Source organism: Arachis hypogaea, chromosome 11 (assembly GCF_003086295.3).
Source record: "Arachis hypogaea cultivar Tifrunner chromosome 11, arahy.Tifrunner.gnm2.J5K5, whole genome shotgun sequence".
In the NCBI taxonomy this organism is placed as follows: domain Eukaryota; kingdom Viridiplantae; phylum Streptophyta; class Magnoliopsida; order Fabales; family Fabaceae; genus Arachis; species Arachis hypogaea.
Genome location: NC_092046.1, coordinates 148,017,593 through 148,161,771, shown reverse-complemented (window position 1 = coordinate 148,161,771; position 144,179 = coordinate 148,017,593). Strand labels below are relative to the sequence as shown.

The 144,179-nt window shown below is 30.6% G+C and overlaps 11 protein-coding genes and 1 long non-coding RNA gene across 38 annotated transcripts; 4 read left to right on the top strand and 8 right to left on the bottom strand.

Moving 5' to 3' along the window:
* Positions 1-312: 312 nt before the first annotated feature.
* On the bottom strand, positions 313-6,239 carry LOC112723576 (plasma membrane ATPase 4). Its single transcript, XM_025774993.3, has 15 exons — positions 6,058-6,239; positions 4,688-4,807; positions 4,352-4,588; positions 3,421-4,182; positions 3,193-3,315; positions 2,996-3,100; positions 2,594-2,903; positions 2,270-2,508; positions 2,143-2,175; positions 1,966-2,047; positions 1,701-1,861; positions 1,439-1,606; positions 1,170-1,352; positions 887-1,068; positions 313-751 (listed from the first exon to the last, which is right to left on the bottom strand). Exons 1-15 carry the CDS (start codon positions 6,103-6,105, stop codon positions 655-657), a joined length of 2,850 nt encoding a protein of 949 aa, XP_025630778.1. The 5' UTR covers positions 6,106-6,239; the 3' UTR covers positions 313-654.
* Positions 6,240-20,957: 14,718 nt separating this feature from the next.
* Positions 20,958-27,255, bottom strand: LOC112723574 (uncharacterized). 14 transcript variants are annotated; one of them, XR_011867988.1, is made up of 12 exons: positions 26,695-27,255; positions 26,386-26,426; positions 26,008-26,072; positions 25,770-25,858; positions 25,271-25,372; positions 24,406-24,602; positions 24,098-24,153; positions 23,697-23,850; positions 23,511-23,583; positions 23,246-23,366; positions 22,783-22,869; positions 20,958-21,191 (listed from the first exon to the last, which is right to left on the bottom strand). It is a non-coding gene; the product is annotated as an uncharacterized lncRNA (long non-coding RNA). The 14 variants fall into 14 exon arrangements; XR_011867985.1 differs by lacking the exon at positions 24,098-24,153; XR_011867986.1 differs by lacking the exon at positions 20,958-21,191 and having other exon boundaries at positions 22,517-22,869.
* Positions 27,256-28,354: 1,099 nt separating this feature from the next.
* On the bottom strand, positions 28,355-33,058 carry LOC112723573 (lysine--tRNA ligase, cytoplasmic). Of its 2 annotated transcripts, none has more exons than XM_072207781.1 (17): positions 32,791-33,058; positions 32,637-32,712; positions 32,484-32,552; positions 32,239-32,404; positions 32,054-32,147; positions 31,681-31,797; positions 31,382-31,500; positions 31,238-31,297; positions 30,480-30,605; positions 30,099-30,381; positions 29,903-30,002; positions 29,655-29,811; positions 29,392-29,535; positions 29,243-29,311; positions 28,976-29,119; positions 28,837-28,893; positions 28,355-28,701 (listed from the first exon to the last, which is right to left on the bottom strand). In XM_072207781.1, exons 4-16 carry the CDS (start codon positions 32,290-32,292, stop codon positions 28,855-28,857), a joined length of 1,506 nt encoding a protein of 501 aa, XP_072063882.1. In that variant the 5' UTR covers positions 32,293-32,404; positions 32,484-32,552; positions 32,637-32,712; positions 32,791-33,058; the 3' UTR covers positions 28,355-28,701; positions 28,837-28,854. The 2 variants fall into 2 exon arrangements, with proteins under 2 accessions (XP_072063882.1, XP_025630776.1); XM_025774991.3 differs by having other exon boundaries at positions 31,681-31,766; positions 32,791-33,020.
* Positions 33,059-34,571: 1,513 nt separating this feature from the next.
* On the bottom strand, positions 34,572-39,040 carry LOC112723572 (homogentisate phytyltransferase 1, chloroplastic). 10 transcript variants are annotated; one of them, XM_025774988.3, is made up of 13 exons: positions 38,627-39,040; positions 38,366-38,413; positions 37,685-37,965; positions 37,453-37,536; positions 37,281-37,355; positions 36,857-36,940; positions 36,683-36,772; positions 36,254-36,355; positions 35,919-36,014; positions 35,767-35,838; positions 35,588-35,683; positions 35,037-35,141; positions 34,572-34,856 (listed from the first exon to the last, which is right to left on the bottom strand). In XM_025774988.3, the coding sequence occupies exons 1-13, from the start codon at positions 38,679-38,681 to the stop codon at positions 34,815-34,817; spliced, it is 1,230 nt and encodes a 409-aa protein (XP_025630773.1). In that variant the 5' UTR covers positions 38,682-39,040; the 3' UTR covers positions 34,572-34,814. The 10 variants fall into 10 exon arrangements, with proteins under 10 accessions (XP_025630773.1, XP_025630771.1, XP_025630770.1 ...); XM_025774986.3 differs by having other exon boundaries at positions 38,792-38,951; XM_025774985.3 differs by having other exon boundaries at positions 37,685-37,977; positions 38,792-38,950.
* Positions 39,041-60,274: 21,234 nt separating this feature from the next.
* Positions 60,275-64,933, top strand: LOC112723570 (adagio protein 1). The gene is made up of 2 exons (XM_025774983.3): positions 60,275-61,205; positions 62,870-64,933. Exons 1-2 carry the CDS (start codon positions 60,961-60,963, stop codon positions 64,476-64,478), a joined length of 1,854 nt encoding a protein of 617 aa, XP_025630768.1. The 5' UTR covers positions 60,275-60,960; the 3' UTR covers positions 64,479-64,933.
* Positions 64,934-65,049: 116 nt separating this feature from the next.
* Positions 65,050-68,253, top strand: LOC112723571 (uncharacterized). The gene is made up of 4 exons (XM_029290368.2): positions 65,050-65,993; positions 66,709-66,806; positions 67,664-67,734; positions 67,823-68,253. Exons 1-3 carry the CDS (start codon positions 65,732-65,734, stop codon positions 67,712-67,714), a joined length of 411 nt encoding a protein of 136 aa, XP_029146201.1. The 5' UTR covers positions 65,050-65,731; the 3' UTR covers positions 67,715-67,734; positions 67,823-68,253.
* A 1,108-nt stretch (positions 68,254-69,361) lies between these two features.
* On the top strand, positions 69,362-76,163 carry LOC112723569 (uncharacterized). The gene is made up of 15 exons (XM_025774982.3): positions 69,362-69,812; positions 70,239-70,391; positions 70,603-71,011; positions 71,435-71,553; positions 71,646-71,723; positions 72,134-72,274; positions 72,712-72,756; positions 72,856-73,022; positions 73,262-73,340; positions 73,425-73,513; positions 73,706-73,835; positions 74,260-74,392; positions 74,632-74,777; positions 75,011-75,197; positions 75,387-76,163. The coding sequence occupies exons 1-15, from the start codon at positions 69,519-69,521 to the stop codon at positions 75,590-75,592; spliced, it is 2,376 nt and encodes a 791-aa protein (XP_025630767.1). The 5' UTR covers positions 69,362-69,518; the 3' UTR covers positions 75,593-76,163.
* Positions 76,164-79,922: 3,759 nt separating this feature from the next.
* Positions 79,923-85,466, bottom strand: LOC112723568 (probable receptor-like serine/threonine-protein kinase At5g57670). The gene is made up of 7 exons (XM_025774981.3): positions 84,800-85,466; positions 84,461-84,715; positions 84,171-84,328; positions 83,973-84,052; positions 83,765-83,900; positions 83,543-83,692; positions 79,923-80,235 (listed from the first exon to the last, which is right to left on the bottom strand). Exons 1-7 carry the CDS (start codon positions 85,020-85,022, stop codon positions 80,062-80,064), a joined length of 1,176 nt encoding a protein of 391 aa, XP_025630766.1. The 5' UTR covers positions 85,023-85,466; the 3' UTR covers positions 79,923-80,061.
* Positions 85,467-93,035: 7,569 nt separating this feature from the next.
* On the top strand, positions 93,036-95,881 carry LOC112723567 (uncharacterized). Of its 2 annotated transcripts, XR_003163101.3 has the most exons (3): positions 93,175-93,855; positions 95,475-95,513; positions 95,654-95,881. XR_003163101.3 is itself a non-coding variant. In XM_025774980.2 (2 exons), exon 1 carries the CDS (start codon positions 93,221-93,223, stop codon positions 93,830-93,832), a length of 612 nt encoding a protein of 203 aa, XP_025630765.1. In that variant the 5' UTR covers positions 93,036-93,220; the 3' UTR covers positions 93,833-93,855; positions 95,475-95,669. The 2 variants fall into 2 exon arrangements, 1 of the variants encoding a protein (XP_025630765.1); XM_025774980.2 differs by having other exon boundaries at positions 93,036-93,855; positions 95,475-95,669.
* Positions 95,882-98,047: 2,166 nt separating this feature from the next.
* On the bottom strand, positions 98,048-99,579 carry LOC112723566 (ribulose bisphosphate carboxylase small subunit, chloroplastic 1). Of its 2 annotated transcripts, none has more exons than XM_025774979.2 (3): positions 98,746-99,554; positions 98,525-98,656; positions 98,048-98,438 (listed from the first exon to the last, which is right to left on the bottom strand). In XM_025774979.2, exons 1-3 carry the CDS (start codon positions 99,043-99,045, stop codon positions 98,208-98,210), a joined length of 663 nt encoding a protein of 220 aa, XP_025630764.1. In that variant the 5' UTR covers positions 99,046-99,554; the 3' UTR covers positions 98,048-98,207. The 2 variants fall into 2 exon arrangements, with proteins under 2 accessions (XP_025630764.1, XP_072063876.1); XM_072207775.1 differs by having other exon boundaries at positions 98,182-98,434; positions 98,746-99,579.
* A 114-nt stretch (positions 99,580-99,693) lies between these two features.
* Positions 99,694-104,772, bottom strand: LOC112723565 (VIN3-like protein 2). Its single transcript, XM_025774976.3, has 5 exons — positions 104,374-104,772; positions 104,105-104,189; positions 102,239-102,917; positions 101,282-101,622; positions 99,694-101,133 (listed from the first exon to the last, which is right to left on the bottom strand). The coding sequence occupies exons 2-5, from the start codon at positions 104,127-104,129 to the stop codon at positions 99,944-99,946; spliced, it is 2,235 nt and encodes a 744-aa protein (XP_025630761.1). The 5' UTR covers positions 104,130-104,189; positions 104,374-104,772; the 3' UTR covers positions 99,694-99,943.
* Positions 104,773-135,988: 31,216 nt separating this feature from the next.
* On the bottom strand, positions 135,989-139,224 carry LOC112723564 (AP2-like ethylene-responsive transcription factor AIL5). Of its 2 annotated transcripts, XM_025774975.3 has the most exons (8): positions 138,629-139,218; positions 138,458-138,540; positions 137,839-137,847; positions 137,599-137,687; positions 137,442-137,515; positions 137,315-137,365; positions 137,137-137,213; positions 135,989-136,893 (listed from the first exon to the last, which is right to left on the bottom strand). In XM_025774975.3, exons 1-8 carry the CDS (start codon positions 139,039-139,041, stop codon positions 136,265-136,267), a joined length of 1,425 nt encoding a protein of 474 aa, XP_025630760.1. In that variant the 5' UTR covers positions 139,042-139,218; the 3' UTR covers positions 135,989-136,264. The 2 variants fall into 2 exon arrangements, with proteins under 2 accessions (XP_025630760.1, XP_072063875.1); XM_072207774.1 differs by lacking the exon at positions 137,839-137,847 and having other exon boundaries at positions 138,629-139,224.
* Positions 139,225-144,179: the final 4,955 nt, after the last annotated feature.

Below are 144,179 nucleotides of genomic sequence, written 5' to 3'. Positions count from 1 at the left end.
CGTTTTTTGGGGTGAGGGACTTAAATATATTTTTTTTGTTGAGAACGAAAATATCCACACAAAAAAAAAGTCAAGAATCTATTTGTCCTTTACTCTTAATTTATTATTATTATTGTAACACATGACTCTTCTTAAAGAGCGGTAGCATGGTTTGGTACCCTCGTCCTTTTCAGAAGTAGTTATTCACTAATCAGATTTTATATTTTGATTTAGTCTGAATTCAGATGATTTCTTTTGATAGGAAAGAAGTAAGAAATTAAAGCGAGACTGAACAAATGAATTTTGCATGATGGTGGATGGATGGATAGGAGCTAAGAATAACAGTTATTCTCCAATATGAAGAAAAAGAATCCCAATATTGACACATTTATGATTTCTCTTGTAATAGCCACCTAAATACGACATACAGTTGAAGCGAACAACAGGTAATTGACCAAAAGCACCCTAAACCATATGAAATCAAGGACTGAATCTAAAACTACTTTGCCCTTGTCATCGAATAAAAAAAGAAGACAAATAAAAACACCCGCCCCATTTCAGATTAAAAAGGTAAACAACAGTAACCATTTAAAAAAAAAAGTTACGTCTTCTTCTCTTCTCTTTGTTGTAGGTATGCCATTGAATTGAACTCTATCTACAATTTTGGAGTGTTGTTCAGACAGTGTAGTGCTGTTGGATTGTATCAATGTCCAAACCTTTTAGCTTCACCACTGACTCAACATGTCCCTTTAGTGTGTGAAGCTCACGAAGCCTGTAAAACATAGGTGAAATTATAAAGAAAATTTTCATGTATTTGTATGCAAACAAAAACCAAAATGAAACAAGCATTAAACGTGCCTCATGAGTATGCATGCAAAAGTATTCAGTAAAGGGTGAGGTTGCTAACCTTGCAACTTCGGCTCTTCTCTTGGCTTGCTCGGCAATCTCGGAGAGTTCCCTATAACTATTCTTCTCATTGAAGATGCCGGAAGTATCCGGTGGTTGAAGACCATGCAGAGTCCTCTGAGCAAGAGCCCACTGAGCTTCCCTCTCTTCCTTACCGTAGTCTTTCTTGGTGGTGAAGGCAGTCTGCCATGCACATTTTTTAGACAAGAGTTCAAAATCTACTCTTGGAAATTCTCATTTCAACATTGCACAAAGAGGAATAACTGAATGAGCAAAGAAAATACCTTGTTTTCTAGCAGATTTACCCAAGCCTTGCCGCTCAAGATGTAGCGGATGGCGAACTTCATGAAGTCCAGAGGAATATAGAAGACAACACTGTAGAGCCAGATGACTCCAGCCCAACCCCAACCAATTCCTTTCACCTTTGCAAATCCCCAATCCGCATATACTGCTATGATTGTAGCAATCTGCAAAGACAATATGCAACAAGCTAGAAATGTTATTCCCTAGAAAGAAACTAGTTACATTCTATTTGGATCAGCATCACACTTACCAGCTGAGCAATAATAAAAGCAGAGACCAATAACAATCCGGGGCGTTCAACGAAAGACCAGCTGCGCGAACGAGTTACAAAGATCAAAGCCTGGCTAACAATACTGACTTGTAGATACAGAGCAGACATAATTTCATCATGACTAAGGTGTCTAACTCCAAATTTGTCCTGAAAAATATAATCATGGGGGCTATAAGTTTGGTTCGAAATAGAACTCTAACAAGATAAATGCTGGAATATATGGCAGTTATATATTTCTTACAGGGAAGAAGCTAGTTTCTTTCATTGCCCAGAAGAATATGACAGTCATCAATGCCAAGTAACTTCCAAGAACAGTCCCAGTGGCGAATATTTCTTGCAGTTTCCAGCTGTCAGGCAAGGGAGATGGTTTCACACGATCCTTCGAAATTGTCATTATTGTTCCTAATAGTATGAAAATGAATATGTTTAGATCTCCAGTGTCAATAAGCATAGGCATTAATAGAATTCAAGTCTATTTCGAAAGGAATATCTAGTTGAAGCCTTACCATCATTTAGAATGGCAATGATCAAAACCATGAAAGGCGAGAAGTCAAACTTCCAGATAAGTGCAATGAGCATGAAGCCAAACTGCATTCAGAAAATAAGAGAACCGAAATTGATTAATATTCATTCAATCCTTTTCATATGAAATACATATGGTAATAACATTACTATCCACTTACCACTATACGGATGGTGATAGATACTGCATAGATCTGAAATGCAAAGAAAACAAAACAAATTAAATCAATTTATATAAAGCAAGAGCAAAGGAGATTATGTTAATTAAGAAATAAGAGAGCAACCAACCGTATAGTTCTTCATTCTTTGGAAAATAGCTCTGCTGGTTAAGACTGCACTAACAATAACACTCAATCCTGGTTCAGTCAAGACAATATCAGAAGCACTTCTTGCAGCATCAGTGGCATCAGCAACAGCAATTCCAATATCAGCCTTCTTCAAAGCAGGAGCATCATTGACACCATCTCCGGTCATTCCACAAATGTGTTTCCTCTCTTGTAACTTCTTGACAATTTCATATTTGTGCTCTGTATGTATATAGATAGGAGTTGATAAGTACATATCTCAAAAAGAAGGAAATGGAAAATTTTAACGAAATGGTAAAGTGTGAACCTGGAAATACTCCAGCAAATCCATCAGCCTTCTCAATCAGCTCTTCCACTGGAAGTGCAGCAATACTTGCATCCTTGTCTTGACCAAGTAAGGAAGCAGACGGATACATATTTGTTCCCATCCCAAGCCTCCGGCCGGTCTCCTTAGCAATGGCAAGTTGATCACCAGTAATCATCTTGACATTTACCCCGAGGTTAAGAGCTTGTCGGATAGTCTCAGCACTATCATGTCTTGGGGGATCAAACAATGGCAACAAACCAACAAACTGCCATGGACCACCGGCACTTTCCTTTGTTCTCTCTGGGACTTCCTGCAGAAGTAGCACCAAGGGGATTAGCAAAAGAGAATGCAAAACCTCAGAACCTACTTAAAATTAAACATGAAGATCATATATGGCCTAACCTGTCTAGCAACAGCGAGCGAACGAAGCCCTCTGTCTGCAAACTTGTCAATAATAGCATGGCACCTTTTCTTAGCATCTTCCCTAAGGTTACACAAGGCAATGATCTGTATACCAAGAAAATTAGATCAGCATCAATGGAGCTACTGCCTACTAGTAATAATTGACAAATCTCCATAAGTGTGAACAATGAGATTACCTGCTCAGGAGCACCTTTGCTCGCCCTGTGCCAATTTCCATCAGAATCGATGTAAGTCAAAGCTGTTCTCTTGTCAACTGGATTGAATGGCAAGAAATGCACCTCTCTTATCCCAGCCCTTGCCTGCAGAAGGAATATATTTGTTAAAATATTATATAAGCATTGACATCAACATTTTCTTTCTAACAAGGAACTCAATGGTATTGGTACCAGTCACAACTCACAAACCTCTTTTGGGTCAGCAAGCATTCCAACAATGGCAGCATCTATTGCATCCTGATTTTCAGTCCTGGAAGCCCTTGCAGCAAGAAGGATAACATGTTCCTTGTCCACACCCTTTGCAAAAACCTCAATCAAGTTCCTGTCAACGCTCAGCTTGTTCAGGGTGAGTGTCCCAGTCTTGTCACTGCAGAGGACATCCATGCCGGCCATTTCTTCAATGGCAGTCATACGCTTGGTGATAGCACCCTGCTGAGAGAGCCTGTGAGAGCCAATGGCCATTGTGACAGACAACACAGTTGGCATAGCAATGGGGATTCCACCAATCAAGAGGACCAACAGGTTGTCAATTCCATCTCTATATTTGCGATGCTGAATAGGGTACATGACTATGATCTCAGCCAACATACCAACAGCAATGGAACATATGCAGAAGTTTCCAATTGCTGTGAGAACCTTCTGGAAGTGTCCAACTTGGTTGGTGCTATCCACGAGGTGTGCCGCCTTGCCAAAGAATGTGTGGACACCAGTTGCAATGACGACGGCTTCAATTTCACCTTGTTTACAAGTTGAGCCAGAGAAAACCTCATCCCCTGGATTCTTGGTGACCGGAAGGGACTCTCCGGTAAGAGCGGATTGATCGATCTTTAAAGGATCACCCTCAAGAAGACGAGCATCAGCAGGAACGATATCACCTAGTTTGATGCTAATGATGTCTCCAGGGACCAGAATTGCCGCTTCTTCCTCACACCATTTTCCATCTCTAAGGACCTGCAACCACATTGCATTTAGAGTTCATAATCATTTATATTTATTTTTCAACAATTGAGATGTAAAAGCTCTCCTTTTCATGAGTATGGTTAGTTTAAATAGACACATTAACTAAACGTATCTCTCGGAGTACAAATTCAATAAGCATGAAAGTATTTGAATTGATTACCTTAGTCTTGGGAGCAAGTCCAGCCATAAGAGCAGCAGCAGCATTTCCAGCATTGTTTTCTTCAATGAAACTGATGGTGGAGTTAATAAACAACAAGCAAATGATACCAACGAAATCTTGCCAATCCGGAGGCTTGCTTTCACCATTTGCAAGTACAATAGCCATGATAGCTGCAGCTTCCATGACCCATGACAGGGGATTCCACATGAACCCAAGAAACTTGAGGAGTTTGCTTTCCTACATACAACATTGAAATTTGCTTCCATCAGCAAATGCACTTAGCAACTGTGTGTTAGAAAAGTATTACTTTAGGCAAATGTATCATAAGGAAGGAACCTTCTTCTCTTCTAGCTTGTTTGGGCCAAATATTTGAAGCCGATTGGCTCCTTCGTCCGATGACAAACCTTCTCTCGAACATTTCAGTTGCTGGAACACTTCCTCAATAGGAATACGCTCCTGTAATGATTATAAGCGAACAAGTGATGTTATAAAATTGGATTGGATTCCTTAAACAGATACCCTGCATCTGCATGTCCCCCTCCTCAACAAATAATGCTACATTCTTAGTCACTTCAAGATTCATGATTATACAAGCATAATTGCATACTCTAGTTTTTAATATACATGCATAACATGATAGCTTTAAGCTTTCTATTTACTTATATCAACCCTTACTTATTGGTACATAGGCATGTGTCAGTGTGTCACGTTTTAATGATAATGAATAAGATGTGAATAGATGAGAAAATGTATTTGGCTGTGAAGACGGTGTTATGAACGAAGAATTGAAAGCGTTGACTATAGAGCACCCTAAACTATTACTGTGTCAGTGTCAGACGAGACAGAGCAACCGTCCCTGGCCTCCACGTGAAAAAGTGCCTCCAACAGCTTGCACCACTAAGGACCTGTTTGGTTTACATTTTACTTCACCACACCTTGAATCAATTACCCTATTCCCTAGATCTCACGAATAATTAACACAGTCCATAATTAACCCACTAGTACGAATTTAATATATTGAGAATTAAGAGAATTGTATAATATAGGAGTTTTAAAGGGCAAAGTGGAGAAATAAAAAATAACGGGAAAATTAGTGAATAAAATAAATAAATAAATAAATATAGAAAAAGCTGTGGTCCCTGACTGGGACTGAGGGGCGTTAAATAAAAAGAGTTAATAATAAAGATGGTGGGAGGGGCGGCCAGACATGAGGAAAAGGTGAAAGTACCACGGAAAAGTACTTTTAAAATTCCTGAAAACCAAACAAGGCGCAGACACAGAAAGAGACAGACGAAAAATAATCTTCACAGCTTGGACGAATGAGAAAATTTGATTCGTATTCAAAACCGTATACTTTCTGTCCCCTCATCGATCCAAACAAAAGGAAAGAGCATACAACTACTCCATCTATCTCTACGGTTATGGACTCTTGCTTTTGGAATCAACGCTCGCTTAGCTTTCACACCGTATGTATGTATGTATGTATGCATTTGCCTACGACCTACGTACGTCAGCTCTACAACTCTTATACGGATGCAGATCGGAGCGAGGAAAATAATAATCGTTAAGAAATCTCAAGTTCTCAGAGACTTGCGTTGAAACTTGAAATTTTCAAAAGCACATAGCAGTAACAGAATTTGCAGAGAAAAAGAAAATGCAGAAAACAAAAGGAGAGAGTATGTGAAGGAAAGAATATATGAATATACCAAATCAACAGTCTCGTTCTTGATCTCCTCTAGGGTGATTGCCGCCATTGAAGGAAGGAATTGGAGGAAGCAAAATTAAAGGAGGATTGTGAGCTAACCCAGAATGCAAAGGTCTTTATATATATACGCTGGTGAGTGGTGAGTGGCGAATGCAAATTGCGAATGCGAAGCCCAACGGGTGTGTGTTTCTCTCTCCTCTATACCGGTGACTTGTCGGTTGCGGCTTCCTGGTTGACGCTGATGGGGTCCACACCTTTTGACTCTCTTGTAGTTCATTACCTCACATGAGTTGTGAGTTGTGACTTCAGGTCACTAGGGTTTTTCTTAGTTATAACTTGTACTACTTGTATTCGTATTTCTTATTTAGACTTTTTTTTTTTTTGTATTTCAGTTTTTCTCTTCTCAAAAAGGAAAAATCTTTTTAGAACAAAATTAAATGTTTATATAGTTTATTTTTACTGCTTTCTCCCCCGAATAATTATAGGATGATTGTAATTTTATATTCTACATTTATGTCCTGGGATTTGTTACTATATATTAATATATAATCAATTTACCATATTATCATTATTATCTTATCATAATTGAATGTTGAAAAGTTTTAAAATTCTTGTGAATCTCACGAAATAAATGAAAATATCTATGAGATTTTAAAACTATATTTCTACAATATTAATACAATCACTCTTTAGTCTACTATTTTTAAGGATAAGATTTTATTAGATTTTTTTATTAAATTTTAAGATACTAATATTATACTTGAAGAAAAAAAACTAATGCAAATTATATATGTCATATATTTCTAACATTTTAACTAGATTTGATCTCTTTTCATTTTATACATTATTTATGTTTTGATTCATTTTAAAATTTTAGATGTGAATATATTATGCATATCGGTGGACAAAATAAGCGGGACAAACAAATCTGAAAACACGCTAACAGGTAGAGAACCTCGAAGCCTCCCTCATTCTTTTTCATTTTTTTGTTCATGAAAATTATATTTTGATTATTATGAGGGAAAAAAAAAAGGAAAAAGACTTTAAGTACGTGAGCCCCACAATAATATGATTAAAAAAGAACGTTAAAAGCAATATCAATAGGAATAGGAATGGGATTTAGGAACTTTGGGCTGAGAATTCAGGTTCCAATAAAAATCGACAAATTTCCATATAAGAAATGTTTATATTTTAAAATGTTTTTGAAATTATAGATATAGTTAGCAATAAGGCCCCAGAAATCCTGATGAAAATTGCCTGCGGGTGTTCTCAGTTTCAGCTTTCTGCTCGCGCTACCCACTTGCCGGTTGCTCAATTTTGCATTTCTTCCACACCGTTGATCTTTCCAACGTCTGCGATTGACTAATACTAGGGATCACATGTGGTCAAGCTCACGGTTAGCCTCCTCTTCGGCGGCTTCATTCCCCACCCCCTTTGGTGCCAAACCCGGTCAAAGCAAACCCTATATAATATATAAATTTGGGAAATTACTTATAAAACACGTACTAATACTTAACCTTTTTGACTTTGACACAAATCTTTAACTAACCCTTTCTCTAATTCCTTTAATTTGGGAGTTTGCTTCTTTTACTATTTATTTAGTTGTTAGAAAAAATTATTGTAAAAGACTGTTAAAAAGATTTAATTATTAAAATAGATTTTTAATATTAAAATTATTAAGAAGGATTAAATTTTTTTATAATATTTAATAAAAAAATAAAATTTTTTATAAAAAGATAAATATATTTTTAATATTTTTATTTATTTTTTAAAATTTTTATATTAAACATTTTTATTTTTCCTAAAAATTTTAGTAATTTTTATTATTTATTTATTTATTTTTCTGATCTTTTGTCTTTTTTTCGTTGGATAAAGATTACAAAAATAAAAAAATAAATAAAAATAAATAAATAATTAATAAAAATTATTAAAATTTTAAAAGAAATAAAATTTATCAACATAAAGATTATAAAAAAAAATAAAAAAATAATTAAAGATATATTTATTTTTTTATAAAAAAATTTGATTCTTTTTTTTAAATATTATAAAAAAATTTAGTCATTCTTAATAATTTTAGTAGTAAATTTTTTTTTTAATAATTAAATCTTCTTAATATATATATATATATCATGTTAGGAAAAACAAAAAAATAATTATAATTTATCTTATTTAAAATTTATTAATTATTATTATTATAATAATTAATAAGTATTAAATAAAATAAATTTTAGTTATGTTTAACTAATTATTTTTTATTATTAAACATGAATATATATACACCAAAAATCGACCTAATATTTCGATTGGACCTTAAAGTTATATTTGTTTATTAATTTGATATTTAAAATTTTAATTATTTAATTTAATTTTTTAATTTAAGATTCATGACTCACGATTAATGTCTGACTTTATTTTTATCACAGAATCGTTAATAATATCCAAAAATAGACTAATCAATGATTATCACATTGGACTTTTTAATAACTAATTTATGTGACAATTGACCTCAATTTTTTACTTAAAAAGTCTTTAAAACTTTTATGTGAAATTTGGATTAGGGTTTTAAAAGCTTCAAAAAGAAAATGTAAAAGTAAAAAAATTTCAATTATCAAATCAAATGGTCGTTAAAAAGTCTAACGTCCTAAGCTGCTAGTCCATTTCAATACACTATTTATGATTTTATGACAAAAATAAGGTCAAGTATCAACTTTGATTATAAATACTAAGTTGAAAAACCAAATGGAATGAATCCAAATTTAATTTGTGAACTAAATTAAAATATAAATATAATTTCAAATATTAATATGAATATTAACTCACTAAAATTTAATCATTAGGTATAAAATAAGTATGTATTTAGTATTTGATAAAAAATATTATATTACTATAAATAATTTTAATTATTTATTTATGACATATTTAATTATTTTAATGATTTATATTTAGTTAAAAATATATAAAATAATATATATAAATATACATAAATATATTTAATATATACATAAATTATATTTAGTTAACTATAATAAAGTGAAAAAATTATTATTATTTCAAACTTGAGATTTTTTATTTTTCACGTTTGAATAGCCAATAAAAAAAAATAGGAAGAAGATTAAAAAGAACCACCTTCCTAAAAATAAAGGCACAAGATAAACGAGTAATAAAACTTGCATTGCATGCGTTCAAATGCCAAACGGTAAATTGAACGGATAGATTCTTTCGATTTCTGTTAGGCTGATTGATTTTTTATTTCTTTAAGGAATATCATTATTGAGTGAATTTAAGACGGATTCTTTTCCTTTTTAACTTGCTTCTGGGTTTTTCTTTTCACAACTAACAAATGTTTGATGTCACATGCATACGTATGCTAATTTATTTGCAATTTCTAGGAAGTAAAACTTTGCCACGTCAACAGTTTTATTAATGCAGTTAATTAAATTGTCACAGGCTTCCCCTAAATTCTTCTTTTCTTTTTTTGTGCCATCTTATATGACGAAAGTCAATGTAATTATGCTCACATAGGTCCAACGTCCGTACTAATTTAAGAAAAAAAAATAATAAAAGGGGTTTCCATAGGGATTAGGACATATACTCTTATTATCTAAATAATTTTAGTCTAAATTATTAAAAATACACTTAAATTATTTTAATAACAACAAAAATATTTTTAAATTTTATTATTAATAAAAATATTTAAATAATTTAAAAATGTATTAAAAATATTTAATTATGTTCAATATTTTATTAACAAAACATAACGTAATTTACTTATTAATATTATATTTTTGAGTAATGTTATATGTATACCAAAATAAGTCACACTAAAATCAGTAATCAGTATAAAATACATGTTGAAATATAAATACACATTGAAAATAAATTAAACCACATATGTATTTATATAAAAATACATTAGTGACTAATTTTAGTGGCTAATTTTAATGTACAAATAGTATTTTTGTAGATTTTTATTTATCACATAAAAAATTTTATTTATTATACCATTTTTTTTTTGCAATAATGTAAAACGTTTCAGGTTGTATATTTTATCACGTTTTTATATAATTTAACAATATTTTTATTAATAACAAAATTTAAAAATATTTGTATTGATAATAAAATAATTCGAATGCATTTTTTTATGATTTACCTAAATTTTACTAATTAAACGATTAATTCCAGCTTAATTGCGGTAAAATGTAAAAGGATTTCAACGTGGAAAAGATAAAAAGGAACAAGGCTGATGAATATTTTAAGGGCATTGAGGGAAAGAAAATATTCAATAAATATTGCATTAATATATGATATAGCTAGATATTTATTTAAACCAATAAAATTTCTCTAAAATAAGCGATATTTAAAACGAGAGATACTATATATTATAAACAATTGTAGACAACAACTGGAGCATCACATGGCTGCAGCTCATCAAGTATTATGACAAATTACAAGAAAATCACTATTTCAATTAGTGATTATTATTATTATTAGGATGTAATCATAGATGTCATTATAGAATTATTTCATATAATTTGAAAATAATAACTTAGTTCATTAATTTTACTTGCAATATAGGTTGAATTGGATAATGTTAAAAAAAAAAATCCGATCCAATTTCAAGAGGTTTGGATTAGATTTGATTTGTAATTTTATAAATTAAAAAAATTAAATACATATAACAAATTTTAACATCAAATTTTAAATAATCAATAATGACATAACAAGTTTTAACAATATCTTAAAAAATTAACGATAACATAACAATAGAAATAAAATTATAGGTTAGTTAAAATAAATAACATTTGAACATAAAATATTTATTAGATAATAATAATACATAAATAATATAAAAATGTATAACAAATTAAACATGTTATAAGTATAATTATAAATATAATAATAAAATAATAATATTATAACACATTGTGTGATTTGGATTGGATTGAATCGATTATGAAAAGTAAATTTGAAATTCGATTCGATTCAGTAGTTTGCAAAAAATTGAATCCAATCAAATTCGAATTAGTGTGTTTTTAATCAATTTTCGGTTTAGATTAAAATGGAATGAACGATTTAATTTAAATCGGTTTGGATTTGAACACCTCTAATTTAAACCCCGCAAGATGTATTAGTATTACTTTACTAAAAACATTTGTTGCAACATTTAATATCAGAGACTTGCTACACATACAAGTCTTTTTGGCATACAAGTCTATACAAATCAGTCCAAGTCCAACAAAAACAACTTTCAATTTAAAAAGCGTGTAAACACGCGCTTTCTCAACTTTGAATAGCACGAAATGAGAAACAGTTCTTCTTCAACGTTTATATTCTACGTTCTTCCTCCTGCTCCTTCTCCTTCTTCTTCTCTTCCTTCTTCTTTGCATTCCTCCTCATTTTTCTTCGCATTCTTTCTTCTTTTTCTTCGTATTTTCATCCTTATAATAGTTCTTTTTATTGTTGTTATTGTTGTTGCATTTTTTTCTCCTCCTTTTTTTATTGATTTTGCAACATTATGTATTTTTTTTCTTTATTTGATTTTTTCTCCCAAGAAGAATTATAAGAAAACGAAATAAGAAGATGAAGAAGAAGAAGCGGTAGAAGATGAGAAGGAAGAAGAGGAAGAGTTTTGAATTATGCAAAACTTGTTAGAATAAAAATACACTCAAATATTTTCGTGTTATACCCAAATTTGCTGCAAATACAGAAAAATATTTTCTCTAATGCTGCATTTTTTCTTCTTATTTTTTTTTCTTATTTCTTTCTTTCTTTTAGTTAAATGAATGTAAGTACATCCTCTTCCAATTAATTTTGCAACATTATGTGTTTCTTCTTCTTTTTTGTTTAATTTTTTTGTTTTTATTCTTGTTAAGAGAGTAAAACAAGAAGGAACTTGAGAAGGTAAAACAAAAAAAAAACAGCAAAAGATGAGAAAGAAGAAGAGGAAGAGTTTTGAATTATGCAGAACTTATCAGAATAAAAATACACCCAAATATCTTTGTGTTACACCCAAATATATTTGTGTTATACCTAAATTTGCTGCAAATACAGAAAAATGTTTCCTCTAATGCTATATTTTTTCTTCTGAATTGAACCACATTTCAACCACCTGATTGGATTCAAAACAATAATCAATTTCGTTCTAGTTCAATTGACAATCTGAAACTGAATTATTCATTATCTTCAACAACGAGATAACTGATGATGGAGGAGAAAGAGAAAAAGAAACGAGGAGAAGAAATTCTAATAAAAGAAGAAGGAGGAAGAGAAGGAGGAATAAGAAGTGGTGTTGATGACGACAATAACAAAAAAGAAGAAGAACGTATAATAATAAAAAGAAGAAGAACTTGCAATAATAATATGTATGAAACGTGTGAATATAAATGATTTGTAAAGACTTATATTAAAAAAATACTTGTATATGGAGAATAATTTTTAATTTGTATTACAACAAAAAATTAGGTAATGATCTGTTTGGTGTCCCATAGAAGTTTGGGTTATCCTATATAAGTTTGACGGCTGTGGTGAGAAATGTAGGTCAATCAATTTGAATTTGTAGAAGAATTAAGAAACAGACTAACATGTTAGCATGTGGAAAGATATGAGACGCTGATGTACGTTCACACAGCTAGCTATCCTTTAATTAATTGTTTGGGTAAATTAGTGAATATAATCCCACTTCATATATAATAATTATTTGTACTTTCCACGTACACTCCATATTATTGGATGGATTATAAATTATATATAAATATTGACGTGGGAATTAAGTGCATATTTGCTGGAGTTGTAAATTATTTAAAACTATACCTTAATGATAATTAAAAAAAGAAGAAGAAATTCTTGTAAAGGGAGAGAAGGTGATACATTTGTTATAATATGGTAGTTTGCTCAACATCATATTTTTAGTCAATATTTTTAATTATTATTAATTAATTATTGATAAAAAAATATATATTATCTCTATAGTATTACTGAAAAATAATTAATTTTTTTATTTAAGTCATTCGGTTATAGTTAAGACAAATATCTGGTCATGAAGTGTTTTTGATATTCAAATCAGAAATCGAATTAATGTAATTTTGATGAGCTTAGATCATCTTTTATTTAAATTAATGCCAAAATAGATGAAAAATACATGTAAGAATGTAAGATAATTCCAAGGGCCGGGTTTAGTGGGATATTGTTTAGTAAAAAGGAAAAGTATAGGTATGCCAACTTATTATCAATAATAATTAATTATTATATTTTAAATATATGTTTAAGAAGACATATTCAAAAAATATATATAAAGATATTTTTATTAGACATAAACATAAAAAAAATATTTTTATTAGATACATTCATAAAAACACTTCTATTAAATATAATTATAAATAAGAGTTGATAGAAATTAGCAGATATATTATTGAAAACGTAGTGGGATTGTTAACAAAATTAGAAAAGCAATCAGAGGTGCGAATTACGTTAACAATAGTTTACTAACCATTTAAAATAAAGACTATATTTAATTAATTTAAAATTAAAATTAATTTTTTGTATTTAAAATAAGGATTATATTTAATTAATTTAAAATTAAAATTAACTCTCTTTTTAATTATTGTTTATGTTATTCAAACAAACGTAGTTTTTCTATATTTTTGTTTTAATTTTTAGTTGGATTCAGCTCACTCATCTATTTAATTAAATGTTAAAAGATTTAAATTTTACCTTGTGTATGTGCATATAGTAATTCATTGATCAATAATAAACTTTTAAATAGAACTCCGTCCGTAACAAATTAATTAATATTAATTTATCCAGTTAAAAATACCATTAAAAAAAGGGTTTTGCGCCTCCCTTAATCCCATAATGTTTTGGCCTCAAAACTCAAAGGAAGGCATTGAAGAATTACCCATTGGGGAGCTGAGAGGGCACAAATAAAAGTCACATCACACAACACGGTGGGCACTTTTGTAATACATTATCAGATGTTACTTTGGACATCAATTCACCCTTAATTACGAGACTTGGAACTTACACAATTTGGCAACATTAAATGGTAGGGAATTAGGATAACACTCAATCATGAAAATAGTTGACCCAAAAACACTAGATTGACAAAACTAGTTGGCTGCTGATGAATGGAGTTGAACAGGTTCATTGAGAGCAAGACCATTGTTGCATTTTTTTTGTCTCCTGTAATAATAGTCCAACAACCAAGACTATCCAAATTATTTCTTTATTTTTAATTTATTTTCTTAACTTCTCTCAGTACTTGATTTGATGGCTAAGTATCAACTGCTTCAAAGTCTAAAACTATATACAGTTTTTTAGAAGACGAATTCGGTCTTAATAGAAGAAGCAAAGATAGGTTTAATTTAGAATAAATTATCATTTGTATCATGAAAGATATAAATGCTGACAAATGTACGCATATAAGAATAAAACGACAATTATAATCATGGAAGGTGGCTTCCGTGTGCCAAGAGTACTCAAACGTTGGTTACACAATTGGTCCGTTAGGAATTCTTGGCACACTGAAGTTATCTTCCGTAGGTACAATTGTCGTTTTATTCTTATATGGATACATTTATCAGCGTTTGTATCTTTCATGAATACAAATGGTAATTTATTCTTTAATTTATTATATTATTGAAGTGAAGAAAAGTGGTCAATAAAGTTTGCATGCTTTGAAATGATGACGGCTTAATCTTTTATTATGTTGGTGTTTATTACGATATTATCCCTTAATCCTGCTTATGAAAGTCGTGTGAAAGTTGCGTGTCTGGTCAAGCTGGATATTAAGCAGCACAAGATTGACTTAGTAATCTTATTATAACAAATAATACATATCGAGCCAAACCAGTTGAGAATTGTTAGAATGAAATTACTGCAGCAAAATGAAAACAAAGACCGTTGAGCCATGACCAATGATCATTTTACTAATAGTGTTCACACGACAAACGCATGCAGGGGCATTTTTTCTATAAATCTTTTCCAACTACCCTTTAAAGCTTTGAGTGCTGTTCATGATCATACCAATAATCGAATCTATCATAAAAGAGCTTTTCCCATTAAGATGTTATCTATTCTCTCATCAGGTATTGCTGGTATATCACGTGCTCTCACCTTCAGGATACTTTGGTCATTTCCTTTTTTATTTTTTTGCCGGTTAAGTTATGAAAAAATCTTATCGAAAAACTTTTAAGTATATCATACTTTTAAGTATATCAATACATACATTAGTATTTCAGTAAATTTTAACTGTTCATCTTAATTATATATATTATATATATTTTTTATAATTAAGATCAACGGTTAAAAATTATTGAAACACCAATATACCGATATGTTTAAAAATTTTCCAATCTTATTATATATTTTGTAATATATATATATATATATATATATATATATATATATATATAATTATTAACTGCATATTATATATATATATTCATATGCAGTTAATAATTATATATAAATTCACCTAACTATTTTCAACTATTATTAACTTTACATGAAAATTCTCATCTAATGTATAACTTTACTTATTTCTCCAATATAAAACGTTGGAGAATAATAAACTAATAACTGTCCAACTTGTTACATTCCCTTTTTTTTTTAATTTACATATATTGGCAGTGACATTCAGATGAATCATATGGTATCGGTCGGAAATTTCATAATCACAAAGTAATAAGGATCACGGAAAAACTAATTTTTCAAACTTTATCTATTGCAACACAATTATTATTAAGAAATGAGAATACTTTTTCTTAAATGAAATATCATATATACTTCTATTCAGAAAATCAAAAGAAGTCTTCACAAAATTAGAAATGAAATCCAGAAAAATTTAGTCATCATAATTCAATAAAGGAACTACATAAAAAGCCTGTCAAGTTGAAAACAAAGGGTTGTTCATAAAGGTGACAATAGATTAGATAGGGTAAGATTTAAATCCAACCTTACTTCTACTAGCAGATTAAAATTTTTACATAAATTCAACTCTATTTTATCCTAATTATAATCTTACCCATTTTTAACTCGCGGGTATCCAATCTTACTGGCGAGTTATAAAAAAGATGCAACATTATTATATAAATTGATAATAATTTAAAATAAAATTGATTTTATGTAATTTTTTTTTAAAATGATCAATTAATGATTTTCTTTTAGTGACTAAGAATTTTTTGTATTTAGTGAGAAGTTTTTGATTTCATATTTATTTAAAATATATTTTTATATAATTATATAATATATACTTATATATTAATCGAGTAAGGTTAAGACCCAACCCACACATTATTCAACCTGTACGAAAATCCTATCCATTATAAATTGAGTTACAAATCCTATCCGACCGAGTTGAGTCGAATACCTGTGAATAGAAAACATGTTAGCCACCTCAAGTTGTTCATTATTCAAACTTCACAATGTGAGATGAGAATTGCACACTGATAGGGTTACATGTTTAATGTTTGAAAAGCGCATAGCAAAAGCAAATAGAAAACATTCGACCTTCAACAAAAATAAAATTTTTGACCCCCCAAATAATCTAAAGTGAAATGTTTGGTAACCAAATAAAATCAGCAAAAAACAGTTATAACTTGTCTTATTTAGTATTCATTAATTGTTGCGATAATTAATCAATGCTAAATAAGGCAAGTTCTGGTTTTTTTTTTTTTTTGTATTAATATATAATCAATTTACCATATTATCATTATTATCTTACCATATTTATCAAGAACTAAGAGTCAAAGAGGTCTTAGACAAGCTTTTTTGTTTTTGAGCCCAACCCACCGCAACCTCTTATTCTCTCCAAGAATTGGGTGTTTTTGAAATAGGCCCAATAAAAAGCTCTTGTTTTTATTATTCTACACTTCAGCAGCAACCAAATGTCATTCCCTAAAGCCCAGAGAATTTCACTTTCTAAAGTAAAGGGATCATACAATTTCACTTCTTATGTTACTGATTTTCTGAAACACTAATTTCTTGTGAACTGTGATCTCAAAAATCAGCTCATTATTTTTTATTGTCCTATAAATACCATTTGTTCCTCAACATTTCATTTGCACCACTTCATTTCATTTCATACGTACATTAACAGCCATGGATAGTGGTGGATTCTTCAAATCCAACCTTATAAATGTTGCAAAAATGATAAGGAAGATAGCAAAAGATGATCCTAGACAAGTGATTCACTCGTTAAAAGTGGGACTCGCTCTCACTTTGGTTTCGTTGTTCTACTATTTAAGGCCTCTTTACAAAAGTTTTGAAGATGCCGGAATGTGGGCGATTTTTACCGTGATTGTAGTTTTAGAATTCACCGTAGGTAAGTATCTTAACTAGTGTTAGTCAAAAACAAAAAAATAAAACAAAATATTAATCACCTAATATTTATCTTATTAAGAATAATAAAATGACAATATATTTATTTGGTGTATGAAGGTGGAACTCTTAGCAAAGGTCTAAACAGAGGATGTGTGACACTATTAGCCGGTGCTTTAGGGGTTGGAGGTCAGCATTTAGCTACCGTTCCTTTTTTTTTTTTTCAAAAGCAGTAGCTAAATGCTTATCTCCAACCCCTCAAGCACCGGCTAATGGTGTCACACATCCTCTATTTAGACCCTTGCTAAGAGTTCCACCTTCATACACCAAATAAACATATTGTCATTTTATTATTCTTAATAAGATAGATGTTAAGTGATTAATATTTTGTTTTATTTTTTTGTATTTGACTAACACTAATCAGTTAAGATACTTACCTACGGTGAATTCTAAAACTACAATCACGGTAAAAATCGCCCACATTCCGGCATCTCCAAAACTTTTGTAAAGAGGCCTTAAATAGTAGAACAACGAAACCAAAGTGAGAGCGAGTCCCACTTTTAACGAGTGAATCACTTGTCTAGGATCATCTTTTGCTATCTTCCTTATGATTTTTGCAACATTTATAAGGTTGGATTTGAAGAATCCACTACTATCCATGGCTGTTAATGTACGTATGAAATGAAATGAAGTGGTGCAAATGAAATGTTGAGGAACAAATGGTATTTATAGGACAATAAAAAATAATGAGCTGATTTTTGAGATCACAGTTCACAAAAAATTAGTGTTTCAGAAAATCAGTAACATAAGAAGTGAAATTGTATGATTCCTTTACTTTTAGAAAGTGAAATTTTCTGGGCTTTAGTGAATGACATTTGGTTGCTGCTGAAGTGTAGAATAATAAAAACAAGAGCTTTTTATTGGGCCTATTTCAAAAACACCCAATTCTTGGAGAGAATAAGAGGTTGCGGTGGGTTGGGCTCAAAAACAAAAAAGTGAGAGCGAGTCCCACTTTTAACGAGTGAATCACTCGTTTAGGGTCATCTTTCCCTGTCTTCTTTATGCTTTTTGCAACATTCATAACGTTGGATTTGAAGAATCCACCACCATCCATGGCTGTTAGCAATGTGCAAAGAAACAAACTAATGTATGAAATGAAGTGGTGCAAAACTGCAAATGAAAGGTTGAGGAACAAATGGTATTTATAGGACATGATAATAATGAGTATGGACATATAGTAATGTAGGTTTGGTATTCACTTGGTGAAATGTTGTTGGATTTTAAGTTGTTCATTGAAATGGTTTGAAATTGAATTGTTGGGTATTGGATGGTTGGAAATTGATAGATGAGTGGTTGAAAGTGTCTAAAAGTGTTTAGGATTGAAATTGGTAATGGTTAGATTTGAATTGGATTGAGAATTTTTGAGGATTTTGGTAAAAGCCTGTCAAGTTGAAAACAAAGGGTTGTTCATCCTTCATAATGTGAGATGAGAATTGCACACTGATTTACATGTTGGATTTTTGAAAAGTGCATAGCAAAAGCAAATAGAAAACATTCGACCTTCAACAAAAATAAATTTTTTGACCCCCCAAAATAAGCTAAATAATTTGATCTATTTAGAAAACTTTTTATGAAAATATTTTTTATTTTAAAACTTGTTGGAAAAAATTGATAAGAATTATCTTTCAATATATATATAATCAACTTCTAGAGAAATTATGCAATCACACCCTTATAAATATAACTAGTATAAAGCCCGGACTAGGCCCGAGTCGTATACATAATGTATTTTATTGTATTTATATATAATTTTTTATAAAAAGATTAATATATTTATGATCTAATATATATATATATATCAACTATGTTATCTTGTTTATATGTGTTGGATCATTTTTTTCATATAAAAAACATAAATAAATTTTTATATACATATTCAAATATCAGTTTGCAAATTAAGGAATATACTCTTGCATCGTGCATTTAATTTTTAACAAAAGAAATCAAAAGGTGTTTACTTCTTTAACCATCTCCGCTCCCAAAAACAGCCACATCCTCTTACATAGACTTAGAAAAGGTTCTTCCTTTAAAAAAAAAAAAACAACTAACCTCATGACAAATTTAAATACCAACAAATTTGTTAGGTCCTATTACAAAAATTGTTTTTTCATCCCATAAAGACCAACAAATTTGTTTTTTCATATATATATTAATAAAAGTTGTAATTATATTCCCACATGCACACAGCTTTTGTGATAATTTCTCTAGGACAATTTTTTACTATGACATGACTACAAAAAATAATAAATACATATGCTTTAGAAATATTAAATTATGTTTAAGATTTACTAAACTAATCATACTAAAATATTTTATTTAGTTGCTTCCCCTCCGTTTCTAAATGAAACTTAGTATGCGATCAACTTAAAAGTTATTATAACTCCTTTCACAAATTTTTAAAAGGCTAATTATAAACTAAAATTAAGAATTTTTTTGAAATTTTCATGCACTGAGGTACTAAATTTATGCTAAAAATAGTGATACTACATTTCTCACAACCTCAGGCAAGTACTATAAGAAAAAGAAACATATAGTAAAAGCAAAATATTTTTAAATGTTAAAATATTTTGTGTAACACTAACTTGATCACGTTTAGATTTGCATAATCCACACTTTATCACTTAAGTTATCTTATTTTCAACTTTAACACTCAAGTTTGCATAAACTCTCCTAGAACGAATGATTTGCTCAAAAAAATCATGTTCTACTATTTTATACCGTGCTTTACTTTTAACTTCAAATTTTCTAGATTGGTTATCGTGTTCGGGAGTTTCTGTAGTGCCTCCTTAGCAAGAGAGGGATTTACTTCTAACATTTACATTATAAATCCTACAGCCTGAAAGTGAGCATAAATGTATAATAACTTGAGTTAAAAACTATCCAATATCACTTTTTGAAGTTCAAACAAATATGTCCTAAATTTTGTCCCTATATAAAGTGAGTCATGACATTAAGGGCACATAAATCTTGTCCCTAATGAAATCACTATAGAATTCAAGTTCATGATCTCTTCTCTAATAAAATGCTAACAATCAATTAGTTAACTAAAATTGTAAAAGATGTTTGTTTTACACGTAGTGACATAAATTAGTTAACTATAAAATGATTATTTTACAAAACAGCAAAAAGGAAATCTATATAATTTTCAAATTATAGTTACTGACTTATAGAAAATAATAAAGAGCATGGTTCAATAATTAAAAAATTGCCAACGAACATAACATAAAACTGCAGCAGTGCCGCAGTGGTATATGCTGAGTTAATAGAAATCACAATACAAAATAAAAACTGAAAAGTTACATTCATCATGCATATATAGCAGAAGAAAGAAAATTAAAGCTGATAATTTACGAACGATTATTATTATTGTTGCTGCATATTCACAAAATACTACAGGTAATACATGACTTTAACCGTTTGCATTATATATGTGCCCTTTAGTTTTCAATATTTATATACGGTAGGAAATTCATTTTTAAAGGAAACTCAAAAACAAATATACAAAAGTTAGTTATGGAAGGAAAAGGAAGAACAAAAATAGTTAAATATATATCAACTTAGTTAAATTTTAAAGAGTGCCATTCAAGAATTAAACTGAACAAATTAAAGAAGAGACAAAAATGATCGAATATAAACAAAAAAAGGGTAAAAAATAGCGATTAAGCAGATGAATCATTCATACCGCTTTGGCAGGTGCAACTTCAGCCAAAGCACCTTGCAGCAGATTTCACACTTTGAGCTTTGTCAGGAAAATTGTTCCTTAGAAAAGGAAAGTTTTCAAATTACTTAGCAAAACCAAAAGCAAATCCAAATTTGAAGTAACAAAAAAAATCTATAAAAGTCAAAGCTACTAAATTATATAAGATGTCAGCAGACAACAATGACTATGCTTATTTTAAGTGTGATACTGTTTTACACCTCTGAACATCATTTTATGTTTAGAAAAGAAAAAGGCTATAGCCTAAATAGCTTCTACTAAATTTCTTTAAATTATAAAAAAAAAAAAACCAACTTCAGAGCGGGAGCATTTCTAAGAGAAACAACTCTAACTTCAAGAGCAGTAACATCTCCAACTTTTTGCTATTGCTCTTGAACTCCTAATAGTCCAAGAAATTGCTCCATGGTTTGGTTTGTTTTAAACCATCTCATTAAAGTATCGCATGATTAAGTTTCAGATAAAAAACAAACTGCTCCATGTTCATTAAAATTTTTACAAAAATAACATAAACCTTCAAGATATGATAATCAAATACTTCAACATTGTAATTTGCATTACTATATACCCAAACAAAAAGAACAAAGGTTTTTTTTTGCATTATTTGATGATCTTTATTGCTCCAAAATTATCTCTTATAGAATTTTCAAAACCAAATCCTTTTTACTGAAATCAATTCTAGCTGATAAATTAAGAACTCGAAACATCTTTCGAAAAAAATTATATTGGCATATGTGAAGTGTTAGTGGTGAGAGGATTGACGTACCAAATGAAAGAATCCTTAACAATGTGATGGTGGGTGCAAATTCAGAACACATTAATATATTTTAGTGTTGGATCCAATTAATTAAAATGAAATGGATATAACATACAAATGTTTATTCTTTCTTCTCTATATGTTATAGATTAAGGGTTGCTTATTACAGGTATCATCCCCAAATAAATATTATTGAACTTCCTCATGAACTCTATGATGATGAGAATGGAAGTACCGGTAAAATTGAAAAGGTCTATATAACATTAAATATATTATTTAACTGGATAAAAATGTTATCAATAATGTCAAATGAGGCATGAAATGTAGAATGTCAATTTCTTTATATAGAATCAATATCCACCATCCTAGGCAGCAATCTTTTCATTCCTCTAATAACAACATGCAAATGGCAACACAAGGAAATTATAAAGGATAGTGTTACTTAGAGACTAAAATTTTACTTGCTATTGCAGGTTAATCACCACCTCAGATGTTCTTTAAGAAATGACATAGATACGAAAATAGGAAAAAAAAATCAGCAATATAGTTAATAGAACACGGTAAGCTATCCAACAACAAAAGGGAATAAATATTAAATAAACAATTATCAAATGAACAAATTAAAATTTTATCCATATACCATTATCTGTTTGAGCTTTTTCTTTCTTAATTTCATGTTCTAATCTCCTTTTAATCAAAGGATTTTTAAGTCAAACTTATAGGAGGAACAAAAATTGCATCAAAGATCATATATAAATTTTGAAAAATAGTATGTTCATACTTACGCTTCTATCTCATAATTTTTAAAGGCAGAGAAAGAACAAAGGAAAGAAAGCGTTGCAGCCGTAGTGGTCTGTCCATTTCTTATAATCAGTTACCTTAAGAAGAAGAACATTACACGCATACTCTAGTACTGCTCTCTCAATGAGTTTTGCATTAGACATCAAAAGACCATCCCCAACTACCTGCACATTACAATGAGCACAAAACTCATCAAACAGCTGGATTTGAGATCACTTGCATTCACATTCTGTGTATTTTAAAAAAGCAAAGGTCCCTATAATATATGATATAAAATTGTTATTGAGTGAGAATGCAATTGATAATCATATAGATCTGAACCTCGGACAATGAAAAATGTGCATGCAATCATTTGAAAGCAAGAAAAAAAATTTATTTTATTGTATATTAACCAAAATTTTAGAACTAAGTAAATTTTATGCATTGTGCTCCCTCCTGGAAACGAATTCAATAAATTTTAAGAATATATAGTTAAATTGAACCGGGTTCAGTACATTTCAAGAATATCTAGTTTCAATCATCATAGAATGTAAACATTACCTATTGCTCAAACCCACTGGCCACAAAATCTAATCTCAGTTATTCCAACATGTCTCTGGCTTCTTGAAATCCATCAGTAACCAACTTTTTCATCTCCTACATTTCTATCAACATCCACAACCTTATCCAGAGAAACAACATAAGGACATGGATTATTAGAAAACAAAGAAAAAGGTTAATTTCAAGTAATATTCGGAAGATGAACATTAAATGAACAGCTTCTTAAGTCCTAGAAATGGGAAGACGAAATTAAGTTACTTTGTACCTCTCCATCCCTTCCGAAATATAGAAAGAAATTCCTATTCCACTTCTGATTCATAATCCACATTAATTAATTCCTGGAACAGAAAACATGTGAGGGCTAAGAAAAAAATAGTCCACAGAAAGGTAGAATCAGCAAGAACAATACTATTATATTAGAACAGTAAAGGAATAGAGAAGCGGTGTTTACATGGTGGTGCATTCACAGCAGTAATTGATTACATGTTCCTTGAGAAGCTTCAAGTAAAAGGGGGTCTCACAGAACTTGTCAAGCATTTCTTTCTTTTTCTTACTGGGCTTGTTGTTCAGTGGAGTGAAATTCAGAACATCTATTGCTCTTGTAGCTGTAAAAAATCTTCCTTATCTTAGGCCCAAAAAAGCTTGTCCAGTAATAGAAAATTTTGTAGAAACCACAAAAAAAAAATATATTGAATGCACATAAATGTAGTAGATATCTTATCTTATATTGGACTAAGAACACAGCCATTCATTTCAATTAGAAACCAAAATAAAAGATTTATTTTGCATATTCTAATTATTGAAAATCAATTCTTCTAGATTGATGCTAATAGATGAAATTTCTAAACTAACCACTTTTTTCAATGGAACCATGGAAATCCCGAATGAGAACAAAGATTGCTTTCAACCTGTGATTAAAGCACCGATATAATTGAGAAGGTCTAAATAACGTTAAATTAAACTCTAAGATGAAATATATCTTTGGACTTGATAAAAATGTTATCAATCATGTCAAATGAGGCATAAAGTGCAGAAATTTAATGTCAAAATTTCAATTTATAGCATCAATCTCAACCATCCTGGGCAGAAATCTTTTCCTTCCTCTAATAACAACAAAAATGCAAAACACAATGAAAAGAAATTATAAAGGATAGTGTTACCTGGAGGAGGTTGCAGGCAATCAGAGACTCCTTCGGAGACCACAACAAACATGTCCTTCTTTGTGAACTAACCATCCTTCATTCGCAGCATTCCAGTATCTTCGTATGCTCTATCCATTAATCTATACCTGACCCTTTCCCATGCTTCCTATGTCCAAAGCCAATGGTTCATTCTCATCCAGTGCATTGGAATAAACCTGAAGTGTTTATTTATCATTGTATTGGAATAAAAATGCTAAAATGATGATGCAAAAGTTTTTATTCCTCTCTAGATGTTCTGCCCATGTACCACCAAAAGTGTTAGATATTTTTCATTCTTGTAACATCTCCAATAGATATAGCAAATTATGTAGTTATGAAATTTTTTTCACATCAATCATAAGCGTCATAGTTCATTAAGGAGAAATCAAGGGCTTTCCGATTTGATTAAGTAATGACATCAAAAGTGATTAAAAGCAAGAAATGGCTAAAACTAACCCAATGCTATACCACAAAGCAAAAATCAATATTCTAAGTGGAACAACTGCACATGTGACTTGATTCTTGAATTGGAGAAAGTTCCTTTTGTAATATCAAAAGTGTACCAATAGCATGCTTTAAGATAAGAGATCAATTTGATTCACAATAAATCATTTAAATATTGTTCCTAATGCTAGTAATGTGTTCTATAGTTTCTTTTACTCCTTTTTAGTTGTTCCTCCCATAAACCATTCAAAATTACCAAAAATATGCCAATAAGACATAAGATATGATAACTCATAATGCTAAAGTTCTATAGACCAAAGCTACATATGAAATGATAAGGGACAGTAAACTCACCACTTAGTTTATTATAAGCTAAATACATATAAATTTTAAATTTTACCAATTTCATAGAAGCAGGTAAATAGGAATGGATGAGCTTTGTTCTTGGGACCTTTGAATTCCATCACACTTTATCTAAACTCCGACACACTATCATACATCACTGTTTCATGCAGGTAAAATTTAAAAGCATTAAAAAAAATACAAATCCAAGATTTGTTGAGGCAGGGCTTAATAAATGCAATTAACAAAAACCAACTGATCAATTGAGAATTCCTAACAATGTGATGGTGGATGCATTTCCAAAACACAAATATATTTTAGTGTTGGATCTAATTTGTCAAAATGAAATGGATATAATATACAAATGTTTATTCTTTCTCTTCTATATGTCATAGAATTTAAAATCATATCATTTCAAAACTCAAATCTATTTGTTTATTATTTTCTAGAGCAGTTAATAAATAACGTGTAACTTCTCAATTGAAAATCGTGAATTTAGCACTCAAAAACCCAGTAAAGTGCCACTAAAATAACAGATCAGGGAAAGATAATCCTACGGATATATCTGTCATCCAGGCTCCAACCAAATTTCGGTAGTATGAGCACCTCAAAAGTTTCCCATCATTAATACCAAACCTTGTACAACCTAAATTCAATGCGCACATGTAAATGGATGCAATGTCAACTGCAGATCAGGAAAATGTCAAGCCAGCCAATATGCATGACATAATGAGTTTGAATCATTTCAAAATCTAGCAACACGATCATGCCTATTTTTACTAATAATTAACAAACCTGTACGGTATAAAGGGTGTGGCTAAATCAATACGCTTTCCAGCATCATCAAACAAAGCTTGCACCTGAAAGAGCCAAATCAAAGATGTTAAAACATTACAGAGGCAACAAAGCATGGACGCACCTCAAAGCATTAGTCATCGGTGGAAGGAAAAAGGTGTGGATTACTACAACTAAAAGAAACACATACATTAAGGAAGCAAAAAGCAATGGATACACAGTTTTGAAAGCTCTTTTGCCGACGACTTCTATATACTATTACAAATGCAAAAAGGATTATTAGCTTGGTGTACCAATGATATGCTTCTTTATTTGTCTCCAAAAAATCAAAAGTAAAAATAAAAAGAATAGAAACACGAAATTAAAGAACTGCATTACCTCATCTTTGAGCATTTGAATTGTTAACAGAACTTGTGCGGCTGCAAAAACAAATAGAATAATCCAAATTAGTTACAACATTATTTATGAAATGAAACTCTTTCAATTTGCCTGGGTTTATATAGAATTTAGGCAAAATTTTCATCCCTAAAAAGCTGCTGTTCCAGTATTACAGAGTAAGACAAAGGAGAAGAAAAAATCAATTTTTTTCAAAATCAACTTTTAATTCAAGATTTAATGAAAATGAATATTGATGGTGTGCATGTTTTTCCAAATCATAGTAGATATTAGAAAAAAATGTGATTTCACCTTTTAGAAAGAAAAAAATTGATTCAGAGCAGTGGGCAAAGCTGTCTAATTCAGAGCAGTGGGGGTTGGGTCGTCGCTTTTTAACACTTTGCGTGCCCCGCCGTCGCGCGTTGTATAACCATCTCTGGCATCGATTCCTCACCATTGACCAGAAGCTGAAAGATTAAGCCATGTTCGACCTATGGGTGTTATGGAGCAGCTCAGTCGGCCATGTTCATTTTGTCTTTCTCTCTCTTTCTTTTTGTCGCGCTCTCTCTCTTCCCCCTTAACCCTCTCTTCCCTACGACGCTGCTGGAGGAAGTCTTCTCCCCTTCCGGCGCCACCTACTCCTCCACCGAGAATTTGAGTGTCTTACATTGGATGAAAAATGTGAACATAAAAAATAAAATATGAAGATAAGAGAGAATGAATGTTTAACATAGAAATGTGTTTTGAATTTAGGGAAGTGCTATGGTGCTTATGGAAGATTCCTTTAGCAGCTGAGGAAAAGTGTTGGCAAAATGTGGAGACGACACATGTGAGATTTTGGAAATTATGAGAAGATAAATTCTGTCCAAAAGCAGAGGCTATAGGATAAATATTATATCTTAATAACATAAAAAGATGGAGAATAAAATTATGAATAATTTTCTTAATCATATTACAGCAGTTGTTATTTTCAAATATTAAATTCATCATTTGAGATTTGCTTGATATATATGTTGGATGAATATATGTAATTATACTAAATTATATATATTATTGTGAAATAATTAAATAAGGAAGATTAAATATATGTTGTATCAATATATGTAATAATTTTTATTATTGATTATTTTAATTTTAGACTCACTTATATTTAAATTAATTATTTTTTTATTAGTCATGATTATTAATATAAATATAATTAAATATGTATAAATAAAAAAAATTAAATATTTTTACTAATAACAATATAATGTTTTTTAAGATTACATAATATTTATTAATATTATTTTTCGATAAATACATATAGTATATGATAATATAATAAATATAAACTAATGAGTTAGTTAGTAAAAAAATGTTTATTTTAATATAAAAATAAAATTAAAAATGTGTTTTTATAAAAAAATACTAAAGTTTTAGATGCTTATTATTACTCCTAATACAATATCCAATGCTATTATTATAAGTAATGCCCGTTTCAGCCCATGCAATTTTTACTGTTATTATTTTTGAATTTTCAATTTTTTTCGAAACCCAAAAACCCATATCATTGACACACTTCCAAAAAAAGACCCATATCATTGACACACTTCCAAAAAAAGTGTCGCAACTTCACACTAACAGAGTCCAATAATATAATTATAATAATGTTTTCAGAATTACTCTAATTCTATTACCCTATAACTCCTATACTCTGTTTTTGAACAGAATGTCTCCTCGTCTCCACATTTTGCCAACACTTTCCTCACCTGCTGAAAGAATCTTCCATAAACACCATAAAAATTTCCTTGAATTTAAATTCGAATCGATCAAAAGTTTTGTATTTAAATTCGAATTGATCATAATTCCCGCCCAATAGTTTGTAGTTTGGATTGTTCACAGAATTGTAAGTTTTTAATTATTTTATTTTGTTTTCTGTTGTGCCACATATCTACCATATAAAGCTCCACTTGTTGATTGCACAAACTTCCACTTGTCAAGCAAAGAACCATGTACTGCTCTCCTATTATATATAGAGAGAAGAGAGATGTTCTTGATCCCCCCACGGGGTCTTTTTAAATAACAGTTAGGGGACCGATCCATATTAGGGGCACAAATAGGTAGCTAATTGCTTAAATAATTAAAAAAAAATTCTAAACAATGTAATCTGACAGTAACTATGACCAATCAAACTACGTAAATGACCATATAACATAATAATCTAGCAAATAAGCTAGCAATGAAATTAAAACAGTATCAAGTGTAGCTAGAAGCATGTGCGCATTGTCAAAAAGATAAGAAATGAATTCTTCATCTTGATCATTTGAATTTCTCATGTTCCTGAAATCATTTGAGGGAAAATTATCAACGTCTCAAAAATGCAAAACGAATTATAGCATGCAAAACAACTTCGTACAACACATCTGAACAAAGATGTTACTATTCTTGTTTGTATTGAAAAGAAGAGAAACCTACATAGCATGAAAATGGGGTTTAATCTTGAGGTTTCATGGCAGGGAAAAGAAGAACTTCCTGTGAAGCAAAAGGAATGAAGATGGTAAGTGTATGCAAAAAGGAGGAAACGAAAAAACAGTAATCTTGATACTGAATGAACCTTAATATTTTGTGAGTCAGTCAACAACATGGTGAGTCGATCAATCCCCAAACCCCAACCACCAGTTGGAGGCAGACCATACTCGAGAGCCGTACAGAAGGTTTCATCTAAGGCCATTGCTTCATCATCACCGGATTGCCGATCCTGAAATAAAGAAGAGGCACACATAAAATGAATATGGTTTTCGTATGCAAAAACAATTATGAGAACAGTTTGAGTGGAGAACCATTTCAGCACATTATAATTGCATCATATACCATAACCTACCTTCAATTGTTCAGCAAATCTCTGACGTTGTACTACAGGATCATTCAACTCAGTATATGCATTGCAGAGCTGGAAATAAACAGAAAAACTTTGAAAAAAGGGCATATATTCATTCATTTACATCTAAGTAATAATTGTTGAAATCTTACTTCATGTTTGTTCACAAATAATTCAAAACGTTCGGTCAGGCCTGGTTTAGATCTGTGCCACTTTGCTAAGGGACTCATGATCTCAGGATGATTTATGATGAACGTGGGATTGACACACGTTTCTTCCAAAAAGTGACCCACGAGCTGCAATATGACATGAAAATCTTTAGGAAAAATGAAGCTACAAGTCCACTTTTGTAAAATAGGAAAAACTTAAAAGGATATTATAGTCCAAAAGAACAACTGAAATGAACATATCTTACTTTATCCAACAATCTAGCAGTTGTCTCCGGGGGAGGGCATTTAATGTCATACCGCAAGCAAGCATCCCTCAGATATTTATTAGCTTCCTCACCAGCCAAGTCCTTAGGAATACTTAGGCCTGCCATCTTCTCCAGTCCCTCAATCATATCAATCCTTCTGTAATAACAGGAGAAAGGAAATCAATAAATTCTCAAAATATAAATGGATAGAATCACTGCCATTGATGAATAGCAAATTTACACCGGACCTGAATGGTGGAGTGAAGTCTATTTCAATAGGATCCTTATCAATCCCGTTCGCATGATATTTGATTTTATAGCTTCCTTTTGTAAGTTCCTTGACCATACCTATTTAATTTTTTACACATCATTCGGATGAAACATTACTTAAATAAGATAAGACCGATAATAGCAACCAAAACTGCTAACAACTTAAAATCTTACCACTCAACATTTGCTCTGTTATCCCCATTACGTCATTGTAGTCCATATAAGCCATATAAAACTCACATGTAGTGAACTCTGGATTGTGCGTCAAATCTATACCTTCATTTCTAAACTGTTTACCAATTTCATAAACACGATCAAGGCCACCAACAACCAGCTCCTTCAGATAAAGTTCTGGAGCAATTCTCATGAATAATCTCATGTTGAGTTCATTGTGATGAGTGACAAATGGACGAGCTGCTGCTCCACCAGCAATCATATTCATCATAGGTGTTTCAACCTGATAGTAGCCCAAAAGTGTAGGTTAAGGATGGGAAAAAATAAATAAATAAAATAAAATAAAAGTGCAGATGGCCTCAGAATAACCAGACAACTAACCTCCAAAAAATCAAGGTTATCTAGGAACCTCCTGATGTAAGCTATGATTTTAGATCTGGTCTTAAATATCTCTCGGACCTCTGGATTCAGCATTAAATCCAAGTGGCGCATACGATATCTTGTTTCCTAATAAACGAAGATAATTAAATTGGATATTCTATTGTAAAAGAGGACTATGGTTAATCAGTCACTAGTGACATAATTAAGAGAAAGACAGAAACAGGAGATAAAACTTCTTGTTTCAACTTGATGAAAGTAAGAAAAAGTAGAAATTCGGGATTTCAATTCGTATTTTAGTGGGAAATTAAGCAAATTTCAGAGGCCCATGTTGTAATATTGAAATTTCTATCAAATTCATTTAAGAATATGATTGATATATTTACTCATTTAGGTGAAAAAGTCAGAATAATATAGTTGGATTTGAAAATGATATCATACATGCAAAACTGAAAAGGGGTAGGTCTTCGTATAATAGTGAGCAGAAGTTTATGTGGTATGACTTGGTGACATGCATGAAAAATAAACATGGATATGGTGACATGAATAACAAGAACTTTTTACGCCAGGTAATAAAAAAATGGATGCCAATGACAAAAGAGAATGGATAATGCCATGAATCCATCTATTTCAATTCATTCTGGAATGGTGCACACTAACACTTTCACAGTAGCTACTAACCGAAAATATTTCGTAAAATTAGGAAAATAAATCTAAAACAGTGGAAGAAACTATCAAGTTATTTTACATGCTAGCAATACCTGATCCTTCAAGATGTATGTTTCAGGATTCCTAGTTTTTCCTGGTACCCATGGATCTTTCTGCATATAACAAATAAATAAGAATGTCATTATCTATGAAATAAACTTTAAACAGCATAAAACACCGAAAGAAATTATAGTCACCATCAAATTTGCATCTGCAGCAGCAGCAGCAGATTTTTGCCTTGGCATCATATGAAGACAATGAGACAGCACTACAAATGTCTTGGGGAAAATACTGAGCTCTCCCCTCTTACTCTTCCCTGAACAAGTGAACAAAGGAAAACAAGATTTATGGATATGCAAAAAACTCATTCTCCTCAATGCAAGAATTTATGGCATCTGATGATGGATAGTATAAATTATATACGAAGACAACCCAAAAGGATAATAAGTCAGAAAGTGGAAAATTTGAGCAAGCTGGAAGTTTGTAACATTCAAACCTGGAAACCCAGTAACACCAACAATATCACCACGTTTGACATTAGAATGGAATTTGGAAAATCCGGCCTCACCCAAGTCAGATTTACTGCATCCCACAGATGTAAACGGGTTTAGTCCTATTAAGAAAGCACAACCAGAATAGAAAGAAACGGCATAAACAATATATAGTAAAAATACAACAAAGGAAAAAAAGCACAAAAAATACATAAATAACTTGGTCACCACAAAAATCAAACTGCTTTCAAGTTGGTCGAGCACCAAAGTACCAAGCAACACAACAGAACACAGCATATGTTACCTCTCGATTCACATTTATTTTCTAAATTTGAAACTAATGGCCCTAATGGTAAAAACAGCAGTTACATTTTGTACCTTGCATCAGCGATAACCTGGACCTTAAAGCCGCCACCATGCAAGTCATAGAAGACAAGCTTGGAACCCGATGGGCGTTTAACCATGACCCGGCCTAGAATTCAAACATACAAACTAAGAAGTTATAATTGACAAAAACAAACCACGGAAAACACAATGCCAAGAATTAGAAGGTGGGGTAGTACCAGACAAAGAGACAGAGACATCTTCAAGGTGCTCCCCCTTTTCCAATGATTCATATTTGTCAATGTATTGACTAATTGACATGGTCACAGAGAACTTGTGCGGGTATGGGTTAGTCCCTTCAGCCTTCTGAGCTGCAAGGTACTTGAGCCTGTTCTCAAGGTATTGCTGCACCCAAAAAGATATGGAATATTTCAGAAAATCAAATCACTATTGAAAAGCGTTGCAGTGCTGCAATGGAACTTACAGTGGGGTCCATATCTTCATCATCAGCAGATGCAGGCTTGTTAGCTTGAGCATTTTGAGCTTCTGCTGCCTACAGTTATCAATTTATAAAGTTAAAATTGCATATTGCTACATAATGCAGAGAAGAAAATGGAAATGAAGGAGGTTAATTTACCTTTTTGGCCTTCTCTTCCTCCTTGCGCTTTCTCTCTTCTTCTTTCTGTCTGATCTTCAGTTCACGCTTTAATGCACTGAAAACAAAGCCAACCAAATAAAATTATATGAAATTTCCCGCGACGGCTGGAGATGAAACGAGTTGGGGAACTCACTTTTTGCTTAGCTCGCCGCCGAGAGCTTGAGCTGTGGCCGCCGACGGAGAAGGAGTTGGAGTTGGAGCTGCGGCCTCCGACGAAGAAGGAGGAGGAGATGCCATTGGAGGAAGAACGATTGCTGGAAGAGTAATCGAATGAAAACAGAATAGTGAACTCGGAGAAATGGAGAAGTGGAGAAGTAGGGTTTATGTTTATTCGCGTTCTGAAAACGGCGCCTATATTTCTCTATTATGTCGTTGGACGTTGTCGTTTTGAGAATAACTGTAGCTTTTTTTTTTAGAAAAAAAGGACAAATAGATGCTGACCTTTTGTACTGCAGACATTTTCGTCCTGACAATTGAAAAATACTTTTAAATCTCTAACTTTCACAAAACTTAGACGGACCAGTCCCTCCTCCAAATACCTTCGTTAGGAACTGATCTGTCTAAATTTTGTGAAAGTCAGAAACTTAAAAGTATTTTTCAATAGTCAGAGACAAAAATGTCCAAAAACAAAAAGTCCGAGATTTATTTGTGTTTTTTTTTTTTTTCTTTTGGGACGAGAGGGAATTACTGTAGCTTTGTAAGCAAAACGGAATGATTCAGTCGTTTGTTTTGGGCCGTTTTAATTGATGCTGGGTTGTCTACAAAAGTTCTTTTTTTTTTAAAATAAAATGGTACCTGGGCCCTGGATGGGTTAAGAACTTAAGATCATCAAAAGTTCTTTGTTTGCTTCCTATAGAGCTGCACCGGGTTCAAATTCTCGTGGAAGAATATTGAACCATTTGTGTGTATCTCATGTAGTGTGTGTGAGTGGATTGTATGAGTGTGTAATGCCTAGAATTGGGGCCGTCCAATCCTTTTGACAAAAAAAAAAAATCATCAAATGCGTTTTTTGACTTTTGGGAGGTTTTTATATGGCAAAAATTCAGATGATATAAGATTGTTAGATGACAATTTCATCAAACTTCATCAAACCTGTCAAATTACTTAACGACATATCAACTTCATATTAAGTTAACTGCACCTGAGTTTTAATCTTTGTATATTCACATCCAATTAATTTTACTTTACTGACTTATAAACTTTAGTTTATGAATTTTAAAAAGTGTGTAAAGTAATCGCTGAAAAACTTCGAAATTTGCATATTATCTAAAATAAGTGTACTATGCTTTCTTAGACTTTGAGTTATATGCAAATTATTATCTAAATTTTCCAAATATACAACTTTAACACTTTAGATTTTGTTGTGATTAAAAAAAAGTTGTCAACGTAGTCGATTTATTCATACTTTTGAAAAACTCGGGCTGGCTTACATACTTTTGAAAACTCGAGTGTTACCTACATATTTTTAATATTTAAATATTAATTGCACAAAACATAAAATTAAGGAGGACAAAAAAATAATTAATCCATAATAATATGGCAAGGATTGGAAGTTAATTTAATTTCAATATAGGAGCTATAATCAACATTCCTCAATTGCAATTTCCCTCATGTATAAGATCCCTCAAAGATTTAATTATAACTGGCATATGCTTGACTCGTCCATTCTAAGAAGCAAAAATCACATCAGGGAACGAATCTACCATCATCATTATTTTGGGGCATAAACTTCTATTAAAGATTTGATTTTTTCTTAAAATAAACAAATGGATATTTCAGAAGTTAGGAGGATAATGAATGAGATCCACCAATTATTTTTCTTAGGTATTTCAACTAATAGCAGACAACTAATCAATTTATTTGCACGAAGACGATCAAGAAAAACAAAAGGCAAACAGGAATAATGATACCACATTAAAGGAAATAAAATATGAGATTATAATAAAACATTCCAAGAAAAAGCAACAGGTCCATAAAATGTAATGAGAAATCTGAGAGTACCAAACAGAAATCGATGTTAACAAATCATAATTCATTTACAATTCCAGTTAAAACTTAATAAAATTGTAGGCTCATCTCTCATGTATGATGATGGCCTGTGAGCACTATGTAATTGTAAAACTATTTTCACGGCTATGATTGGGTGACGCCCCATATTCATCTAACTAAAGGTATGAGCAAGTACTCTGCATAAAATAGCTGCAACAACAAAGAACACATCATGTTCCACCTCGGTCTTGTGCTTTCAATAGCACTTAAACGGGTTTCGCTAAGAATTCAAAACTTGAAAAAGGTTTCATTCAAAAGATATGATTTTGAACAATTATGCAAAATGAACTCCACAACCACAGAGGATAAACAAAAGGCAGCTGAAATTACCTTCCAGATAAACATGTAGAAGGATGTTATGGAAGCTTTGTTCTTGAAATCTACAGATTTCGCACGGAACCAGAGAATTAAAGCCATAGCAGCATGTCCCGTGCCCTAAAACATTGGCATAGAATACATTTCAGACACTGCTGATACATTCAATCAAAACCAATCTGTGAAATGCAACTTTCCTCCTAAAAATTTGCCTCTTTTAAAGATCACTTTTAACTTTACAACAAATATCAAGATCAAATGATATAAGGTTGGATATTTTATCGAAGTTGATAAATATTAAGCAAAATTTGAGTTTGGTCCACTCCCATGAACTCTCCCAAACATGAATCGGTGAATAAGCTCTTATATTTGAGGGAGACATGAGTGGGGAAAAAACTGTTAAGAACTAACAACCATAGTAAAAAGGTAGCCATAGAATGAGGTAAACTATATATCTACTGCAAGTCTGTAACCCACTGGAGTCTACACTTGTTCAAAACCAAAGTCTCAGTTCCCAGAATATAGCACATCGATACTGTAGACTATACATATAACAAGCATCTTACCGTGATAATTTTGCTCCAAAGGCAAGGAGAAGCTGCTCCCACCATGAGAGCAACTCCGTAAGCAACTTCAAGGAGTGAAACACAAATCCAAAATACCTGCAAAAGATTAGTTAGTGACAACCAAGGAATAGAGTAGAGCATAACCAAGTTGGCTGAAATGTGCAATTTGAAGAGCATACCCGCTGCTGACCTAAACGTACTGAAAACGACTGGATGCCGAATATTCTATCTCCTTCTATGTCAGGTATATCCTACATGAAATGCAGTATTTGCATTACACACACATCTTATGTTAAATAAATCCAAATTCTAAGAAATTAGAGGCTCGAACCTTGAACAATGCTATAACCACGGAGAAGAAACTCATGAATGCTGTAGCAAAAATCAGTGGTCTTGAAAACACAACTGGCCTCTTGTACACATGGGTCTAGACAATGTCACATGAATTAGCAACCAAAACCATCAGACTTCTTGGGGAAGATTCACTTACTGGATTGAAAAGTGAGACAAATGAATCAAACTCCCTAGTACTAGCTAGCAAAAATATGTTTTCCATGTTGCGTGTGATTCATATACTATAATATGTCATGAATTCAACTAAGCCAACCCCGAAAACTTTAGATAATGACTTGTTGCTGTCGTGTAGAAAGGCTACTGGAACAAAACCTGCATGTGAAGGAAAAAAGCAAGTTGAACAATTACTGCGCGGACAGCTAGAATACACATTGCAGCAAGCACTGCAAATCTCTTCCATCTCAAGAGTGGCACCTGAAAATTTGGAAAACAATGCTAAAAACAGATTAGTGATGTCGCACAAGAATTTTTTCCAAAATCAGGATTTATTGGCGAGGATCCTTATTTATACTTTTTAACTCTTAAATCCAACTTGCAACTAACACATTCTTTTCTTATTAAAGAAAAATCAAGACAAGTGGATATTGTTTGACATTTATGGCTTCAAAATTTGATAATGCAAGTAATATGCTGAACATGTAGACTCTTAAAATGAAGACATTGTATGATGACCATTCAAAATAATATATTGTGGGGAAAATGAGGTCTTTAAAAAAAAAGAAAAGAAAAAGAAACTCTCACATCAATTGAATAAGCAGTCCCAAGCACAAAACTGATGAAAAGAGCCCAAAACAATGGCCATGAACCAACAATCCAACCAAGCCAAAAACTCTGTAAAAGAGAACAAAACGGTAAGCCCCTTTCCACCATTTCAGTAAAGCTTGTCTTGGAAAAAGTATTGAATCTATATGGTACCAGAAATGAAAATGATGCAACAATTGTGACACCAGTTCCAACGGAATATTCACCGGATGCCAATGGAAGATATGGCTTGTTTATCTGCAATAAGATATACAGATCAATAATAATACAACCCACGTGGAATTTCTCTGGAAAAGTTTGACAGCTATAAAAAGTTGTGTTGTTATAACTTATAACCACATCAAAGTTACAATAATATCTAAACCAGAATATGGTGGTCAAAATCATATTAACTGTTCCGTGCTCAAGTTGCAGGAACAACTGTTCACACCCAATATATAGGCTTTTGACTATCCTACTTTGGTGAGTTAACTGATAAATCACATAGCAATTCTACTTGAATAATTCAGAAGCCAAGTACAAAAGAAAAGCATTTATTAGTCACCAAGATTTTTATTTCTATTAGCAAGATCCATACCTTGTCTATTTCAATATCCGACAATTGATTCAATCCGACAATATAAATATTCATAAACAAGGCAGCTACCACAGCCTGAAACGATGAAAACTCTAAAATGCATTACTAGACTAGAAGGAAATAACAGAAACTCTTAGCCATTTAAGAGAAACAACACACTTCAGTGGCTCACCTCCAACACACCAGTAAAAAATAGAGGAGATATGTCTGATGATTTCTGCACTGCTAGGAGAGACACAGAAACTATGCTCAATGCCTATGCAAACAGAGATAAAGTGATCAGTTTTAAAATGATCAGAATATTACAATAATCCAAAAAACCGGTTCAAACAAATAAATTAAGGTATTAACCATACCATCCATGTACTATCTTAAAGATAAATTCTATAAGAGGTTCAACTTACGGTGCCAATAACTGTGTGTGGCCTGGAAAACCTATAGAAAGCATCCAATGAATTTTTAACAGAGGTCAAAATTCTTTTTGAATCAAAAGCTGGAGGTTCAGATTCAAAAGATTGCCCAGAGGTCGCTTTCACAATATGTTTTCTGTTACATTCTTGGCATGTAGGCCCTCCCTCAATGCCTTCACAACGAAATACTAAACTTGACTGCTTAAACCTCAAAAAGTTATATTCTTTTTTGATCTTCCTTTTGGGCCATGAAGCTGTTGTTGGTGCATAAGAACCTAGAGTACCAACTGGTGGATGTTAGTAGCAGAGACAGCAAAGAACACCTCCAAATATAAATTATTTCTTGTAAAATAAAACATAAGAAAGAATCTCCTAAGCAAGAATTTCATAATTATTGTCAAAGGGAACAGCTAGGACCCTGTGAAGAGAGTTAATTACTCAACTAACTGATATCAGTATCATAGCCACAGTGTCATACCACAAGTAAACTTAAAAAGAGTATTGCTAAACTGCTAATAGTCATTAAATCATGACAACTGAAGATTTATATATTCATAAATGGTTCCATTTTTCTTTTTCCATTCATGATTATCAAGTTTACTGAAACAAAAAAATAATAAACAATTAAGCTAGAGAGAAGTATAGGTATGGGTCTATATGAGATACTGAACATACTAGTCAAACAATTATTTGTCCAAATCTTACTCCTCTCACAACTTCCACCTGAAAATTTAATTAAAAAAAAATTAAAGAAGGAATAGCGAAAACTATTTATGTACACACTTCACAGTAAATGAATATAATTTTTCATCCTCCAATTACTGGAAAAGAAAAACGAAAAAGAACAGAAGAAGCTACTAGATTCGAATACATCTCATTTGCAGATTCCGTTGACATTTTTAGTTACAAAACAACAATACACATAGCATAGCATACCAGGCGCAACTAGTGAAGCTTTATTAGGAAAAGAACCAAGAAGCAAAGAATTCATCTGCGGAATGCGAGTGAGTGAATGAATGAATTGAAGAGTGTTTAGGTTTTTGGGTCAGAGGTAGCTACTTCATGAAAGAGTCATGCAATTACTCACGGCACTGTACTTACTTGCCTGCAAAGACCAAAAGCAGATCTTTCTGAAATTCAGAGGTTTGAGGGGCAAAGACGGAAAAGCAAAAAGCGTTGGCGTTGTCATGTAGCAGTAGCACCCACCACTATCAACGACTAAAATTGATAGAGACATACGGCATCTCCATTTGCTACTTCCCAAACTCGAATAAATTCATACTCTATTTACTTGATTCTCCCTTCATTAGCCGGGAGATTTTTTTTTTTACGGATACAACGTATGACAATAATTGAGTTTGAAAAAAAAATAAATAAATAAATCTTTAATTTTTTAATTCGAAAATATACATGAGTTTTTTATTAATTAAAAGAACGAAAACGATTTTCTAAAATACGAAATTCTCAAATAAATAAAAATAGAAAATTAAAAAAATATATTATGATTAATTTTATGTACTTTTTATGTACTCTTACTATAGTTAATTATCATAAATATTAAACTAGTAAAAAATAATCTAAGTAATACACTAACAAAAAATACAACTTATTTTTTTATTATTTTTGGATGAATAAATTAAATTTTTATAATTTGTTATAATTTATTATTAAACAAACGACAAGAATGCTCATTTTTATATTTATGTCATTTGTGTTTTATTCTCGTTATATTGTCTTGTTTTGTTTTTAAAAACGCAATCTTAAATCATTTCATCTAAAATATATAAAGATAAATCGATTCCAAAAAAATTTAAATGTATGATATTTTAAAAAATGTGAAACGTTTTTGTATTTTTTATTAATTAAAAACTTAATTATTTTAGAGATAAAAAATTAATAACCTATTTATCATTTACTGTATAAACACTTTTAAATATTAAGTACGAAACATTATAACGCTTTGTTCTATTCATAAAATCTATATAAGGAGTTCAATTTGTTCTCGAGTAAATTAAAAGTTTTTTTGGGGCAAAAAAGATTTAAGTTAAACTAGTCCTTTAGTTCTCAAAAGAAAATTTTACATAATTAATTAATAACAGTTTAATATTTAAAAAATGGTTTGTGGTATTAATTTAATTCTGCAACACACGTACATAGGTACATATATATGTGTGTAACAGTAAACATTATGTTAGTTCTTTTATATTAGATTTATCATGTATGAAATAGGGGTGCACAGACCCGGCCTGGTCCCAAACACTTTAGGGGTTAATTTAGTGGGATTTTATTGGGTTTAGGACCGGATAAGGGTCTTAAAAATAGACCCGGTCATTATTTCGGGTCGGGTTCGGGTCGTAGTTCGGGTCACCCGAAGTCGGTCTGATGACCCGGTCATCATACACAATTAATATTTTGTGTTATTAGTGATGGATCATGACTATTCTTATGTGGAATTTAAGTATTGTAAACCTTAATATTTTGTGTTATTAGTCATTATAAGACTATAAGTTAAGGTTTTATATTTAGAATGCATAAGACTTTAGACTAATGCATAATATTGTGTTATTTGTATTGATTTAAATATTTGGTATTATTAGACAATATTAGTATTGATTGTGGTTTTGCTTTAGTATTGATTGTGGTTATGTTTTAATTTTAAAGAAGGGTTGGTTCTTGTTATATTTTTCTAAGTGAATTTTACCATATTAAATAATGGTTGGAGTCTTGAAAATTTGGATATTTTTACATGCTAGCTTACAAGAAGATATCAACGTAATGTAATGTAATGTTAACAGCCCGATTTTCACCCGGTATAATTGTGGCCCGAAAGTGTATTGGTTTCATCGGGTTTAAGGTCGGATTCGGGTCTAATAAATAGACCCCGTGTATATTTCGGGTCGGGTCTGGATCACATCAAACCCGGCTTCACCCGACCTATGTGCACCCCTAGTATGTAATATCAAATAAGCCTAAGAAAAAAAAAAGAAATTATATTATTTCTTTGATTAAATTATTATTATCATATAGAAAACCTTTGAAAAAAGGAAATGTATCATCGTCCTTTACCTAAGATATTTATAATGATGTGGTCCATTATTGCTAGTTTGCTGATTAATAATTAGCATGTTTTTCTTAAAGATCCGTATTCACTCCCATTTATGTCTCCCACTGAAACGGAATTAGGAACTAACACTCATAGTAGTACGGTGAAAATTCAGGTATAATCAATTTTACGTTAAATAATTTAATTGATTTAACTAAATTTTTATTGAATGGCTCTCAATTATTATTTTTACATAAAGTCGACTGCACCTGAGTTTTTATCATAATTGTATATAAATTATTTTACTATTTATAATAAACAATTAAATAATAATTAAACTGTTATATGATTGCTACTCTAATTCTTACACCAATTCAATAGTTGTATTTACGTGTGAGTTTCTCTCAAATAAGAGAAAATTGAATAAAAGGGGTCTTCTTTTTTAATCTAAAATTATAGAAAACAAAAAATGATACTTCATGGTTCCATTGTTTAGTTATGTGGTAAATTATGGGAGGAATAGGGTGCATGAAAGGTGAGATTTTACATTAAATACTATCCAGTTTTTTTTTTTTCATTGGAGAGGATGCATGATATTTGATTGCTGGTTGTGAAGAGAATGAAGATAGCTGGCTGACATGTGACTGATGACCACCCTTTTCAGTGACGACATTTGTTTCCATACATAGCTACTTAGATAGGCTAAACTGTATATCGTCCTTGTTATACATGATTCCTGTAATAAGGAATTCTCTATTCTGTGACTCTCAATAATTCTCAACCCCACCTTATTACTTTGTCTATCTCTCTTGTGTTTGTTTTTTTCTATATATTAACCACCTACAGGGGAAAACCCCAAAACATACATGCTTATAATTATTTTTACAACAATGCTAGGAACCAAGAGGGTACCAGTAAAAAACTAGTCTAATATCTATGGGTGAATTCAAAACTTCTACGTAAATGGTGCTTATGCTAGGCATTAGGATGTTTTTTCTATTAAGTATAGAATGTTTCTTTTTCATACTAAATAGATGTTCTTTTATATATTTTATAAATTTTTTTATATATTAAGAATCGGAATTGTTGGAAGTTACGTGATCCCCACCCTATTTTTCTAACGTATTATTCAAAATTTTAATTTGGGATGAAAAACAATTAATATCAAATATTATAAATTAATTAAGTTGTTTACTTTTTTGTTGATCACCTCTTGGTTTCATATATTTTTTCTTGTTTTTATTTAACTAAATAATAAGATTAATTATGATGAGTTTGAACATTTAAAAACAAATAAATATTATCGATGATTAATATCTTTACGCTTCCTAATGAGTTGAGCAGACTTGAATTAAGTTAGTTGTAATAAGTCCAATGAAATTAAAACGTAAATAGTCAAAGTTATATAAGAGCAAGAGCTCTAAGAATAGTTAGTTAATAGTTATTACTAGGATGATGATGAGATTCATCTATATATTGTTATTAGCAGTATAAATAATGAAAGCTGCCATTTGTTTCCTCCTCTTATTTCAAATTTGTTCTTGTATGGAAATTATATGTATTACCCTCGCAGTAAAACTTCAACTTCCTAATAAGTAATAACCGTGCTCACCTTTTAATTACAAATAATTAACTCTACTTTAAGCTTAAGGGATGTTATACTATTAACCATTTTTTTTTATTAAAGATAAAAAAACTTAAATTTGCGACTTCTTAAGTGAGTACGAAGAGATTATGTCATTTAAAGTATAAATTATTGACTATACCCTTAACCAGTTGCCACAAAAAAACATGGTCATATTAAGAGTGGCCTATTATGCATTGCTAAGTTTTGGGGCCAAGTTGACGACACATGCTATATTTCCTTTGTTATGTTGACTTCTAAGTTCTAATAGCCGCCCACATTGTGCAATAATAATCTATAGGTGCGAAAAGAAATTTCATGATTTCGTTGCATGTTATTTTCAATTAGGTTAAAATAATGGAGAGAGAGATTAAATTATTTAATTTAATTGAGATAAATATTAAATTATTTAATATTTTAGTTGACTATATTAAATTATTAACTATATTTAATCAATTACATTAATTACTTTATTTGACTGAAATACATAAATTAATTTTATTTTAATTTATATTTTTATTTTATATATTTTGATTAATAATTTTTAAGAATTTTATAATTAATTGTTTATTTGAATTGATTGTGTACGGTAGGTCGGGTACCGGACGGTTCGGGTTAGTACTTCGGTCGATGAGAGGGGAGATCGTCTGCTTCGGGTCGTTGGTGCTAGAATGAGGAGTAACCGACTTTCTGAGCTCTCTATATGGAGAGAGGGGGTGTCACCTGCAAAGACACTCCGACGCTCTAGTCAGTCAAGTGTGCAGGCGAAAAGTGAGAGAATGGTATGTGACGTACCTTGGGGGAGGGATATGACCCTCCCCATATATACCGTGTCAGAGGCGGATCCCACAAGGACAGAACCCATCTTCCTCAAAGCTTCCCTTCACAGCTGTAGTAGTGAGCTGTCCGGGGCGCGTGTCCGGGTCGGTATTTGAACGTCTCGCACCCGACCGTTCGGGTCGGTCCATGTTATGTGTGGGCCAAGCCGTAACAGATTGAGATAAATATTAAATTATTTAAACCATATTTAATTATAAATAATCTATTATATTAATTATTTGATTTTATTAGAATAAATGAATTGATTTTGTGTTAATTTATATTAATATTTTAGCCTTATATATTTTGATTAACGATTTTTAAAAATATAATAATTAATTATTTATTTAATTTGATTGGGATAAATAGTAAATATTTAATATTTTATTTGATCACGATAAATATAACTAATTAATCATATTAATTATTTAATTTGACTAAAATAAATAAATTCATTTTATTTTAATCTGCCTTAATTTTTTTGTCTTATGTATTTTTATTAATAATTTTCAAAAGCGTTATACTTTTTGCATGATATATTTATAAGATATGTTTTATTTATTTGGCCTACTTTATTAATCGTGATAATTATAATTAATTTATTATACTAATTATTTAATTTAATTATTTCAATTATATGTTATTTGATTTAATTTATTATCATAATAATGTTTGAGTTTTTGTTTATCAAAATTTTTTATTTTTTTTATTTTAAATATTTTGTTTTTAAGATTTAAATTTTTATTAATTGTTTATATTTTTATTTTAATATCAAATCTAATATTTCTATTAATAGTTGCTTGTAATTTATTGTTTAATAATTATATGCCTATCATCAATTATATTGTCGTGAGTATTTTGTCAATTTATTTAAAAAATTTATAATTAATTTTTACATACAAGTCATTTAAATAAATAAGTCCAAACAAGTAGTTTTGACATAATTTACCTCTATGCATCACTATCTCTAGTAAATTTTTTACTCGACGCGCGAATATATAACTACCTTTTTTATACGGTTCTCATTTCTTTTTTAAAAATTTTTCAACGTTTTCTGTGTCTCTACATTCTGTTTTATCTCTGCGTTTTTCTTCCTTTTATATGTTCTATTCGTTCTCTACGTTTTCTTCGTTCAAGTTCAATATTCTTTTACCTGATTTGAAGATTTGGATCAAAGTTTTTGAAATCAAGCCGTGAAATCAGGTTTAAATAATTATTTCGTTGTCCAAAATAATGAATGACTCAAGTTCAGACTGTCAATTGAATCAGAGCGAAGTGAATTATTGTTTTGAATCGAATCAAGTGGTTGAGGTGTGGTTCGTTTCTAGTTAATGTTGTTCGTTAGTAGCTTATGATTTTGTAGGTGAATAATGTTTTTTGTTTGTGAAAATTGTTGTTCATGGTTAATGGTTTGAATTGAATGTAATGTAGGAGTTATGAGTCTGAATTATTAGTGTGATAAATCTGTTCTGTTCTCGTTTCAGTATATTTTAATTATAAATTAGTGTATTTTTTGGAACTCTTTCGGTGTATTTTGAAAATTTTTCGGTGCATTTATAGGTTTAGACTTTCAATTGAACCAGGACGAATTGTATTATTGTTTTGAATTGAATCAAGTGGTGAAGTATGGTTTGAATCTAGTTAATATAGTTTGTTAGTAGTCTATGATTTTGTAGTTGAATCATTTTGTTTATGTTTGTGAAAATTGTTGTGCATGATTGATTGTTTGAATTTGAATATAATGTATGAGTTCTAAATCTAATTTTATTATTTTGATGTATCTATTTCGTTTCTAGTTCGGTGTATTTTAGTTTCTAATATGGTTTATTTTGGACCAATTTTGGTGTATTTTCAGTTTCTGTGCAATATTGATGAACAACTTATTCCAAAGGTTGAGATGAACAATTTTTCGGTGCATTTATAGGTTCAAACTTTCAATTGAACCAGGACGAATTATATTATTGTTTTGAATCGAATCAAGTGGTGAAGTATGGTTTGAATCTAGTTAATATAGTTTATTAGTAGTCTATGATTTTGTAGTTGAATCATTTTGTTTATGTTTGTGAAAATTGTTGTGCACGGTTGATGGTTTGAATTTGAATATAATGTACGAGTTTTAAATCTAATTTTATTATTTTGATGTATCTATTTCATTTATAGTTCGGTGTATTTTAGTTTCTAATATGGTTTATTTTGAACCAATTTTGGTGTATTTTTAGTTTCTATGCAATATTGATGAACAATTTATTCCAAAGGTTGAGATGACTTTTAACACGTTGAAAGAAGTTGAAAACTCTACAAAGATTATTCTAAACTTGTAGGTTTTTCTACGAAAATTCATAACACAAATAAGAAGAAAAATGAGATTAAGAGCCAATTGATTACATGTATCAGAGAGGAGAAATGGAAATCGAATATATCTCTAATTGAGAAGACAAATTTCTCAGCTGGATTAAATTGATTTGGATGTGTTTTTATTGATAATTCAGTCATTTTTGTGTGTTGTTTTCAAACTAGGTTTGTGTGTCACAATCATTAAGTAATTTGTGTGTATTTGTACCAAAATTTTCTGTGTGAAAACTAAGAAATTTATGTGGTATTTGTTAGGAAATTTTGGTGTATTTTTGTTTTGACAAGTTTTGCATAATTCAAAACTCTTCCTCACCCTCCTCTTCATCTTTTGCTACTTCTTCTTCTTCATCATCGTCACCATCTTCTTCTTTTTTATTCATATTTTTCTTCTTATTTTACCTTTTCAAAATTCTTATTATTTTACTCTCTTAACAAGAATAAAACAAAAAAAAAAATCAAACAAAGAAGAAGAAAAAAAAACACATAATGCTGCAAAATTACTTGAAAAAAGATAAATTTACATTTATTCAACTAAAAAAAGAAATAAATAAATAAAAAAAGAAAAAAATACAGCATTAAAGAAACATTTGTATGTATTTGAAGCAAAATTTCGGTGTAAAATTTAAAAAATTTATATGTTGTTGGTAAGAAATTTCGGTATATTTTTATTCAGATAAGTTCTACATAATTTAAAACTCTTTCTCTTCCTCCTCCTCATCTTTTACTATTTCTTTTTCTTCTTTTTCATCATCATTATCATCTTTTTCTTTTTTTCTTATTCATCTTTTCTTTCTTGTTTAAGTTTGACCTTCTCAAGTTTCTTGTTGTTTTACTCTTTTAACAAGAATAAAAAAAAAAGAAAACATAATGCTACAAAATTACCTGAAAGAGGATGATAAACTTACATTCATTCAACTAAACGAAAGAAAGAAATAAAGAAAAAAAGATGAAAAAATACAACATTAAAGAAACATTTATGTGTATTTGTAGCAAAATTTCGGTGTAAAAACTAAAAAATTTATGTACTATTGTTAAGAAATTTCGGTATATTTTTATTATGATAAGTTTTACATAATTCAAAACTCGTCATCTTCCTCTTCCTCCTTCTCATCTTCTGCTGCTTCTTCTTATTATTCTTCTTCTTCTTTTTCATCATCATTTACTTTTTTTTTTCTTATTCATCTTTTTCTTTCTTGTTTTACCTTCTCAAATTTTTTCTTGTTTTACTCTCTTAACAAAAATAAAAACAAAAAATCAAACAAAGAAAAAAATAAACACATAATACTGCAAAATTATTTGAAAGATGATGAACTTACATTCATTCAACTAAAATAAAAAAATAAGAAAAAATACAACATTGAAGAAAATATTTGTGTGTAAGCAAAATTTTGGTGTAAAAATAAGAAATTTATGTGTTATTTTTAAGAAATTTTAGTGTATTTTTATTCTGATAAGTTTTACCTAATTTAAAACTCTTCCTCTTCCTCCTCATCATCTTCTGCTTCTTCTTCTTCTTCTTTTCCATCATCATCATCTTCATTATCATCTACTTTTTTTTCTTATTCATCTTTTTATTCTTGTTTTACCTTCTCAAGTTTCTTCTTATTTTACTCTTTTAACAAAAATAAAAACAAAAAAAATCAAACAAAAAAAGAAAAAGAAACACATAATACTATAAAATTACTTGGAAGAGAAAGAACTTACATTGATTTAACTAAAAGAAATAAGAAAAAAGAAGAAGAAGAAAAAAATATAGCATTAAAAAAATATCTGTGTGTATTTGTAGCAAAATTTCAGTGTAAAAATTAAGAAATTTATGTGTTATTATTAAGAAATTTCGGTGTATTTTTATTCTGATAAGTTTTGCATAATTCAAAACTTTTCCTCTTCCTCCTTCTCATCTTTTGCTACTTCTTCTTCTTTTTCATCATCATCATTATCTTCTTTTTTTTTCTTATTTATCTTTTTCTTTTTGTTTTGTCTTATGAAGTTTTTTTTGTTTTACTCTTTTAACAAGAATAAAAATAAGAAAATAAAACAAAGAAGAAGAAGAAAACATAATGCTACAAAATTACCTAGAAGAGGATGAACTTACATTCATTCAATTAAACGAAAAAAAAATAAAAAAAAAGAAAAAAATACAGCATTAAAGAAACATCTATGTGTATTTGTAGCAAAATTTTTGTATAAAAACTAAGAAATTTATGTGCCATTGTTAAGAAATTTTTGTGTATTTTTATTCTGATTAGTTCTATATAATTCAAAATTTTTCATCTTTCTCATCCTCATCTTATGCTGCTTCTTCTTATTCTTTTCCCTCAACATCATCTCTTTTTTTTATTCATCTTTTTCTTTTTATTTTACCCTTCTCAAGTTTCTTCTTATTTTACTCTTTTAACAAGAATAAAAACAAAAAAAATCAAATAAAGAAAAAGAAAAAACACATAATGCTGCAAAATTACTTAGAAGATGATGAACTTACATTCATTCACCTAAAAGAAAGAAAGAAATAAGAAAATAAAAAAAAAAGAGAGAAAAAGGAAAGAAACGCAACATTAAAGAACATATTTTTGTGCATTTGTAGTAAAATTTTGGTGTAAAAACTAAAAAATTTATGTCCTATTGTTAAGAAATTTCGGTGTATTTTTATTATTGTTAAGAAATTTCGGTGTATTTTTATTATAATAAATTCTGTACAATTCAAAACTCTTTTTTTTTCTCATCTTCTGCTTCTTCTTCTTCATCTTCTTATTTCATTTTATCATAATTCTTTTTTGTAGGAAAAAATCAAACAAAAAAAAAACAAAAATACATGCAAAATCAATAGAAAGAGGAGGAGAAAAAATGCAGCAACAACACCAGCAATAAAAAGAACGATGGTGAGGATGAAACATGCAAAGAAGAAGAAAGAACGCGAAGAAAAATGAGGAGGAGAAAAAGGAGAAGAAGAAGGAGGAGGAGGAGGAACGCGGGATACAAACGTCGGAGGAAGAACGCAAAGAAGAAGAATAAACACGAAGAAAAACAGCGTAATTTTACGCGCACATTATGTAAGTGGATTTTGTTGGATTAGAGTTAATTTAGTTGGACTTGTTTGTCAAAAAAGCTTATATGTGTGTAGTAGGACTAAAAATTTTAATTTCATTCATTTTTTTTATTTTACTTATTTCTATATTTTATAACTTATTCACAGTTAAAAAGTCATATATGCTTGAAAACAATCTCATATTTTACTAATTATTCTTCCATTTGGTAATATTTTTTTTCCTCCTATGATGCATGATTTATACTTTTTGATTTTTTTATAAACTATAAAATATTATTATTCATCATTATACTGCATCTCTTCTATTTATTTTCTATTTATTTAAGATTTTTATAATTTTTATTGTAAATTATATTTTTTTATTCCATACAAGTTAATTTATCATAATTCTACATATGTTGAGTCTTTTCAATATTTAAATTATATTTTTTACATGTTTAATTTTATTTTTAATTCAAAAATTAAGTGATAAAATAACGTCCATGAAGATTGTTGTGTGTCTTCTCCTTTTTTTGGCTTACCTTTCTTTTTATAAGAATCATGAATAATTATATATAATGAAATTTATGTATAAAAGAGTAAATATGAATTGTATCCTATATTTTTTTAGTAAAATTTTTATTATCTATCTTAAAATAGGAAAATAGGAAAAGACATTGTAAATTATTTTGGACCAATAAATTTGTCAAAGTTGTGACAAGATATTGTACATTTAATTATACATTTATCTTATCTTTAACTATTTTAATATGTGTTTAAACTAACAAAAAATATGAAAATATTTTTAAATACAAATATAGCTACTTCAACTCAAGAATAAATAAAATATATTGGTAAATTTTAATAGATAACAACGTTAGTCATATTATCTACTTAATATACTAAAACTGGGTTTTCCCCCAACTAATGAAAGTGAGGTGTCACTTTTTCGTGAACTCATTTTCCCTCCAAAATAAATGCATTTAATGAATAACACATAATTATACTAATTTAGAAAAATATATTTATTATAATTATATAAAATTAATATTTAATGCATTATTAAACTACTTATCAATTATTAATAAAAAATATTTTTAATTATTTTAATAAATAATGCATAATTATATTAATTTAGAAAAATATCTTTATTATAATTATATAAAATTAATATTTAATACATTATTAAACTAATTGTCAATCGAAAATATTTTTAAACACTTTACTTATATTCATTTTAATTATATTAATATCCTTCTAATTCTTATTCATTATGCAATGATTTTATTAGTGGCAAGTTGTTAACCCATTTATATTGATAATAATAATAATTTTATTAGAATAAATATCAAATTCTATTCCTAATATAAAAATGTAAGATTTAATTCCTTCCATTTTTATTTTACCACTATAAAAGATCATGTATGTTAAAAGAAAATATCATTCGTTTATCAATTACTCTTTTATTTGATAGCTTTTACAACAATTCTTTTTCTTCCTATGAGGCGTTATTGCAAGAAGGCAACTATCGTGGATACAAACTACCACACTCTCCAACTTTCGTGCTCATCATTCGGAGTTATATAAGATATGTTATCTATGAAGTATTTATAGACCATGGTGTTATCATGTATGCATAAATAAAAAATGTTTCGTATTTAAATTTAAGCCATTTACCTATTTGTGGTATATTGTAATGTGAAATTACTTTCAATATGTGTTGTGTAATGATATTATGTTCTAATTTAAGCTTTTACTTTAGAACTGTATTATGATTTTATCTCATCATTTTTTCTTAGATATCAAGTTGACGTATTTTTATTTATTATTATTATTTAAACGAATGTGATATGAAATGTACAAAAAAATCTCACATTCAATTTATTTTATTGTAGTCTTCTATCTATTCTATTTATTTTTATTTTCTTCTTATTCATTTTATTTTTTTTAAATGTTATGTAATTTATTATAATTTCTACCAATCTACTTAATATACTAAAACTGTGTTTTTCCCCAACTTATGATGGTGAGGTATCATTTTCTCGTGAATCAATTTTCCCTCCAAAATAATTGTACTATTTCTCTCTTTTAAATTTATTTTTAAAAATTATCTTTAATTGATATAATTATATTATAATTAGTATTTAACGAATGATACATAATTATACTAATTTAAGATAATCTCTTTATTATAATTATACTAATCTCTTTTAAATTTATTTCAAAAAATTATCTTAATTATAATTATATAACAATATTATACTTAGCATTTAATGAATAATTCATAATTATACTAATTTAAAAAAATATCTCTATTATAATTATATAAAATCAATAATTAATGCATTATTAACCTAATTATCAATCAGAAATATTTTTAACTATTTTAATTATATTGATTTTAATTATATTGATATAATTCTATTTTTTATTCATTATTCTTCCTATATTAATATACGCATGCATGTTACCTCATTTTTTCCATAAATAGAAAATAACATTTACCTATTAAATTTGTTAGTTGTTCAACCGATTCATCTTATTTATTGTGATTGAGATTGATATATAATCATAAAGATTTTTTTTCTTCCATTAATTTTAGTAAAGAAATCTATGACGTAAAATAAAATAAAATAAAGTCAGTATCTACTTTTCTTTTCAATATTTTTTATATTTACGGTAAATATTAAATGTAAAAAAAATAATATTAATTATTATCACTTTTATTTATTTACATTCATAATTAAATTTAATATAATTATAGTAAGTCTCAGTCTCTATAATTATAACAATTTGTATCTGTTACATATATAGTAATTATATTATATATAATTATATATCTCCTCTTTTATATATACTTAGCAAGTATTTCTATTTATATAATCTACTTAATATATTAAAATTGGATTTTTTTTCTCAACTAATGAGAGTGAGGTGTGAATTCCTCATGAATTCATTTTCCCTCCAAAATGAATGCATTTAATGAATAATGCATAATTATACTAATTTAGAAAAATATCTTTATTATAATTATATAAAATCCATATTTAATACATTATTATACTACTTATCAATTATCAATTGAAAATATTTTTAATCATTTTAATAATAATAATAATAATAATAATATACTTCTACTTAATATACTAAAATTGTATTTTTTCCTAACTAATTGAAGTAAGGTATCAATTTTTCATAAATTCATTTTTCTTCTAAAATAAAAATACTATTCTCTTTTCTAAATTTATTTTAGAAAAATATCTTTATTATATTTATATTACAATTAACATTTAATGAATAATGTATGATTATACTAATTTAGAAAAATATATTTATTATAATTATATAAAATTAATATTTAATGCATTATCAACTAATAAAAGCAATGTGTCAATTCTTCATGAATTTATTTTCTCTCCAAAATAAAAGTACTATTCTCTCTTCTAAATTTATTTTAGAAAAATTAAAATTCCATGTTGAATATAGGTGGCAAGTTAAAAAAAAAAAAGCAAGTTAATGGAATCAAATCATATTTCTATAACATATATAAGAATGTATATTTTTATTATATAAAAATTGAATTTCTGCACTTCATGATGGACGTGGCATACTTCTTAGCGTGTTTCTTAATTTATTTTTTATAACTCATTGAATACAATTTATTACAGTAAATTAATTATATCAACTAATTGATTTGATTAGGTATTTAAATATCATACGATTTATTATAATTTATATCAATCAAATAATTGTAATTTATTATATCAATTATTTTAATTCATTAATTTATAAAGTACATAATAACATAGATGATTTGTTACTTATACTAATTAAATACAATAAATACATATTAATTTAGTTAAAAAAAATCATTGTCTCCTATGTTTTTCTATTTATTTTTTTAATTCATTAAATCCAATCAATTATAATAAATTAATTATATCAACTAATTAATTCAATCAATTATTTTTTAATTTATTTTTTGAATTCAATAAATCAAATAAAATTAATTATACTGATTATTTGTATTGACTAATTAATTTGATTAATTCTTAAAAATATTTTTATTTAATTTATTTTATTTATTTAAATATAACTAATTAGTTATTTATTTTTATTTGGATAAATATCAGATTCTATTTCTAATATAAAAATACAAAATTTTATTCCTTCTATTTTTTATTTTACCACTATAAAAGACCATATATGCTAGAAGAAAATATCATTAATTTATCAATTATTCTTTCATTGGTTAGCTTTTACAACAATTTTTTTTCTTTCTATGAGGCGTCGTCACAAGAAGGCAACTATCGTGGACACAAATCAGCACACACTCTTCAACTTCCGTGCTCATCATTCAGAGCAATATCTGATACGTTATCCATTAAGCATTTATAGACCATGGTGTTATCATGTATGCATAAATAAAAAAAAATCTGTAATTAAGCTTAAGTCATTTATTTATTTGTGTGGTATATTGTAGTGTGAAATTACTTTCAATTTGTGTTGTGTAATGATATTATGGTTTAATTTAAGCTTTTATTTTAGAATTGTGTTATGATTTTATCTCATTATTTTCTCTTAGATATTAAGTTGATGAATTTTTATTTATTATTATTGAAGCGGATGTGATATAAAATTTGTAAAAAGAAAAAAAAAACTCACATTCAATTTATTTTATTGTAGTCTTCTATTCTTTTATTTCTTTTTATTTTTTTATTCATTTTATTTTCTTTTTAAATATCATATAATTTATACCAATTAATTAATTATAATTCATTATATCAGTTAGTTTAATTCATTAATTTATAATATACATGATAAAATAGATCATTTGTTACTTATATGTTTATTTTTCTAAAATCTAAACCTGAATAATTATATTTTCAATTTTTGTTATCAACAAAATATTATTAATAATGAATAATAATTAACCACTCATACTTTTAATAAAAGTTTCTGGATGATTTTTATATTTATTAATATTAATTATTGATTATTTTTTCATAAATAAATTATATTATAATTTTATGTTAGTTCATAATTGATTAATGATTAATGTTTATAAAGCTATGTTACTCTAAATTTTATATTTTATAAATATTTTATTTAAATATAATTTTTTTAACATAAAAATGTATTATTTTAATAATATCATAATTTTATATTTTTTAATTATTCTAATTGAATATTTTATCAAATACTAATTAAATCCATTCTTCCATTTGCTTTCACTAATCTATTATCTAACTATTATATAAAATTAAAATCATATTAATGAATTTAATATTAAAGTTAATTTGGCTTTTTATTATTTACAGTATTTTTTAATCAATAATTTTATACTCTTTACTTTTTTTTTCAATTTTATTTTGAATTTTAATTTAGTACTCAAAAGTAGTGAAATTCCATTGATACCGAAATAAAGTTACAAAAGGGTCCATAGGGTAGAATAAATAAAATAATGTGATACCCACATTACAATATCCAAATGAAACAACTTAAGATCTAAAATGTTTATCTTTCTCTTTCTCGCCGTCTATTATATTATCTATTCTACATATTCTATTATATAAAAATCAAATTTTTACTTTTAACGATGGAATCAAGGTAGCATGCTTCTACTTTATTTTGTTTAACTCATTAAAGACAATTCATTATGATGAATTAATTATATCAACTAATTATTTTTGAATAGATATTTAAGTATCATACAATTTAAAATTATGTATATTAATTATTTGATTTAATTTTTATGATATATAAATTTAAGGAATAAATTAAAATAAGATAATTTATTACTTATTTAAATTGAATACGACAAATATAAATTAATTTAGTTAAAAATTTACTATTTTCTAATCTTCTATACATAAAAATGACAAAATAAAATTATAAAAATAATCTTTTTATCACTTTTGCTATTTTAATTTTATTTATTTTTTTGCTTTTTTTATGTATAATTTTATTTTATATTAACTTTGTTTATTTAATAATAAAATATACTCATATTAATTCTATCATATAATAATATATTTTTCTCTTATATTAATCGAAGAATTTCAATAGTTATCAACTACATCTAATAGAATGATTGAGAAGTGAGAACTATGAGAAATTAAACCCAAGTTCAAAATGCTTAAACAAAGAAAAGAAAACAGTGGATATATAATTAGAGAAAAATGTATAATAATGACAAAATATACTAAAACTGAATTTTTTCTCCAACTAATAAGAGTGAGATGTTAATTCCTCATGAATTCATTTTTTCTCTAAAATGAAATCACTATTTTTTTCTAAATTTATTTTAGAAAAATAAATTTATTATAATTATATTACAATTAACATTTAACGAATAATGCATAATTATACTAATTTAGAGAAATATTTTTATTATAATTATATAAAATCAATATTTAATACATTATCAACTAATAAAAGTGAGGTGTCAATTCCTCATAAATTTATTTTTCCTCCAAAATGAAAGCACTATTCTCTATTCTAAATTTATTTTAGAAAAATATATTTATTAATAATTATATTACAATATTACAATTAGCATTTAATGAATAATGTATAACTATAATAATTTAGAAAAATAAAATAAAGTCCAGTAATTTATCTTCCGACTGCACACATGTGTAGAATAACTTTTAAGAAGGAGTCATGTATAGTAAATACGGTCGATGATTATAAAACTGTATACTAACATTGATATAATATTATTTCAGGTATATGTTTTGCAGGCATCAAAGAAAAGTGTTGAGTTATTTTTTAGTGGATTTAAATTATTTATTGTTTATTAGAGAATTTTGTGCATTAGAATTCTCTAATAATTTATTATTTATTTTGAGCTAATTTTGATATGTTCTTACTTGACAGTAAAACAACATATAAAAATTTGTTGGTAGGTCTAAGTATTATTAAGTTATTTATGGTTACATTGAGTATATATATTTGATTTATTGAAGAAAGTAGATTACTAAAACTAATTAATAACTATTTTAGAATTAATATATTTAACACTAGATTAAGAAAAAACAAATAATACATAACATGTTATATCTTTATTAATCAAATTATTATAATTTAAATTAATCTTAACAAAATAATTTAAAATTATAATTTCAATCTTATCACGTGTATAACACGGGTTAATACACTTGTTTTGATTCAAAAAATAAACATCATAGTATAATATAAAACAGCTGTGAATAAATAAAAAAAAATTCTCTATAATAATTTTTTATGATAATAAAAAAGGTAATTCAAGAATTTTTTTTATCTGATGTTAGATTGTGTTTGCTCAAATTAATTTTAACATAACAGTAAGATAATTTAAAATATTTATTCGTAAATTATAAAAAAATGTCTATAATTTTAACCACTAATATTATTTAAAAATAAATATTTTAAAATATAAAATTTTAATATAAATATTTTAATTTATTCATAAACTATAAATTATTATTAACGAGTAATTGTTATAATTTGAAAACAAATAAAATTATTATTCATTGATTTAATTATTTTTAATATTAAAAATAGTTAAACTTTAAATTTAATTAACTTTATAAAATTTTCATAATAAAATTACTATGCATATTTTCATTTAAAAAGATCATAAAAAACAAAACTTTATATATTTTGTATATTATCATATACAAAAAGTACTGATACATATATATACTAGTTAATTAAATTAATTTTAACTTTTCACTTTTATTTTTGTTGTAAATTAAGTGTAAAAAGTTATTAATTAATTTTTATATATTATATCATATAGTATAAGTTAGAAAGAAAAAATTACAACAATAGATATTTAATGATAGACAAAGAAAATAATACAATGATTTTTTTTCCTTCTCTTTTAATTAATTACACTTTGAATAAAATTTAGTGATGATTAATAATTGTATATAAGGAAATAATAATATGAAATGGATGAAATTTATGATTTAATTAAAAGGTACACGAAAATACTAACTAAAAAAATAATGATATAATTTTTTACGAAAATATTTGCTAACCAAAATAAACCGAATTTTTTAATATTTTTAAATTTTAATATATTCAATTGCTAAGTTTGCAAATGGATTGCATCAAAATTAACTATAATTAAAATTATGGTTATGGTTATTATATTTTCATTTATATATTGAAAAATAAAAGAAAGATATTTTGCTTCAATATAGACAATTACCTATTTACCTCCTATATATCCATATCTATATTGTGAAGGAATTAATGGGAAAAAAAATAAATAAATGTGAACTGCATATCGTGGTTGTGTCCCCATCACGCATGTGAAGGTATAGTATATAGGCAATTCAACATTAATTTATGTCATTATGGGACATTTTCATGAAAAAGAAAATGACCAAACATGACACGAACACGCCATTTAGTGACTCCATGGCTGTGCAATTTTAGTACAATGGCGTGAAAAGTTGTACTATTATTATTTAAGAACTTATTATGACTTCAACTAAAAAATTAATTATTTTTCAGTTAATTAAATATTTAATTAAAATTAAATTTCCATACTTATTCAATTATTCTTGGTGTGGCATATCAAATTAAATTAAATTAGGAAAAATAACTATTTGTACCCATGAATTTTACGAACGCTGACAAAAGTACCCATTAAAGAAGGAAACTAATGTTGTATCCATCAAAGATGGATTCCGTACGATAAAAGTACCCAAATCCTAAATTTATGTTGACTTTTTAATAAAATTTCAGAATTACCCCACAATTATCTTTAACCCCTCTTCTCTTCTTTCTCAAATCTCAAACACCTCCATTGCCTAAAAATCCTAATCTCAATACCTAAAAACCTCAGATTACCATTTTCTTAACCTTAATCTCAATACCCCTTTCAGCAAATTTCAATCTTCTCTTTATTCTGATGAGAAATGGCCTGGCGTAATTGTAATGTTCCGACGTTGGGGGTGTACCTTGTATGGCCTTCACGAATTGCATTAATCCCAGCCTATCCATATCCATAACTATAACCATAACTATAAGAGTGAGGAGTCAGCACTAAATTGGAAAGAGGGAAAGAGTTTTAGTATAGTTGGTGACCTCAGCAATGAGAGCGGAAGTGTCAAAATCAGGCTCCCCGGTGGCCAGGCGAATAACGGGGACACCAGCTTGAACCAGTGCGTTTGCTTGGTCGCTTATGGCCACAGTCCTTGAAGGCTTCACGACGTCGACTCGTGGGCTCAACGAGTCATCAACCCCCATGGTCGCTGTGCTACTCTGCTTCTTCTCCATGTGGATGGACCTGGAATGGGAATTAACGAAATGTATACGACATGTGTTGGCCACTTTAAAGAGAATATTGAAATTTGCTGAAGGGGATATTGAGATTAAGGTTAAGAAAATGGTAATTTGGAATTTTTAAGTATTAAGTTAGGATTTTTAGGCAATGGAGGTGTTTGAGATTTGGGAAAGAAGAGAGGAAGAGTTAAAAGATAATGGTAGGGTAATTCTGGAATTTTATTAAAAAGTCAACATAAATTTAGGATTTGGGTATTTTTGTCGTACGGAATCCATTTTTGATGGATACAACATTAGTTTCCTTCTTTAATGGGTACTTTTATTAACGTTCGTAAAGTTCATGGGTACAAATGGTTGTTTTTCATTAAATTAAATCAACTTATTAGAATTAGTTAAAATAGATCATACATACTATCAAATTCATCAATTTGAAATTGTGGCTGGTGCCTAAGCGTAAATCTTTCGTTGAAAATGGTTTCTCAGAACTAGTTATATTTGTGACTATTTATATGAAGATTTTTATAATATAAATATAATAAAATATCTTCCAATAATACTTAACAATGCTTAATATTGTCGAAAATATGCTATATATTGTAAGTAAAAAAAAAAAAAAAGACCAAACATTTCATGTTCATTATTCCCATATATATACTCCCTATCTATAAAGTTCTTACAGCTAATAACGATAACCTAGTATAGCAAAATCACCTTTAATTTGTCTCTCTCTTTTGGCAGAATCTTGAGCTTTTATTGTGTTTTTTTTTTTTATTAACTTTGAATGGATTTGCTTGTATCCTACGACGTTGGTGTATGGAGTAAGATGAGGCAAATAAAGAGTTAGCAATAAAACGAAAAGGGAGAGGTACCCTTTTTGTGTAAAAGCATGCACCTTACTCAAAACATATTAGCAAACATCAAAACAATGAAATAAGCCACGAGGCCAATATGGGGGATGGAACCAACTTACGATGTATAATATAATTTGACTTAACTTGGTTATAGTATATTATATATAATATATAAGGTGGATACTACCATGAAGATTTTACTATTGTCTTCATATGAAGATACTTCTTTTTTACCATTAGATGATAAAATGTATGGTTTGATTTTGATGTGTTGCAAAAGTGTTATTTTTTTTAAAGTGTGGCTAAACAAACAAAGTACACTTTTAACACAAGAATCTTCATAAAAAGATGTTTTTAGCATCTTCATTTGAGTAGTTGCCAATATATAATATAATATATATTTGAATAAAGAGTAGTTCGTTCCAACATTATATTGCATGGTAGAAAGAATGGGAAACAAATAATGGATATGGATGAATCTAAGTCCGACCCATGAAGCTATGTAAAAATCAGACGGCAATTACCTTTATTTGTTTTTCAATAAACCAAGTTATTATTATTATTATTATTATTATTATTATTATTATTATTATTATTATTATTATCACGTGTATGTATATTAAACGATGACACCATAAGTTATTGAATCGGTTTTGCTTCTTCTTGCAAGTCTTTCACAATACCATGTTTTTAGTTTCACTCTTAGGATAGTCACATTTTTAAGTTTATTATTTTATAGTTTCTTATTCATCTTTAATTCTTAAAGCTGCGTTTGTTTTCGAGAACAGGATATGATAAGACACTGAAAACAGGATAAGACAAGACATTGATGGACAGAGACACAAAATTTTGTGTTCTTGTATTTTGTTTGGCGATAAACTATAACAAATTATGAAAATCCAATTTATTCTCTTTTTTTTTTTCATTCAAAAAATTTAAGATAAAAAATATAATAATAAAAAATATAATTATGAAAAATTAACAAGAATAATGAAAGAAAAAATAAAAAATAAATTGTGTCATTTGTTAGTGTCTCTGTGTCTTTCCTGTCATGATGGACACAAAATACACTAATTCAGTGTTTCTGGACATATTGTCTCTGTTCATGTCTCATCTGTCAAACACGATTTTGTGTTTCTGTGTTCCTATCTTAGTATCCTGTTTTTGTAAATAAAGGCGGCCTAAAAATTGGTTTGGAGAAACAAAGATATCTATCTATTGTAATTTTTTAGATGTTATTATATCAATTATAATTTCTTAACTTTATTTTAAAAAATCTATTATAAAATTAAAAAGTTGATACACTTAGTTTTGAATATAATTAATTTTTATATAATTTATAAACTTAATTATACATTTGACCCCAATTTTTTTTTCCAAGATCCGCCACTACATGTGGGTATTCACACACTAATTATTAATGTCATCTACCATCATTGTTAGTTAGGCCTCCATACAAGGTAAATTATCTACCTGTCCACAAAAGGAGTTGCCAACTTTCTTTTGCCAATTCCTAGCACCATGACAAATAAGGAGAACAAGTGAAAGTGTGGCAAAGTTAACCAAACCCACGGAACTATAGTAACTTTGTTTTGTGGTTTATGGTTTCTACACATTTTATTCTAATTTAATCTCTTAAAAGTTAAATAAATTTTGCGCACATGGAACATTGAGAACCATGTGGATTCATAAGTCCTATTATTGGATGAGATGTATACATACAACAATAAAGGTCATTGCGTACTACACAAAAATCTAGATTGATCACTTTATATTATAGAATCTTTTTAATTATTTTTCATCTATCCATCATTTTTATTGAATTTTCTTCTGACCTTCTCCTCACATCCAATGAGATTATGCATATTTCATTGATGTTTAAATTTTTTTTTATTAATAATAGATATGAGTTCAATTGTAATTAGTTAAGTCATTTTATCATATGCCGATTAAATGTACATAACTCTATTGTGGCAGTATATAAGAAACAAAAGGCGGTGGTAAGCGATATTGTTAGCTGAGAGAAGAGAAAGAAAGAGTGTGTGTTGTTGTTAACAGTTATCGGAAGCTACTGGAAACGCCGCTACGCCACTCGTTTTATGCCTCACCGACTCATCAACTGAAAAAGGAGAAAAAGAAAAGGAAGATACATATCTGTTGTTTGTTTCTTATTCTTGATACTCCGATTGGAAAATTAGTTATCGCTACGGTGGTTCAGTAATTGATGGTGTATGGGTACTGCAACCGCCGTCTAAGGGGGAGATTGGGGGAATGGAGTGGGACAGCAACTCGGATCTGAGCGGCGAGGAGGAAGAGGAGGGAGCGTTCGACTTCACCCACGCCGACGCCGATGATTGCCCTCTCCCGTTTCCCGTCGAGAACCTTCTTCTGCAGAAGGCGCCATGCGGAGTCGTCGTCACCGACGCACTCGAGCCTGACCACCCTATTATCTACGTCAACACCGTCTTCGAGATCGTCACCGGTTACCGCGCCGAGGAGGTCCTCGGTCGCAATTGGTCAGTTTCACCTTCAATTGCACTTTCCTTTTTAGCTTTTTACCTCAGTTTGGTTATGCTCTTTCCATGTGGAACGGATTTTTGGTGGTAGCTTTAGGTTTTTAGAGGGAAGGAGAAGGAATCAAACATAAAAGGAGGGTTTAGAGAGGGAAGTACTCTGTTTTCCCATTACATTTGGGGTTAATAATATTTGAGAAAAAAATATGAGGGGGGATTAAGGATATCCATAATATTTGTAAGTAACTGCAAAAATTGATGAGTATATAAGGCTCTGCCTCCGAGTCTGACCTTGGTTGCAGCTGTTGGGCTTATTGGTGTCCTTTAGAAGGAAATTAACATGACATGCTGCCAATATTTAGAGTTTAGGCAGGTTTTGATGGGTAAATAGTCTTGGAACTTTAGTGTATATATGAACTAGGAGTGGAAGGTTTTGATTTTTGACTTCTGACTGGTAGCTTATGAGTGATACTGACTCTGGCCATGCATGAATGTTGCTATGGGGAATTTTGTTGACTCAATATATTGTGGATATCTCGTTACTGCTATGTGCTGGCTGTAAATGGTTGGAAATCTGGATGCTTTTGATATTGAAGGTGTCCAGATGGCTTATTTGCTATATGTATCATTCTATCATTCAAAGGCATGGCAAAGGTTCAGTAAACGGTTGGACATCTGTAGAAAGACACTATGATGCTTTTGATATTGAAGGTGTCCTGGTGGTTTATTTGCTATATGTATCATTCTATCAGGCAAACACATGTTATTGATTGTTAGCGAAGGTTTGGTACATGTGTTGTGTCCTGCATTCCTGTTTGTTGTCCAGTAATAGAAGAGCTTATTAGTGTGTATTCTGATTCCTTCCATGAAGATTTTATTAGAAATAGTCACTGCTTCAATTGTGTTTGGGAGCTTGTAATATTTTTTGATATTTAGGGTTTAGGGTAGGGCCATTTCATTTTGAGGGTCCATAGTTTAATGAATTGTTAAGTCTTTTTATGGTTGATGCTGCATGCAAAGGACTTGGTTTATGATATGTTAGGATCCGTTATTTTCTGGTTTGGTCAGTATTAGGTCAATTACAACTATATGGCGAGCTCAGAGTATTGGGAAACACTCGGGTAAAAGTATTAATACATGGGAGAGATTAAGAGAAGCTTATTGAAAACTCTTGTTATGGATTCATAAAGTCTAGTATGGCTGATGGTGTAAAAGATGACCAATTGCATTACCATGATGATACGGATTCTTTAAATTTAAAGTAATCGTGAACATGATAACAAAACAAACTACATCTCTTTCTTGGTATATGTCTTTAGATTTAGAGGCATCTTGATTGATACAAAATCCTGAAACTTCTCTGTCTATAAACCATGAATAATTTTGAGTTCTATTTAAGATGAGATATTTGTTACTGGAAATGTGGTAATTCTTGATAGCTTTGTTCAAATAAGGACTTCATATTGACCCTAAATGTTGATGTATTCTCATTGATCTTTTGATCAGAATGGGTATTCTTTTACTGCTTTGGGGAAGTAAAGGAAAGAAAAGAAAGCTGGAGTGTGTTCTATATAGTTAACAAACTATATATGCTGGCTTTGTAGCATGTATTGCTTAGTATTTCTAGTTCCATGAGTTTATTTTTAATCATCTCAAATATTTTGCAGCCGCTTCTTGCAATGTCGAGGTCCATTTGCCAAGAGAAGGCATCCATTGGTGGAATCAACAGTAATTTCAGAAATTAGAAGATGCCTTGAGGAGGGGATCGAATTCCAAGGTGAGTTGCTGAACTTTAGGAAAGATGGATCTCCACTGATGAACAGATTGCGGCTGACGCCGATATATGGAGATGATGAGACTATAACACATGTAATTGGAATCCAGTTCTTCACAGAGGCAAACATTGATCTAGGTCCTCTTCATGGTTCTTCACTTAAAGAATCTACTAAGTCATCTGATCGATTTCATTCTGTGCCTTCCTCTTTTCATCCTCTTCCACCAGGAGAGCGAAATGTATCTCGTGGAGTGTGTGGGATATTCCAGTTGAGTGATGAGGTACTGTCTCTGAAGATACTTGCTTGTTTAACTCCAAGAGATATTGCATCAGTTAGCTCTGTCTGTAGGAGATTGTATGAGCTGACAAAAAATGAAGATCTTTGGAGAATGGTGTGCCAAAATGCATGGGGCAGTGAGACTACACGTGTGTTAGAGACTGTGCCTGGTGCGAAGAGGCTTGGATGGGGTCGGTTGGCAAGGGAATTGACCACCCTTGAAGCAGCAGCATGGAGGAAGTTGACTGTTGGAGGTGCTGTTGAACCCTCACGCTGTAATTTCAGTGCTTGTGCTGTGGGCAATAGAGTAGTCCTGTTTGGTGGTGAAGGAGTTAACATGCAACCTATGAATGACACCTTTGTATTGGATCTCAATTCTAATAATCCCGAGTGGCAACACGTCCAGGTAAGCTCTCCTCCTCCTGGTCGATGGGGCCACACCATTTCTTGTGTCAATGGTTCTAATTTGGTTGTATTTGGAGGATGTGGAAGGCAGGGCCTGCTCAACGATGTGTTTGTTCTGGACCTGGACGCAAAGCCTCCAACTTGGCGTGAAATTTCTGGATTGGCACCGCCCCTTCCAAGGTCGTGGCATAGCTCCTGTACTCTTGATGGTACTAAGTTGATTGTTTCTGGAGGCTGTGCAGACTCTGGAGTGTTATTGAGTGATACTTTCCTCCTTGATTTGTCCATGGAGAAGCCTGTCTGGAGAGAGATACCAGTGGCATGGACTCCACCTTCTCGATTGGGCCACACATTGTCTGTTTATGGTGGTAGGAAAATACTAATGTTTGGGGGTCTGGCTAAGAGCGGACCCTTACGTTTTCGTTCCAGTGATGTATTCACTATGGATCTAAGTGAGGAGGAGCCTTGTTGGAGATGTGTAACAGGGAGTGGAATGCCCGGTGCCGGAAATCCCGGGGGCATAGCTCCTCCTCCTAGACTTGATCATGTGGCTGTCAGTCTTCCAGGTGGGAGAATTCTGATATTTGGTGGGTCTGTTGCAGGTCTTCATTCTGCCTCTCAGCTTTATATTCTTGACCCAACCGATGAGAAGCCCACATGGAGGATTCTAAACGTACCTGGTCGCCCTCCGAGATTTGCTTGGGGACACAGTACATGTGTTGTTGGAGGGACAAGAGCTATTGTATTGGGTGGTCAAACCGGGGAGGAATGGATGCTAAGTGAGCTCCATGAACTTTCGCTTGCGAGTTCTGTCCTATAGATCCTGCAAATAAACACTAGTGTGGTGAAGGGTTGATTGCTACATGGCTTGGCTTGAAGTTGTGAAGTCATTTTAAGCGGAAATTGGCGGGAATGATTGCATTAGCCACCGATGACTTGACAAGCTCTGCTCGGGTCAGAAGTCAGAACATGTAGGTTTGGTTCTGACTCGAGAACTGGTTTTCTGAGTGACATGCGACCATGTTTTTTTTTGTGAGGATGCATGAGACTTTGCCCTTCAGTACTCTACGCGCAATGAATTATTCTTCCTGAATAGATTACTAGTGGTAATATCTTAGGGTAGTTTCTCAAATCATGTGTTTGTTGTTTTGTTCAAACTCTGTAATCTGAACGCACGACAAAAGGAACAAAAGAAGTAAAAAAGGAAAATGAATGTTGAGCAACGTAGCTATATTTCCGTCGCCACATACATAAACTGTTGATGGTTGTTGCAAATTACATCTGTGTATACCATTACTATACATCTATACCGTACACTTGAGCCCATGTAGCCTATTTGAGTGGATTGATTTGAATTTGTATTATTGGCGTTGTCACAGCTCACAGGCTTCTCAGTTCTCAGAATCCTGTAACATTATTGGAGCATTTGTGTGGCCTGTTACTGTTTTTTCTCCCTCAAGCACTAATTCTCAGAAGCAAATATATGCATTTACTTTTTACTTGGAGACGGGTGGAATTTGGTGTTAGATATATATAATTTTGACCCTTAATTTTGTTCACTATTTAAGTATTTATACAATGTGTAAAATATATTTTGTAGTTACTATTGTCTATTGTGTATCTCATTTTTTGCCTTTGTAAAAGACAAAGGTAGCTTAAGTGCCTAACAGGCGGGATGGCTATTAAAACGGTAGTAAGGTTAATGTCTTAATGAGAATGAAAATCATTGGAAATTAGGAATGGAGAAGTGAATTAATGGTTTAATTAACAAAATAATTAAATAATTAACAGTGAAAAAGGAAGAGTTATTGGGAAGAAAAGAATGGGGTGGGAAAGTACATAGAAAGAGAAGAAAAAGATCAAACATCCAACCAAACCCCCATCCCCATTCCCCCAACTTGGTTTGTGTGAAAAGTGTGAACACACAACTCTCTCTCTCTCTCTCTCTCACTACACTCTCCACTCCTCACTCCCTCTTTCTTCATCTTCGTCTTTAGCTTTGTCTCTTTTTTCCTTTTCTTTTTTTTCTCTTTCTCAAAAGCCCGCTGCGATTCTAATCTCTCCGTCGCCGCAATGCCTCCTATCAACGCAGAATCTACGCCGCCACCAGTCATCGGCAAAATCGGGCCTTACACCGTCTTCATGACACCGCCTTCTACTCCCAAGCCCGCCGAACCTCCCGTCGTCCTCCCACCTTCCCCCAACAAGATCTCCCCGCCTCCCGTTCAGCCTCCTCCGCCGCAGATTCAGAAGCCCGTTCTCTCCTCCGAGAAATCACTCTCCGACGGTTCCGTTTCTGGCTTCTTCAGGAATGCTGTCGCTAAGGTTCAAACTGGTGAGCACTTTACTCTCTCAGCTTTGCGTCTTAGCTCACTTCGCTTTGCATTGCGTTCTATTCGCTTTTCTCTGCTGTTTAGGTAACGAAATTTAATGAGAAAAAAAGGAGCGAATTTTTTACTCTCAGAGAAAAAAAAAGAGTTGAATTTTTTTGAAATGAGTTGTTGAAAAGTCATGTGATGGAGATGTTGGTGGATGATGATCAGTGTCAGTGTGATGCTATCTATTTTTAGAAATATCTTGATTTGATTTGGTAACATTATTCTACTCCATTTTATATAGCTAGATTATTATTATTATTATTATTATAATAATAATGACTAAATCTAGTGGTTTCTGTTTTCTTCCTTATGTTCCGGTGAGATTCATTATTGTTTATAAAATGCAATTTTTAGCTGCTATTTACAAAACATTTTGCATATGTCTAATCTAATTTTGGGGTTGGAAAACTGATAAGTAAATGAAATAATGAAGGTCTGGATTTGCTCGTCTTATCTGTTTCCTTGGTTTTCTTAAGGAAGGGAAAGTGAACATTGCCTTTGGTTGAGTGAATGGCATGTAAGCTGTTTTGGGCATTTCATCATAACACTACATGTTATGTTCTTACATTCGATAGAAAAGATTTCCAATTGGTTCTAAATTGTCTATTTTTTTTCTCTATTTTTTAAATTAATTTTTTGCATAGTTCATAACCATTTACCTTTCTTATACAGCCCACTCAAGTCTAGATGATCATCTGGCGCGTTGGTTTGGGTTGAATCAGTCAAAGTATCAATGGGCCCTTGATGATTATTACGAGAGCAAGGGAATGGTGAGCAAGTATTATCATGTATATCTAAGATTAATAGTTTAATACAATACCAACCAACCCCCCAAACCCAAAAAAAAAACATATTATAAGATTAGTTATTATATGCTTTCAGAATTGGATATTGTGCTCTCGTTTCCTTGTTGTATGTGATTGCCTTTTTTAACTCGAACAGATATTCTGATATGCAACTAATTCACTATAGTCTTATTATAAAGGTCCTTTCCTGTGTGCTATTTGATTGAGGAGGAATTGACTGAAACTTTGGTTTGAGTTTGTTAAGGATAAGTCTTTTAAGTTAAGTTTGTCTTTGGGACACAAGCTTTGTGTGCAAGTTACTGTAGATTTGTTTTGTTTCTGTTATAGTGAAGTACGATTTTTGGTCTGGTGAAATATCCTAGAGGATGAGAAGTTGAGGGAGCTAATGAGATCTTGTTACTTGTCAACATTAGGGACCTTTTCTGGTACCAACTTATGGTGGATCCCTTTGTGAACTTCTTATTTGCCTTATTCATTCCCAAGTTATCATGACCCAGGCAATTTGTAGCAATATGGTATTACATAATTGTGACAACGATTTTGGAACCTTCTATAATTGTGACAACGATTTCTAATAAATTGGATACTTCTTTTCCTTTTGCGTTTTTTTTTATTTTTTATTTTTGATACAAAATGTGTTAACTACTTGCTATGGTCGATTCTCTTTATCTTTCTCCATCACTTTCAATAGTATTACATGATAAAAATTCTAATAAACAGTCATGTAATGGTATATATATACTCTTTGCTTTTCAAAAGTGTCATAGCAAATACATCTGTTTGTTTTTGAGTTCTGAGAATTTGAGGCTTATTGATGGCAGGAAAAAGGAGAAAAAGTAAAAGAGATCTCAAGCAAAGTGCAGAATGTATAACTTGCCAAGGGCTGTGGGGGGTAAATACTACCTTTTGCTTTGCAATATTTGTTATCCTCAAAATGTATTAGGGAAGACCAATTAATGGTTATTATTAATATTATGCAGGATTAATCAGAAGACTCTTGGAGTAGAGTATATTTATATACCTTTTGTACTTACATGTGGGGTTAGAACAAATGAGTCTGAAATGTCAAATATTTCTTTGATCTGATTCAGTGGTTGTTTTCCAACTCCAGAAGTTGAGTCTCATTATTTTGATAGTATCATCATCAAGCTATCATCGCGTGGGGCGATGGTTTTGATCTACTTGTATTCTAGTGTCTGTCGTGTAATGTCTTTGGATTTGCAAAACCTCGGAGCTGTTCTTTTTCAAGGATAGTGGCCTTGTCATCAATCTCAGGGCTAATTAATTCCAATGCAATTCCCTATAATTATAAGTATAATTTAGAAATTAATCCTCTATTGGTTTTATTTTTGTTATGTATAAGACAATAAGAGGTTTATACAACTATTGCCTATATCAGGACTTGAATCTAGCTTTGTTCTTTTAGAGTATAACTACTTTGCAGCTACATTCAACCCACTCTATCCTTGGGGGTGGTTAATTTCTAGAGTATATTCAATTCAATTATACGCGACATACTCATGAAAAATGTTAAATCCCTGAGGTGTATCCACGATTGCATCGAAGTCGCTTTCTTGTCGGCCCATAGATGTATCAATAATCAATAGAGCATGATCACATGGCTCAATAAGCATTGTCTTGATTTCTTTCTTTAGATGCATTTTGTAGGTCAGTAACATCAAATTATCAAAATGGCTAGAGAAAAATGAGGAACTAGTTAGACTGAGCTTGCTTCAACCTATTTCACTAGAAAATTGCTTTCGTGTAAAAAAAAATTCCCCAACCTTTTCCGTAAATTGCACAAATAATTTTTCAAAAGAAAATATAAGTTGTAAAATGATTTTTTTTTCTTTAAAAGAAAGTTTAAAACAAGCACTCTAGTTGCTTATGTATACGCCATCACGATTCTACCTCTTTTTGGTGCAAAAATTGATTTTCCTTGCCTTTATTCTATTCTTTTCTTTTCTCTTACCCTTTTTTTTTTCTCTCTTTTTTCTTTTCTTTCTCAAAGTCGGTGTCTACACAAAAGAAAGTTTGTACTTTGTGCTTGTTTGGGCGTCATTATAAAAAAATATTTTTTTTTAATAAAAGATCTTTTATTTTTTAGCGTGTTTGGCAAATTTCTAGTAGTAAAAGTAAAAACACTAGAAAAATAAAAAAATATCTTTTTTGAGAAGCTGTAATTTACATCTTTTTTTAAAAGATCTTTTTTTCTTTAAAAAAAAATATTTTTCATATAATAAATAAACAAAAAGGTATTTTTATATTGTTATACCCAAACATAATTGATAAATAAAAAAAATCTTTTTACATGAGATACTCAAATATAAAATTACTTTTATTTTTTCATAAGATTTAAAAAAAAAACTTAAAAAAAATATTTTCTTAAAAGCTCACCCAAACAAGTCATTTTCCTAACACTTTTTCTTTAAGCACTTTTTGTTATATTTTCCATGACAGCCACCTATGGTAAAATTGGGCCCAAACCATATTGGGATGGACTCTATTGGGCCGAAGTCATGGACATAATGTAGGTGCCCCATAGTGACCCTCTTCACTTTTTGTTATTCTCTTATCTTCTCTTCTCTTCAACTGAGTTCAACTACGGCGCGTTAAGCTGTGCCGCCACCACTCTTCCCACTCAGCGTTTCGTTCAGTTTCAGCTACAGCATCAGCATGATTAAGGGAGGCCAAAACTACGTGTCGTCGCCACCGGCGTTCTCGAACGACGGCAATCGTGTCCTCGTTTGCACCGGCAACACCGTCTCCATCTTCAGCAGCTCCACCGGCTTGCAGGTTTCTTCCTTGGAAGGTCACACTGCTCCTGTTACCTCCGTGGTCGTGGTGCCCGCTACTGACATCTTGTGCTACTGTTGGACCTCTTCTTTTGATGGCACCGTTCGTTATTGGGACTTCTCTGTTCCCGAAACGGTTAAGAAACTCGATTTGGGCATGCCTATTTTCTCCATGGTAACGTTTTCAGTAAAGTTTCAACCTTTTTTATGAGAAAACTTCGGGTTTTGTTAGCTGCTTTTATTCGTTGTTGTGACTTTAGACTTATGAGCTGAAGGAAACAATGCTTGTTCTTTTGGGTTCACAATACTTGAACAAGAGACATTGCCAAACACTTGAGTAAACTAAGTGTTGGTAAATTTGAATGTTTTTCTAGTAATAAACATTACAAGCTGAAAAATTTTGGGTATTGAAACAAGGTAGGTAATTTCAGTTAGATGTTTTCATATCATCTTGGTGAAAGTGGTTTGATATTTAAATCCTTGTGTTTTGCTAGAGGGTTAGGAACTAGTGGATACCTTCCTATGAATGTTTGTTTGTTTGCATTTTGCATTGTAAGGAAGTTATTGCTAACTTTTGTTTGATCAATTCTGTATCTTTTAGGTGATACCTTCATTTTTGGGCTCTCCAGAAGAAAACAATGCAAAGACGGCCAATGTTTTTGCCTATGTGTCTGTTCATGACGGAAAAGCTTGGCAGATCAGGAAGTGCAGTTTAACAAACTATCGGAAGGTTGGCAAACTTGTCTTGAAAGAGGTAAAATTTGATGGAAACTACACTGTTACATGTTAGTTTGGTTTTGCTATGATTGTAGAGAATATATGAAGCACATTAATTAATGTTATCGCAGACCAAAAGTAATTTGATTTCTGTTCATCCTATTTGCAGTCAACCTGCATGATAATGCAATTTAATTATGACTACTGTTGTTGATCATGTGCATGAATGTTTTCTCACGTTTTTGCAGACAGAACGACCAGAACCGTTGATCATTAGTCCCTCAGGAAAATTTTTGGGTATAAAACACAAGCGCAAGCTTCATATTTGGAAACTTCCTAGAGTGGAGTCTGATGTTGCTGTGGCAAAGAAGATTACCCTCCACCATACAAAAACCATTACAGTTCTTGCATTCCATCCAACAGAGAGAACTGTGGCTGCTGGTGATGTAACTGGAAGAATGTTGATTTGGAGAGGATTCGGTACTCAAAAGTTTCTGGATCACAGTGGATCAAATAACAGAATATCAATGAATGATGGGGAAGATAAGCATGGGGTAAGGCAAAATGACGATGCTGAATCATGCTCAGTGTGGCATTGGCACTCTGCTGGAGTTTGTCTTCTATCTTTCTCTCCTGACGGAGCCTATTTGTATTCAGGTGAAGATATATCTCAAAATTGAGTAGAAATCAAAATATTTTCCCGAAATATATTACAAAAGAATTGAACTTGGTAATTGGAGTGTAGAGTGTTTGAGAAGCCAGTATTTGGTAGTTCTGTATTCTTTCTAGTTGGAAAACTTTTTGAATAATCTGTGTAATGTTGTCATTTTATTGTTCATATGTTTGAAAGATGCTGGAACTAGACTGTGATTTGATTTACTTAGTAAACGTCTTTATGACTTCAAGTTACCCTTTTTGAGTGAGAGTGATACTTGCATCTTATACATGTGGTGGCACCTGAATGTTTTAGAAAACACAAAACGTGTCATACGGTCAATATCAATATCTCGTCTTTTGCCAAGCAGGATGTTACTGCCTTTTCCAAATATAATACTCTGGCTGTATGGCTTCTTATAATAGGGGGGACGGAAGGAGTTCTGGTACTTTGGCAGTTGGACTCTGGAAAGAAGAAATTTTTACCGAGAATTGGATCCCCGCTTTTGTACTTCATTGAATCTCCAGATCCTTCGCTTTCCCTGGTAAGAATCACATTTGTATAGGTGAACAATTAATTATAAGTATCTGCTTCTTGATGCCAAACTGTTTCAGTTTAACTAATTAATGTACACAGATATCTTGTGCAGATAACCAAATTCATATGCTGAAGACCCCTTCAATGGAAATAATCAAATCCATCTCAGGCATCAAGGTTATTCCTCTTTTAGGCCTTCATGTACTTTATAGCAAAGTGTGTACTAAAATTTTTCGTTATTGAATAATTTGTAAAGCCACATTGATCATATATAACCACAATTAGTTATTTGGAAAGTGTATTTTTGCGCCTTTCTCTTTACATTTCAAACTCAGTTTTTTTTAAAATATATATATTTTTTAATGAAAGTTCGATGTTTGAGTTCTTTTTTTTAAGGCAAACCATTACAAAAAATATGATAACTTTTATATTGGAGGCTTTACCATTTTTTTTAAACAAAGGTCCTGTACGAATGATGAAAGAGTGCCTTTATATTGAAAAATGTAGTGCATGCATACATAGTTTTTCATAAAAACTTGTGATGCAGCTTGATTTAACTTCACACTGCACTTATGTTTTGTATTCAGCCCCCTTTATCTTATCAAGAAATATGCGAGAGTTTTTCTGGCAAAGCTGCTTTTGACTGCACTTCTGGTTTAGTGGCTGTACAGACAGAGAACTATGGCATACAATTCTACAGCTTGCTTGCTAATCGTGGAGTTTATGAGGTAATAGATTTTGTTTAGATTTGTCGATTGACTTTCTTAAAGTAGCTTGAGCCCCACAAATTAATATTCCAGAGCTTTCAATTTCTCATATTTTGTTGTGTTTGTACACCATTCTCTTGTACTTTATCTCCCTTTTCAAATTCCATAGCAGGGGCTTATAAAATAGAGAAATCCATGCTGGATTTTGGTCAGGGGTAGGGGAATGTAGAAATGACCACCTTATTTGTCATTTTGTTGGGATGCTTGTAGTAAACCAAATAAGGAGGGAAGATTAGGCCCTGGTTAGGTCATTTGTTTTTTGCAACTCTGGTTGTCTCTCTTTATCATGATTTTCCCTTCCACCTGCTAACAGTATATAGGTTCTCACAATTTGTGATTACTTTTTCTGATATTCACCTTCAATCCGAAAGATAAGATGTGACTTGTTACTTTTGTAGGTTCAAGTCTGTGAAAGAAACCACCAACCCGCTGATGAGGTCACGGTATGTGAATACACAAACTTATCTAGTTGCTTATGAATATCCCATCCTCTTTTGAAAACTAGGAGATTATTCAATTGATGAATTGGAATGTGGTTGCAGGTGGCAGTGACTTTGGTGGAGCTGTCGGTTGATGGTTCTATTATGGGTACTGTTGAAATTAAGCTTCCTGAAGAAGGAGTAGGAGGTCTTGTATCTTTGAAATTTTGGGATTTGGATTCAGATACCAAAAGATTTTCAGTATCCACTGTTATTTATGAACCTCACAGGTGAGTCCAAGGATTAATTTTGCAAGAAATTTGTAAAACCTTACAAAGCCTTATCATGGTTATATTTTTGGTCCGATGTGCCTAGCCATAGTGGTATGGTATATCCATATTTCAGTTCATTATTGTGATTTATTTCGTTTTTACTCTTTTTTGTAATTTTATTTAGAACAAATATTACGTGTAGTTCCTTCAGATGCATTAGAAAGAGGGGTTTACATTTTCTTTTTCCTTATTGATAGGGATGCTCATATATCTGCTATTGCTTTTCATCCAACCCATCGTATGGCTGTGAGTTCATCTTACGGTGGAGATTTCAAGGTACATTTAGACTTTAGAGAAATCGTTGTTGATGATGATGCTCATGATCTCTTTTAGTAATATTTGTTTCTTGGTATGATTCAGATATGGGTCTGCAAGGAAGGAGATATTCAGCAGAAAGGCCAGGCACTTCAGAATTCTGGTTGGATGTGCCATGCTGTTGGATCATACAAGTATATAATCCTGCTTTAATTGCTAGAAATGATATTTTATTTCGTAGGCTATGGATTTCAAAGTTGTACCAATTTGCATAAATGAAGAATTTACTGTTAATTTCAGGAGCACAATTAGAAAATGACTTAACTGCTGTTTGCTTATATATGCGACTATGCTGAATTATTGGTATGACTTATTTCCCTCTACAGGAATAAAGCAATGAGGGCTGCTACCTTTTCAGCCGATGGTTCTGTTCTGGCTGTTGCAGCAGACACTGTTATTACTTTGTGGGACCCTGATAAGAATGTGCTTATGGCTGTTGTAGGGGAGACCCCAACGGTGATTTTCTTGGAACCTTGTTATTTCTCGTAGTTTGTTCATACCCTAGAATTATCTTGCAACATGCATCAAATCACCAGCAAACTAAGGAAGGGGGAAAATGCTGCATATCTTTTGCCCTTAATGTTGCACTTGTTTTATATGATAATTTTATATGGCATTGTAACTTTGTGCTGTGCTGGTGGGATTGTGATGGCAATAGATGGATGAGATGAAATTGAGAACAGTTTCATGCATGCGAACTAAGTTTCAAATGAAAATCTTATAGGGCCTAGCTTCATAATAAATATCATGTATTAGGATTAAAAATACATTTTTGCCCCCAAAAAGGGAACTAAACTAAGAAAATACTATTAGGGTTCATTGATTCATGCATGTACATTGTCTGCATCTTGTCTTAACTGCCCATGCTTCTCTTTTTCAGCCAATTGTCAGCCTTGCCTTTGCTGGAAAGTCTGAGTATCTCTTGTCTGTTTCGCATGGTTTAAAACCACGACTGTCTGTTTGGAGTATGTCAAAGTTAGCTATGGCGTGGTCATACCGGCTTCAAATAGAAGGTTTTCTTTAAGACTTATTATTTTTACCTCCACTAATGTTAATGTGCATCCTAATGATTTTGTTATGTCTCTTGTAACTTCATTTTCTGCAGTGTGTCATAAATATTTTTTTTCATCACTGTTTCTTCTGTATCTTCCTGGAAACACTAGAAGATGTCTAAATGCTGCCTTGTTTCTGAATTTACGACTTAGGATGGAAATAGCGTCAATCTGACAATTTTTTGTGCATATTTTTTCAGCTGTTTCCCCGGCAATAGATTCATCGTATTTTGCTATCCTTGCTCTCCTTCCCGAATCAAATGAGCGTGCATTTAAAGGCAATGGAATAATCTTATTGTTCAATGCAACAGATCCCGTTCCCGTGGCTTCCATGTCTGTAACGAAGGTATGCTTGTTTCCTGAACCTTTGATCCCTTGATAAAATTCCAACTATACCCAACCACTTGAGCGATTAACTAACTAGAAGGCTGTTCAATTGTATTTGACTTTTTTTTATTGCATTCTTGAATATATTAAATGCTTAAAATCATAGACACATGTCTAGTGCATCAGTGAATTCTTTACTATAGAGATGATTTACAGTGCCTGTTTCTTCTCTGCCTTACCTTTTGTATTCAGGCTAAGGGAGGGGGACTTGCCTTTTTGAAAGGCGATCTGTCTGAACGGGCAGTTATTGATGGAAAAACGTCGCAGACACTGCTTGTATATATAAACGGAGATCGTGAATATGTCATCTTTGATCCGTATGACAAAGAAGGTCACGAACTTAGCATAATTAGGCAGGATGTTCCACTTGAAGAAACAGGTATTTGTCCAGGTTTTGTACTATTTGGTCGACATGTATGGAAGAGGTTGCATAGATTCAATCCCTCATTGATTGAAGAAAGTGAAAAATGATCTATCTGAAATAAATAATTGCACCTTTTTCTTTTATTTGGAATGATATTCTTGTTTAGATTTAGTTTCTCATTTTCCTTTTTCTCTGTGATTTCAGGACAATTTGGATATTCTTCCATTTATGGAGAGTTACCCAAGTTTGATTTGCAAAAGGACAAGACCGCGTCAGTTATATCTACGGCATCAGAGCGGCCTTGGGAAACCATATTTACTGGTTCAACACACATGTTGCCACCCCTCACAAAACTGTGTTCAGTGTTTTTGGAGTCTCTGCTGGAGAAAAGAACAGCTCTTGCAGAATGACACGCTGCATGCTTACGTGGAATCGTGTTCGAGGAATGATATATATTTTTATTTTGATGCTAGTTCCTAGCAGCAGAGCTCAAGGGTATTAACTTTTTAAGGATTGAGTGTAAAGTTGAGGCTGCCGTGTGTTCCATATGATTGTCCTAAATATTACCTACTTACAGCTGCAAGTTTGGTCACCATGGTCGGCATTCGCAATTTTGAATTTTCACATGATTTGTTTTCTACTTTGCTGATACAAAAACAAGAGCTTGGACAAGAAAGATTCATCTTCAAGTGGTTGGTTAGTCTGCTTATTAACCCTTATAGATTTACTTTCTCTCTATTTTGGGTTTGTATTATTTAGTTATCAGTTGAATGAAAAGAATTACTTTTACAAGAATGAATGTGATGATGTGGTGGGAGAAAGGCTTTCAATGTATCAATTTTGAAGTAGTTTTATTAGAAACTAATGTGTCTAGGTAGTATAGCTGGCAATGTTAGGGAAGGTACACTTTTATATGTTAACAATTTTATGAATTATGATCTTATATACATAGTAATGAATTGTTTTGTGCTTTAGTTACAACTACTTATTCATTTTAACCTAATATCTATGTCTATTTTGCTTTAGTTGGTCATGTATGTCTTAAGTCTTAACTAATGCCTTTGTTTTCCATTTTAAAATTCCAATTTGATGCCTTCATAAGGGTAGTGATAAAAGGAAATAAACACCATTGTGATATGAATGTATATCGTCATTTGATCCATGTAGTCGAACCCATCTTACAGGTATAACACTTCTATAGGGAAGAATTTCCCCAGCAAAACAGGTCACAAAATCATACCAATGTGTTAAGTCACCAACTCCTTAGAGAGAAGAATTTTCCACAACATAGGTTGGGAATCTAATATGGATAATAATAATAATAATTATTCTATTTATTAATTTCCTTGGAGGAGCTAGCTGGCTTTATTGATCTCTTATTGTTAATTATCGTTAGGTGCAAGTTATACCGATGATTTTTTTATTAAATAACTATTTTATCACATTGTTAAGTAACTATTTTTTTAGATTCTCCTACTTGCCTACAACATTGTTATGGCAGCGTTCAACTAACAAATACCATAAATACTATTAATAGAATAAACTTTTTTTTTTTTAATGTAAATTCAGCTTTGGCATTATATGCTGATTGTTGTGTATTACATAATGCAAAATTGTTATATTTAAAACAGAATCTCTGTTCCTAAGGTTGCATTATCTGTCAGTGGACCACCTTAATTTATTTAATTTGATCCATGTCTATAATCTGCTTATTGCTATTTTCTACTACTACATGATTTGCCCATGGCAGCACCTAACCTGAACTTAAGCACATGCACATCAAAATATATTAAGAATTTAATTTCAATGTACTGTCCCTTTAGTAGTTTTACACGTGTATCGAATTATGTAATATTCACCGAAAAACAAATATGATTGGATGGTTGTGTAAAACACAATAGTTATTAAAATTAAACTCATATTAAAATAGTGAATTACACAAACATTTTTAGAGAGGTGATATTACACAACACACTTTGATTCACTATGGTAGCGTTTGTTTTGAGGTACTGAGACAGAGACTAAGAGACTGAAACTCAGTATCATATTTGTTGGTTCAAAGATTGATATTAAAATTTTTGTTTCTGTCTCCAAAATTTCAGTATTTCAGTACCTCCAAAAAGTGAAGACAAAGGGGACTAAAATTTTTTAAAATGAAGACTGAAATTTTAATAACATTTTATACCTAAAATACCCTAATTTCAATTAATTAATTTCAATTTTACCCTTTGTGCAAATTAAATTAGAGTTTCATTCTTATTTCAATTTCTATTTCTCATTTTGCATTAAACAAAATACTGAGATTTATTTCAATCTTTGTCTTTCAATCTCAATTTTTCTATCTCTGTCTCTACACCAAACGCTACCTATAAATATACACTAAATAGTTTTACGCCGTGACACAGAAATTAAACAATATGCAAGAGAAATAGTAGTTAATGTATAATATTATTAGTTTCATGAAAATGTGGACATGTGAACCCCCAGTTGATATTAAGTAATTAATAATTAATGTGAAAAAAGTTAGTGAGGGAAGTGTAGATGACAGCTCTATAGTGGGCCTTGCAATTCCAAAAATGGGGGATAAAATCATAAAATGCATATGTCAACTTGCATGACAGCCGAATACATCCATGAAAATTCTTGATCCGTACCTATTTCTTCTTCTCTGTTATGTTCATTCATCATAACAATACAACAAATCTTGCCTCAAATAAATAACTTCAGTGTTTATCCATTGGCATAAAATAATAAGGGTAAAAATCAACATGGTTACACTTATTGTTACACTCAATTCTCATTGTATTAGACTTTTAACTTTTGAGAGTTGCAAAAGTTCAATAGTATTTGCCATATGATCATTTTCTTTTCCTTATGCATATAATGGGAGAATATCTATTCCGATCCCTAATAATTTTTTTGAAGAATTATGAGGCTTTTAAAAAAAAATTATCCATTTCAGTTTTTAATATTTAATTTTGCAAGTTAATGATCTCTTTTCAGAACAGAAAAACTAATCAATCTCATAGAAATAAAGATCAAAAGTCGAAAAGAATATTTTTTTTATCAGGTCTAGTAGATAAATAATGGAGAATCTGAATAACATGAACAACGGGTTGAATAAATTTAAAAAAAAAAAACACTCCACCCAAATTACTCAACCGAAAAATCTCCTTCAGTAATTAAAAAATTTTAACTATCCATTATACCCTAATTTACCAAAGTACCAGCTTCTTCCCCAAATTCTCTGCCGTCGCCGCCTCACCAACAAGGCAACAAGCCCTTTTCGTTGGCGTCACTCTTTCCCTCACCGGACATCATCATCACCTCCTGGGTTCTTCACGTCGTCGCTTGGTCGCCAACCAGCCCACCCATCGTCACCACCGGATCCTCCTCACCACCGCTGGTTCGTCAACAAGGACTCTCATCAGCACTTAAGGATAAACATCCACTTAAGAACAAAAATAATCATCTGCATACCTAGTAAATTGAACATCCAACATATTTTAATTGTATTTAACTAAACTCATTCCAATCAAATAACCATCCACATATCAACTAAAATGACCATTCGGCACATAAGAATTAAAATAATCATCCGCATATCTATTAAAATAACTCAAAGAGACAGCATAGCAGATAATAAATGACGAGCTCATGCTGAATGGAAACCCAGGTTGAACCTGGCGTCGTTTGTGACGACGTGGATGGAGTCCAAGTGCGGCAAGCTCATAATGTCCAGCATTAACAAGAACCACGTTGACATGGATGAGTACCCTTTCACCATTGAGCTCCAGGCAAGTCCAATTTTTTATTTTATTCATTTCATTCTTTAAAAACAGTGCTGTGCTTATTTTCTTCTAACAATTTTTTTAAAAACAGGCGGAACGACACGACTGTCTCCGACATCGATACGGGCTGCGGGGAGACAGTGGCACGGGGTGAGGTTGCAACGGTGTGCACGGGCAGCGGTGTTTCGACTACATCTGAATGGTGTTAGGAGGAACGGCAGCGTTATGATGTGTTGGAACGGTTGTCTCCGGCACCGACAACGAGTTTTGAGCGTAGACCAGAGATCGATGATGGTGAGTTTTGGACATGGAGGGGAGTACCGTATGGTGTGGGTGAACGGTTGAGATGAAATAGAAACGTGATGTGACGATATATTAAAAGGAGGTTTCGTTACCTAACCGTAATAATTTAAATTTAAAAATTAATTATTTTAATAAATTGAGAATCTGATTTTAATAATTAATTTAACTTTTTTTTTAAACTGTTGTTCATATTATTTAATATTTATATTATTTATCTTTATTTTTTTCTAAAATTAATGATTTCGTTGTGCTTTGAAATAATTATGAGTAAATATTTAGAATATTTCTTATAATGGGTTTTGCACTTTTTGACATGTAGCTTGCTCCTAAAATTAGCCAAAATTGGTTGAAAATTTAGGGGAAAAAAAAAAAGAAAAGAAAGAGAAAACCAGTTATTATTATCCAATGTATGTATGTCACCATCGGAAACCTATTTTAAAGATCACATTATTGTTGGTTACATCACATAGAAAACTTAGAAACAAGTGGACCTATTAAAACCAATTATGAGTGTCTTGTTTCACATAAAGATTTCACCATTCAATAATGATTAGTGGCGGAAAACAACTTTACTCTGTCATTTTCCTCTCACGTTGCCGACATAATGAAGTTCAATTATCAATAAATATTTCACACCCCCCAAAACTTAAAAATAAAAATTAACAATAAAGAATAATGCTCTTTTAAGTTTTAACATATCATCATCCATATATACATACACTACTAGCTAGTGTCACTATTAAGGGTAATAATTGAAAGTGGCACCTAACTCTTTAAAATTTAACCTAAATATATGTACTTGCAGTGGAATCAGGTAGTGACATTGATAATGAAGTGTCATATTCATATTCAAGATCATCAAAACCCCAAAACTCTTCCTCTTCATCTTCCTCTTCTTCTTCCTCTGGCATTTTCCACTTCTCTTTGTCAATTTCACCCTCTTCCATTACCTCTAATACCTGTGACAAACCAAGTTAAATACCCATCTACCAACTAGGACAAAATTAACACTCTAGTGTGCAATTTATCTTAGTTATACGGTAAAAATTCAAGTGTAGTCGACTTCACGTGAAGTTGATAATTGAGAGTCGTTAGATAATTTGACTGATTTGACTAAATTTTTATTTAACAGTTCTCAACTATCAACTTCACATAAAGTCAATCTATCTTAGTTATACAGTGAAAATTCAGGTGTAGTCGACTTCACGTGAAGTTGATAATTGAGACTTCACGTGAAGTTGATAATTGAGAATCGTTAGATAATTTGACTGATTTGACTAAATTTTTATCTAACAGTTCTCAACTATCAACTTCACGTAAAGTTAATTTATCTTAGCTATACAGTGAAAATTCAGGTGTAGTCGACTTCACGAGAAGTTGATAATTGATAGTCGTTAGATAATTTGACTGATTTAACTAAATTTTTATATAAGAGTTTTCAATTATCAACTTCACGTGAAGTCAACTGCAGCTGAATTTTCATATATGCTGAGGAATGTTGTGTTTCTGATTAATTAGTTGTTAGAAGTACTAGTATATGTGTTCATGCTTGCATAGCAAATATTAATTGCTACGGTTGTGTAAGTTACAACAATAACAAGGTACGAGGCCCACAATCCCAATGAATTGCATGTCTTTCACCTCTTTGTTGGTTAAAGGCATAAATCAAATCACTACCACAACCATTAAACTTACTTTATGAGCTGTTTCTCAAGAAAAATATACACTTCATATGAATAACTACTACCTTTATTTCTTAATATATATTTGTCCTTTTTTTGGTTAAAAAAGTTTTTTATGATAATAGTTTAATTTGATTATAATTTTACATGGTTATCAAATCAAATTTACGCAATTAAATGGTTTAAGTATGAAGTTCTAAAATTAGTTACTTTTATTAATGTGACAATACACAATTGATTGATATATATATATATATATATATATATATATACCAATCCGTAAACAATAACATTAGTTTTTTTTATAATATTTTAATTTAATTATAATAATTAGATAATTATTGAAGGAGTGTTGGAGCAATGGTTAAATTGTCTTCGTGTAACTTTAAGATCACATGTTCAAGTCGTAAAACAACCATTGATATAATTATCAAATTAAATTGCGTGGAATACACATTTTGGATGCAATTTTTTTTTTAAATGTTTGTGCACCGAATTGTCATTTTTTAATAATTAAATAATCATTAACTGTTTTTATTTAGTTGTTTAAGAATAACTTTATCTACATATATAATTTTATAAATTATTTTGATTTATTATTTATTGTTATTTTTAAATGTTTTTTTATAGTTCTATTGACCATTTCTTTGTTCATTTTTTTATGGACTATTTTCAATTGAAGAATACATTATTAGATATTTTTCACACTATAGTGTTTTCTCAATTCCTCACTGTAGTAGTGTTGTATATGAATAGGCTACTACATATATTATCTGTTGTCTACTATCATAAGTTAGGTAGCACATAACATCGAGTGACTAAAGAATTTTGCATGGAAATTTGACTGCATCATATTTCTGACATCACCCGACTCCTGACAATTATCTCAAAAAAATAACGAAATTTTCAAAAAAAAGAAACATCCGATCCGACTTCAGATCTTTTTTTTTTGAACTAATTAGTCTCTGTGCAAAAAAAATAACATTAATTTTTTTAACATAAAGACTAATTAGTTTCATAAAAGTAAAGCTCAAAAGTCGAGTTAATTTTTTTTTTTTTGTTAAGAATCTCGTTGTCTTTTGAGATAATTGTTAAGGACCGTTTAAAATTTTTTTTTTTCTTTTTCTGATTATTGAAAACGATGAGTTATGTCTTCAAAGTAAAGCCATTGATACGTAATTAAATAAAATGATAGCTGAGAATGAATATTATTGTATATTACTATTACTCTATGTTCAAACATACACTTGCATTTTTTAGAATGATCTCATTATGCATAGTTTATTTGTCACTTGGCAATCTACTAAAAGGGAATGGTTGGATTAGTGAACACGCCATACATGCTTATAGATAACACGACAAAGTGGAAATGCTTCTTTAGATATTTGAGAAATTGTGTATACATAATAAATACTAAAGGATTTATAGTCAAATTTCTTTTTTTTTTTAAATGTGATGAATGTGCTATAGTAATTAAAAAGAAAATTATTCCCATCACCATATCACATAGTCATATATAGTACCTGTATTAAAATATCTATGTATAATAACTTATCTTCCACTTAGAAATTTTAATGCTTTAAGGGATTACTAATAGAGATGAAGTATAAAATATTTTCCCTGAGCGGGATTTTTAAAAAGAAAAAGTATAGGTAACCAACAATATTTTTGAACAATGTGTAAAAAATGTGAATTAATAAGGTGTAGTGTATTTTCATTTGATTGGTGGTTGTTCATGTTGTTCAAAATTTTCATTGTTCTCCTAGCACTCCAAAAAAAAATGGCAACTAGGTCAGTCGTATTCTGCTCTACGTAAGAAAAGATATGAGATATATGACATTTATGGTATCAGAAAATATTAATATAATTTCACATACATCAAATGGTGCTACTTGGTGCAATATTCCTTAGTGATATGCGAACTTCGGAAGTTTTTTATTTTTTTTATTTAATTTATGCTGAAATTTTTAAGTTAAATTGAATTCTATAGGTCATGAAATTAGTTGTTTCAAAAATTTGAAATTGATAGAAAAAACACAAAAAAACACGTAATAGTATTGAAAAAATTTCAAGTGTGCCGTCATACCGGTGTTTCAATGATTTTTAATCGTTGATCTTAATTATAAAATATATATATAATATATATAATTAAAATCAACGGTTAGAAATAACTGATACATACACCGGTATGACGGTACACTTGAAAATCTTATTATTTTTTTTGTATCAAATTAAATTTAAAATTAATAGATTATAAAAATTCTAATTCTATATCATAAAATTATTTATATAAAAAATTTTAAATTAATAAAAAAAATAGAAGAATAATTATATTTCTAATAAATTGAAAAAAAATGAAAGGTTTTTAGATCTAATTAGAGTTTAAGAAGACAAAGTCGAAAGAATTTTTAACGACTTAACTCAAATGCAGTTAATTCCATATTAAATTGATATTCAAGAACTGTTAAACAATAATTTAATTAAATATGTTAAATCATTTAACAACCTTTTAAGCTATCAACTTGATATGAAGTCGAGTTTTTATTAATAAAGAAGCATATTATGTAGGGAAGTTTTGTGTTACCTGAGTCATGGTTGGTCGCCAAATTGAAGAAGCTCGAATGCACAAGGATGCTGCAAAGGCAAGTCTCTTTAACTCTCCTCCATCATACTCCCCTTCAAGCCTTGGATCCACAAGCTTCTCTTCCTCCCCTTTCTTCAATATTGGTTTTGCCTACTCAACAACAATAAACTTAACACATTTCCCATCAATAATGCAGAAGAAAAGTAACATTGAATTACTTACCCAAGTATGCAAGCTTTGGTGAGACCCATCAACCGGTTTTCTTCCAGAAATGAGTTCAAGCAAGAACACACCAAAAGCAAATACATCTGTCTTCTCATCCACAACTCCATGCAGATAGTATTCTGGTGCCAAATGACTGCAAAACAATCTCATTCATTTTCATACACCACATCAAGGAACAAAATAAAAGCAGTAACTTTTAACTTACCCAAATGTCCCTTCTATTGGGCCAATTGAATGATGACTCCATTGAGATGGAAGCCATTTTGCTAATCCAAAATCAGATATCTGCCTCAATCAAATTCAAAAGTCAAAACCACTTAAACAGTTAAATAAACTCTCTCTTTTTCTCATAAGAGTAAACTAACCCATCAAAATTCAAAACCACTGCAACAGAAAACAAAACCTGAGGTTCAAAATCTTCTGTCAAAAGAATATTTGATGCCTTAATGTCTCGGTGGATTATCCTTCTCTTGCAACCTTTGTGCAAGTAATGGAGGCCACGTGCAGTTCCAACAGCTATCTTATGCCTTGTTTTCCAATCCAAAGTATCCAACTTTTCATCTACCCAAAAAGTAACAATAATATCATTAGCACCTTTCCTTCTTTTTTCACAAACCCAGATAAAAAAAACAAGTTTTGCTGCCAAAATTTCAAACTTCATTAAAAAAAAAGTAATTTTTTTTATTCGTTTACCATGAAGAAGGGATGCAACAGAGCCTCTGGTAGATAGCATGAAAACAAGGTAAAGGCCATTGTCAATACAACAACCAAGAAGAGGCAAAACATTGTTATGGTGGACATGACCGATTGTACCAATCTCTGTTAGAAACTCTTTCTCTTTCCTCTCATCTCTGCAAGTTCTTGTGAGCCTCTTCACTGCAATCTTCTCTCCATCCTTCAGTGTTCCCTTGTATACCTCTGCATACCCTCCTTTTCCAACCAAATTCTCTGAACCCAAAAAAAAAAAAAAAAAAAACTCAGCTTTCAATTCAAAATGTTTGTAATGTTCATTTCAAGTGAGAGTTAAAATACCTGAGCTGAAACCATTGGTGGCATCAAAAAGTTCTTCATAGGAGAAGCACTTCCAAGAGGGTCTTGGTGAACAATGTTGTTCATGTGGAAGAAGAACAATATCTGAGCCCTTATATAAGTTTTCACCACCGGTTGAACCGCTCCGGCTCAGAGATTGGTCTCCAAAACTACGCCTTTTCAGAGAGAAGAGCCTCTTCAAGCTGCTGGTCCGAATGTATTTCATTGCAACAATGAAAACAGAGTACTCTGTTTTTCATGCAGAGGAGATAACAGAGGACTCTGTTTCATGCAAAGAAGAGGAAAAAAGATGATGATAAAACTGTTTTGTGTACTGTGTACTAGGGACAGTTAAAAGGGTTTAAATGCTTTCTCACGTTTATCTATGAAATACTACTCCTCCTATATGACACTGCTTTTTCAAATTTCAAGGTCCATAAAAAAAATTTGAAAAAATAGAAAGAAAACTTGAAGGAGCTTATGCTTATTTGATCTTGGTCTTAGGAAAGAATAAAGAAGGTTTAGAAAACTAGGCATATGAGCCTATTCAACTCTTTGGCTCTTCTATTTATGTGGCTTTTGATTTGGTTAATTATTTAGGTATTTGCTATTGTGAGTCACAAGTGCAATGTAATAGCCAAACAAGGTGCTAATTATGCCATGTTATTATGTTAGCTTTGTTGTAATAATAATAATAATAATAATAATATGAGTCTCACCCATCTAGAACAATTTAGAAGATGCGTGCTCCGTGACTTCTTCCTCAATTTTGTATTTCACAAGAATAAAATATTTGTGCTAACATTTTTAGATTCTTTATTTCTTTGTCACTCTGTTTATTTTCATTTGACCATGTATCATATATCAATCATATTGAATAACTTAATGTTAACTTCATTGCTATTAATTATACACTAATTAATAGCATCGATGTTACAAGCCCGTGTTTCAAAAAGAAGTGAAAAGAAAAGAGAGGGAAGGCAAACTTCACCTCCATATGTCAGATTCCAAGTCTCTATAGTCTCTAGTAGGGGTGTATACGTGCCGGGCAGTGACGGATCCAGAAAATTTTAGTAGTGAGGGTAAAATTTATATAACATCATAATAATTTTTATAATAAAAATAATGTGTATATAAAATTTTAAATATTAAATTATCTATTAACCATTATATATATGTGTAGAAATATATGTATTGTTTAACTTATTTTTAATGTGTATTTTATATTTTAATATATATTTTATACAAATAATTATTTTTTATGTACATATAACATAATTTTTGTTATGATTATATTTTATTATTGTAAAATATGATTACCCTTCAAAATATCTAATATATAAATTACAATACTAAAATAGTAATTTAAATAATAATATATAATTTAAAATTCTATTGTTTTAGGTTTTCTATTTTAAAAAATTAAATAATTTTTCTCTTAACACTACCATCAAAATTTCTCTCTTTTTATATATATTACTAAATAATTATATAAAAATTCACTTCCCAACGCAATTAGAAGTCGACTCTTATTGATATTTATAGTTAAAAAAGTTCTTTCAATTAATACAATTGTTATGCAAAAATTAAAGCTAATTTAAAAAGAAGATAAATAATATTCTTTTGAATTGATTTTTAAAAAGGAACACTAATTTCGTTTAAATTTGAGAATTAATCATTCTAACAAATTTCTAATATAAAATTTTTAAATTGACGATTAAGTACCAAAAGTTGAGTAAAAAATTATTGTGAGGTCAAATTTAATAATCTAATGAGGGCAAATAAATCTTATTATCATATACTACTCAAAAAAATTTCAAATCGTAGTGGGGACGCTTGCCCCCACACCATTGTACATAGAACCGTCCCTGGTGCCGGGTCACACCGAGTTTGCCTTAATTCAGATCCGACCCGAAATATAAATCGGTCCTAATTTTTAGACTTTATTTGATTTTAGATTCTATTTGATTTTAGATTCAATGAAATCTACGCACTTTTCGGATCGGGTGAAAATCGGGTAAAAATCGGGTCTTTAGCATGTAAAAATCATCTAATCTCTAACCATTATTTCACAATTCACATAGTAAAATTCACTTAAAAAAATATAACAAGAACCAACCATTCTCTAAAATTGAAACATAACCATAATCAATACTAATATTGTCTAATAATACCAAATATTTAAATTAATACAAATAACACAATATTATGCATTAGTCTAAAGTCTTATGCATTTTAAATATAAAACATTAACTTATAATCTTATAATGACTAATAACACAAAATATTAAAGTTTACAATATTTAAATTTCACACAAGAATAGCCATCATCCATCACTAATAACACAAAATATTAATTGTATATGATGACCGGGCCACCGGACCATATTCGGGTGACTCGAGACATGACCCGGATCCGACCCGAAATAATGACCGAGTCTATTTTTTAGACCCTTACCCGACCCTAAACCCGATAAAATTACAATAAATCAACCCTTAAAGTGTTCGAGCCGGATCGAGTCTTCGAATCGGAATGGGCCATGTACATCCCTAGTCTCTAGTGTTGGCACTGTTATAGTATTATTATTATTATTATCATTATTAGCCAGATCCAATTAAGGTAATGGTTCAGGTAAACTACTTTGTATTTATGATTGGAAAACGAAATGCAATGAAAATGCACCGTCTATTACTTTCAAATTGTGTAATGAAAGCGTTGCCAATTACTTTTCTTTCTCTTTTTCTTTTTATTTTTTCGGATGAAGACTAAGTTCTTTGAATTTTTGGACTTTGGTGTGTATATATTAGTATATATGTATATTATTATAAAGTTTTGTCTACATTAAACTAATTTAATAAGATTAAAATCAATTCGGCTTGTATCATTTCCTTGAGTATTAGCTTATTATTGTGTGTGGAGACTAGAGACCATATTATTTAATTACATATTTTATGATAATAAATTACAAAGTAAGCTTTGGATGGCTATAGAAGGGTTCAAGTCTCCAAGAGTCCAAGTTATATGAATACATTACACTTAAAAATAAAACAATGGAGGTCAGAATTAAGAAATTTGTGTTGTTTTCATTATTTAATACGAGTTCGATTTTGATATACTATTAATATAAAATTTTTTGTACTATTATCAGATTAAATTCGTGTGTTTAATTAATCTTTTAAATAATAAGTTTAAAAATAATTATTTGTTTCGTATATTATTTTTTTAATAATTTTACGTATATATTAAAAATTAATTACTAAATCAGCTACTAATATAAAATACATATTAAAATATAAAATACTCAATAAAAATGAATTAAATAATACATATATTTATATCTAATACATGTTGGTTAATTTCAGTATACACATAACATTTTTCCTATTTCGTTCTATTCATATTTTTTAAACTTCTCTTATCATTTTTTTTAGTAAAGTATCGTTTTTGTCCCCAACATTTGGGGTAAGTCCTATTTGTGTCCCTAACGTTTAAATCGTCCTATTTGTATCCTTAACGTTTATAAAAGTGATTCAATGTTATCCTACTATCAATTATACTAACAAATTAGATTATATTTTTCAATTATTTTCACTTGAATGTATTCATTCTCAATTAGGTCTCACTTGGATGTGGTCGATTTTAATATTATACCCACTATTTGTGTTTAAATTCAATTACGTCCCTAGAAAAGTGAATTATGTAAATGTTGTAGGAATTAGTTCCAACATTTGATGAGCTATTTTTCGGAATAGATCATCGATTCTATCCCAGACATTTGTATTCTAACTTCAAGAAGAGATTTTTAAAACTCAAACTAAAGCGCTTATGATGTGTAATTGACGGTAGGATAACATTGAATCACTTTTACAAACGTTAGGGATACAAATAGGATGATTTAAACGTTAGGGACACAAATAGGATTTACCCCAAACGTTAGGGATAAAAACGATACTTTACTTTTTTTTTTTTTTTTAGTTAAACTTCTTTTAGGTCTTTGGTATAACAAAAATGTTTACTTTTATAAAGAGCATGAATGATTATTGGACTCCATACGTCTCTAAAGTCTAAATTTCATGGTCCAATAAGAGATTAAAAAAAATGTAAAAATATTTGTATAAATTAGTTAGACAAACAAAAAAGATTAGTACTTGAAATTGATTATGAGGGTTCTATTCCATATGCCACAGTCCAGAATTAGGTGGGACTTAGTGCGCTTATACATAACAAGTCAAATAATCACAAAACCAAATCAAATGCTATAATCTATATAGTTGAAGCAGCTCAATCCACCTCTTTTATTTGGGTATTTATCAAACCCTCTTTATAAAAGTGAAAGATAAAATTTTATTAAATTGGAAAAAGTACCCCAAATAAACAAGAAGAAAGAAATAAAAATCGGTTCATCATTCATCTGCATATGAAGAGTGGAGGAATAATTAAAAACCTAACCCTTTGAAATATATATGAAGCAGTTAATTATAACAAAAAAATAAATAAACAGTTTTCCTAAAAATGCACATAAATTATTGTTTTGTGTTACATATATAGTAATAAAAATTAGTCTCACGTCACCAATAATTAGCTAAAGAATTATGCAAGAAGTGTCACTAGCTAAAGACAGCACCGGATAAGCTCACTTTCATTTCAAATGTAATTATTGATTGTTCCTTAGTTATAACTGGTCCAGTTTTTTATCCCTATATATATATAATTTATTTATATATTTCAAACTTTTATAATCATTTGCGGTATTAATTAAAACAAAATAGTAGTAAACAGAACTTAAAATGATTGAACAAGATTTGGTTAAACAACTTAACATTATTATTTTTTTTTTTAAAAAGGAAAAAAAGGGTTTGTCATGAACCACAAAAGATCTTATAAGCTGTGTTTGTTTCTGAGAATAGGACAAGACAAGACATTAAGAACAAGACACAAAGAACAGAGACATAAAATTTTGTATTTTTGTATTTTATTTTGTGATAAACTAGAACAAATTATGAAAATTCAATTTATTCTCATTTTTTTATTTAAAAATTTTGAGAAGAAAAATATAATAAAAATAAAATATAGGGTAAAGTATACTTTTTGTTCCTGAAATTTGACAAAATTTTTAAAAATACTTCTAAGTTTTATTTTGTTTCAATTTTGTCTCAAAAGTTTTCGATTTGCATCAAATATACCCTGACGGCTAAGTTTTCAAAAAAATTAAGATCAATTCAACAACAATTTCATAAGAACAACCATCAACACAAGCAAATTAAGCATAATTTTCATGCATTATTGTTATATTGGTCTTAAATTTTTTAAAAATTCAGCCATTGAAGGTATATTTGATGCAAATCGAAAACTTTTGGAATAAAATTGAAACAAAATAAAATTTAAGGATATTTTTGAAACTTTTGCCAAATTTCAGAGACAAAAAGTATACTTTATCCTAAAATATAATTATAAAAAATTAACAAAAATAATAAAAAAATAAAAAATAAATAATGTCTCTTGTTAATTTTTTTATGTCCTTCCTGAATATAATGTCTCTATCCATATCTCATCTATCAAACATAATTTTATGTGTCAGTATCCCTATAAACGCAACCATAATGCCTAAAGTTCTCACGGTACATTACTTGTCTTCATGCATTTATCCTTCCTATTTGTCTTGGATCCTACGTTAGTTGGTCAATCTTGCTTCAAAAAAATAATTGAATTGCTAATTAATAATTATATTCTTTATATATGTGATCATAACGTACTCTTTGTTTTCTATATCTACATATATAACTATGATTCTATATATGAACCTCATCAATATATATATAGGACGAAAATAACAGAAATAATAATAGATGAACCCTTCATGCGTGCTTTGACAATTCGGAAATCATCTAGGGTTTTTTCTATTACTTATAAAATTATAATCAAATAATTGCACTACTCATTTATTTAATTGAATTATTATTATTTATCTGGTGTATTATGTTGTTTTAATTATTCTTTTTTTTTTTTTCAATTCACAATTTCACATGATGGATCGATGAACCCATTCATGCTTTGACAATTCAGTCTACGCTGTGAGTCACTTATTATTTCATGAACTTTTTTATTTGAATAATAAATATAAATTACATATCTCAAATAATATCAGTATCAGTCATATTTATTAATTTGAAATAAATAGAGTCACGAGCTAAAAGCAAGGGCACTTCTGGATCATATACATGAAAGAGTTTTCCATAGCTTATACACGAAATTATATTTGTACGTTTTTTGAGTATACATGCAACCTCATCCTTTAGCATTAAAAAAGATATAGTCTCATCATAAAAAGAAAATATACGAATAAGTGATAGAATTACTATGTATGTATATATATAAGAGGACCACTGAGTAGTAGTGTTTTATAATTTATATATAAATATATAAGTGTTGGGGTGGGACAAGGTCACTTTCTAGCCAACTTATTAGGAGTAAACATTGTTGTGTTGTCACCTTAGCCATTAAAATACGGTGAAAACTCATATGCAGTTAACTTCACATAAAATTAATAATTGAAAGCTATTAGATGATAATTTAGTCAAATTTGTTAAATTATTTAATGATTATCAACTATCAACTTTATATGAAATTGACTTTTCACTTTAAAACACACTAGTTATTTATAGGGGTGTTCGCGGTGTGGTTTGGCTCGGTCTTAAGAAAAAAAGTAATCCGATCCGAATGCTTAATTTATGTGCGGTGCGGTTTGGATTGGATGAAATTTTTTTAGAAATCCGATCCGATCCGATTACAAGCAGTTTGGATCGGTTTGGATTTGCGGTTTTTTAAATAATAAAAAAATTAAATACATATAACAAGTCTCAACATCAAATTTTAAATAATCAACAATGACATAACAAGTTTTAACAATATCTTAAAAAGCTAACGTTAACATAACAATAAAAATAAAATTATAGGTTAGTTAAAATAAATAAATAAATAATATTTTAAACAAAAAATATTTATTAAATAATAATAATACATGAATAATAAAAAAATGTATAACAAATTGAACATGTTATAAGTATAATTGTAAATATAATAATAAAATAATAATATTATAGCACATTATGCGGGTTGGATTGGATTGGATCAGTTATGAAAAGTAGATCCGAAATCCGATCCAATCCAACGGTTTGCAAAAAATAGAATCCAATCAAATTCGAATTAGTGCGATTTTGATCGATTTTCAGTTTGAATCGAATTGAATAAACGATTTAATTTAGATCGGTTTAAATTTAAACACCCCTAGTTATTGATGCGAATGAAATTTGAAAGAGCAAAAGAGAAAGCTGAGCTAATACCATGTTGCTTATTAATTAATTGCTTCATGTTCACGAGTACCCAAATTTGGATAACAACTAATCAATCACGCTCTCCTTACTTCGATTTTTGGGGAAACAATACGAATAAATGGACATGGAATTAATGCGAGCTGCACTATACCTAGCTACTACCATCCAGATGTGATTATTCATTTTCGTATCAATACGGTTTTTAATTTCTTACCAATGATTTTAAGTACGAGTATGTATTGCACATTTTACACAAGAGAATATTATATTTTTTGAGGCAATAATGGTCAATTCAATGTTTATAGGTGAGTAATGAGTTGAGGGCTCAACCCAATTACTACCTAACACATCAACTTAGGCACCGTTCAGCCTAACTCTGTGGCCTTTAATTCAATCTATATATGGACTAATTTTATTTTACTCTATTTAAATCGGACTAATCCACTTTGAATTCACTACTCTTATGTCTCCAATCGTATAGTTTTCTAAAAATTCAATAAACATGATTATATATATAGAAACCATATATTAATTGAAGGTCTGTTTTGCTTGTACTTTCCAGTAGTATGGTCCCTCAAAAAATATAAATATTTTTGTAAAAAGTAAAAATAGTGTCGCTTGTACTTCCTAGTCAATTTTAGATGTAGTACAATCTCATCCTCTCTAGAAATTTAAAAAAAAAAAAAGTATGAAAAGATAAAGTAAATGGTGTTGGAACCACTTGATGAGTGCAGCATCATGATGATCATCATTACATAACGAACTTTAATTCATTGACTTGCATGGCTCATGCAACCCTATTTACAGTGCGTTTGCATGTGCGTAGTTATTAATGAATTATGACAACGACAATGGTGCATGTCATACTGTTACCTCTATTTATATTCAACCAACTTTTCTATCTACTGCTCACTCTAGTAGGGTAGGGACATTCTAACTTTTCAACTATTGGGCTGGGCTGATAAATGAATCAGCCCAATAACAATATGGGCCGTATTGCTAGTCAGCCCAACTTTTGGCCCAAACTTGCCTTTTGAAAAAATGCAGCTGTGGTTGTAGTAGCAGCCAGCCAGCCACTGCTTCCCGAGTATCATGGCTGACCGAGACCGTGACCGTGACCGTAATCGAGACCGGGAAAGGGAACGAAGGCGAGACAAGGATGACCGTGACCGTGACCGTGACCGTGAACGTGACCGAGAACGGGATCGAGTTCGGAGCAAGAGATCCCGTTCGCGGTCACCTGACCGTGCTGCCCGCTCCCGCCACACTCGCTCTCGCACTCGCTCGCCTGACCGGTACCGCTCTCCGTCCCGTTCCCGCTCTCCAGCGGACCGCTCTCACCGGCGGCGTCGCCACCACCGGACCCCTTCCCCGGACCCTCCAAGAAAGCGGCACCGGAGAGACTCCCCCGAGGACGCGAAGAAGGCGGTTTCTGACTTCGTGGACGGGATCGTGAAGGAGCAGCAGCAGAAGCAGAAGGAGAATGGTGCTGGAGTTGAAGGAGAAGCAGCTGAGACCAACGAAGACGAGATGGAAATGATGAAGATGCTTGGGATTCCCACAGGATTCGATTCCACCAAGGGAAAGCCTGTGCCCGGTGCTGACGTCAGCGGCGTCAGAGCCGTCACCAAGCGCCAGCCGAGGCAGTACATGAACCGCCGTGGTGGCTTCAATCGCCCATTGCCTGCTGAGAGGAATCGATAGATTGCCCCTAGGGTTTCTTTGAGGTTTGTACATGTTACTTTACTCTATTCAATTTCTCGCGAATTGGGATGGATTACTGTTTATGTCGAATTTGATGCTTCGGATTAGGTTTGGAGTATTTAACTCAGCTCAGTAGTTGATTGGATTCGTTGTATGTTTTCTTATCATTGTGAGTGCTGTTTTTGCTCAAGGAATGAGCTTTCTTCCGTTCCAAAATCAAAATCAGATGGTGAAACGTGAATTCTGCTAATCTTTTCATATATTATAGAATGGCATTTGCAAAGCAATTTGAGTTAGTGAGCATTGGTTCAATTTGGTTGTGATTGGCTTTCTTTTGATGCTAGTGTTGTGACTAAGGGATAATTGAACTACTTGTTTTGTTGCACTTAGATTGATTAAGGATGGGGCTTTTTGTTCTTCTTCCTCCTCCCTCTTTATTTCTTCTCAATCACTTTGTTTATGTGTTCCTTCATTTATTGTTTTTCCTCTGCTAGAATAACGGTGACTAAGGGTAACTGTCATTCCCCAAAGGGCAGTTTCAATTTCATGATAATTCCAATAGGCGGGGGTAGTATCCTTGTGTACCTTGGATTGGACTTGGACATGCAGTGTGTGGGGGGCTATTGATCTAGAATAATGTTGGTAGGATTTGGGGAGTGTAGAACTTTGTGTATGTGAAGTATTCGTTATTCAAGACTCTTTAGAATAACTTTATTTTTAGGGATTAATAGTCAAATTAGTCCCTAAAAGATAAGGCATTTTTTCAAATTCATCCCTGAAAGATTTTTTCAATCAAATTGGTCCTTCAAAGATTACGAATTAATCATATCTGTCCTTCAGTTACTCCACTCACAATTTTTGTCAACGATTGATGATGTGAAATGTTAACTAATAGTATATATGACACATAACATGTTCAATTAGACGACGACTAAATATGTTTACAAAAATCTATCAATTTAGTCACTAGGTCATATTAGAAATATGATCTTTGTAATTAGGGAAAATGACCAAATTAATAAATTTTCATAAACATATTTAGTCAATATCCAATTAGGCATATTAGATTATAAGGTATTATATATGTTATCAATGAACGTTTTACAACATCAATTTTTGAAGAAAGTTGTTAATGGAGTGACTGTGGGACAAATATGATTAATTTGCAATTTTTGAAGGACCAATTTAAGTGAAAAAATTTTTCAGGGATGAATTTGAAATATGTCTTATTTTTTAGGGACTAATTTGACTATTAACCCTTATTTTTAGAGGTATTTCGTTTATAAAGAATTAAAGATTTATATTGGAGATTGTCAATCTAACTAAGAAATATGATTGGCAATATGAATAATAGTTAATTAGTGATCCCTGTTTGGAAAGACTATTACACATCAATGCATTGAGTATGTGTTTTTTCTTTTTCTCTCTTGAGGCAAAATTTTCCATTACATTTCTTCTTTGTATGATTCATGTTCCTAAGTTTGAAACATCTTGATATCGGTAATATTTCTCTATTAGACCGATGTTGGCTGTAGTTATATTTCTTTCTCAGCCATTACAAAGAAAGAAGTTATCTGTCTTGCTACTGCTTTTGCTTAAGCAGATGCTATCATTGGATTCTTATTTTTTTTATTTTTTGCAGATGGTTTATGGTTTTGGTGAAGGTTCACTTATCCGTGCTGTAAGTCTGTAACGGTGTTCATTTACTTGTGCTAGCTCGATGTCCAATTTAATTGCTGTTGGGTATGTTTTAGTTGTAGTACCTAATTGTGAAGTAGTGGCACTCAACCAATTTCTTGTGGATAACCGCATGCAATGCAGGTGCTTTGATTGTGAAGTCGAGTGATTCTGGATTGGACATCATGGCCATGGAAGTTCATATGCTTTCTGACCTAAATTATTATTATCCCAAAGTGCGGTAGTTTTAGGCCGAAAACAAACAAGTTTACGCCTGTGAGAAAGAAGAGGAAATAGGGATAAAGAAATACATGCTATGTGACAATATGTGCCTCCTTTATTTCCAAAGTTTAGTTGGTCTTGCTCACAAAATCTTGAAAATTTAGGGTGCTTTTGGTTTGTATTTTTATTTTTTGTTTTTATTTTTAGTATTTTTGGATTTTATTTAAAAAAAAGTAAAAATATAGAGTGAAAATAGAAAACAGGATTTTATTGTTTTCACTATTTTTACTGTTTCCTTCACAAAATTCAAAACACAATGAAAATGCAAATCAAACGCACCATTAGTTATCCTTATTCTCACTTATCATCAAACATCAAAGTCAACCCGAAATTTTTCAATGGATGAAAATGTTGATATCTAGTTCTGTCTATCAAAAGTTTATACGATCGTTTTAAGTCATTCATGCTTTAATCTTTATAATTCGTACAAGATTCAATAGTAAAGTTCTTCTCTTCCACAGTTAATCACTCTTCTCTTGATCTTCTATATAAGAAATATAAAAAAAATTAACATTAATATTATTAAAAATAAATAAATAAAGGAGCAAAATCTTCCCGTCACATATATAATTAACAATGATTCATTATAGAACGCACATGTCAAGTATTTTATATAGTGAAAATTTAGTTATCTTTATGTGAAGTATTCGAAAATTGTTAGATAATTATTTAATAAAATATGACAAATCATCTAACGATTTTTTATTTTCAACTATCAACTTTATATGAAGACAATTGTATGTGAATCTTCACAATTTTATATTTCAATTAGGGCTGCACACAGATTAGATCGGATCGGATATAGTCTATAATTTTATCCAATCCGCACTGTGCTCATCGGATTGAATCGGATACGATATCTGCATTTTTTTAAGTTGGATCCGATTCGATCCGTATACTTGCGGATCGGTTCGGATCGAATTGGATATTGGATATATCTACATAATTAAAAAAAAATTGTTTTAAGGCCCGTTTTGACTCTAGAAAATCTATTTTTTCACTTGTTTAAACCTATTTACTCCTAAAATATTATCAATAAAAGTTTTATTGAATAACAAAAGAAAAATAATAACACAAGATCTAAGTTTAATTATTCTAAGTTAAAGTACAACATAAAAAATTAAAAAGAAGATCATAAAATTTATAAAACAACACACTAAAATTCATATTACATTAGGGTTTACTTTCTTAAACTATGCTATTTATGAGACGTGCGGATATGCGAAACGGATCCGCAGACTACCAAATCCGCAATCCGATCCTACCATAGTGCGGATCAGATAATATTCATAAAATTCGGATTAAATACGGATAATTACCGCAAATATATAGAGATTATCCAATCCACGTGCAACCTAATTCTAATGAAAAATTCTTAAGTCATAATGATATTGTCATACTCAGTTCGGTCATTACTCATTAGTCATTACACTTTACACCAAAATATATTGTTATCCGGTTGTACGTGCACTAAACCCGCTTTTGTATTTTGGCGGGTTAAATTAGTTGTTCAATGGTACTACTTTTACACATAACTATTGCCAACTTGCATAGGCCACAACGATCCACGTTTGACTTCGTAGGATATAAGTCCAAACCCACTTACTCCAATTGCTAATACAAAATAATGAAAATTGAATTTGTTCTCCAATCATGTGCATATGCATTGCCTTGAAAACAAGGGATTCATGTCATAATCCATGGGCTGGTTTGGTTTTTGCCACAAACATTTTTATATTATCCTATAGTACTTGTACCTGGATTCCGCGCAGCATCAATCCATAGGCCAGATCAGTTATGCACAAAAGTTTAAGGAGTGAATACTCATCCGGCCCTGACAATTATCTCGAAAGGACAACGAAACTCCCAATTAAAAAAACACCTAATCTAGCCTCTGATCTTTTCTTTTGGATTGATTAGCTCCTGTGCCAAAAAAATAACATTGATTTTTTTTGGCACAGAAGCCTCGTTATCCTTTCGAAGTAATTTTCAGGGGCCAGGTTGGGTTTTTTTTTTTTGTCAAGGGTCTCGTTGTCTTTCAAGATAATTGTCAGAGCTGTTTTGGGTTGTGTTTGTTTTTTAAATGGTGAAAACTCAAGTGAAATTGACTTCATGTGAAGTTGATATTTGAGAGACGTTAGATAAAAATTTAGTCAAATCAGTCAAACCATCTAACGACTCTCAGGTATCAGCTTCAGGTGAGGCCGACCGAGTTTAAAAATAAGAGCAAAAGCTCAATCATATTTGCACCTATGCTAAACAAAACCGCTAAAACTCTCGATAATCAATCTTATTTATGAAGCAGTCACATGACCAAACAGTAAATAAAAGATGACAGAAAACAAAAGCAAATAAAAAAAAGATGAAAACGAGGAAACATGAACAGTAAGTGCTGCAGAAGATTGAAGGGTCTTAATTAAGTGGAAGGAGGTTTGTGGATGAGAAAAGCCATGGCTTGCATGTGGCGATGATCATCAAAAGCCAAACATCTTATATAAGCATTTGGGTATTGCTCTTTGCACTCTTTGATCTCATTCATTACTTGTGATGAATCAGTGCAACCAAAAAATGGTAGCTTCCACAGTGTCCAATATCTTCCATCATAGTACCCTGGCATTCTGCTGTTCTCTCTTCTAATATACCCTACCTGATCCAAGTTCCCTACAAATTATTACATGCATATATGCAAATGCATTATTATTCTTGACAACTTGTATTACAAACACTAATTACCTCATCAAATTCAAGGCAAGGAGTCCATCCTTTCTTCAGCATGTAGTCAATCTCCTTTCCAATGGACTCATCTGAAAGTGGAGGCAGGTATGACAGTGTCTCAAACTTCCTATTATTGATTGGATTCCATGTCTGTTCTTAATTAAAAAACAAGAAGGGAGCAAATTATATATAATATATTATAGAAATCATACATATAAATATATATGAATTCTTCTCACCTTCATGCAGTGAGTTTTGGAGCCATTGGAGACTATGTTCTTTTTCTTGCACCATTCAATGTTAGTAGTAGTAGTAGTATAAAGATTTGAAGAATTGGCCTTTAAACCAACATAGCCAGCCCCAGAAACCGGAGCTGCAAAACTTCCAGCATACATGTTTCTCAAACTGAAGGTTGATCTGATCTTGAAGGAGGCACTGATGAAGTTGTGAAGAAAAGAATAATATAATGGAATGAAGGGAGATGCTGAAAGATGATAGTATTTAGTAAACTGTGGGCACTTGAAAGTGGAGAGTTGCATATAAAGCTACAAAGCCTTGATCTCATCGACACTCAATAGTAAAAATGTAAAACTACATTATTGTTAGCATCATGTTTTTAAAGTAATTATAATTATTTATTAGAGTTTCTGCTATGCTATTCTAGCAATGCAAGTTGTAAGACAGTATAGTTTTATTTTAATATTAATTAATAAATAAATTAGAAGGAATGATTCGTCCAACTTTTTTTACTGTTGGCTTTTTTGTTGGTGCGCTAACAAACAAGTTTGGATGGATGTGACATTATTGTGGATGTGTCTGGAAACCTTATTTACAAGTACTGCAAAGTGCTAGGTGTTCATGCAGTTACATCTGAAATCTCTGGCATTTTGGAACTTATTGGCAATGAAAAGAATGCACCGTTTGCTAATGCTAAATGAAAGAACTGTGACATTGTCTTTCATCAATTTTACTATATGAGATGCCTTCAGACTTCAGAAATACATACCCACATGCTTTCAAAACCTCTTAACATGAATGAATATCTTGGAAAACCATCAAGCATTCCTGCAAAGGTTGCACAAGAAATTACTAAAAGAATATTTAACACCAAACATGCTTTCAATATATTTAAAAAAGAAAAATCTTTTTGTACAATGAATTGATCTACTGAAGAGCCAAAAAAATACTGATCCTTGTAACAAGCAGAAGTCTATTGTCATTCCATTTCCCAGAGGCAATTATATTGATTGATCGAGTTCCCAAATTGAAAAAAATTATCAATTTGAAACTGTATAATTAAAGTAAATCTAAAATTCGCACATCATCATGTGAATGACAATGCTGCTGAATAAATATATTCGATTACTGTCTAAATGGATGAATATCAGAAATCTTCTAAAGAATTACAGCATCAATCACAACCCTGGAAAGGGCAGATCAATGCCAAAGCTTCATGCAGAATCCTGCCGGCACCACTGAAGTTCTCTTGCTGGATATGCATTCTGTGAAAGTGTCCACAAGTTGCTCAGCAAGAGATGCTGGATCTTCAAGAAATGTGTCTATGTATATTTTCACAATCCTCATTTCTTGTGGGCTTGCTCTTAAGCTATACCAAGTCAGAAACTTCTGCCTGAAATTCTTCTCTATGTGCCCTTCACACTCTAACCATCTAATCACCTTCACGTAATACTCAAAATTGTGATCTGAAAACCCGTTTGCTGTGCAGCCCTCATCTGGCCTTTCCCCGCTTCTCTTCTTTGACGTGCTCCCGTCCCGAGCCCCTTCCCTCTTCCCGGATCCATTTTCTTGATCTTTTCCACCAGATTTAGATCTCCCATTTCTTCCTGGCCCATCCTTGAGTATTTCCAACTTGCATGGGGTATTAGGTAAGCCTCCTTCTGAGCTAGCTACTAATGGCACACATTCTCTGCCAGTTAACACCGGCGAATTCAACCCGTCATCAACGCTCATGTCCTCAGTGACTTGTTCCTCTGGTGAATGATTGTTTTCAAGCTTTAGTACATCAGAACCTGGAATGGGGCCAGCCATTCCTGCAGAATGCTGCTTGTCCAACAAGGAATCTGCATCTGTGGGAAGTCCTGCTCCACCTATATTGGAACAGATAATAGTACCATTTGATAAATTTCCAGTAGCAACTTGATCAGAATCCTTGCAATAATTATGATAATTTTCTGACCGATTATCAGTCTGGTCACTATATGGATTGCTGTTATTAGTTTCATCTTCCACTGAAGATGGATTGGAAAGGCTGCTGCAGTTGGTTACTGGGCTCTGGCTTCTTTCCGTTGCCGAGCAATTAGGGGCTTCATCATCACCGTGCTCTGTTGAGATATGAACTTCACACATGCCCGACTCCCTCGAGTCATTAGAAACAACTTTGAAAGTGTATTCTGTAGCAGGAATAAGATCTCTGACACTGAACCTTCTATTTGGAAGAAGCAAAGTGCAAGTAGGGTCCACTGCGTAGTCCTCATCATCAGCTTTGCGATGCCACAAGGTGAAACCAGAAATATTTTCTCCATGATTTTCATATCCCAAAATAATAGCAAGGGATGTTGCAGTGATGTCTTCAAACCTCACCATGCTTGGAGCAAGCATTTTTGCATCTGGAAGTGTCAAGTAAAATTCAATAACAATCTGCGGACACCTTTACTATGCATAAAAATACCATAGTAATGTTCATCTAAACATAATTTTGGCTAATTGGTGGAGGTAACAGAATTACTGAAGGGTAAAATTAGACATGTTATTTACCGATAGGTGTTGATTGATCAACTTGATTAGTTAGATTAGGTGATATAGGCGAGATCCTTTTTGAAAGCAGTGAATCAAGAGATTCCAGAGCAGATCCACAGAGTTTCTGAACCCCTGGTCCAGATGAAAGCCTATTCACAATCCCCCTACCAATCTTTGCTGGTGAGCTGGTCAATGGACCCACGTCAGGTTCAAGTTTCTTCACTGCTTCATCAACAATTTCATAAATCTTTTGATACATTTCAGTCCCTTGAAGAAGTCTTTGGCATAAGGAGACACGGTAACAAAGTATGTCCACACGTCTGGTATCCTTTGCCACTGTCAGTTGTTTTCTCATGCACCTAAATTTAAGAAACAACACCAGATGAGATTGACCTTACCCTACAGATTTTCAAAATTTAATTCTTCAAGGAACACAGCATATACTACATATAATAAACGAACAAATTTACCATCTGTTGCATTGAATTTATAATAACTACTTCATAATGTTGAGTATAATTCACTGGTCAGAAGAGAACATTCAACAATTTCTCAATTTTTTCTCTCTCACACTCAAAACAGATCATACCAAGACTCATCGACAAATGGCATTCAATTCATGTTAAAGAAAATTACAAACAAAATGCCAGGGTTCTAGATTCTATATTCATATTCTAAAAACCTTTTAAAATCAGCAAGATAAACGGGAAAGTGGGGGGGGGGGGGGGGGAGTACTTCTACTTGCACTATGATTCATTTCATCCTCCAAGGTGGACCATTAGCACGGGTCCCACAATTGCAAATCAATGGTTAAAAAAATCAACGCACAACATGGTCTAGAAGATATTTCAATCAAGGAGACTCATCTCCGCCCGAGACACAGTATGAACAGGAGGGGTGATGATGCACAAAATTGAAACAGTTTGTTACCTAAGATACTTAAGAAGATATTAGTATATAAATCAGTATAATTACCCGAGTAAATCATTTATTTTCCCACACGAGACACAATAGAAGCTTCCATCAAGCTTGGGACGTTCACTATCTTTTCCAATTCCAGAAGCAACGTGCTTTAAAGCACACTCAAGGTGGCATGACAAGCCACAAGAAACGGCAGGAAAAGGTGATTCAGAGCTGCATATTAACCATAGGCTAGGATCCTTGTTGTCATCATATTGATGACAAATGCAGCACGAACACCGTTTGCAAAATTTATCTGCTAGATTCAGCGCAGCTTTGCAAGCTGAGTTTTTGCAGCATGTGACACTACCCACATCACCACCATTATTAACTGGAACATTGCTTGCAGGCACCAGCAATCGAGATGGATTCTCAGTTTTTCTCTGCCTTTTGGCAGGTTTCTGACCATTTGCAGGAGAAGATTGCTGTGGTTCAGAGTCTGTGGCAGTTTCATGCCCCGCAGATTTCTTTTCAGAAACAATTTTTAGAAGGTTCTCTATAATTTTCAACTTTGTCAACCCAGTATACTTCCTTTCTTTCCCCATCTCCGCACACAAGATTTGCAAAATTTCTTGACGGCTCCATGACTGTAGCATCTCAGATGCACCATGAGACCACTTGGACAATTCATATACAAGTTCTCTTTTTTCCTCCATTGTCAACTTACTGCATTTAGAAGGATCAAGCACCAGGCCTAGAATCAAGGAAAGTGAGAACAAGTCACTAAGTTACGAAACGATGCGATATTTTTTCACTTTAAAACTCAACATGTAAGAAAGATAAGGCAGTAACTTGTATTCATGCAACACATTGTCATCGAGAAAATGAAAATTTTAGGGGACAGCAACCAGAATAGTTGATCCTTTTTCATGCAACTATAATGAAGTTAGTACCTTTTCTGCACATGTTAAGGGCCAAATTCTGTTAATAGTATAAAATATCGCCAAATTAAAATTATACCCAAAAGCAAGCAACCGAAATAAAACTAGAGTACTCATCACAAGGACGTTCCAATTACTTAAATATTGGGAAAGAGAACCCTAATAATAGAGTGATTAGGTCAGCCAATTGGGCAATTGGACTTAACTTGCTTTGACTTTTATAGGTGACTCCATGATCTCTTAAAGAGAACACATAGATCGGTTAATTTAGTAGTAGCTGGCACATCGCACCTGATATAACATATAAGTAACTCGATTTCACAAAAACAAAAGCATATTTCCCTATGTCCCCTCATAATGCATCAATATAATATTTTGCACCGCTCTGTCTATGAACTGTATGGCCCAAAATGCAGGGTAACAGCTCAGCAATCAAATGCTACAGTAAAGTCTTTTAACCCAAAAGCCAAAATCATCATTAAAAAAATAAATAAATAAACAGAGAAACAATCGTTATGAAAAATAAAATTTTACGAAAATAGAAGAAAAGAAATTCAAGAGCTGATTACTACTTTCTAATAATAAAAAAATAATAAAATAAGAGAGAAAAAAAGAAAAAAAAAAAAGAAGAAACGCCTCTTATGAAAATTTAAATAAATTTTAAATTTAGTATGTATAAAAAATTCAAAGTTGATAACTAAATTCAGAGAGACCAGGCATGAAGAGATCACAACAACATAATTCAACAACCAGAAAAAATAAAATATATATTAAAAGAAAAAAAAAACGTCACAATGCAAAACGCCAAACAGATTAATCAAGAGGTGGGATCGTTAAGTTATCTTAGAAGATTAATCACCAGGCCAAACAAATCCTCCATAGAATTCACTAATTCAGCCACACCATTTTCCAACGGAACAAAACAACAGTGGCAACCGTGAAAATTAGCTGAAACAGATGAATTTAGAGCCAAAACAAGCAAATTCAGCAAAGGAGTTACCCTCAATAGACGAATCAGCAGCCATAGCTATGCACCAAGAAAGAATCACTCATACCACTGCATTACCGCAAAAATATTACCGAATCTGCGCAACACAAAATTCCACAAAATCTGCATCATGACTCATGAGTCGCTATATGTAAATAAAATAACAAACAACAAGAAAAGATTACAAATTTACGGGAAAATAAGAAGATGCCCAAAATAATTTTTTATTTAAGAAAAAAAAAGGATGAGAGAGATTGAAAGGGAAATGGAATAAGAAATACCAATAGGAGAGATGCTTTGAATTGTGGAAGAGAAAACGAATCCATTAAGCGAAAACTTTCTTTCTCTCTCTACTTAAGCAGAAGGGATTCGAGGAGGTGGCGGTGGTAGTGGTAGTGGTGGTGGTGGAGAGGACCTTGCTTCTAGAGAGAGAAAGAAAAAAGAGTGAGAGAGAAAAAAGCGTTTTAGTTGTTGGATAGAGGAAAAAAAATGTATTTTATATTTATATTTATATGAATAAATAAAAAAAGCGGCTGCATGCGATGCTGTTGCTGTTGCTATTGCGATACCCACTCTCCATTCTACAATTCAGCGTTGTTTTGATCGAGTTGGGTTGGTCGTGGCTAAAAAATTTGGATATGAAAGTAGAATGAGTGTTATATCTTAATGTGATAATTTTTTATGTTTTTTAAAATTATGAGAAGTATATAAATTGAAGGGTCCAATTTGTGTTTAAAAAATTTTAAAAGTTTGGAGTACATAAATCGGTTTGAAAAAAATTAAAAAAATTTAAAATACACAAATCGGTTTCAACACAAATCGAACAGTCCGAGTACAGAAATCGAACGGTCCAATTTGTGTATCTAAAAATTAGACGGTCCGATTTCTATATCTTTTAAAAATCGGACGGTTCGATTTGTACTCCATACATTAAATCATCCCACAGTTTAAAAAAATACCACAGTAAATCACAATTTAAAAAAATACCATTGTTAATCCAATATTAAAAATAAAAAAGTGGTTTGTAGTCCGAATAAATATTAAAAATTTAAATTTTACTTTATGTAATAATTTATTGACCTACGATAAATTCTTAAATAAAATTTTGATTTGTTATCGCTTAGTCTTTGATCGGTTCGAGTGTTATTTTTTATTTGATAGAAACTCAGGTGCAGTCGACTTCACTTAAGTTTTTTTGTTTGATAATTGGAATAGTCTAACCTCGTGTTTGTTTAGGGACAGGGCATTTATTTTTTGGAGTGTTGTGCTTCCCTGTTTCAACCACAAACACCATATCTCATCAATGTTCAATCACCTCTCTCTGCATCATAAACCACCGATTTTTGGTATATCTCACCTTGTTTTTTTAAATATCTTATTGGAAATTCACTTTTATCTATAGGAATAGGATCAACTAGAAAATTATGTTATATATAATATCTAAGAAAGAGGATAAATATTTGATAATTCGAGTTCATTCATTGAATTTTATGGATTTCGAACGACACGAGTTTCGTTTAGAAAGATATTTTGGTTTGACGATTTAAAAAAAGTCCTAGATAATTAGGTTTTTTGTGCATGTATTAGTGACAAAATAACATGTGGAACTTTGACAACTTTGACACTAGTTATTTTTTTGGTCAGGAACTTTGACGCTTAATTATTCAATCAAATATTTCACAAGAACCGTAACAGATTTTTTAGTCTTTCAGGCAAGACATATTTTTCAGTTTTGATAATATTTGACTAACTTTTTTTTGTCATTTTAGGCTATGTTAAAATTAAGGATATATTAGATTTATTAAATTAAATATTATTGAATAATAAAAGAAAAGGTCACAATTATTTGCTGCCACGACGTAAATTTGATTTGAATTGATTTTAATAAGTTTGTTGTTGCGTACTAATTTACGTGTTTGATAGCCTAATTGTAAGACGATAAGAAGTTCTTAATTTCATATCGGTCCAAGGTCCAAAATTCTCTGTAAGTTCAACATAATTTTATCGAATTTTAAAATTTTAAAATTTTCTAACCAAAAATAAAATAAGATATCTAGCACATATAAACAAGAGAAAAAATATTATTTGTATATTAAAATCAATTACTAAAATCAGCCACTAATGTATTTGTATATAAATATATGTGTAGCTTAATTTATTTTTAATATGTATTTATATTTCAGTATGTATTTTATACTAGTAACTAACTTTGTTAGATAATTTTGATATACACGTAGCATAACTCAAAAAAGAGTAATTCACTTTTTCAAGTATGTTACACACATATTCATTAATCATATTTCTCAAATTCTTTTTAATTTGATCTTCGGAATCTATCTTTTTACAAACCATATTATCATTGACGTAATTAGATCAAAAATTAAACCATGAAAATCAGCAATTTCCAATATTGTAAGTAACTCGTGAACATTTGTAATTATAGTATTTATGTAGAAGAGTCCATTTAATTATTGATGGTTGTTCCTACATGAATCTAAAACACTAAGGTCCAAGATTATTTCACATAAAAAGAAGGGGGTTAACAACTAGAAGCATCCCCACTACCTCTATTGTCATGCATGCAAAAGATAACAACCCTACTCTAATAATCGTATACAAATCAAGGGAATAATCGTATGTGCTGTGCAGTGTCATGGTTTTTCCTTTTTATATTGGTGACATGTATATAAGTATATTTAACTAGCCAATAAAAGATCTGCTTGTGTTAATAAGTAGGATAGAGTTTCGCTAAGCATTAGGGGTGTGCATGGCCCGACCCGATTCGAAGATCTGGTCCGGTCTCGAACACTTTAGAAGCTAATTTGGTGTGATTTCATCAGATTTAAGGTCGGGTAAGGGTCTCAAATATAGACCCGGTCATTATTTTGGGTCGGGTTCGAGCCATAGCTCGGGTCACCCAAACTCGACCCGGTGGCCCGGTCATCATACATAATTAATATTTTCTGTTATTAGTGATGGATGATGGCTATTCTTATGTGGAATTTAAATATTGTAAACTTTAATATTTTGTGTTATTAGTTATTATAAGACTATAAGTTAATATTTTATATTTAAAATGCATAAGATTTTAGAGTAATGCATAATATTGTGTTATTTGTATTGATTTAAATATTTGGTGTTATTAGACAATATTAATATTGATTATGGTTATGCTTTAATTTCAGAGAAGAGTTAGTTCTTGTTATATTTTTCTAAGTGAATTTTACCATGTCAAATAATGGTTGGAGACTTGGAGTCTTGGAAATTTGGATATTTTCACATGCTAGCTTATAAGAAGGTATCAAGATAATGTAATGTTAACGGCCCGGTTTTCACCCAGTTTTTACCCGGTATAATCGTGACCCGAAAGTGTATAGATTTCATCGGGTCTAGGGTCGGGTTTGGGACTAATAAATATGCCCGGTATATATTTCGGGTCGAGTCTAGGTCACATCAAACACAGTTTCACCCGGGCCATGCACACCCCTACTATGCATCTAAGCAATTTTCTATTCAAAGTTCATTTAAATTATTTAGTTTATACTGTAGAATTTTGTCTTCTTTTTTTTTCCATTTTCCTCCTCTTTCTACTACTTTTTCTTCTTCTTCTCTTTCTTCTTTTTCTTCATCTTTTTTTTCATTATCATCATGGTCACCACCACCGTACCACTACATCTATCTCCTCATTTTCCTTCTCCTCCTCCTCCCGTTCCTTTTTTATTTAAATTTTTTTATCTTTTCCTTCCTTTTCTTTTTCCTCCTCCATCATCATTATCGTCATCACCAATAACATTAACATTTTGCTAACATTTTTATTGATTCTGATTCTCTGTGGTGATCGAACGAATCGAAAATATTATCAAAACAAAACCATTGTATAATACCAAATGAACCGAAAATGGTCAATTATATAAATTCGAATTCAGAAACACCTACGTCTCGAATGAACCGAAAATATTATCAAAACGAAACCATTGTATAATACTAAATGAACCGAAAATTGTCCATTATATAAATTCAAATTCAGAAACACTTGTCTCGAATGAACCCAAAATTAGCTCAAAAACAAAATCAGTGTATAATACCAAATGAATCGAAAATTGTCCATTATATAAATTTGAATTCGATGATAACGATAACAACTATACGTATTAGAAGAAGGCAACGACGACGACGACGATGATGATGATGATGATGATGATGATGGAGGGAAAGGATGAAAAAGAAGAAGGAGATGAAATTCTAATAAAAGGAGAAGGAAAAGAGGTGTTGTTGGTGACGATAATAACGAAATTAAAAAATAATAAAAAATAAAAAAAAGAAGAAGACATAATATCCAAAATGAAAAAGAAGAAGAAGAAAATAGAAAAAAAATGTATAACTCAAATTATTTGGATGAAATTAAATATAAAATTAGGTGGTGGTGGAGAATTATTCCATTTTTGTTAATATATGTAATAAATAAAAACTATTATGTTTATATTCTATACTACTTTTGTAAATAGCAAAAAGTAATTGAAGGGGCAAAACTGTCCAAGTGAAGGAAGGTAGTGATTGGATAAGGGGAGTTAAAAAATTTGTTGGTGGGGCAGAGAAACACACATGTGAGATCAGAATCAGCAGAGGGACAAGATCGTCATTTTACACGGTAGGTGTCCCACATATTACTGCAGGAGACGAGGCAATAAATAAAGTGTGTACCACCTTATGCATGAATTAAGTGAGTCTCACTTAACCTTAATTCAAGATAAATGAATGTATCACATTTATAAACTATATATGAAATTTGTGATACATATTTGTATATTTAAAAATAGTTATTTGGAGTGTAAATATTTATAAATAGGTGTTGAATAATATGAATCATATATATATTGATATTATATTATAATTAAATAGATCTATTCAAAATAAGAAATTAGGTCAAAAAATATATAAACTATGTAAAATTTATATTTTAGAAAAATATGAAACTTGTAACAGTATCAAAAATCTTTTCTCTTTCTTTCATTATTTTTTCTCCAAACAGTAAATTATTTAATTTCATGAAATTTGAAGTTATGCTAAAGTTTTACTATTTTTCTTTGATATCATTGTTTTTTTTTCTTATGACTAAAGATGGCAATGAAGTCGATAGAAATAAATTTTCGCATTATTCGATCTTGGTGTATTCTATTTTATCTTATTTTATATAAATTTTGCTCTATAAATAATAAAAATTTGTATCTTAATTCGTCTTGCGTAATATCTATTTCGCATCTATCACGTAATCTTTTAAGTTAAATTTTTACATATATTTTTTTTATAATATTAACTTTTTGTATATTATATATTATATAATATAAAAACTTGTATCCATAGATTGATATTTTAATAATTTTTAATTTAATTATTAATTTTAATTATAAAAAATATATATAATATATATAATTAAATTAATAATTAAAATTTATTGAAAAATCAATATACCAATATATAAGAAAGAAAATGGCTTAATGCACCTATTTAAATAAGCCGCAAATTATTATTATTATATTATAAAAGGGATTCTTCTATCACTACAACAATTTCTTAAGATAGCGACGGTTAGGGGTTGGGGCTGCAATCAGGCCGACATTTAGCGGCAGTTTTATTCAAACCGCCGCTATATTTCAATTAGGTTTGCATTTCGCGGCGTCTTTTTGAAAACCGCCGCTAGATATACCCCGAGTGAGTTATTGTTTTTTTGTTTAAACCGCCGCAAAATGCGTATTACCACATATTGCAATGTTTTCTTTAGTAATAACCATCTGAGTATAATCTAGTTATGTAAACACTACTATCTTAAGCTACATATGTTTAAATAATTGTTATATCATTTTATATATGGTCCAAAAGTATATAAAGAGTACAATGAAAAGTACATTTAATAATATCCATAATAAATATAACAAATAAAAATAATAATAATTATAAATATTTTTTATAAATTATTAAAAATCAAACATTTTCTAAAAATAATAATTATAAATATTTTCTATAAATTATTAAAAATAATAATTAAAAATATTTTCTACAAATCATTAAAAATTCAAAATTTTATAATTTTACCAAAATTATCATTTTAAATTTTTTATTTTAATGATTTGTTGAGTATTTATTAAAATAAAAAATTTAAAATTTTTATTAATAACAATCTTAACCTGTATTCTTAGATATAAGAATTCATAATTACAAAATTCAAAATTAATTAATATTTTACCAAAATTAAATACTAAATAGAATAAAAATATTTTTATATAAAACCAATTAATGATCTGCATATTATCATGGTTAATAAATTCAATAATGCTAACTGACTAACAAATATAATATTTTTGGCAAATATTTCACTAATTTTAAATATTAAAGGCTAAATTCTAAATCTTAATAAATATTTTTAGAAAATGTTATATTTTTAATAATTTATAAAAAATATTTATAATTATTATTTTTGTTATTTGTTATTGAATGTACTCTTTATTGAATTTATTGTGGATATAATTAAATGTACTCTTTATATACGCTTGGATCATATATAAATAGATGTAAATTAATTCGATCTACTATGGTCTAAAACTAATTCGAAATAGACCGATTTGAATTACTAGGGATGTCCTAGCATGCATAATTTGAATCACCCTAATTTGAACTCCCCTAAGATTACATGCAAGCATAATTTGAATTGGACAAATTTGAATTACAAGCATCACTACTAATTCAAATAGGACTAATTTAAATTACTGTTGGTTTGTCTCATTCGAATGGGACTGATTCGAATTACATAAGAATGTGCTTTTGGGATATCTTGGTAATGTTTTTCAATTTGGTAGAATTGTGTAATTTGGTCGTCCATTTGGTTTAATTGTGCATTTTGCCCAATATATAAGGTGCCTTTTATAACTATGATCATATATAAAGTATACAACAAAAAATTGTGTTGCAATCAAATGTGTTCGTATGATATACATAATTATTAGCGCTATATATTGAAGAGTCACTCGGCTTGGTGGCAGCATGACATTGTTAAAGTTTTTTCTTCTTCCAGGTTCAAGGTTCTGAGCCCTGCCTTCTTCATTTGTGGAAGGCTTTACATAGTTGGCGCAGGTTTAATTGGACCACCAGACGGTCCGGGCGATTTAGAACCACCACAAAACAAGTGCTATTTTAGTTTATTTTCTATATGGCATTTTTGTTGTAGTGTATTTGGCTGGTGTCTAAATTTCTTATTCCATAAATTAAAAAAAAAAGGCCACTCTGATCGGCCAACTTATTTTTAATTAATAACTATTTTCAAAAGTAGTAGCAGTTTATAATGTAGCTAGTAATTATAAAGAGGCCAGGGTCATCATCATGTAGGATGCTACAATATAAAAGGTTTAATTTATCGAAGAAGACTAAAATGTAGAATGCAATAATAATAACAAAGGACACATGTATAAATATGAACATGATTTTACAACCAATAAGAGTATATGATAATAAAATAAAATAACTTAAAGGATTGAGGGTTATGGCTACGTGTCAAGCACTACAACAATATAGATTATTTTTTAGGGTTATATGTGTAAAAAAAAAAGTAAAATTCGTTAAAAAATTTTTTTTGATACTATTTTAACTATAAAAATATGTTAATAAAAGTTTTGTCAAAAATAGTATTTTTAACATATAAATAACTGTGAAAAAAGTTTAAATCTTATTTTGATAAATATTGGCTGTCAAAAATAATTTGTTAAAAAAATTTGACAATATATTTTCTATGATACTTATTAACCGTAAAAAATATTATTTATTTTGACACTTATTGACTATAAAAAATTTTCAACAAAAATTTTCAACAAAGAATGAGATGAGATCTTGAAATCGAAGAATAAACTGAGATTTTGAAGATAAAAAATGAGTAGTATGATCCCAAACTGAGAACAATGTGATGCTAAAATTGACAGAGCTCAAAGAATAAGAAAAACAGTAAAATAAATTGAAAACAAATGAATATCAAAATTAAAGAATAATTTTCTACGATCAAATTATTCATAAAAAAAACATAAAAATTTTGACATTTATAATATTTGTCAAAAATATATATTAATTTTTATATTTAATTATGACTGTTAAAAAAATAATATTAAAATAGCTTTCTTTTCTTTTCTTGGAGTGAAGGTTAAAGAGAATTGAAAATTTGCAAAACATTGAATGATAAAAATAACACAATCGTGGAGCGTTATGAATGGTCCAAAGGAAATGATAGAGAAAGAAAAGATAAAGTTAGGATATAGTTGAAATGAAAATGACATTTGTCTAATTAAATAATTAACGATCTTAGGGATAAGGTGGTGCACTAGGATGGCGCCGACGAAATGAAATCAAAGTATGAAACCAAACTTGTGAAAAGTTCAAATGATGCCATACAATGACTCTAAAATATTGTTTACGAAATTATTAGAGAAAATAATTTACTTCCCATTTAATGGTGGTATTACGTGCCCAAATTATTAATTATATAATTTTAAACTTCGCAAAATGGTTAAAAAATACAATAATTATTCACACATGTTGACATACATATATAATAATATTCCTAGACTTTATACGTAAATAGTAATACAACTTGTATTATATCAAGTTGGAAGTTTTAAATATTGGAATTGAGATATGGACTTGATTATAGGAAGGAAAAAAAAAAAGTTTTGAATAATTAAGCATGATTACTTACATTAGAACATATATTATTTGCATGTCAAATCAAACACCTAAAAGAGTTGACATATATATAACGGATGTGATTCGTTCATATATTAAAGTGATACAAACTCATCTCCAGTCGACTTCACATGAAGTTATTTTTAGATGGATGACACGTGTTATTATTTTGTTTAGAAAAAACGATTTATTTTATACAGATAATTTAATTAAAACACAATAAAAAAATTAAATCCTAAAAAATAACATGATTTTTTTTTAGAATTAATTTTTTATATTTTATAATAAAAAAAACTTTATTAATATTTAGTTGGTCTAATATATTAAATAATTTTATTTTTTTTAAAATTTTTAATTATAATTTTGGTTAAAAAATTATATAGCAAATAATTAACTACAATTTCTCAATTTAAATTAGTTAATTTATTTTTAAAATAAAATACAATGAAAAATCTAATATCATAGTTATATCAATTGGTTTTTTAATTAAATTATTTATATAAAATAAATTAATTTTTTTTAAACTAAATAATAACACATATCATTCATCTAAAAACAACTTCATGTGAAGTCGACTGCAGGTGAGTTTCTGCCCATTAAAGTATTAAACAGTTTCATGGGGGTTGTTTTTGTTTCAGATCCGGGTTTTAATTTCTTTGTTGGGTGGTTATCTAACTTGGCCTCTATATCTATATGAATTTATTACGTTTTACTAGAATATTACAAAAATTAATCAATAATCAATTAATAACAAATTTATATATTTGTAAAATTAAAATTATATATTTAAAATAAAAAATTACGCACGCATTCTATAATTTGTATTGCTTATATGTTATTGTTTCTTTGTATTTATTCAATATTTGTATATATTTAACATGTTTTTTATAATAAATTTAAATACTCATCATATAAAATATTTTATATAATCATTTAATAAAATTTATTTATTTAGATTACATATTAAAAAATAACTTTAAAATTAATTATCTTTGATGATATAATAATACATAATTATCATAGCTTAGTCATCATAATATAATTATATTATATATATATATATATATATATATATATATATATATTTCCAAGTAGTGTTGTAAAATTATTTTTAAATTATACTTAATTTCACGTATTTGTTAATAATTATATATTTAACTAAAATAACATATAAGAAAATGATATATATTCGGTTATTAGAGAAGGAGTCCAAAAATAAAAGAGAAAAAGATATAAATTCGGTATTAAAAATATTTTGTAGGCGTGGACACTGGATACATAAATTATACATTATTGTATACAATTGGGAATCATTATTATTGGTGTGCCTGCTCATAAAGAATTTTCTATTATATACTGACCATCGTTCATGTGGTCCTTCCTTGTTTCTTTCTTATTTTTGGGCGGTCCTTCTAATAATGATGTCATGAAAATCATTGCGTTCTTTTTTTCCTCTAGTTTACTAAATTAGTATGTATTTATTAATATAAAAATAATAAAATAATAATAATCCGGAAAAGAGGAGAAATATAAATATAAACAGAAAGGAGTAGTATTTGACTTATATATATTTTAACAAAAATACTTTGTTGTGTATTTAAAATTAAATATTAAATTACTCATCATATATTTGTATATAAATATATAATTTAATATAATATATATTTTATATTTTAATATATATTTTATATTATGATTGATTTTAGTATATAATTAATATGATTGATATTTTAAATATGATAATTTATATAGTTTTACTTTACAATATGTTTAATTTTTTATTTTGCATGCAATCTTACAATATGGGCCATAATAGTAACAGAAAACAGCTGAAAAAGGAAATTTCCATATATGTATCATTTATGTTATGCCTCCCTTTTAATTTGCTGAATTTTTTTTTGACTAAATAGAAAAGAAAAAAAAAAAGAGACAAAATCAAATTTATTGGCTAGGGTCATATCTAAATCTATTAGATGTTGAAGTTCACTTCATTGTTAGCTCCAATTCGAGTAAATGTCCGCGACAGAAGCAGCTGCATTAGACATACAATCTGCAATACTATTTGCATTCCTCTGAATTAAAAGAATAGAGACTCTCCAATTCCAATTCATAACCTCTTGTATATGCTTTGCCAAATTTTATTCCGAAATATCCTTACCAAGCATTCTTTGGTTTACCAAGAAAAGAGCTTTTAAACAGTCTGTTTCACAAATAATCTCACCAAATCCACTCTCCCAATCAAGAAGTAAACTTCTCCAAATTGCATACAATTCAGCAAAAAGAATACTGCACACTTCGACTTTCTCAGTGCAACTTTTCAACCAACATCTATCAGGATTGCGAATGATACAACCAAAACCAGCATAGCCAAAAAGAGCAAAATAACTAGTATCACAATTCAATTTAACAGAATGAGCTGAATTGTTTTACGTTGATTTTATAAGTTTAAATTTGTATTTAAAAAGAATAAATTATTAAAATAGTTTTTAAACGACAAATAAAATTCAGAAAAATTTAAAAGTGTGACAAAAAGAACTAAATATTAAATATATATTCTAAAAAAAATTTTAAAAATAATATTTTGCAGGTATTATTAGAAAAATAAATTTTTTTTACTCTCAAAATTTGATAATTTTATAACAAAATTGAGGAGCATTTTTGTGAGCTGACAAAATAAGTTAAATACATTTTTTGTGGTTTAACCAAATAATATTTATGATAGTTGAGTTGAATCAATGATTCGTTCCAAACCTGTTCAAAATGTGAACCAACTAGCTAGAACTCTAGTTCCAATGGTGCATGGAATTGATGCAAGTGATGAAGAATATAATGAGTAATAAGAAAAGCAAATTTGTATATCTTTGTGTGTGGAAGCAGCAAAGTTGATAGCAAAATCAAGGGTTAGACAGATCTAGATCTGAGTAAAAGCTCAATCGCTTGTCTATTCAAACTTTCGCACTTTTTTCCTTTTCTTTTTCCATTTTACTGGAAATCCATACCTTTACTTTACAGTAAGAAATTAAAAATGTTTTATTCTACAAATTAAATAAATGTTATGTTTAACATTTTAACAAAAACAATAACATTACTAACATTGTGTTAGAGCAACTCTAATGAGATCTTTTTTAGGTATCAATTTTAATTTTATAGTAACTGAATCATTTTAAATTAAAATTTATATTAAATGCAATCTTTAAAATGATACTGATATTATTAAGAAAATATGATATAATTTAAAAAAAAACTAGTAAAATGTTATTATTTGTATATTTATTAAATCTATTAAATAAACATTATAATTTTGTTATGTAATGTTAAATTGAAATGAAACCAACCATTAGAATGACGAATTTTATATAGAGACTTTGTAAATGTAATTATTTTTTATAAATGTAATTAATTAATAAAATTTTTTTAAATATGATAGACTCTAGCATAAAATATTAAATTAGTCTCCTACGTTTAGGCGTAATCCTGTTTTGGTTCTTAAAGTTTAAAGTATCCTATTTGAATAAAAAAAAAGCTTCATTTAGTTTCAATGTAGTCATACCGTGAGGTCAAAGTTAAATAATTAATGGATTGTCCTATATGACAGCAGTACAATAACAAGGTCGATAATCTGGAGAACAAGTAGAAATTCCAGAGGCACAAAATCAACTGTAAATGCATCAATACATTTATTTACCATTTTTCTTACAATTTAAATAAAATATTTTCTATAAAACTAAGGAAAATAATAAATAAATATATTGATACATCCATGGTTATTTTTTGCCTTTGAAACTTGTACTTATTCTCTAGATTATCGATCTTATTCTTGTACTGCTGTCATGGAGGACATTTCGTTAATTATTTAACTTTGACCTCACGGTGGGACTACATTAAACCTAAATGAAATTTTTTTAGATTCAAATAAAATACTTTAAACCTTAAGAACCAAGACAAGATTATGCTCAAATATAATGGATGAATTTAATACTTTATCCTAAACTCTATTAACTAATAAATTAAGAAGGAATTTAAAAGAAAAACTAAACTTTCACTATAAAAAGACTAAAATATTTATTTATAAAAAATAAAGGGCCCATTAGTGTTTGGACCCCCTGATGGTTATACAAATTATCTCTCTCTTATCATATTTTTTGATTGTCAATCATGAGTTTGGAACAATCTGCCTTCCCCCACACTACCCCTCTTTCCATTCTGTAATAATCATGGATCAAATAAACTCTCTCTCTATATATATATATATATATTTTTTTTTTTGCAAATTAAGTGGCCAAACAGGGAATTGTCTTATCAGAAAGGATTCTAATGTCATGTATGTATTAGTGTAATTGTGTTATCTCATTAAAAAGAATAAACTTAATTAGTAACTTATGTAAAATAAGAAAATTAAAATATCGTATCAGAAATATCTACAAACTCCTCCAATCAAAAGTCCCGATGGTACTCGTAAATCGTAATCCTCACATCTGGCTTTTAAAAGATCCAACCTCCAATGATAATGATCGTGAGTCTATAGTGGACATGGCAACTATATTTAATTGCACATGAATACACTGTTAAAGGATTGGAAGAGTTTTAAGTGTATCGAAAATATCGGTGTTCTAATTATTTTAACTGTTGATTTAAATTGTAAAAAATATATATAATATATATTAATTGAAATTAACGGTTACAATATCTGGAACACCAATATTCTTGGTATACTTAAAATTTGTCTTAAAAGATTATTCAACATTCAATAATGCAGAATCTTTAGCTAACAGTAACTATTTTTTTAGAAAAAAGTTTAATATTATGAAATATTTCTTTTAAAAAATTAAATTAATAGAAAAGATAAGTAAATATATTTTTATTTTACTTATACTAATTTTTTTTGGATAACAGGAATTAAATTATAGAAGTTTTAGTTTTATGAAAAAAATTTAAATTAATAATAAAATAAGATATTAAATAATTATATCTCTTATATTTAAAAGAGTTCAATTTTAATATACTAATAATATAAAATATTTTATACGTTTGTTTAATTATATTTATTTTTTTATAATAATTTACATAATTAATATAAAAATTAATTATTTTTACTGATATAATATTATATAATTAAATATATGTATAAAACTGTTTTAGATTTACAGTATTTCAAAAATAAATGTATCTAACAGTAGTAAGTGTATCTAACACAATTTTACCATGGCATTTAAACCAAGTCCATATATGGTACTTGCTATATTTTTTGGTAGGTGATGATTTAGTTCTGTTGTGGTAAACAAAAATAAAATTAGGTAAAATTCCAGCTACCCTCTTTTGTCTCCACATAAATTTTTCATTCCTTGGCAATCCTTCTGATGGTTGAAGAATCATAGTGTTTATAACACAGCCGACAGTATCATATATATACTTTTTTTTTTTCAACTCTGATAATAATTTGTTTTTCTTATTTCCTCTTAAAGCTCCAAAAAATAGAAAACAATAAACTAAATACATCCTTAAATTCTTCTTTTTCATGGAAAAAAAAATTATAAATCATACTACGCATTCAATTCATTTTCACAACCAAATCTAATTAAGTTGATTCAAACTCAACAAAAATTAAATTCATCAGTGAGAACGTGAATACACGTTTTAATTACGTGAACGTTTTTGTGTTTCTCTTCTTCTCCTCCTCCTCCTTCTTCTTCTCCTTCTTCTCTTTTTTCGCGTTCCTTATTTTTCTTTTTCGTGTGTTTCCTTCTCATCGTGCTTTCTTTTATTGCTGTGGCTACGTTTTTTCTTTTCCTCTTCCTCTTCCTAATGATTTTGCAGCATTATGCGTTTCTTCTTTTTATTTGTTTGATTTTTTTTTGTTTTTATTCTTGTTAAGAGAGTAAAGCCAGAAGAATAATGAAAAGGTAAAAGAAGAAGAAAAAGATGAACAAAAAAAAAGAAAAAGAAGATAATAATAATGATGAAGAAGAAGATGGACGGGGAGTTTTGAGTTCGGTGCCTTTTATATTTGAATTTCGGTGCATTCTTGATTTAATTTTAGTGCATTCTGGTCTTAACTTGTTTTAAACTGAGTTTGTCTGTGTGTCGTCATCATTAAGAAATTTCGGTGTATTCTGGATTTGAACTTTTATACAAATAAAAAGAAGACAACGATGATGACAATAACAATAATGATGATATTCATGATGATGAAGGAGGAGGAAAAGGAAGGAGGAGATCGAAGAAATTCAAATGAGAAAAGAAAGACGGGGAGGAGAAGATGGAGGTGGTAGTGTGGTGGTGGTGACGACGACAACGACGGAGAAAGATGAGAAAAAAAAAACAGGAGGAGGAGGAGAAGAAGAAGACAATGATGATAATGAAGAAGAATAAGAAGGAGGAGGAGCAAGAGTTTTGAGTTATCATTAAGTAATTTCGATGCATTTTGAATTTAATTTTGGAGCATTCTGGATTTAATTTCGGTGCATTCTGATTTGAATTTATTTTGAACTGAGTTTGTTTGGGTATCGTCATCATTAAGAAATTTCATTGCATTTTGGATTTAAACTGTTGTACATATAAGAAGAAGATAACGATAACGATAGCGATGCTGATAATAATGATGATGGAGGAAGAGAAGAAAAAAGAAGGAGGAGATCAAAAAAATTCAAATAAGAAAAAAAAGAGGAGGAGAATGAGGAAAAGATAGAGATGGTGATGGTGACAACGATGATAATGCAAGAGAAAGATAAGGAAAAAAGAGGAGAAGGAGAAGGAGAAGAAGAAGAAGAACGCAGAGAAATTTAAGAAAAAAAACGAAGTTCGCAGAAAAAGAAGCCGTCAAAAGGTAATTACATATAGTGGCGTATTTAGTCAAAAGGTAATTAGAGATAATGGCGCGTGAATATCAATTAAGTTATACGAACTTGATTGGACTTTGTTGGATAATTAACTTAATTGTACAGCATTATTCAAAAAATATATGTGAAAGAAAACATATCATAGGTAGATTTTGTTTAAGAGAAAGTCTAAAGGGCAGCACTTTTATTAAAATTTGGCCAACACTTAACCATAAAAAAAATGAGTAATCCCACACCATTAAATAAAATCTTACACAATTAAAAACACTAATGATAATTAATTAATGGCTACAACTCACAAAATTTGCTGGTAGCAAGCACTCCTCTTTGTTCAAATACAACGTAATATAATGCACTCTAATTATTCTATGATTTCATTAATGATAATACTAATTAATAATCAAAGAATTGAAGGCGGTTTTTTTTTTTAAAATAAAAAAAACTCAACACATTAAAGTGGAACAACAAATAAACCAAACACAACAAAAGGCAAACCCAACACAAAAGATTAATCCCCTGTCATTTCTGACATTGCCATCAATAACCAAAAGGATTAATATCAGTCCATTGTTTATAGCTCAAAAACGTCCTTCTTTGTATGAGCTCAACACCTGTTTCTTTAGTGTTGAAAATTCAGTCATTGCGTTCCAACCATATGTTCCAAATCACTGCAAAGAACCCAATAAACTACATCTTCTGCTCCTCTTTTTTTATGAAACATACTAATTCAACTCTCAAAAAATTCTTTCACGGTTTCAGGAATAGTCCAAACTCTATCAAAACACCTCAACCAAGCGCACCATACTTACTAAGTAAACTCACAAAAGAGAAATAAATAATGGACAAATTTCATCTCCTTTTTACACAGCATATATATATATATATTGTCATTCTGATGAATAATGCCTAACCTACTCAACTTCTCTTTAGTATTCACCTTACCAATTAGAACAAACCATCCAAAAAGCTCAATTCTGGGAGGTACCAACCCTCTCCAAATTGAACTTGTGAAATTGTAACTCATAACCTCTTTGGAAAGAGTCTCCAATTGCAATGCCTGCACAAAAGAGTTAGTAGAAAAAATACCTTTATTATCAAATTTTCAAACAACATTATCCTCTTTATCAGTTGATAGCTTCATTGACTTTAACCTATCATGAAGTTGATGAATAAGTTTCAACTCTTATTGGAACAACTCGCTCTTCCAATGGAAATTCCATATCCACTCCAACCCATCCCAAAACTCAGCCACAATCTCCTATGACAGATCCTTATTGGTTTGAAATAGAGAAGACCATTGGAAAACTCCCTTTCAAATGACCACCTTAAACCCAATTATCTTCTCAAAAAAGAGTTCTTCTTCCATTCTCTACTTCTATCGCCATCCGACTACTAATTTTTTCTTTTACCTATTATTTTTTTATATTCAACTGACAGATATTTTTTCACAGACATATTTTTATCGGTACAGTCTGATTTGTTAACATCACATTTAGGTTCATATTGTTACAAGAACAAACAATTTTCTTTTATAAAAGACAACCCTCCTTTTAAAATTGTCACTATCACTTAAACAAAAACACTATGTTCTGCATCTCCGACCTCAAACTCCGGCCTTTTTCGATGAAGGCGGATTTTTTATTTGTACAAAATCAACATCAAAGTTTTCTCATCATCAAACATATTTATTTATTAATCGCTTCCAAGTCTTATCCAAATTATGATAATAATTAAAGTAAATAGTACACTATGGTGATATCACAATAATAATGCAATGGCATAAATTAAAGAAAATTAAATAAACCCAGCTTATTATCTTCATTCCTCAAGAGACTAATTAAGAAACGGCCAAGATTAGGAGCACCGAAAATTAATGTGGGGTATGCCCTATGACTACAAGATCACTCTATCATTTGCATTTATACTATTGCTAAATAAATTAGTAACATAATTAGCACCTTATTATCTTTTAATTTAATATTGATAAGAGAAAGTGAGGACTGCTTTTTTTGGTTTTCAGTGAACACCACCACGCTGTTGTTCTTTTTTTTTATTTTTCTTTCTAATTGCTCGTTCCTACACAGACAAGCACAAGCATGCATATACGATCGATATATAATTATATAAAAAACTGAGCAAATAATAAAAATGCTTGATAAGCTTGTTACATAATTGGACCTAGCTAGTTCATCTTTATATTTTGTGCCATATGTATGGAGCTTCATTTTTTTAATTATTATATTGGCTTTCTAATATTGTATTTATTCATTAGGCTTAGATACCACCTTATTATTGGTCCATCCCCCAAAGCCACTTGCACGTTGCAAATTGAAAAATCATATATACCATAGAATAATTCGACGTAATAATAGTACTGTCAAATATCTATGAATATCTTATAAATTGACTCATATCTGCTTCCAATTACTCAAATTTTTCGTTCCACTCCCTAATCAATTTCGTGGCTATTGATTGATATAAGAAGATATTTTAATTCCTTTCAATTAGTCCACAACATTTTTCATTCATATATACAATAAGACCGGGGTTTGATTCCCCACAATTGGCAAAGAAAAATTAGCGGTTTAGGATCAGATTCATACATACATAAATTCAAAAAAATATATATATATATAAAGCAAGATGCATATTATTGAAGTGAGTGCGGCTTTGAGATAGATACCATCACAAACTATATAGTATATATTGCTACTAGAAATAGAGAATAAGGTCAAAAAGTGTAATAAGATGAAGACATTATTGATGCCAACAACACAATAACGCAATCACGTGAATTATGATGAGACATATATATAGTCCTCACTGCATGCACAGTATAGTCATTATCATCCTTATCTCATCTTAAACAGTCTTATTTTCTCTTCTTTATTACCTTATGTCTCTCACTGTAAACATTATCTAAAACATGATTTTGGGACTATAAATAGAAGTACTTAATTCAATAAAGTTTAGGATAGAAGTTTCGTTCTTCAATTCCAATAATGAAGGAATTGCTTTTTTTTTTATTTTTGCTTAGTCACGATATCTTCCAACTTGACGGATCAATGACTAATCTGTCGCGAATCTTAGCTCCATTTAAGGGTTTGTCACTGGCCAGTGAATTACTGCCTGCACAAGGCAGGATTTGAAACCTCGACACTTGCTTAAGTAGATAAGTGAGCTGATCACTCGACCGATCCAAGTTGGTTAGGAATTGATTCTTATATTATTCCAGCTTTTTTTTTTTTTTTTGTCTTGCATTATTGAAGCTTTCAAGATGAAGTTCATTTCCTTCTTCTTTTTTTTGGCGTAAGCTGTTCATCCATTAAGTTCAACCCAATCAAAGTGTTTAAAAGAGCTGATGTTGGGCTTAAAGTCAATAAAGCCCATTAGACCGTTTTTCTCGAAAGTTTCTTAAGCAGGGAGGGTACTGACCAAAAAAAAAAAAGCAGGGAGGGTAGTAATTTTTTTTGCTGAATTATGAAATGAAATTCTTATTACAAATTGGGCTGTTTTTCTACATTATCCATGTAGTGGAATGGGCTTTCATCTAATATGGAAATAAATATGGGCTTTAACTTTACATTAATTGGGCCATGTTGGGTTTGTAAGGGCTTTGCAATTAACTTTTATTACTTTTGAAGTGATAAATAATTCAGTTCTTTAATTAGTATCTCGTCCCTAGTTATTCGATGGACCAATGTATAATCCTTTTCATTAATCAATAATATGATTTACTTTTACCCAAAAAAAAATTCAGCTCCTTTAAAAAGAAGAAGAAATATTATTATAAATTTTCGCATAAAATTTAACTTATTTAAGTGGAACTAACGTCATTGTTCAAATATATATCAATAAGTCAGTGCCACGTTACAATTTTTTTTTTTTTTATGATATGTGCCAATATATTTTTTTTAATAAACAAAAGGGGAGCATGATACAGGCAATCTAATTCTGACATTTAAACCGCACGCTTCGCCGGAGAAGTGTTGTCAGAAAACACGTGAGGCTTCATAAGCATGATTATCAGAGTGTTAATAAATCGTCATTATAAATAATAATTCAGACTACAAGTTAAATACATTAAGTAATTTAAAAGAGAAACTTAGATTGATTGATATGCACAAGTTGCGGTGTCCTTTTATCACAGGACTTGCTTGTTCATACTTCATATCCCATAAGGCACCGGGTAAAATTATCAACAAATAAATTTTGATTTTTTATTTCAAAAATAAATATTGACTAATTAAAAATATAAAAATATTTTTTTTTAAAAAAATAAGATATTTAAATTTCTCTGAGGACTTTATTTATTTTTATATGTTTTGGACGAAAAAATTTTAATGTCTCACAATTTAAAAAAAAAATATTTTTATATTTTTAATTAATTAAAATTTATATGTCTATAAATTTAAAAGTCAAGAACCTATTTTCTTTTTCACATTATTATTATAGTAGTACTAGTAGACCTTTCATCAATATATTAACACAAAAAGGAAAACAAATCTATCAAATATATAGTTGGACAGAAACTATATATATATATATATAGCTCATATATATATATAGCTCCCTTTTTCCATTAAACAGAAAATTAATTGTTGTTAAATCTTGACTTATCTTCAAATATTTTTTACTAAGTAAAAGACAAATTTCAGTTCTTTATTTATTATATTATTTATCAATAATTTAAATTCAAGATTTAAAATTTACAGTATTTTATTTTTATTTTTATTTTTTACTTTTAATAACAAGTCCATTTTTGAAATAGTATTGTAATTTTTACTTTCTTTCGAAGTGCATTAACATTTATCGTTAAATGTACCGAAACATTTTATGGCAATATTAAAGAAAGGTGAAAACTCAGGTGCAGTCGACTTCACATGAAGTTGATATCTGAGAGCTGTTAGATAATTTGACTAATTTAACTAAATTTTTATCTCAAATATCAACTTCACATAAAGTCGACTTCATCTGAGTTTTGGGTTAAGGTGGGTTTTTGTATCTTCCTATGGCCGACATAAGTTGCTTGTTGGCAAGACATATGGGGTACGTAGATTGTGACTCAACTCAACCAAAAGAAAAAGTAAAATAAAATAAAAAAGCTATCACAAATAAAGAAAACAAAAAATGAGGTCCCCTACACACAAATTTAACAAACAAAAGGCAAAGAAAAAGAAAGGGAGGAGCTTTTTGCAGTTTTACATTTGACTATCATTTTGTTCCACTTGGAACTTTAGCCTTTTCGAGATTTAGCATGTGCCTGTCAACTTGGTTTGAACGCAAAATTATAATAAGCTAGGTTGTCAGAAATAATTACTAATTACAGATTAACATTTCAAATAGTAGTTAGGTGCAAATTTGTTATTACGGATGTTCATTGAGCTAAGTTTCACACCAACTATGCTGGATTATTAGGCGCATACATTATTATACGTTTATTAGGCCTTAGCTTTTACATTAAGTATTGTTAGACTCTGATATAGAATTTATATTAGATAAGAAAATTATAATTTGAGTACCTTTCACATGAATGTATAATCGTGATTTTTATTGTATGGTACCCGAAAAAAATTATGCTTCGTTCTTAATTTGTAGACCAAGGCTGCATTAGGTGAACAAGCAAGATCTTAATTAATTATTCAAGGCCAACACATGCACACAATTTTCATACTGTTATAGCTCTGACCTAGACTCTACTATTCCCTAAGCTCAAATAATGGAGTTAGAGATCGATAGAGTAATTATTTTAAAGGAAGGAATAATAGCCTAATAGGTGAAAACTCAGGTGCAGTCGACTTTACGTGAAGTTGATAGTTGAAAGTCATTAGATGAAAATTTAGTCAGATCAGTCAAATCATCTAACGACTCTCAGTTATCAACTTCACGTAAAGTCAACTGCACCTGAATTTTTACCGAAACAATAATGTTTAACTTTTGCTAAATAACCAACCAGGATACTAGCCAATTGCAATCAACTAATATATAGATGGCAAGAGAAGACCAACAAGAAAAAAAAATCTAAATCCACACACTGCAATTGCATTGTTGTTAGTAAAATACCCACACGTAATTGGCTCCAAGATCACTCACTCACATAAGTAATACTATAATATTTTTTTACTTCTCAAACTCACCAACACTCATAATACTAAGGAGAGAAGAGTTTCTAATATTTCAAAACATATTCATTTTATTTATGGAACACACATACAATACACAAGACATATGTGCCTTTATATAGGCAATGTTTCCTACTAAAAATAATAATTTATGAATCACAAATCAATTTTGTAATGACTACCATGCTATGAATTGTCTTCATGAATCTTCCTTCAACTTGCATTCATGTAGTTTCCATAATCTTTTAATTTAGGTTGCTTGGCCTCCAATTTCAATTCAATTTGATTTTGAATTTTTTTAATTCAATTTGATTTTAAATTCCTTCAATGTTGTAGAATGTTGTAGTTATACTACTCTCTTGAATGTTCTTAAAAAATCTTCAAACTTCCAACATGTTTCTAGCAATATCTAGCAAATTGATGATTATTGTATTCAAATAAAACTTTGCTTCTCCTTTGACCATTTTGACTTCAACACTCTTCATGAAGATTCTAGTGATGCAAGTTGATTTATAATGAATAACATTGCCTCCCTTAAATCAAGCTTGCAGAATTAATCATTCCAAGCATCTTTTTCAACTTGTAAAATAATTTTGTCTTCAACGGTTTTGTAAAGATATCTGCAACTTGTTCTTCAATGCTTTTGTAAAGACATCAATATGCTTCGATCTTCCATGGAATACTGGATTTTTGCAAAGTGCAATAGCTGACTTGTTATCGCAAAATATTGTTGTTGGAGTACTTTGTTTTTCGTTCAATTCCTCAAGAATTCTTCTAAGTTAAACTGCTTGCGTTGCACAACTTGCTGCTACTATATATTCTGCTTCTGCTGTAGAGAGTGCTACTACTGGTTGTTTCTTTGACGACCATGAAATGACACTAGATCCAAGATGAAATACAAACCCTGAGGTACTTTTTCTTGTTTCTATATCTCCAGCCCAATCACTATCAGTGTAACCAACAAGATTTACTTCTTTAGTATTTTCATAATAAATACCATCATTTAAAGTACCTTTGATATATCGAAGAATTCTTTTTGCCGCTTGCAAATGGTTGGAACAAGGATCCTCCATAAATCTGCTAAGCAAACCAACTCCAAATACAATATCTGGTCTAGTCGTAGTTAAGTACCTCAGACTTCCAATCAAGTTTTTGTAGTATGTGAAATTTACTGCTCTCCCTTTATCTTCTCTCAGCAACTTGAACTTCTCTTCGACTGGAGTAGGAACTGGCTTTGAATGTTCCATCTGAAATTTCTTCAAAATATCATTTTCATATTTCTTCTGCGAAATGAAAATGCCATCATCTTTTTGAACCACTTCAATTCCAAGAAAGTAAGACATTAAGCCCATATCTGTCATTTCAAAGTGCTTTATCATAGCCTCCCTGAATTGTGTAATTATCTTCAAATTGTTGCTAGTAAAGATTAAATCATCAACATAAAGACACACTATCAAGATATCTCCAGGTTCAACGAACTTGATATAAAGCGTATGTTCAAACGGACATCTTCTGAGACCATTTTGAATAAAATAAGAATCAATCTTCTTGTACCACACTCTTGGTGCTTGCTTTAACCCGTACGAGGCTTTTTTCAACTTGTAAACTTTATCTTCTTCTCCAAGAACTTCATATCCTGCAAGTTGCTCAACATACACTTCTTCTTCTAAAGTGCCATTTAGAAATGCAGATTTAACATCCATTTGATATATCTTCCACTTATTTTGACCCGAGAGTGAAATAATCATACGAATAGTGTCTAATCTTGCAACAGGAGCAAATACTTCAAAATAATTGATACCTGACTTTTGCTTATATCCCTTAGCAACTAATCTTGCTTTGAAACAATCAACTTCACCGTTGGGTTTGTACTTAGTTTTGTAAATCCACTTTACTCCAATCGGCTTCTTATCTGTTGGTAAATCTGTCAGCTCCCATGTGTCATTCTTCTCAATGGCATGAATCTCCTCATCCATTGCTTTCTTCCAATTGTTGTCTTTAGAGGCTTCTTCAAAGTTCAATGGCTCACAATCTGAAAATAGAGCAAAGTTTATGATTTCTTTATCAGACGGATCGTTGTCATTGCCTACTTTATAATCTGCTAATCTCGCAGGTAGTCTCCGCTCTTTTTGAGGTCTTCTTAATGATTCTGGTTGTTCGGTTGTGTCAGGTTGTCTTTCTCGTCGAACGTCACGTCTCTGCTGATGATTACTTTCTTTGTTTCTGGATTGTACAACTTGTATGCTTTTGAGTCTGTGATATAGCCAATAAAGATACACTTCTCGCCTTTATCATCTAACTTCTTCCTTAATTGATCTGGTACGTGGGCATAAGCAATACACCCAAAGACTCTGAAATGATGAATGGAAGGCCGCTTTCCACTCCAAGCTTCCTCTGAAGTTTTATCACGAACACTTTTTGTTGGACACCTGTTTAAAATATGAACTGCTGTTGCGACTGCCTTTTCCCAAAATTCTTTAGGCATTTGTTTTGACTTAAGCATGCATCTGACCATATCCATGATGGTTCTGTTCTTTCTTTCAGCAACTCCATTTTGTTAAGGAGTGTATTTAGTTGATAGTTGGTGTTGAATTCCGAGTTGTTTAAAGTATTCTGAACACGCAAGATATTCTGTTTCTCTGTCTGTTCTGAGAATTTTGATTTTACAGCCACTTTGTTTTTTGACAAACGCCTTGAATGTCTTAAAGACATCACATGCTTCCGATTTCTGCTTCAGTAAGTATACCCATGTATATCTACTAAAATCATCAACAAAAGTGATAAAATACCTGCTACCACCGTTACTTGGAACTTCTACAGAACAGAGATCTGAATGCACAATTTCAAGTAATCTTCTGGCTCTCCATGACTTTCCTATAGGAAATGGATCTCTGTGCTTCTTTCCCAGTTGACAAATCTCACAAACACAATTGGGAATATGAATCCGTAGTAGACCAGAAACAAGTCCTTTTCTTGACAAGTAGTTTAAGCCAAAAAAATGAAAATGCCCAAACCGCAAATGCCACAACCAATTATCATCAAGTATCACAGAACTCATGCAAGAGGGATTAACATGTTGAATTTTTAATGGAAACATTCTGTTGGAAGTCATCTTTGCTTTATCTATGAACCTTCTGTTGTTGTCAAACACAGTGCAATATCCATGATAAGTTATCATCTTATATTCCTTCTCAGATAATTGCCCCATACTCAATAAATTGTAATCAAGTTCAGGAGCATAGAAAACATCAGAAATATAACTCAGAGAACCATCCTTCAATCTAATTGGTATGTACCCTTTTCCTTCAATAGGGATCTTTGTACTATTACCAAACTTCAATAATAGTTTAACTGAATCATCTAGAGAAGAAAATAACTCCTTTCTACCAGACATATGATTACTGCAAGTATTATCCAAGTATCATATATTTTCATCTTCAGCACATGAATTACTTGTAAAAAATAAAGTTTGAGTACCCGGATTATCATCAATATTTTGATGCTGATTTTTTGCAATGTGTGCTTGATTGTTATTCAGCATTTTAAATTTGCAATCTGCTGCTTTACGTCCATACTTTTCACAATGAAAGTAGTTGAAATTGGTTCTTTCCTGATAAAAATTGCCTCGACCTCTTCCTCGGTTGACAGGCCTGAAATTCGTTCCACATTTTCCTTGATTAGGTGGTGTAAAATTATTATAACTTCCTTGGTTGTAATTACCACGACCTCTACCTCTGAAACTTCCTTTGCCTCTACTTTGAAAATTAAAACCACGACCTCGTCCTACTTGTGTATGACTTGATTCTGCAACATTGTTTAAATTCACTTGACTTTTCAGGGCTTCCTCAGTTGATTTTATTGACTTCTCCAATATTCTGCTGATGTGGCTTTCCATGATTCCTTGCAACTCTGCAATCGTCATGGTGTCCATATCGTGAGACTCTAGTATTGTAGTCACCACATGGTCATATTTCATCGGCATGGTGCGAAGAATTTTCTCCACCACTTTGCTATCGGGCATATCTTCTCCATAAACTCTCATTTTATTGACAAGATCTGTAACACGAGTAAAATATTGCTCAACAATTTCTGAGCTAGACATCTCGTACCTTTCATATTCTCTTCTCAAAGACTATAGCTTTGCTTTCTGAGCTTTATCTACGCCTTTGTATGATAGCTTCAACATGTTCCATGCTTCTTTTGCACTTTTGGCATTTGCTATTTTGCCAAACACCTATAATCTACTCCTTGATGAATTTGAGATAGCGTCAATTGATCTCTCCTCTATTGGGCAGCATCTGCTCCTTCTTGCAAACTTGGTTCAATGAAATTTCACAGGTTCTGGGCCTTCAAATAGGTAGACATTAAAGTCTCCCAATAACTATAATCAAGTTTTCCAGTTAACTTGGGACCAGACCACACAATATTGAAGGTGTTTGCTATACCGACTCTATGAAAAAACAATTATGTGAGAACTCTCCCACACCTCACAAACTCTCAAACACCAGGCGCTGGATTAACTAGCTCTGATACCAATTGTTAGTAAAATACCCACACTTAATTGGCTCCAAGATCACTCACTCACATAAGTAACACTATCATATTTTTTTACCTCTCAAACTCACCAACACTCATAATACTAAGGAGAGAGTTTCTAATATTTCAAAACATATTCATTTTATTTATGGAACACACATACAATACACATGACATATGTGCCTTTATATAGGCAATGTTTCCTACTAAAAATAATAATTTATGAATCACAAATCAATTTTGTAATTACTACCATGCTATGAGTTATCTTCATGAATCTTCCTTCAACTTGAATTCATGTAGTTTCCATAATCTTCTAATTTAGGTTGCTTGGCCTCCAATTTCAATTCAATTTGATTTTGAATTTCTTCAATGTTGTAGAATATTGTAGTTATACTACTCTCTTGAATGTTCTTAAAAAAATTTCAAAATTCCAACATGTTAGCTTCTAGCAATATCTAGCAAATTGATGATTATTGTATTCAACTAAAACTTTGCTTCTCTTTTGACCATTTTAACTTCAACACTCTTCGTGAAGATTCTAGTGATGCAAGTTGATTTATAATGAATAACAATTGTTCACCGCCTCCTTGCTCAGAAGTCATCTGTGTCGCCCACCACAGTCCGTCGCTCATAATTGTCTGCGGTCCATCACTGTTGGTCGAGTCCTTTTTCTTGAATTTTCTCTTTGAAGAGAATGTGAATTCAAATTATCACGAGAAACATACAAAACCAAATGAAAAGAAATACCCAAATTCTAAAAAAAAAATATCTAAAATCAAATAAAAACAAATATCCAAAATATATAAAAAAGACATATCTAAAACTAGTAAAAAAATATCTAAAACCTACGAAAAGAAGAACATTGTATGTGGCATTAACAGCAGTAGTAATCACTCTCTCGTGTGTCATGGACCATGGTGGCATAACACCGGCAGTCGACTGGCATCGCGACGAGAAGGGTTGTAGGAGAGGCGGGCAATGCGAGAAGGGTTGGAAGAGAGGATGTGGCATTGCAGCGGGAAAAGTAGGAAAGGGGAGACTTAGTGGTACAGCAACATGACTTGGAGAGGAAGGGCGCGATGTCGCGGCAAGAGGGGTTGGAGGGAAGGTTGCAGCATTGCAGCGCTATAGATGGGAGTAGTAGCATGCGTGTTCTTTTTAGCGCAAACCTATTTTCTGAAAGAGAAAGTCTAGGGGGCCAGCAACTTTTGTGTTTTGTGGCCAGTACTTAACCATTGAAAAAAAAAGTGAGTGATTTTTCACCATTAGATGTAATCTCACACCATTAAAAACACTATTAATGGCCAATTGATGGTTACAAAACACAAAAATTGCTGACCCCTTATCACTCCTCTTTTTAAAATTTTAAAATTAGGTTTTTTAAAAAATTTGTTACTAGATTAACCACTTAATGGTATATAGAGTTGATTAATATACTTTCTCGAAAATAATGGCAAATGAAATGATGTGACAAAATTAACGACATTGATTAGATGCCACATTATATTGCCAAGCATGTGAATGATACGATGAAGGTTAATTTGTGAGTACATGATCTGATAGTTAAGAAAATGCGTGTGATGGGAATTCATTACTAGAAGCTTGCCACCCGATCGATCTCAGCAATCTATGAATCGTATAAAGCTACTCCTTCAACTATATATTCGGAGAGCGACCAACGATTCTATATTATTCTTCCATATTCAATAAATGTTTTAAGAAAAATATGGATAATTTTTTTAGAAAAAATTATATGTAAGTAAAGTAGAAAATTAATTGTCTCAATTTCAATATGGCTTACCTTCGGATTATTGATAAAGAATGAAACAAATTTTATATCAAAGATAGATATTTTGTTCAAGTTACTGAAAGTTTTTAAGTTTTTATTTTAATAAATGCATGGAAAAAATAAGTGCGCGTTTAATTTGTGGTTTTATTTTATGTTTTTTATATTTTCCTTAAAAATTATATTTTAAATTTTTAAAATACATGTTAACTAAATTCTATATTATATATAAATAATACATATAATACATCGTTACGGACTAAGTTTTTGGGTCTCTCAACTCGGAACAACTTTCGATCCGACTACCTGGACCTCGACCTCTTTCGCGGTTCAAACTGGCCTTATAATTTCTAACCAACATTTGAATTCAAATATTCACGTCATCTTATCTTAACCAACAAGATAAAATAAGATAACGACCGCAAACTGTATAAAGGGGGTTAAGGACTTCCTCAACTACATTACTCATTCCACTCACATATAATTTTCAGATCTATTCTGACTTAGGCGTCAGAGCAAGGATGTCAAACTCGCGAGTCTAAGTAAACTCGTGAAGCTGACCTAGATTTGACTCGCGAGTTAATTCGTAGACTCGTACGAGTTCACTTGTTATGAAGTTTATATATATCATACTTAATGTATATTTACTCAATTCTAACCCTTCAAAATTAATAATATCAATCTTAAAGCACATAATAAATTAAAAATAATAGCATACATTATAACAAATACTTTAAAATACACCTTCAAATCCTCTATAATTATTCTTATACAAATATAACATAGAACACACAAAATTAAAAATTCTAAATGTATAATACTAAATCTTTAATTGAACATTGAACAATATCAAATAATCAAATTAACTCTAATCAAAATAATTAATTACTAATCAGCCATGAATGGATGAACCATCTGACAATCTAACATAAACGATAAACAATAGGCTAAAATTAGAAGCAATAAAATTTAAAAAGAAAAAAAAAACTAAATCAAGAATCAAAGACTCAAAGAAAGGATAAAAGGCATATAAAAAATAGAGGATACAGAAGAAAAGAAGGGGCAAAGTCCCAAGAACAGCAGATCGAAGACAAGGGTGCAGCAGGCAACGGTGGTGAGGATGCAACAGCAGCATGAAACGACGGCGACAAATAGTCATGGATTTCACGACGGTGCAAACCAGAGCAGAGATAGGACTGTAGGAGAAGTTGTCGAACTCGTGAACGGTGATAGCACGATGGAGTTGCGGATATTGGAGATGTGAAGAAATACAAAGTAGAGGGCAACATAGGTAAAATTCACAAAGACAATGGCGCAAATCAGAGCAGAGGTAGCAGACGCAGGCGAATAACGGCAGCTCGACGGGAAACGGAAACTGCGGCAGAACATGGAGAAAGTGAGATTTGAGAGAAACGATGCAGATAGTTGTGAGTGAGTTTTCTTTCATTCTTTGGGAGTGTTATCGTAACCCTAATAAAATAAAGTATTTTTTTGTTTCAAAATGACGCTTTTTTGAGTAAAAATGAAGAAAAACACAAACTTGCTAACTCGGTCCTAGACTCACGAGTTTGACCGAGTCTAGCCGAGTTTACTCAGGATAGAGTCTATGCCCGAATCAACTTGATTCCATATCTAAACTCGTACGAATTTACGAGTTAACTCGAGAGTTTGACAACAATACGTCAGAGTATCTTTGCAGGTACCACCCACGCCGTTTCAGTCAGACAATCCAACAACCGCCTCGTCTTGCAAGCTTCTGATCCATCTCACTACCCGTATCAGAGATTTCTAGTACATATATATTAATTGAAATCAACTATTAAAATGACTGAAATACCAATGTTCCGAGTACATTTAAAAATTTTGCTATCATATAATATAATATATAGGCCAAAACATATATGGTTGGCAGTTTCTGTGAAGTCCGAAAGCAAATCATTGGAGTAATATTCTCTCTCTTTTGGTTATGGTTTGGGGGTAAAACGAAAGATGGAAGGCAGATACATATGCATGGTCAGATAGATGAAGGGGCTGGAATTAATGTTGGACTTTGTCGGAGGAAACAACAAGTTATATGTGTCCATGCACCTTCATTCCATTTTCAGTACTTTGGTACTTCAATGTCTTCAATGGTCAAAGATGGTGGGGAACCATCTAATAAGCGCCGAAAGCTACATGTGGTTTAATATCAGACAAGAAAAGACATTTTCTTTTTTTCCTTTTTATTTTTTTCGGATCCTTTCCTTCATTCTAAATTCTAGTTTCTATTCCCTCCTTTTTTTCTCTTTAAATTTTTGAACCGAGTCTCTAAAACTAATAATATGTATGTCCAGTTGTAAACTATAGCTAGAATGCAAGAGAGGGACCATCTAGAAAAAGTTGAGAACACTTAGCAAAATATGATATGATATGATATATATTCTATGGTTTTTGTTTTCTGTCCTATGTGTATGATGATTTCTACTACTAGCTACTTACACTGTTTTTTTCTTTGGCTTTTGAATTTCGATTATCCAACTTTTGGTCAAAATCTTAGCTCCCTAATAATTAGTGGCCCGTGTGAGTTCACCTTTCTCATGTAACCATATATATGGTACTAAATACTAATTATTACGTATACATCCCCCTCCTTTCGAGTTATAGCATAGCCATGAATTATAGTATATATGGACATTGACCATATCATTAGTTAATTCTTTATAATATTACGCAATTGCTATGATACTTAAAATAAAGATGATGTCTAACTTATTAAAAAAATATTTAATTTAAGGTGAATTCTACTCTACTTTTTCTAAAATAGAGGGTAAATTATTCATAAATTATTCTTCTATCAGAGTTTTAAGATTCACGTTATCTTTTCTTTTCTTTTCAATTGACGCGATGTTTTTCTTGAAACTTGATAGTAGTGTTATTTTTATAATTCGCACTAAATACACATCTTCTTCAATTTTAAAACCATAATTCCTCTCAAATCCAATCATCATTTCCAATCAATTAGGTTAGGATTTTAAACTTGTTCATATGCTTTCAATTTCTCATTTCAACGAACACACTTTCAGCTCTCTCCTTCCTAAGACTTTCTTCCTAGTATTTTTCTTAGAATTCAGCCAGATCAACAATGATACTTCTTTTCAGATAACCAACCCTCATAGCCTTGTATAACTATATAACAAAAATAAACCAAAATATTAGTTAGTCATAAAAACAATGAGTCAATAATTACCTATCTTAGGATTTTTATTATCTAAATAATGATTGAAAAATAATTTAAGAGTAATTAAAGATAAAAAAAAAAAACTCCTTTCACACACCAATTACCATCATTTTTAATTAATATATCAGAAATTTCTATCAGTTTTTTAACTCTCTCATTTTTAGGATTTTCTAGCGATCGTATTAGAGATAGCAATTAGATTTGACGATCTCATTCGAACTTTGTTGGAACTCTGGTTGAAAGATAATTTATCAATAATCATTGTATATATCACAAGGGGTAATTTATCCTTTATTTTAGAGAAGACATGGTAGAATTCACCTTAATTTAAAATATAAAAATAAATTAGAGAAAAATTAAATATTAAGTAATAAACACTATAAAATTGAACATAACTTTATGCTCAAATGGAATAACAATGGTATATTATTGTATTATTTATTGAGAAAAGTTTGAAAACTAGCAATTTTAGTTTATATTGACTAGACAATCCAACAGCTATAATCTAGTAGGTGAAACAAGCGGTGCCGAAAGAGGATGGGTTTGAAATCGATCAAAAACTGCAAATTTGCAGCATCAACACGTGAATGTGACCCTACTTGAAGAAATCGATTAATTATGGCAGTGTAACAACTAGTCCAAGAATATTGGTAGATAGTGTTGAATGTTGATGAGTGGTTTCACGAAGCAAAAGCAAATATTTTTCCCATTATACTCATAAATCATGTCAGTATATTAACAAGGAACTAAGAAAAGCTAAAGGCGAAAACGATTAAAAGAAAATGCAAGACATAAAGAAAGAAACTGTGTGTTAGTAGGAGTGTCAGCAGAGTTATAGCGAATTATGATTCGTCAGTACTGAATCAAGTCCTTCTTTCTTTCTTTGGAGGATTTCATCATTATATTATGCACAGATTCTCATTCTCTCATTTTGAAGTGTAGCCGTGCATGATCTCATTCCATTCCAAATATTGGCGTTTGAAAGAGACTGGGTTTTGCATGAGCTTGGAATGTGTGCAGTGTTGGCCCAATCCAGTTCTCATAATTATTGTTGCTATTTAAGGTAAATATTGGCGTTGCCAATGGGATTGAAGAACCACCCGAAGATGGTGATGAACCACCACCACTCTCTTGTTGATGATGATGAACAAAGATCCCTCCTCCGTTCAAGAATCCGTCCGCTGAAGGGGCAGCGGAGAAGTCCATCATGCCATTGCCATTGTTGTTGGGACGAGGAAAAGAGGTTGCTGCTGGTGCAATTACAGTTGTACCCCTGGCACTTTCCAGCTGTGTGTTATTGGAGTAGCCTATGATGGACCAGTAATCTGCGGACGGGTCTTGTTTGATGGGAATGGCGAAGCTGAGGGTGGAGCTTGAAGGTGGCGGTGGTGGTGGTGGTGGTTGACTGACGACAGGGTCATCGGCGGAGTTCTTGTTCTTGTTTGATAGTCCGCCGATGGGAAGGGTGCTGCTAGCAATGCTCTTGACGTCGTAGCGACTCATGTCGAAGTTGGTGACTGCGTTGAGTCCTCTGAATTTTATTGCTGCAATGTCATAAGCCTCTGCAGCTTCTTCTTGCGTGCCTGTTCATTCTTTCACATCGTCAATTCAAAATACTATTACATCCATTAATTGTCGCAACAATTAATAAATGTTAAATAACACAAGTTAGGATTCTTTTTGACTGATTTTCTTTAGTTACGAAACATTTTCATATTTAAATAAAGTGAAAACGGCTGTGAATTTAATAATTAAAAATCGTTAAATAATTTAATAAATTTGATTATATTATCATTTAACAGTTTTCAACTATGGATGCTACTCACTGAAAGTGCCAAGGTACAGGTCTTTGTTTCCGGCTACTCTGCCTATTCTTGCCTGCCATCGCCCATGCTGGTGGTGCCTTAAACAACGCATGCAATTTCATCATTTTCCCACACACAAATTAAATGTGGCCGCATAAAGTACAAGATGCATAGATAGATATGATAGGATATATTATACCTAGTCACTCCTCTGTATATAGACGCCCCCCTAGAGAATCCACTGCTCTTCCTATTAACAAAATAAATTATATCTCATAAATAGAAATAATGTGAAATATATATTATTAGTATAAATTATTAAATACCTTCTTAGAGAAGCAACAAACTCTTGTCTTGTCATGTTCTTCATTTCCTCTAGCTCCTTCTCATAGTTGGAAACCTGTATGTAAAAAGAAAAATGATTAAAAAAGAGGGGGGTGTTGTGTAATGAAAGGGGATCCTTAATTATAGTAAAGTAGTTACCGGAAAGTTGGTGGTAGTGGTTGGACCCCAGTACTTGAGAGCAGCGAGATCATAAGCTCTGGCCGCTTTCTCTTCCTTGTCATAGCCACCTACATTATTAGAGAAAAATCATTCAACTTAGACAAGAATCTGAATCTCAATACACGGGAGGGTGGGGGGAATATACTTCACACTTGAGCACAGTAAAGTAAATCAAAATGCATCATGTGGTCAAAGTTTATAAAAAAAAAGGGAACTCACCCAAATAAACTGAGAAATGAACGCATAATGAGGAACAGGAATCCACGGTCAGTAATCATTCGCCACGCAAAAGAAACAAACAAAACCAAAACACGGTCAGAATCTTCGCCACAAGACTAGCATGTACTATGTAGCAACAATAATGATCATCATCCCACTAGTCAAATTATATTAGTCCCGCCACTCATTTTGTTATTTTCTTATTCTTGTTAAATATGTTAAATTATTTAACATTAGTTAATTCTCACATTTTTTAATTTTTTGTGCGTTGGGATTTGAAGCGTAACGCCACATTCCGGTGACACCGTGAACCCCCGCGCATGTTAGACACAGTCCCCCTCCCCTCTCTTTTCCGTTATTATTAATAAATAAAACGTGAAACCTGGTCATATATAGCGATAGCTAGATAAAAAAAAAAACAGTTATAATTTGTCTTATTTAATATTAATTAATTATCGCAACAGTTAATGAATGCTAAATAAGACAAGTTATGACTGTTTTTGCCTGATTTTTTTTTGTTACCAAACATTTTTTATAGCGATAATAGTACGATGATGAATTTAATGAACTAAGCTTAATAATGTTAATGTTATAATAATAATATTTATAATATTATTACCTTGTCTTCCTTTCCTACTTTGCCCTTCCCTTCTGCAGCTGTTATCCCATAGATGAGCTTCATATCTCCCTGTCCATCTATGTCTGATAACCAAACACAAATAAACATTTCTTTTTCTTTTTCTATTATTTCCTTGAATAACGCAAACGCAAATATGATTCATATATAAACCTTGTGACTCCGCGGTAGATGGAGGTGCGTTGGCCGAAGGTGTCCACAGTTTTCTTTGGAGATGGCCTCTGACTCAGTTCAGCGCCAGTTGCAGCTCCGCCGCCGAAACCGCCAGGGAAGCAGGCGGTTATCGTTGTCTTCAGCTCAGAGTCATATACGACGCCGTTGTTGTCGGTGGAGAACCGAGCAAGCTGCGGCGGCGGCGGGGGCGGGGGCGGTGGTGCACATGGTGCTGTGGCGGTGGGTGCAGTTGCAGCGGAGGCACCGAGGAAGTCCTCGAACTTGGGGACCCCGGTGAATATGGAGAGGTTAGTTGATCGGACATCGGCGGCGTCGGTGAAGGAGGGGTGGAAGAGGGAGAGAGGAGAGGAAGAAGAGTGGTTGGAGAGAGAGAAAGAAGAGGAAGAGTCCATATTATGTTCCGGTTCCCCAAGTTGGTGAGATGTTGCTGTCTTTGGAAACTGCGACGATCCCTTATATTACTTACTAGAATCTATAGAGAGAGAGAAAGGAATGAGAGGTTGAAGAAGAAGTCTGAGATTATGACACAGATATAGAGGCATGTATTTGAGAGAGAGAGAGAGTGAGACTCGGTTAGGGTTACACGAAAAACGAGGTCTCATATAAGAAATACTATAGAATTAGAACAATTTATTATTTTTGTCATTAATATTTAAAAATTTAAGTTAAAAATATGTTATAGAATTTATTATTTTTATTTAGTAGTGAGTAATTAATAATTAAAAATATAGAATGAAAAAAACTAATTTGTATTGATTGAGTGGTCAGCTTACTCATCTGTTAAATGAGTGTCTTGAAAGTTCGAATCTGGGCAGACAAAAAAAAAAGTATTAATAAATTTTATTATTTATTAAATTTTTTTCAGAAACAAAATTATTACAAACACGTTATAACTAATATCAAAATTGTATTTTATATATTTATATATAAATATATATAATTTAATTTATTTTTAATATATTTTATATCTAATTTTATTATTAATTTTGATGTAAATTTAACCTGTTTTTTTAAAGAGATATAAAAGCTAAGATGAGAGATATGAATGCAGAATGCCAACGCCAATTGCCAATGCATGTCTACTCTTTTTCTTCCCTTATGTCATCCTTTAACGTATAATCAAGGCTGTCTCCAACCTTTTTTACCAAAATTCCATTTTTGTTTCCGCAGCCCTATAAATAATATTTACAAGGCAGGGTTTGGTTAAGGGTATATGTATGTTTTGTGGATTATCTTATGTATATATTAAAATCAATTACTAAAATAATTATTAATATAAAATATATATTAAAAATAAATTAAATTATATGTATATTTATATTTATATATAAATATATTAATAGTTAATTTTAATAATTAATTTAATATATAAATAATATTTTTGACCGTACATTCTTAGTATATTTTTAAAATATTAAATGTATAAAACATATATAAGTTATTATTTTGAGTTTTTTTTTTCTAAAAGTTTTGGTTAATGATATATATTATTTACATCTTTCCAACCAATGTCATCATATATCTAAAAATTTTGAGTTTTTTTTTTCTAAAAATTTTGGTTAATGATATAACAAGAATTCTGATCTTTTATTTTTAAAGAAAATTCTTCATCAATCTCCTTTTGGCTAATAATGTGACGTTGCACAAAATGTCTCAATTAAATATAATGTCAAAGCGACTTAATTATTTAATGCAACTCTGATCTCGCTCAAAATCTACATGTAACGTACATTATTATTTACTTAATTATAGTAGTAACTAATTGAGTTGATTTATGTTTAAAGTAGAGAGAGAGTGAGATAAAGGCTTGGAGCACAAGAAGGCAATGCAAGGTGGAAGGTCTTTATAGGGAGAAGAGGCGGTTTGCTAAGATTAGAAAGTCATTGCTTTTGGATAACGAGAGAGAGAGAGAGAGAGTATGGGTCAATGAGACTTTCTTGCCTCATCAATTAATTTAGGTTTCAGATATTTACAATATTTACTTTAAAAATAATCAATTCACATTATCAAATAATGAAACAAATTGAAACATTAAAAACGAATTTGGTTAAAAAGTTTGCAATATATATATGAACAATAATACACATGCATGGAATATTAATCTGTATTAATCTAGTGATTAGTTTATTAATTTAATTAAATAAATATCGAAAATTCAAATTTTATTTTATATATATAAAAATTTATTAGATAAAAACAAACTCTTAAATAAAATTTTAATTCACGACGAATTAGTTCTTATCGTATATAATACACATGCATGGGTTTAAGAACGAATAACACATAAATATTCTCATCATTTCCCCTCTATCTAGTTGCCGCGAGTGACATTCTTTTTTTTCTTTTCTTTACTTTACTTTTCTTTATTACTCTTTGCTTCCAATCTTTTGATCCCTTTTTCTTTTCTTTGACTCCTAAAAGAGAGCCTCTTGGCGCCATAAACCACCATATATATGATTTATCTATCCCTTCATTATTCCTTACTATTTCATTTTATTTGTTATCCCTTTACTATTTCAGATCAGACCCACAGTTTCCTTTTACCTTTTGACAAAGTTAGATAAAGATAATTTGATGCACAAGGTTAAAAAATACAAACATTTTTGTAATATATACTACTTAGACACATTAACCAAATTAATAACCAAGGCTATATATTGGAATACTAAAATATGAACTTAAGACATGTAAATAGTTGAAAATAAATAGTCTAAAAAGATAGATGGTGTGCCTAATAAAATAATGAAAACTAAACCTATCTGTTTTATTTTATTATTATTAGGGGTGTCCGCGGATCGGATCGGATATGATATCCGTATTTTTTAGTGTCGGATCCAATCCGATCCAATCTACACATTTGCGGATCGGATCGAATCAGATATCGGATATCGGATATATCCGCATAATTAAACTTTCTCTTTTTAATCATATTTCTATGTAAAAAAATTCGATAAAAATATTTCTTTCATACTTTTAAACTTATTTATTTCTAAAATATTTTTAATCAAACTCTTTTTAAATAACAAAAATAAAATAATACAATATATGAATAATAATTACTAACTAAAACATACAAACAAATAAATATAATACCAAACATATATATATTTATTTATTTTTTAATTATTATAGTGCGGATCTGCGGATCGGATACGCGGATGTAGAGCAGATATCCTCAATCCGATCTGCAATTTTCGGATCGGATGCGGATATTTACCGCGGATTTGCGGATACCATCCGATCCATGGACACCCCTAATTATTATAATAATTTATAAGTGAATGAAAATAGTGGCACATTAGATGGATTTAGAGGGAGCATTATTATTATTAGTATCGCATGTCACTCTTAGGACACGTACACATCATTATCAAATCTTTCCGACACGTGTCGCTTCTTGGCATGCCATTTTGCATGTAATCCGAATCTGATCCATTATTTGTGTGCACATGTAATAAAAGCACATTATATCCGAATAAAAACAAGCAAAAGAAAATATAAATCATTCAAATGATATAGCTTGATTGATACTAAACCTGTGATGATAATTTATTTGCACGACCAATTTTTTTTTATTTAATTATTATATAATATTTTTTAGTTGAAAATATATTGAGTGAGAGGGAGATGATATGGCTGGCCTGCTCCATTGGGAAGGTATGGCCACCAGTGGCATTCATGCATCATTGCTGCTACAGCCATGGACCTAGGACAATAAATTCCCCCTTTATTGCTCCCATTTATTAAATGTTATGTATCAAAATAAATGTATGCTAACATAAATTTTGGAACTTTTCTTCATTCTAGAAGCATCCCAGTAACTATATAGTTTTGCTAATAATTAACTAAGTGTAATGGCATAGATTAAATAATTTTAGGAACCTGACCAAAAAATAAAAAATAAAAAAAAATAATAATAATTTAAGGAAAAGTATAGAGTATCAACGTATTATTTGTCAACTAATTGTCAACAATAATTAATTATTATATTTTAAACACATATATAAAGAGGCACATCTAAAAAATATATCTATAAAAATATTTTTAATAAATACAGTTATAGAAAGATATTTTTATTAGATACATTTACAAAAATACTTCTATTAAATACAGTTACAAATAAAAATTAACATAAATTGGCAAAAATGATGTTGATAATGTAGCGAGATTGATAATTTTAACAATATTTGATATCTTTTAAAACAATAATTGTATATCAAAACTCAAGTGTAAATTTATTGCGTGTGAACAATTATATGAAGATTTAAAATATGGCCAAAAAGAATTTTTTTTTTTTAAATATTAGGATAAAAGAAATAAAATTTTAAAAAATATCTTAAGAAGTTGAACTTCTCTTTAAATAAAAATTAAGATGGTAGAAATATATATTGGTTAAATTTTAATTATAAAAAATATTATCTACTTAAAAATAAACTAAATTAGATATTTTTTTATTAATGTCATATGTTATGAACATTTTTTTATTTGAATAATTCTTCGCTACAAACATTTAAAATAATATCAGAGCTATTATTTTAATTTGTAGAGATTAACTTCCTTTCTTTATCCATTTTTGACTAAAAAAAGCTAAAATATTAAGAAAAAAATTCAGATGCTCATTTTGTCACCTTCCTCATTTAGTGATTAGTTTCGGGAAAAAAAAAAAAGAGCACACTAAACATGTCAATGTCAACATGAAATAATGTGCTCTCTCTTCAAAATAATTTGTTATCAAATTGAGAATATATGACTTTTATCCCACTTTTTTTACCAAAACTTTCTTAGACTTTTTGTTCTTCTGTAATTTTTTTTATTATTTTTTATTTTGTTTATCAACTTGAAATAAGAGTGCTTAAAAAATTAGCCTTTGAGTGTTTTATAAAAACATCCGATAATAAATTTTACCGAAGTTTTACTCTTTTAAAAAAAGTTTATTTATCCTCTTATTATGATATTAATAAAATTTTTAACACTTATTTTTTATCATCATCTATCTCTTATATTTAATTCTCGTGTCGCTTAATTTTTTATAATAGAAGTATTATTTTCAAAAATGTATCCACCTTTAGTCTTTATTTATTTAATTTCTTATGCAAAATTAATGTATGAGAGTAATAAAATCTTATCTTCAGCTTGTCTCATGGTCTTAACTTCATGGAAGCGTTGAATAATGTATGAGAGTAATAAGTGGCATGCATATGTCTTGCATTGAACCATTTAAAGACACTAAATAAAGAAGATTTAAAACACAAAATATTCAAGAGATAAACAAAAAAATTAGTCTAAAATGATCTAAAATTATTTTATATCATACCTTTTAATTAGGAAAATTATGTTATTACTTCATTTGTTATATTGCCACTTTATATATGATTTTTTTACATTACATACATATTTATTTGTATAAATTTATAAAAAATAAATTGATATAATTAAAATAGGTATGACAATATTTATATTCTAATTATTATTTACCTTATTTTATATTTTTAATTATTATTAAAATAATTAATTAATATTTATCAGCTAA

Coding starts and splice junctions, on each gene's coding strand:
- LOC112723569 (XM_025774982.3), top strand. CDS start 69,519: ATGATTAAGGGAGGCCAAAACTACGTGTCGTCGCCACCGGCGTTCTCG. Junction 73,023..73,261: donor GTTATTTATGAACCTCACAG/GTGAGTCCAAGG, acceptor CCTTATTGATAG/GGATGCTCATATATCTGCTA. Junction 74,778..75,010: donor CTTCCATGTCTGTAACGAAG/GTATGCTTGTTT, acceptor TTTTGTATTCAG/GCTAAGGGAGGGGGACTTGC.
- LOC112723566 (XM_025774979.2), bottom strand. CDS start 99,045: ATGCAACTCTCCACTTTCAAGTGCCCACAGTTTACTAAATACTATCAT. Junction 98,657..98,745: donor CCAAAACTCACTGCATGAAG/GTGAGAAGAATT, acceptor AATTAAGAACAG/ACATGGAATCCAATCAATAA. Junction 98,439..98,524: donor CTTGCCTTGAATTTGATGAG/GTAATTAGTGTT, acceptor AACTTGGATCAG/GTAGGGTATATTAGAAGAGA.
- LOC112723571 (XM_029290368.2), top strand. CDS start 65,732: ATGCCTCCTATCAACGCAGAATCTACGCCGCCACCAGTCATCGGCAAA. Junction 65,994..66,708: donor TGTCGCTAAGGTTCAAACTG/GTGAGCACTTTA, acceptor TTTCTTATACAG/CCCACTCAAGTCTAGATGAT. Junction 66,807..67,663: donor ATTACGAGAGCAAGGGAATG/GTGAGCAAGTAT, acceptor TATTGATGGCAG/GAAAAAGGAGAAAAAGTAAA.
- LOC112723568 (XM_025774981.3), bottom strand. CDS start 85,022: ATGAAATACATTCGGACCAGCAGCTTGAAGAGGCTCTTCTCTCTGAAA. Junction 84,053..84,170: donor CAGAAGATTTTGAACCTCAG/GTTTTGTTTTCT, acceptor TGATTGAGGCAG/ATATCTGATTTTGGATTAGC. Junction 83,693..83,764: donor ACCAAAGCTTGCATACTTGG/GTAAGTAATTCA, acceptor GTTGTTGAGTAG/GCAAAACCAATATTGAAGAA.
- LOC112723565 (XM_025774976.3), bottom strand. CDS start 104,129: ATGGCTGCTGATTCGTCTATTGAGG. Junction 101,623..102,238: donor AAAATAAATGATTTACTCGG/GTAATTATACTG, acceptor TCTTAAATTTAG/GTGCATGAGAAAACAACTGA. Junction 101,134..101,281: donor TGATCAATCAACACCTATCG/GTAAATAACATG, acceptor TGACACTTCCAG/ATGCAAAAATGCTTGCTCCA.
- LOC112723567 (XM_025774980.2), top strand. CDS start 93,221: ATGGCTGACCGAGACCGTGACCGTGACCGTAATCGAGACCGGGAAAGG.
- LOC112723564 (XM_025774975.3), bottom strand. CDS start 139,041: ATGGACTCTTCCTCTTCTTTCTCTCTCTCCAACCACTCTTCTTCCTCT. Junction 138,541..138,628: donor ATCTACCGCGGAGTCACAAG/GTTTATATATGA, acceptor TTTGGTTATCAG/ACATAGATGGACAGGGAGAT. Junction 137,516..137,598: donor CCACTACCACCAACTTTCCG/GTAACTACTTTA, acceptor TTTTACATACAG/GTTTCCAACTATGAGAAGGA.
- LOC112723573 (XM_025774991.3), bottom strand. CDS start 32,894: ATGGCATCTCCTCCTCCTTCTTCGTCGGAGGCCGCAGCTCCAACTCCA. Junction 29,536..29,654: donor CTGCTAGATTGTTGGATAAA/GTAAGATATGTT, acceptor GTCATATTGCAG/CTCGTGGGTCACTTTTTGGA. Junction 28,894..28,975: donor CTGACTCACAAAATATTAAG/GTTCATTCAGTA, acceptor TTTGCTTCACAG/GAAGTTCTTCTTTTCCCTGC.
- LOC112723570 (XM_025774983.3), top strand. CDS start 60,961: ATGGAGTGGGACAGCAACTCGGATCTGAGCGGCGAGGAGGAAGAGGAG. Junction 61,206..62,869: donor GAGGTCCTCGGTCGCAATTG/GTCAGTTTCACC, acceptor AATATTTTGCAG/CCGCTTCTTGCAATGTCGAG.
- LOC112723576 (XM_025774993.3), bottom strand. CDS start 6,105: ATGGCGGCAATCACCCTAGAGGAGATCAAGAACGAGACTGTTGATTTG. Junction 3,101..3,192: donor GCAAAGGTGCTCCTGAGCAG/GTAATCTCATTG, acceptor CTTGGTATACAG/ATCATTGCCTTGTGTAACCT. Junction 1,862..1,965: donor CATTGCCATTCTAAATGATG/GTAAGGCTTCAA, acceptor TCATACTATTAG/GAACAATAATGACAATTTCG.
- LOC112723572 (XM_025774985.3), bottom strand. CDS start 38,927: ATGTCTCTATCAATTTTAGTCGTTGATAGTGGTGGGTGCTACTGCTAC. Junction 38,414..38,791: donor CTTTTGGTCTTTGCAGGCAA/GTAAGTACAGTG, acceptor TTAAATTTTCAG/GTGGAAGTTGTGAGAGGAGT. Junction 34,857..35,036: donor TCTACATGTTTATCTGGAAG/GTAATTTCAGCT, acceptor TTGTTGTTGCAG/CTATTTTATGCAGAGTACTT.